This window comes from Dermacentor silvarum, chromosome 5 (assembly GCF_013339745.2).
Source record: "Dermacentor silvarum isolate Dsil-2018 chromosome 5, BIME_Dsil_1.4, whole genome shotgun sequence".
Lineage (NCBI taxonomy): Eukaryota > Metazoa > Arthropoda > Arachnida > Ixodida > Ixodidae > Dermacentor > Dermacentor silvarum.
Window position 1 is genome coordinate 177,641,951 of NC_051158.1, and position 144,179 is coordinate 177,786,129.

A 144,179-nucleotide genomic window follows, 5' to 3' on the forward strand; every position below is an offset into this window, starting at 1 on the left:
CGTCACACCCTTGTACAAATATCTCGGTATCCATATTGCAACAAACTTATCATGGAAGGCGCGTATAAAACGTGTTACAGCAAAGGCATCTAGCACACTTGGTTACCTAAAACGAAACCTACGTGAAGTCCCTTCAGCCACTTGTGAAACAGAACCTTTGTTCGTCCTCAGCACGAATTCGCTTCCGCCATCTGGTCACCACATCAGGAATATTTAATGAATTCTCTCGAATCTGTTCAAAACCGTGCCGCACGTTTCATCGCGAAAGATTACAGTAGGCATTCTAGCGTTACTGTTATAAGCAAATCACTATCACTCCCATCTCTTGAATCTAGAAGGAAGATAGCTCTGATTTGCTTACTGCAAAAAATCACTCACAGTCAACGCGGAGCCATCGTCGTCACCGTCGCCGCTTCCGCTCGGGCGGCGGTTTCTTGAAAGCCACCTGCGGCGGTGCACAGCCCTTCCTCCCTGCGCCGTGTGACGTAGTTCGCGTTGATGCGAGCGGCGGGACGAAGGTCATCTTTGCTCACTGCTGCTGCCGTGCTTACTCGCTGTAGCATTTTGACAGCGAGTTTCCGCGATCATCGAGTGAGATGCGTTCATGTTGCCTTGTGCGCGCGTCTGGTATCATACCACGCTTGTTAATTTAGTTAGTATACGTATGTTTCCAAGTTTACACTGCCGATAAAGCCTTGCTTCGTATAAGTGCTTCGCCTTTCGGGCGAAAGTGCAACTTTTTCATTCATTGATTGTTTGGGCATTATTTTGTTTTAGGAAAATGCATGCACGAAGGAAAGCTAATGGATCACGATGAAATCATCAGAAAGGAGGACCCCTGTGAGTCATACCGTTGCGACACTCACCGGAAGACGATGCTGGTTGACCTGTGAGTAAAATTTTGTTCAAAAATTAGGTATTGGACACATGAAAGGTTGTCAGACCCTAATTTATCCTGATAGCGTTTAAAACACAATGCTATCCAATAGACAGCAGAGGTTAGTTCCTTTATTGCGTCGTAGCGATTAGACAGGTTATGAGTATTGATAGGGCTTTCGAATTTCACGGCAATGGGTTCGCCTTCTTCTACAGAGCTTAGTGATACGTGGTGTACTCTTGCGCCAAATGCAAAAAAAAAAAGCGACAGGAATACATATAGAGTTAAGGTGCCTCCGATGCACACAAATTTTGACATGCTTGCGAAGCGGTTGGAAAATTCTATTAGGCTACTGTATTTGCAACAACGAAGACCACAGCTATAGTACTATATAGTGATGGCCATTTCGTATGAGCAATCGAGGTTTACTATAATTAATGTATTACGTGTGTCTATGTGTAAATAAATAAATGGATAAATTGCTTAGATAAATGTCCGCTATACCAAAGGTACTGGCAGCGGCGTGGAAAGGCTGTGCCAAACGCGCTGTAAGATCTGAAGGAGTCACCAGCCATCCCCTAGTAGAGACATCACGTATGACTTACTACTTTGTCTGAGCATATCGACCCTGTCCGTTTACATCAGGGTGTGCGCAGTCACAAAACGCTTGTGTCTTCAGAAAGGTACAATTAGAATACTTGAGGATTATTATAGTTGCGCATAACAGTTAGAAGTAGCCTAGGATGAAAAGTGCTTCTGTACGGTATGTTTAAGAAAGCCACGAGCAGCCCAGAGAGGAGGCGTGCTCTTCGAGGACGCGAGGCAGGAGACTGTACATGCACAGAGTACGGTACGGAACGCCAGCTTTAAAGCGAAATTAAATCGCTATATGGTAATAACTGCACGTAGGAAACAGGAATATTCATGATACTGGTTACTGCATTCAGTTTAGTTATTCAAGAGATATTAAATCTAGACTAGCTCTGAAGCAAATGAAGGCAGCATAAATAAAAGTATATAAATGGTAATATTCACAGGAGACCCTGATGACGAGAAAGAAACTTACAGAAGAATAAAATTGGGCTGGAGTGCATACGGCAGGCATTGCCAAATCCTGACTGGGAGCTTATCACTGTTGTTGTAGAGAAAATTTTACAATCATTGTATTCTACCGGTGCTAACATATGGGGCAGAAGCTTGGAGGTTAAGAAAGAAGCTCGAGAACAAGTTAAGGACCGCGCAAAGAGCGACGGAACGAGACATGCTAGGCCTAACGTTAAGAGACAGGAGGAGAGCCGTGTGGATCAGAGAACAAGCGGGAATAACCGATATTCTAGTTGATATTAAGCGGGGAAAATGGAGCTGAGCAGGCCATGTAATGCGTAGGATGGATAACCGGTGAACCATTAGAGCTACAGAATGTATACCAATAGAAGGGAAGTTCAGTCGAGAACGGCAGGCAACTAGGTGAGGTGATGGAGTTAGGAAATTTGCAGGCGCAAGTGGTAACCAGCTAGCGCAAAACAGAGGTAATTGGACATCGCAGCCTTCGTCCTGCAGTGCACATCAATATAGGCTGATGATGATGATGATTGCTTTCTTCATATTTACCACATGATGATGATGATGATGATGATGATGTTTATTGGCATCCCCTTTGAAATAGGGCGAGGACAAATAGACACCTAGCCTGTTTGATTTAATCAGATTTCACAACTTCTAGCGCTGTCTAGCCTTTTTGTCTACGTCACCTCGATTTTCACTTTCGTATTTAAAATCCCCATTACTATATTTCACCATTACCTGCCTTGTGATCGTTCCGGCGACATCAATCTCTTCCCTGCTTTTTTAAGCCGAAAGGCTTACATGCCTCATCAGATGGTGGCATTGAAAACGCGGCGTGCGGTACAGAAAATCATGTGAGCTCGCCTCGCGCGTTCATCGTCTTCCACAGCTCACTCCGATGCCGCTTGTCATGCCAAAAAAGGCAAAGTTTATTAAGCTAGAGGTAATTCAGGCACTCGAATCCTCGACCTTCGGTGGGAGTCGAACCCACGACCTTGGTTGTTAAGGCGAAGTTAATTAGGACACAGGTAATAATAGAGTTCATTAAGGCACTCGATCGCTCGACCTTTGGTGTTTATTATGGCGAAGTTAATTACTGCACAGTTAATTAAGGTAGCGTCAGTTAAAGCCCTCGAACCCAGGACTTTTGGTGGGAGAAAACAAGTAATAAGAAATAACAACGCATTCGAATGAGAATGTCAAGTAATTTAATTAATGTCTCTTGAGCGCGCAGGCGTTCGACTTCACCCTGTTTGGCGTATGCTAATTAAAGTGACCGTCAATTTTTCCAGCAATACTGGAATCATCTCTTACTTATGTCCACTGCTGACCAGTTAATTCTTCCACCTTCTTTGAATCCCAACGCTTACAGGCTTACAGAAGATGGGCCCTCCCTACGGCTCTCACTGCGTGAATATCTTCGCTTTCTATTACGATGTTGCGAGTCGTTTCCGGGCTGTTTTTGGAGCACGCACATACCTCTTCCTGTTGCGCATATTTGTTCCGTTCTAGTTTTGGGCTCAGGAAGTCAGCTCGGGCCTCAAATAGCAAGGCACTGCCTATTGCGTTATCCCATATTTCCCTCATTATCTTCTCGACATTTTTGTAAATCACCACGGTCATTTTTTTTTCAACCTTTGCATCCCATTTACCGTCTCTGTCTCACTTTCTTTTTTATGATTACTGGTCTGTATTTACACTTTCAGTTACCCTGTACTTGGTTGCCAACTTCCTTGTCCCCTTCTTTCATTGTATCCTCACTTGTGAGGAACAGATATTTGTGCATTTAAGCTGGCCATTTATTTTCATCTATGCTCCTTAGCCTTTCTTCAAAACTAATCTTGCTCTGCGCTTCTTTGATTTTAAAAGAAGCCCAATCCACGTCTTGTTTCATTCGTATTTGTGGTTTTACCATAGGCCCCCAAATCTAGTCGGTCCACCACCAGAGGGTGGTGGACCGACTACAAGATTTCTGATTTATAGCACAGAATTGCATTTGTGAACGTTAGCACTCGCGCCATTACTTTTTTCCAGTTTGCTTGCACTACGTCACATTTATTGCAGCCCCAAAGTGATCTATGCTTCATTATTGCTACTTGGACTTCCATTTGATTATTATATCTTGGTGGACGCTTGAGTAGGTATTTTCTTCCTTTATGTGTACACCCAGTTACATTGCTTGACTATGGGTATCACTTCCGATTCAATTGATACCACGTGATCACTCGTGTTTTCATTAAAGATGCTATTTCCATATTTCTGTGTGCTAGACGTAATGCCTAGATTTGTCGCTGCATTGCTGATTAAACTCGTAAGTCCCTAAATTCCTTGCATTCTCCGTTAGTAGCCCTATATCGTCCACATACATCAGCCAAACGACCTTCAGCTACAACTTTTACCCATTATAAATGTAACACAAATCAAAACTTAATTTACTGCTTACCAGTCGTCTTTGTATGCCCTTAAGATAAAGCGTGAACAATTCAGGGAGAACACATCTATGCTTGAATCCTCGGTGAATTTCCACAACTTCATTGCATTTCCGGCCTGCCAATCCAATTCGTACTCGGTTGTCCCCATATATATATATATATATATATATATATTTATCAACAACTCCACGAAATCGCCATCGATGCCCTCATGCAGGATAATATCGCACAGCAATTCCATGTCTACATTCTCGTAAGCTTCCTTAATGTTGTTACGGGGAGATCTTACAGAAAGGGGGGTTTATTTACACTATTTACAAGGAGGCTAAAAGTGTGGCAGCAAAAACAACGATGGCAGCCGATAGACTTCACTTCGTCCTCATCTTGTCCGCTCTGCATTTCAGCATCTTTTTCTATACCTGCAGGACAACTGGCTCGCGACAGTATCTAGAAATGCTATTCATAAACGTCTATTTTGAGCTATTGAAATTTCGAGGCACTGCGTTAGTAGAAACCAATTGTATAAACAGCAACTTGACATTATCACCGCCATAAGTCGCAAAATAAAGGGCACTCGTCGAAATCCACTAAAAAGTACATTTGTACTTACGCACATTCGGGCTCATACTCACAAAAATTCCGACTGTTACTAAGACTCACGGGTCGGCCTGAGTTTGCGTGAGTCGACTCATGACTGAGTCTCTATCCCACATGTGACTCCGTGTATTTTGAGTTTGAGACTGTATGTGACAATGAATCGATATGACCCCAAGTAATATTATGAGTGCGTGTATTCACTTGCAGTGTGCGTTTGATCCAGGAGACTTGAAAAGGACAGTGCAAAAAGTGGTTATGTCTCTTTTGTATCAGAGCTGTCAGGCTAGCAAGTTCTGTTTTCGAGTTTTTTGTGAACCATAATTGAGCTAATAAATTTATTTGTATTCCGTGCGCTTCCTGCGCCTACGTATTGATAGTCATTCAGAGCGCATTTTTTCCAGCCCGCGTCACTCACGCGCTTCTGCATACGTGTTCTATGGGCAAATGTGATTTTGTTCGAAAAGGCCGGAAAAGAAAAACTAACGCAATCGCTCGCGGCCTAGCTAGTGCCATTATTTCCCTCCCTCGTAGGCACACATAAAGGCTCGCTCGCTCGCAAGCACGCTTACCGGGGTGTCACGCTTACCGTAGCACACTCGGCGCGATCACGCGCCACCGCCGTGAAGCCAGTGTTGCCACAACACGTAAAAAAATAGTAGTAGATTTTTTCGCGAGAAATCAGTAGAAATCAGTAGATTTTTTATTTCAATTTTTGCACTCAGCTTAGGATCCCACGAATTCAGCGCTTATATTAGTATTCTGTTGTAGTAGTGTAGCTTCGAAGAAATAGTACAAAAATTTACCCAGAGATTCTTGGCGATACTTTTGAAAAACCGGGGATCTAGAGAGCCAGTGTCAAGCACGAATTTAAAACCAGTGAAGTCCTCCGTCGGCCTATTTAAAGGCGTCAGATGGTAGTTAGTACCTGAAAGCTTTAGAGTATAGTATCTTCCAGACAGGGGCAATTGGAGATCGCTGGGAGAGGCCTCCGTGCTGCAGTGGACATAAAATTAGGTTGATCATGATGATGATGATCCATAAATAAGAAAACATGATTCCGTTATAGCTTACGCAAATAAACTAAAGACGTAAGTAAGTGGGGTCCTATTCTCCTGTGGAACAGAGTAGGCGCTCGAAGCGCGGCATGAAAAGAGACATTGGTTGTGGTTCGATAGTTTTGATTTCATTGTTGTGGTTTCATAGTTGTGGAAACTGTAGTGCACCCACTTTCACAAATTCACTACCTCACATTTCCCCCACTTTGCTGAAAGACAGAGGTAGCGCCACGTTTGAGAGTCTGCAAACGCAAGAATGTATGTTAACCTCGGAGCCAAGCAGCGTTTTTTTTTTTCGCTCGCTAGGTGGCATCACATTAACATAAACTCTGTACTGAATAAGTAGCAGCTTTTGCTTTCGTTTCAGTATAAAAGCAAGAAAATCAGTAGATTCAAGCGCTTTATCACTGAATCAGTAGAAAATTTTAAAAATCAGTAGATCTACTGATAAATCAGCAGCCGTGTCATCACTGCGTGAAGCCTGTGCGTGGCCTACAAATTGCATCTCGCGTCGGTATGCGCGAACGCTGCGGCAACCGGGATCCGCTCTCTCGCTTCTTTCTGGACACGCTACGCCATCTATTTGCACTACCGAGAAGTCCATGCGCGGTCCCCTAGGCGGAAATTGTGGCGCGCGGGTGCGTGGCGGGTGCGTGGCGCGCGGGAAATCGTGGACACGCTGAGCCCGCAAAATGAGAAATCGCAGGGAATTGTGGGGCGCGCCATCTGCTAGCAGCTACAGGTTCGACGGACGACGCGGCGGCATCGGCGGCATGCCCAGCGCACGTGTTTTATTGCGATAGCAATTATATGGACACTTCAACCGGATTTCTGCCGTCGGCGTCGGCGTCGTCGCCGTCGCCGTCGCCGTGAGGTTCCGTATAGATAAAATCTTCGCCACGTACCGTATGCCCGAGCGGAAGCGTGCGGGGACGCGCGCTATCACGGAGAGCGAACGCACTCAATCTCCCACGCGCAAGCAAGGAAGCGGGAAGCCAGCGCCGGAGGGAGAGGGGGGGGCGCACTTTCACTCTGCCAACAACCGCGCTCGTCGCTCGCTCGCACCGTCTCTTATCTCCACACGGCTCTGACCTTTATGCGCCGCGCATTCGCCGCTCAGTTTCCGTTGAAGCGATAGACCGCACTTACCTTCGCCGCTACGGCGTATCCGCTTGCTGCCAGAGTTTTGACGGTCGTTGTCTGCAGTCATTCAGTGTGATCTATTCATGTTTGTTTGTGCGCGCTCACACCACGCTTTGTTCATTCAGTTAGTAATAGTCGGGCCACATTTTCCAACGCACGCTACACATGCAATGCTGCCCGGATCGGCAGTGCAGCGCTACAGGTGTGTCCCTTCGCACGCGCTGCCCACGGGAAGCGCTTCTCATCAACACCACCGTTTCACACGCGCCTTCTCGTGGTCATCGAGTCTCTCTTCATGTCGGTCTACTTACGCCGCAGCACACCTGCTTACTTAATCAGCTCATGTTTACTACAATTCATATTGCTACCAAAGCCGCTCACCTTACTTCGTATGACATTGCTGTGTTGCTATCGCATTCATTGCTTGGCCCTTAGGGCGAAACTGTGACATTTTTTTCAATGCGGTTTCCACTGTCAGTCGAGCGAAGCTTTCCGTCCGCTTTGTCGACCAGCAATGGCGTACCATTCGTGCAGCTGATTTCTAGGTTTCAGTTCACTCTGGGCGCGATGATGACGAGCCAATAAAGGCAAGAATACGCTTTTATTCATAAACGAACTCTGGTTTTCGCTTGGGCGGCCTTTTTTGTTTCTGCCAGGTTTAGCTCTACATTTGCCGCTGCTTGGACGCACCGTCACTGACTGCTCTGCCTGTGGGTCAGTTATTTTATGAAGCGTATAGAAGCACTACTTAGAAAATCGGGTGCTGAGGCGATGGCTATAGCAGCCTGGTAAATACTGCCCTATGATCGTCGCTGCAACCGATATCGCCAGTAACGGCGCAGCTAGCGTAATTAGAAAATGAAGTACTGAAAATGTTTGAACACAGCTGCGCGTTGTCAACGGAATTTCTTGGTCAAAACTCGAGGTTCAATTGAAGCTGTACATAGTTAAAGTTCTCGCTTTTTTTGTCAACAAGATGGGGAAATGGTCGCATCGCCGACATATTACGGCTGCACATTATCTCTATCTGTATTCAAGGAACTAAGGTGGGCTAGTTAGTTACGAGTATTATGTATGTATCTGGCTGTGTCACGTATAAATTTGCGCCGTAAAACCATGTTTCATAATAGATCTATATGTGCATGCGAGTACTGAAATAGTTATTATTGCTTGAGTCAATGTTAGAGAAATCGGGATCGAATCCCGGCCACAGCGGCCGCATTTCGATGGGGGCGAAATGCGAAAACACCCGTGTACTTAGATTTAGATGCACGTTAAAGAAACCCAGGTGGTCAAAATTTCCGGAGTCCCCCACTACGGCGTGCCTCATAATCAGATCGTGGTTTTGGCACGTAAAACCCCATAATTAATTTTTTTTAATGTCAGAGAAATAAATCTCTTGGGGAATCATTCCGTGTCGGACATTACACAGTTCATCGCCACCTGATAAGTGCCACTGTATGTTCATTTTCTTTTTGTTCACTGATGGTTCAGTTTTGGAAGTGGCAACCATGCCTCTGCTGCTTGTGCACAGCTGACTCAGCAAGAGACGCTGCAAGGCCGTAGTTACATGAGTTTACCTTTAACGCTTGAATTTGAGCAGCCAACGGCTGAACAGCCAATCATGGTTTTGCTAGGCGGCTGCAACCGGGTAATCTTCGTGTGTGACAAAGCCGGACTGCAAGCGCATCAATAGGCTTCAACGGCGAAGCGGTGACGGCGGCTGCGCTTCCTCGAACCGGAAACAACGAGTAGACTGCGCATCCCAGAATCCCTCGCTCTTTTACGGGTCACCTATTGTTCCCTCGCTTGGCGAGCACACAGTGGCACATACTCAGTGACCTAAGTTGTCGAGAGGATACTTGAACAGCGGCCCAGTGCATTTGTGGTGCGACCTGCGTCGGGTCCGTGAGGAACCCTTGTGACGCAGGTTCGATTCCGCTGGGCCTCGAGTAAATCTAATGGATCTTATTCGCTAGTGTTGACATTCGCTTAATGTCAACTAGAATATCGGCTATCCCCGTTTGTCCTCTGATCCACACCGCTCTCTTCCTGTCTCTTAATGTTCGTCCTAAGATTTCTTGTTCCATCGCTCTTTGTGCGGTCCTTAACCTGTTCTCGAGCTTCTTTGTTAACTTCCAAGTTTCTGCCCCATATGTTAGCACCGGTAGAATGCAATGATTGTACACTTTTCTTTTAAACGACAGTGGTAAGCTCCCAGTCAGGATTTGGCAATGCCTGCCGTATGCACTCCAATCCAATTTTATTTTTCTGTAAATTTCTTTCTCGTGATCAGGGTCCCCTGTGAGTAATTCACCTAGATAAACGTACTCCTTTACAGACTCTAGAGGCTGACTGGCGATCCTGAATTATTGTTTCCTTGCTAGGCTATTGAACATTATTTTTGTCTTCTGCATATTCATCTTCAACCCAATTCTTACACTTTCTCGATTAAGGTCCTCAATTATTTGCAGTAATTTGTCCCCAGCGTTGCTGAACAGGACAATGTCATCTGCAAGCTCAAAGCTGCTGATATTCGCCGTTGATGCTCACTCCTAAGCCTTCCCAGTCTAAGAGCTTGAATACTTCGAAGCATGCAGTGAATATCATTGGAGAGATTGTGTCTCCTTGCATGACCCCTTTATTGATAGGTAACTTTCTACTTTTCTTGTGGAGAACCAAGGTAGCTGTGGAATCCTTGTAGATATTTGCAAAGATATTCAAGTATGCCTCCTGTACTCCTTGATTTTGCAATGCTGGACATGTGCTAATATATAATTGCACCTTGTTGATAAACCCAGAACCCACAGAGCATATTTGAATTAACAGGATGTACAAATGTACACAGGTTATTAAATAGCTCTACAAAAAAGGAGTGCCAGTTCCTGTCACTTGATTCTCATTTTAATGCGATTAGCATTTTTACCAAAACTCGCGCACTCTACGGGTTGTTTCAAAGTTTCTATTTATGTCTGTAACAGGTTTCCTACGAATACGTTGATTTGGTAGTCAATTGTATGCTGCTGTGCTAGCTGATGTGCTGGGGCAACCATGTCCAAAAAGAAGCGGTGGACTGACTTGGGTGACTGAGTAAATGACAATAAGTATGTACCGGCTCTTGAATGAACCTTTTTGATGCCAAATTGAGCCACTGGATATGTGCCACTCTTAAATCAATCTGAAGTCGAGGTTTTGACGGAAGCCAGTCTGGTCGGGAGGCGTCATGAAGAAGGGACAAAAAGAAGGACACCGACCACAGAAAGAATACAAGAAAAGACGTTTCGGCTTCCCTGACGGGAGCCTTGTTCACAATGAAATCAAGGACGTGCGATAGAATGTTTATACGGTTCTAAATTATGACGTAAGCAGTGCGTGTAGATGGGGGCGAGGGTTCCGTCATTCCGGTTGAGAGTGTTATCTGTCATTTGGATTATGAGGGATTCCAAGTGGTGTCTTGAAGTCAAATTTCTTTATTTTTCTAATATCTTGGCGTTATCCTAATCATACCTGCGGCCCAAGTGACCTGCATGTTCTGCCAAGGCGTTTGATTCGACTTCTTTTCTTTTTGACATCGTTGACATGCTGCTTCAACTGCTGTTCGAAAATGCCTGTCTCGCCAATGTATACGCAGTCGCAGTGCAGTCTTCACGTGGAATCCCTTAGACGATGCCACGAAACTTTGTCTTCGGAAGCTTGTCCTTCACGTTTACCAGCCGATGGCGTAATTTTTGAGATGGCACGTGAGCTACCTGGACGTCATAGCCACGTAGAACGCGGGCTAAGCCCTCGCTCACACCGGGCACAAACGGTATGTGAAGACTGCGACTGCGTATATATCGGCGAGACAGGCAATTTCGAACAGCGGTCGATGCAGCATGTCAACGATGTCAAAAAGAAAAAAGTTGCATCAAATGCCTTGGCAGAACATGCAGGTGACTTGGGCCACAGGATTGATTGGGATAACGCCAAGATATTAGAAAAAGAAAGAAATCTGACTTTAAGACACCACTTGGAATCCCTCCTAATCCAAATAACAGATAACACCCTCAACCGGAATGACGGAACCCTCCCCCCCACCCATCTACACGCGCTGCTTACGTCATATTTTAAAACCATATAAACAATGTATCGCACGTCCTTGATTTCATTGTGAACAAGGCTCCCGTCAGGGGAGCCGAAACGTCATTTCTTGTATTCTTTCTGTGTTCGGTGTCCTTCTTTTTTACCCTTCTTCTTAAATCAACCTATTTGACACCCACGTGGCCACTGCATATTGATCCCTGCCAGGTGCTGCTCTTCAATGACAAAAAATATATCCTTTACATTTACTAGGCGGTGGGTGTATTCGAACGGACGTCGTACACCGGGTGTTCAAAATTAAGTTTTACAGAATTTTTAACAATCTCCTGTAGCAGGTTAGCATAATTCTTATCTCTGGGCTGGGTTATTCGAAGAGGCGGACATTAGTATCTCGAAAAATCGAAACACATTTTCAACGAACTAACAAAAATTCACTACTTAAATTCTTAGTTAATTACTTGAAGATACATATTGCAATTTAGAAATTGTAGCCGGTGAGCTTGTCAGGGGTATCCACATGGAATGAACTTCCAGAATGACACCAGTGTGAAGATATGCACTATCAAACTCGTCGTAAAAATGCACTGTTTTTCCACTTACTTTTTAAATCAAAATGCTGTTTTATACATCGAAGCACAAAACTAGAACGCCCACACTAGAACACATTTTGGGAAGTGATTGTCATCCTAGAAATTCATTTCAAGTGGATGCGTGTTGCAAACTCACCGGCTACAATTCGTAAATTGCGCTATGTGTCGTAAATTAATTAAGAAGTTCATTCATGAATTTTGTCTTAATTAGTTGAATATGTGTTTCGATTTCTTGTGATGTCCGCCTCTTCGAATAGCCCAGCTCAACGATCAGAATTATGCTACCAGCCACAGGCGATTTTTAAAAATTCCGTAAAATTTAGTTTTGAACACCCCGTATATTGAGGCAATTGACTTTAATGCGATTAGCATTGAAGCAATGTAGCCATATACCGTATTTCCATACTCAATGGCAAGTTGTCTATTCTGGCACATGTCTAAAGTCAGACGACCAGTTGCACAACATAAGTGGCCACAATTGCCTATTTGGCCACATACACTGTGGCAGATGCCCTAATGAGCATGCGTAATGGCCGAAGTTGTCAATTCGGGTACATACCTAGTGTCAGACGACCAGTTGCACAAATGCAGTGGCCACAATTGCCTATTTGGCCACATACACAGTGGCAGATATCGTAATGCGCTTGCACAATGGCCCAAGTTGTCGATTCGGATACATACCTAGTGTCAGACGACCAGTTGCACAAATCTAGTGGCAACAATTGCCTATTTGGCCACATGCACAGTGGCAGATGTCGTAATGCGCATGCACAATGGCCCAAGTTGTCGATTCGGGTACATACCTAGTGTCAGACGACCAGTTGCACAAATATAGTGGCCACACTTGCCTATTTGGCCACATGCACAGTGGCAGATGTCGTAATGCGCATGCACAATGGCCCAAGTTGTCAATTCGGGTGCATACCTAGTGTCAGACGACCAGATACACAAATCTAGCGGCCAAAATTGCCTATTTGGTCACATAGACAGTCGCAGATGCCCTAATGAACATGCGTAATGGTCGAAGTTGTCAATTCGGTACATACCTAGTGTCAGACGACAAGTTGCACAAATCTAGTGGCCACAATTGCCTATTTGGCCACATACACAGTGGCAGATGCCCTAATGCCCAGGCACAATGGCCCAAGTTGTCAATTCGGGTACATACCTAGTGTCAGACGACCAGTTAGTTGCACAAATCTAGTGGCCAGAATTGCCTATTAGGCCACATACACAATGGCAGATGCCCTAATGCCCATGCACAATGGCCCAAGTTGTCAATTCGGGTACATACCTAGTGTCAGACGACCAGTTAGTTGCACAAATCTAGTGGCCAGAATTGCCTATTAGGCCACTTACAGAATGGCAGATGCCCTAATGAGCATTGGTAATGGCCGAAGTTGTCAATTCGGGTACATACCTAGTGTCAGACGAACAGTTGCACAAATTCAGTGGGCACAATTGCCTATTTGGCCACATACACAGTGGCAGATGCCCTAATGCGCACGCACAATGGCCCAAGTTGTCAATTCGGTACATACCTAGTGTCAGATGACCAGTTAGTTGCACAAATCTAGTGGCCAGAATTGCCTATTAGGCCACATACACAATGGCAGATGCCCTAATGAGCATTGGTAATGGCCGAAGTTGTCAATTCGGGTACATACCTAGTGTCAGACGAACAGTTGCACAAATCTAGTGGCCACAATTGCCTATTTGGCCACATACACAGTGGCAGATGCCCTAATGCCCATGCACAATGGCCCAAGTTGTCAATTCGGGTACATACCTAGTGTCAGACGACCAGTTAGTTGCACAAATCTAGTGGCCAGAATTGCCTATTAGGCAACATACACAATGGCAGATGCCCTAATGAGCATTGGTAATGGCCGAAGTTGTCAATTCGGGTACATACCTAGTGTCAGACGAACAGTTGCACAAATTCAGTGGGCACAATTGCCTATTTGGCCACATACACAGTGGCAGATGCCCTAATGCCCATGCACAATGGCCCAAGTTGTCAATTCGGTACATACCTAGTGTCAGACGACCAGTTGCACAAATCTAGTGGCCACAATTGCCTATTTGGCCACATACACAGTGGCAGATGCCCTAATGCCCATGCACAATGGCCCAAGTTGTCAATTCGGGTACATACCTAGTGTCAGACGACCAGTTAGTTGCACAAATCTAGTGGCCAGAATTGCCTATTAGGCCACATACACAATGGCAGATGCCCTAATGAGCATTGGTAATGGCCGAAGTTGTCAATTCGGGTACATACCTAGTGTCAGACGAACAGTTGCACAAATTCAGTGGGCACAATTGCCTATTTGGCCACATACACAGTGGCAGATGCCCTAATGCCCATGCACAATGGCCCAAGTTGTCAATTCGGTACATACCTAGTGTCAGACGACCAGTTGCACAAATCTAGTGGCCACAATTGCCTATTTGGCCACATACACAGTGGCAGATGCCCTAATGCCCATGCACAATGGCCCAAGTTGTCAATTCGGGTACATACCTAGTGTCATACGACCAGTTAGTTGCACAAATCTAGTGGCCAGAATTGCCTATTAGGCAACATACACAATGGCAGATGCCCTAATGAGCATTGGTAATGGCCGAAGTTGTCAATTCGGGTACATACCTAGTGTCAGACGAACAGTTTCACAAATTCAGTGGGCACAATTGCCTATTTGGCCACATACACAGTGGCAGATGCCCTAATGCGCACGCACAGTGGCCCAAGTTGTCAATTCGGTACATACCTAGTGTCAGATGACCAGTTAGTTGCACAAATCTAGTGGCCAGAATTGCCTATTAGGCCACATACACAATGGCAGATGCCCTAATGAGCATTGGTAATGGCCGAAGTTGTCAATTCGGACACATACCTAGTGTCAGACGACCAGTTGCACAAATCTAGTGGCCACAATTGCCTATTTGGCCACATACACAGTGGCAGATGCCCTAATGCCCATGCACAATGGCCCAAGTTGTCAATTCGGGTACATACCTAGTGTCAGACGACCAGTTAGTTGCACAAATCTAGTGGCCAGAATTGCCTATTAGGCCACATACACAATGGCAGATGCCCTAATGAGCATTGGTGATGGCCGAAGTGGTCAATTCGGGTACATACCTAGTGTCAGACGAACAGTTGTACAAATTCAGTGGGCACAATTGCCTATTTGGCCACATACACAGTGGCAGATGCCCTAATACGTATGCACAATTGCACAAGTTGTCAATTCGGGTACATACCTAGTGTCAGACGATCAGTTTAACCTTTCCAGTGGCCACAATTGCATATTTGTCCACGTACACAGTGGCAGACGTCCAATTACCTATCCAGAATTGCCAAAGTTGACTATTCGGGCACATACCTAATTTTACAGGACCAGCTACACCAGCTGACCAGTGGGCAAAGTTTTCTATTTTGGCAGATACCCAGTGGCAGACGACAAACTGCCTATACACAATAGCTCTCAAGTTGTTTATTGGGGCACATACCTTGTGGCACACGACTAGTTGCACGTATCCAGTCGCCACAGTTTTCCGTTCGGTAACACATTTAGTGGCAGATGTCGAGTTTCCTATACACAATAGCTCAAGTTGTCTATTTCGTACTTGTGGGACACGACCAGTTGCCCAAATCCAATCGCCATTTTCAGTGCCTATTTGGCCACAAACCCAGTGGCAGACGCAGAATTGCCCAATTCCACATACACAACGACCCAAATTGTCCATTTCCAAGTAGACCGTTTCGGCACATACCCTGTGTGACATGCATAGTCGCCCTATTTGTCTATTCCTAAGTTGTCTATTTGGGTACATAATAAGTTGCACATATCCACCTGCACAAATTATCGTTCAGGGCGCACACTCAATGGCTGACGCGGAGTTGCGTATTGAATGATACAAGCTTTCGTGAAAGAGGATAAATACGATCAAACATCAAACATACGGCGAACTGGCTGAAATTCAAAAAATGCTAACAATACTAAAATCCAGCAGCGGTAAGGCCATGTCATGCAATCCAATAACATATAATTAAGGCATAGTAGTCAGCGATGTTTGAGACAAGCCATTCAAGGTCATATAGCAATAAATACCTGCTAAATACCTGCTATAGCAATAAATACCTGCTAAATACCGCATCAGATGTCGTTTATTGCACACTGGATAAAAATTGTGAGAAACTGGGTGAGACAACTAATAACACATTCTTACAAAGTACGCTTTGAAGAAACTGTATGGCATGGCGCATTGTCATTAAACTCAACATTTCGCACATCTGATGCAGCTGCCATTACGGCCTCTACCAGAAGGCACCCCCTGGTTGCGTTCTGCGCAAACGGACCGGTGATTTTCCTGCCTGCTGCCCATGGCCCGACTGCAAAGCTGCCGAAAGCATCGAGGGAAGCGAAAGCGACTCATTGTCTGCAAACGGAACGACTACGGACGAGGCAGTGACGGATGTTTCTGACCTTATCATCCCCGCCAGCCAACACAATACTAACAAACAAGACTCGAATGAAACGCCATTAAGAGCTTCTGATGCATCGCTTGACCAGCTGAGCTCTACAACTACAAATGCACCCAGTTTGTCGGGACATACGGCAGAGTCAGATTCCGACCATGTGACTACTCCGGCTGAAGCAGCATCTTAAAAATTGTATTCGCAAGTGCCAGTATTGCATCCACTTTTTACACTTTAAATTGTAACATATCTGAGTGGCTTAGCTTCCTCGAATTTTATAGAATTTTACTGGATAAACTTCAGTTAAATGAATTCAAGCAAACAACTAGCGAATTGGCCGGCATTGATGGCAATATCGGTTTTGGACTTGCGTAGATTTTTTACTTAAGGAATCTTGTTCTTTCAATTATAAACCACAGTATTTATTTTGTTACTATTCCCACTCAACTACAAACCACAATTTTGCATCCATTGCACTAAAATGGAGTATGTAACAAATTTAATAAAAATTATAGCCTGATCGCCATTGTCCTAGCATAATCGAAATTCTGGAAAGAATTTGGAAGGCGATTTAACCTCTAGACGAGGTCGATTAAAGACAGTGGCTTCTTGAGCGACACAAGGAGACAATGAGTCGGAGTACGGCACTCTACCGCATTACGCCTTGCGTGAGGGGAGTCAAAGAGCGTCGGGCTGCTCACATCGTTTCTGTCCAACTTTCTGGGTCGGCCCACATTTGCAGGGAGCTAATGTTCACGGGATCAATTTGGAGTGATTGCGTGCGGCACTCTATCGCGTCAACCCTCCTGTCAGCGGAGTAGGATGAGCGTCATACTGGTTGCCTAAGTTATTTACTAGACTATCTTCGAGATAAGCCACCACTTTAGAGCGCAGCTCCTAGGCGCCCGTTCCTTCACTGAGCGTCACCGTACCTCGGCGTCCCTCGTAACCCGATCGAACTAAAATCCCGATATAATAAAAGTACCGCCATCTACTCTTTCCTCCGCCACCTCCTCTCCTAAAGCGCTTGCTTTTTTCCTTACTTTTTGCTTGCGAAAGCCATGTCGACGGTGGCGCACCTAGAAAGTCCACGTTGAAGCTTTCAGGCCGGGCGCGCGCCGCCGCCGCCGCCGGCGACTGCGGCTGCGCAGAGGACTTTCAACATGGCTGTGAGGCGGAAAAAAAAAGAAAATATAAAGAAGTGAAGAGCGCGCGCTATCATCGTCCAATCGGAGATACAGGAGAGAGAGAAGCGGCGTTTATCAAAGGATGGCGGTACTTTTCTTATATAGGGATTTTAGATCGAACGAGCACAGCGAAAGATCAAAGCGAACGCGGAGCGCAGCGGGAGATGAAAGAAAGCATGAGGCGGAAAGCGGAGGGGAGATGACCTGTGCATGCGCTGAGTTGGCGCCGCGTGGGCGATCTCATCTGCGCTTCGCAGGGGGGGATGGCAGGTAGAGAGGGCTACGCTCATCTGCGGCGTCAGCTGCTGAGGGTAGTTCAGGGTACCAGTGTGTGTTATGGGGATCACTTCTCCTGCAAGCGGCGATGGGGAGCGGCTACGAACGCTCAATGTGACGCTCCCTTGGGTGTTGTCGCCGCTGACACTAGTTGCACGATTTCCCCGCAAAGGGCGGCTCTCATCGTTGGTGGAACGAAAGCGTGCAAAGAAAAGCGTAGTGTCACGCAAGACGGGTTGGGCGGCGACGATGGCTACGATATGGTGCCAGACTAGTGCGCGTCGTCTGTATAGAAACAGAGCGCTGCATAAGCAGGGTCTGTCTGCGGCGGCTGCTGTGAATCGCACCCACGGGCTGCCTCTCGCGATCTCCCAAGTAGCGAGGCCGTCGCGCCACACTTTGCTCCGTTTGCTATGTGCCGCATGAGACAGATTGTCCGCGCCGTCAACACTACTCACAGCGTTCCCTTCCTAATAAAAACTGTGTACCTATATAAGCATCATACAAAATATTGACACGCGAAATGAAAACACGAATAGAGCTGCGCTCGAATTTTGCATTAGGAAATATCGTAATCGTCAAGGAATTTTTTTACACTGCAGATAGCCACGCTGATAGTCCGCACCTTTAGACTGCACATACATAGGTCAACGACTCAAATTTAAAAGCGAAGCTTTATATGGCTAGGCGAAATGAAAAAGCGTCTGTCCGTCGCCTGTGTACTGCAAACTATTGTTATCAGCATTGGCTCGAGCGTCATCGTCTTCTTCCGCAGCTCGCTCATTCGAGCCTCGGGTTGCGCTCGTGTTCCTGCTCGGCACGCGGTCATGCCACTGCTCTCGCGTTCGTCGTCGTCTTCTACGTGCAAATTGTGAATGCGCCTCCTGGCTATCCCTGACAGTCAGGGGATGTGTAATCGCCTCGACCTTCTCTCTCTTTCCTTTCTCTTTTCTTTCTTCTTTACATCCCCCGCCCTTTCCCCAAGGCGCTGAGTCGTGCTCCCTAAAGGGCTGCAGAAAATACCGCCTCTTCCTCTTTACAACCAAAATCTCTACCACAGCTGGCTCTGTTGCCGCTGATCATTCTAGCGTGTAATTTCACTTCTCTTCTGTCGTCATAATGGGGAGACCGCGTTTACGGGGGTATGAGCCATGCATTATTTTTGAAATAAATAAAATTGTCCTACGTAACGGACAGATGACAGGGTGTATACCGCAGCAAATCCTCGCGCATTGCACTCACGTCATCGGATGTGCGGTGTCACGATGACGTTATGGAACGCTGATCGGAAGGTGTTGAGATCAATGTCAGTGAACCGTCCCTCGTCGTGACGGGTCAGCTTGAATGCGGCATGAACTATCGTACCCCCTACTGCAGTAACCATGTCTTCGGCATAGTTGACTCTTGCCATGGCAAGAATCTACCACTATCCACAGAATGCACATCTCGTTAATTACAAGGGCACATTCCAGTAAACATAAAGTTGATGACAAAGAGGACGGTTAGGTATAGGACAAGCTTCGCTTATCATCCATCTTCACGGAGTGGAAGGGCCGACAATTTTTTTCATGCACTATCTTCGAGCCAGCCCACAAGAAAACTAGCAGTAATTCGCTATCACTACTTCACTACTGCCTGTTATGAGTGGCTTTTTAAACGCGTCTATTGGTACATTACATAAGCATTGTTTCCTACCGGGTAGAATAACGCAGGTCCCTACCGATAACTTTTTCACGTTTAAACGATTCTCTGGAATGCAATATGACTGCATGGGCATTGTTTTTTGACTATCCACAAATAATTTCATAGTGTAGGCTATGCACTGGTATTATTCAAACCTTTTGGCTAGGGTTGCACGGCTCCTTCCTTGTCTCCTGAAAAATTTATTATTGGACAGAGGTCAATATGTTTCATTAGAAAAGTCTCAATGCGTGCTTTCAGAAATCACGTCTGGAGGTCTCGAAGCATAACCATCAAACGGTATTTTAATTTACAATTTATGGCATTCACCTTCCCGTAGTGGAACCTGTTTCTGTTAGTATCACTGCGTTTCTATAAACAGACGACACCATTCGTGTATCCCCAGCGCCCAACGGTTCACATGCAATCTCGTTGCTTCAAGTTGGGACATACAGGGCTATGTATTTGCTCGTAGGTAACGTCATCAGTGCAAGAACGCCAAAAATGCAGTTTATACGTTTTCATAATTCTTCAATGAAAGTGCATTTAGACCACCGGTTTCCTTAAACACGTCCGTCTGTTCTACTTGCACTTGCAACCCCACTCCTTACGCATCTCTGTCGAGTATCTTGACACAAGCTTCGATAGCGATCTTATATGTAACTGGGTCTGGAATAAATTTTCCGTAAACATCGATCCCTGTCTCGTATGCTTTACCCCATTGCCTTCTTAATGCCTTTGTCCATGCGCTAAGCGAATGTCATGCTTTTTATACAGTGTGTGGCGGTATAGACTTACAGTTTACGGGCATTGTCCTGTGCGTTCGCAAGAGTAAGCTATTTCATTTTTTTTTCAAATTTTTTACACTCCAGAACATACAACCTTAGCCTTGGAAAGAACAATGCATTCGAAATATCAGCTCTATCTGGCTTCGAAAACCAATTACTTGAAAGTGTCGTTCTTAAGCATTTTTGGCACAGCCCTTACAGATTCACAAAATATGGCAAAAGAACGTGCGATTATTATGTTCCGGCCTCTCAGAACACTCTACCCCCGAGCGTGCTTCACTCGCGAAAACAGCGCAAGAAAGGGGACAAATAAAAGAAAACGAATGACAGCAGCTGAATGTCGACATCGTAGTTTGCCTCGGCGAGGCGGATACCCTGAATTGCTGTCTCAGCTGACCCGGACAGGTACGTTATCAGATCTTTAAATTCCTCTGTCTTGGAAAGAGAACCATTGCCCTGAATGCTTGCCTGGTACTGGTCCCAAAAGCCTTGCCAGTCCACACCGCTCCCCAGAAAAGATCGGGATGTGCAGCTTTGGCAGATCAACGCGGTAAAACGACGCAGCGGACGACACTTCGGGCGCGGCGGAAGGGCCAGCTGGGTGTGGTGGCGAAGCAAGTTGCGCTGTAGGACTCGCGGTGGAGTCCACGGAGTCAGGAGAGATCCGTGGACGTGGCTCGGTAGCAAAGCTTGTCTTGCTCAAGCTGACCTTTTGTCCGTACTCGAAAGGTGTAGTCAGATCTGCCTCCAGGTCTGCATCCGTGAGCGTGTCTTGTATTGCGCGATCGAACACAACGAGCTCCGCCTGCTTCGCTAAGACGAGCTCGAGTAGCTGGTGCCACACCCGCACAGGACAGGGGTGGCCTCATTTGACAGCAGGGCGCGTCTTCGTCGATCCGGACGAAGATGTGCTTGGTGCGTAGTTGCTCCTTGGCCGGTACTCGAGGGCCGGACGACAGGGTGTGTTTCGGCACCACTTGTAATATAGAAAAAAACGACGGGCATTCGACCCGGACATCTGACTCGTCCTGCCCGTGGCTCTGCTCGTTCTCGGCGCACCTGCTCCATCTTCATTTGCAACACTCCCCCCGCAGCCCCGCGGCCCCGGCGGGCGCGCGAGGCCGTTCGGGTTGCTCAAGCCGCCCGGAGCAAACCGCTCCCCCCCCCCCCCCTTCCTACTCTCCCTTCGGAGCGTTGCGCGTGACTGGCAGACGGCGCTTCCTTCCCGCTCCCCTCTCTTGCGTGCGCGAGATTGAGCCGCGATTGCCGGCTCACCCTCCCACGCTTTCATTCGCACATACAGCATACGACGCTCGGCGACGATTTTGTCGCCCTTGGACTTTATACGGAACCTCACGGCGACAGCGACGGTGACGGCAGAAATGCGCCTGGAGTGTCCAATAATTGCTATAGCAATAAAAAGTAGCAGTTTCGCCCGCAAGGCGAAGCATCGATTGCGATAGCATATTAGTAGACAGCTATACGAAGTAAGGATAGTAGTTTTATCGCCCGTATAAAGTTGTGAACATTCGCTTACTAACTAAATTAACATGGACGGTGTCACGCGTGCACAGGTAAACATGAACACATCTCACTCGATGACCGCGGGAGCTCGTCAAAACGCTCGAGTGAGGTAGCGCGGCAGCAGCAGCGAGCAAATTGACCTTCGTGCTGTCTCTCGCTGCAACGCCAACTAAACGTCGAAAGCACAGCGCATACGAAGCTACCCGCACTCCGCGCACTTTGTGCACATTGCGGATCGCTTTCAAGGTATGGCGCCAGCGCGGCCGCGCCATAATCAGCAGCCGCCGGCTCAGAACGCCCCCCCCCCCCTCTCCATCATCTCCCCCCCCCCCCGTGCGTAGCGCGCGCAAGAAGACGGCGCGCTCCCTTCCTCCCTCGCGCGCGCGACATTGAGCCGCGCTGGTCGGCTGACCCCCGGAAGCTTTCACTCATCATCCTACGGCGCGCGGCTCCTACGTTATCGTGCTTGGGGTTTATACTTGGACCTACTCTAAAGGGCGCACCTCCGCCGAAGCTTATAACATCCTAAAACGAAACTCATACTGGCGCCCCTTCAAAAGTATGTGGGCACCGGCGCATTCATCACTGCCCGAGAACGAAGTAACCCACTCATCGCGCGAGATATTGCCGACCGAGCTTATGGCCACTACGACCTGGGATCGCTGAGGGATCGGATGGTCTTCTTTCAGGAGATCACCGCCCACTGTCGTCTGAGCAGGAAGCAATGCCCTGCAGAAGACAAAACAATTAGGGATAAGAAGCCACTTGGTGGAGATTTCAAACGGCCACCTTCTCCAACTGAAAGCTATATTCAAGGAGGTATGCTGGGGAATACTCTAAAGTCTGCCCCTGGTGCCACGACAGGTGAGTGGACATTAGTCATATGGTATGGGCCTGCCCGGCCGACCCCTTACCGCGAAGGCTCGCCATTTTAAATACTAAGGATTGAGAGGCGCTCAGTTCGGACCCGGATCAACAACAACGGGTCGTCCAGTGGGCTGACGAGGCCGCCAGGGCCTCCAGGCTCCTGGCCGCTTAGTGACCTTTTCATTCTTGATGACAATAAAGATTCACGAATAAGTGTTCTATGCTGCTTGTCGATGCATGCGTCGGTGGCATGTTTTCAATATCGGGCTTCTGTACTGGACGTCCTGTGTTCGAATCCTGCCATCGAACCACTTTATGGTGCTTGTTTAATTATTTAAAATACAGTATTTTATTTATTTACAAGGTTTCTGCTGGCCTTAGAATAAGGCCGTATGTAGGAGTGGGCAGTGAGACAATGTCTCTCTGGTTGAACAAAATACATTATAGCACACTGTAATGTTATACAAAAGTGTTGCCCCCCCCCCAAAAAAAAAAAAAAAAACTCTGAACGCACAATTGGGAACATACTTATTGAAATACAAATAATATTATACAATGCCTAACGTATACTGAAAGATGTGCTAACGTCAGAACAACAAAAGCATAAGAACAGATACGGTGACAAAAATTCGGCCATCTTCGCAATTGAGATGCGAAGACTGAGGAAACAGCGGAGCTGGTGGTCTTCACTAGCTATAACTTGGCTTTTTCTATAGCTTTAACTTGGCATTTTGCATAGCTTTAACTTGGCCAGCCGGGATCAGAATATCTTCGCCGCTGGGCTGCGAGTCTTCTCTCTTTGCGGCGGGTTGCGTCGTGTTGTCGATCGGCAGCGACTTTCCTGGCCCGCAACTCGGGATCTTCAGCCCTCCTTTGCCTGCTTCGGCAGCCCTCGCCCGGAATTCCGGATCTTCTCGACGCCGCTTGACACGCTCACGATCGGCTTCCCACTTCCTTCGCCGACACTCCTCTTCTTCCTCGGGAGAGAGCACTTTCTGATGTCTGCCAATCTTATCGGTAAATTGGACAGATTGGACACTGATCCCGCCTAGCGCACGCCGAACAGCTGCGCAGTGTTGTGCCATAGCACCTGCCTTCATCGCCACCCGTCCCTCTCGGTCCTGCCGACTAGTCGCCAACGGGATGCGGCGACACAATGCGACGCGGGTGCCTCAGCAACCGCCCCGTCTGGATCCTGTCAACGAGTCGCCAAGGGGATGCGACGACACAATACGGCGCGGGGGGACCTCGGCAACTGCCCCGTCTGTGTCCTGCCGACGTGCAAGCAGCCCCGGCCATCATCGCCACCCGTCCCTCGGGGTCCTGTCGACGAGTCGCCAGGGGGACGCGACGACACAATGCGACGCGAGTGACGTCAGCAACCGTCCCCTCTTCCTCCTGTCGACGAGGAGCCGCCGCCAAGGGGATTTAAGGAAGAACCGGACCATTGTTAAGCCAGAGAGTCGCCACCGGCCGCCCCGTCGGTCTGGTGCGCTCTTACCAGCTCTTACTGCTTTGACCAGCTATCCCCAGCTAATGGCAGCTATTACCAGCTATTACCTGCTATTACTGCTATTTCTGTACATATTTGTACATATTGTATAAAGCTTTCGTCTCCTCTTCGCCTGCTTCAAGACTCCGTCTCTCGTCCCCGACCCCGAGTCGCAATAGTGGATGGCAGCTATGGGATTGGCGAACCAGTATCTGAACAGCGGATGGCAAGCTGCGAGATACGAGGACCGAAGACGCCTGCTACACCGCTCGATGGCAGCTACCAGACCGACCGGCGTCAACCACTTTGGCCGGGTGAGTGCCCGATGTTTGCTTCTCAGGTCGCCAGACCTCTCTAGCACAGGCAGATGTTAGTAGAGTGTTTTGTTTTTTGGTAGACTATGATTTATTAATTTGCCTTCTTTAAATAGTGGATTTAGTTTGAAGTAAGGTAAATTTTGTGGGCAGAAACACGAGGAACGAGATCGCGATGGAGGAATTCCAAGTTCAGGACCTCATTCAAATTTGCTAGGAGTTGGGCATTTCCGCCGGCTCCGAAAAAGCAAGGAAAGCGATTCTCGACGTGATGCGAGCAGAGGACGTGTCGACCGAGGAAGCCGAAGAGGCTTGGGAAATGATTGTGGAGCGAAGGCTAGAGGCAAAAGAACGCGAGAGACGTGAGAGGCACGAGCTAGAAGCGAAAGAGCACGTAAGTCCCGAGGAAAAGGCAAGGCGAGAGAGCCGTCGACAGAACCAAACATGGATATGGCGCACAGCACGATATCATCTCCACACCTTCAGGGCGGGCGAGAATATGGTTAACTTTCTTGCTGGTTTTGAAAAAGTGTGCGAAGGAGAAGGTGTCAACCGGGACCTCTGGTCCGAGCGGTTGATCCTGTTGCTCCCTTGTAGTCTCGCGTGCGTTTTGGAAAGCCTGCTTGATGAGGAGAAGCGGGACTACGATGAAGCTAAGAAGGCTTTGTTGAGTCATTTTGATGCTGTAAGTCAGGCCGACTGCCAGAACCAATTTGATAGCCACAATGCCGAGCCTGTCAAGGAGAGACCGCGTATTGAGAAGGCTACTAGCTCAGTACGCCAGGGAAATGCTATGGTGCCATTGTTGCACACGCTTATCGACCAGCGGGAACACATTGTTGTGTCGCCGTCTAAAGAAGCCGCTTTGGAAATTGTGGCCGACGACGAAGGCCAGAAAGAAATTCTGCGCCCTTTTGATGGCAGCGACACACTCAGGCTAGTCAACGATAGACCGCAGGGCGAGCCGGCTAGCTCAGATGGCGTCGGATGCAGTCATGTTCTGTCAGAGGTACAGACATCTAGCGACGACCACGAGCCTAGCTTGGTTTTGCCGCCCGGAGCTATGTCGTTGCGACGAGAAGGCAGGGCACCTGCGAGTACGAGTGCCAAGACCGCGAGCTTTGCGAGCCGCGCCGAGGGCAAACGACGAAGGCGCAAGCCGAGAAAGTCGAACTCGGGCGGCGATACGAGCCAGGTCAAGCGCGCCAACCGCCAACACGTTGAGAAAAAGCGGAATAGGCTAAATCCGAAAGTTAGGCGGCTGCTCAGATCTGTAATAGGCGTGACGCGCGTTTGTAGAGAAAGGTTTGCGCATGAATTCAGACGTCGCAAATGCCGCCAGTTCTTAGTGGTGTCAAGGCATTGTAAGCAGAGGAACGTAGCGAAGCGTCGGGTATGCTCGAAAGTCTGCCTAAATGGCCGCTCCCTTCCTGGGGGAAGGAAAGGCGACGGCCTAGCGGACAAAGGGACCGCGCGCTCGCGGGTCCGTGGATGCGCCGCTCCCCGAGGGTTTGGAGGCAGTAGTGTGAATGTCACGGCTACTGTAGGAACTTTGTGCAAATCAGCTTTGTTCTGGTGTCGCGACTGGACAACTCTTAGACCCGAGAATGGTCGACCCGCTCGAGCGCGTCTGAAAGGGTGTGTTTGCGAACACCAAGTGATTGAGAAAATCGTACTTTGAGCGCCGATTCCGTTCTATGTCATTTTAGTATTACATTTTCTGCCGTGTGTGTGTTTTTTTTTTTTTTTTGAGATGTTAAGAGCGCCTTGTTTTATGTTGTGGGCCTTTCTTTTCGCGAGACACGACAGTTTAGTTGTTGATCATTTTGTACTGATTACCTGATTGCTGGACGCTTGAGTAGCGAAAGCGTCAGTGTTTTCAAGTTTTGTTGTTTTTACGTTTACCTAGGCTAGACAAAGCCTAAATGCTTAATTTAGATTATGACTTGTTTTTTGTATTGTACGCGTTAGTTGTGTCAGTGTATAATTTTGATTCACCTTTGCTTTCGTGTCAGTAGTGTGAGTTTTAGTATTTGTTTGTTTTTTAGTTAGGACCGCTTCTGTGCTTTATAATTGTGGTACTCGTTTCGCCGAGTGCATTTAGACAGCACTAAGCGACGGGCTCTTTTGGTTGGCATTTGCAGTTATCGGATTTCGTTCCGTATACTTTTGCAAAGTGGCGCACAGATTAGTTGCGTTCAGCCTTTGCGTCATGGCTTTCGGGGGCAAAATTAAGTCATCTTCGGCAACCTTGATCTTTGCCAACCCGCCCGCATTACAGTTGAGAATCGCTTGCGACGTAATTCTGATTCGATTAAGACTCGCGCATTGACAATTAAAGAAAAAAAAAAAAGGGAGGTCCGCATTTCGAATTTCACTCTCCGATACGTGTCTCGTGTTGTTCGGGATTTTTTTTTTGTTGTTGTTTTGTTTTGTTTAGCGTAGCCAGATCTCGGAAAATGCTTTGTTCGATGATTTTGGTCTGGCGGTTTGAAGAGCATTCGGAGGGTGCTTGCTTTGGCCGGAGTGGTTTGGCGTTGTTGATTCTCGGTCGTTCCAGTGGACATTATCAGGACCGAGCAGCATAAAAGACCACCGGCGGGAAAAGCGGCAGAGCCGATACCTCCAAACCATCCTAGACGTCACTCAACCGGCGCATCCAATCTTCCGAGCTGCGTCGGACAGCTCGACCTCTGGATGCATTGTCTGGCGGCGGGGGCGCTGTTGTGCCATAGCACCTGCCTTCATCGCCACCCGTCCCTCTCGGTCCTGCCGACTAGTCGCCAACGGGATGCGGCGACACAATGCGACGCGGGTGCCTCAGCAACCGCCCCGTCTGGATCCTGTCAACGAGTCGCCAAGGGGATGCGACGACACAATACGGCGCGGGGGGACCTCGGCAACTGCCCCGTCTGTGTCCTGCCGACGTGCAAGCAGCCCCGGCCATCATCGCCACCCGTCCCTCGGGGTCCTGTCGACGAGTCGCCAGGGGGACGCGACGACACAATGCGACGCGAGTGACGTCAGCAACCGTCCCCTCTTCCTCCTGTCGACGAGGAGCCGCCGCCAAGGGGATTTAAGGAAGAACCGGACCATTGTTAAGCCAGAGAGTCGCCACCGGCCGCCCCGTCGGTCTGGTGCGCTCTTACCAGCTCTTACTGCTTTGACCAGCTATCCCCAGCTAATGGCAGCTATTACCAGCTATTACCTGCTATTACTGCTATTTCTGTACATATTTGTACATATTGTATAAAGCTTTCGTCTCCTCTTCGCCTGCTTCAAGACTCCGTCTCTCGTCCCCGACCCCGAGTCGCAATAGTGGATGGCAGCTATGGGATTGGCGAACCAGTATCTGAACAGCGGATGGCAAGCTGCGAGATACGAGGACCGAAGACGCCTGCTACACCGCTCGATGGCAGCTACCAGACCGACCGGCGTCAACCACTTTGGCCGGGTGAGTGCCCGATGTTTGCTTCTCAGGTCGCCAGACCTCTCTAGCACAGGCAGATGTTAGTAGAGTGTTTTGTTTTTTGGTAGACTATGATTTATTAATTTGCCTTCTTTAAATAGTGGATTTAGTTTGAAGTAAGGTAAATTTTGTGGGCAGAAACACGAGGAACGAGATCGCGATGGAGGAATTCCAAGTTCAGGACCTCATTCAAATTTGCTAGGAGTTGGGCATTTCCGCCGGCTCCGAAAAAGCAAGGAAAGCGATTCTCGACGTGATGCGAGCAGAGGACGTGTCGACCGAGGAAGCCGAAGAGGCTTGGGAGATGATTGTGGAGCGAAGGCTATAGGCAAAAGAACGCGAGAGACGTGAGAGGCGCGAGCTAGAAGCGAAAGAGCACGTAAGTCCCGAGGAAAAGGCAAGGCGAGAGAGCCGTCGACAGAACCAAACATGGATATGGCGCACAGCACGATATCATCTCCACATCTTCAGGGCGGGCGAGAATATGGTTAACTTTCTTGCTGGTTTTGAAAAAGTGTGCGAAGGAGAAGGTGTCAACCGGGACCTCTGGTCCGAGCGGTTGATCCTGTTGCTCCCTTGTAGTCTCGCGTGCGTTTTGGAAAGCCTGCTTGATGAGGAGAAGCGGGACTACGATGAAGCTAAGAAGGCTTTGTTGAGTCATTTTGATGCTGTAAGTCAGGCCGACTGCCAGAACCAATTTGATAGCCACAATGCCGAGCCTGTCAAGGAGAGACCGCGTATTGAGAAGGCTACTAGCTCAGTACGCCAGGGAAATGCTATGGTGCCATTGTTGCACACGCTTATCGACCAGCGGGAACACATTGTTGTGTCGCCGTCTAAAGAAGCCGCTTTGGAAATTGTGGCCGACGACGAAGGCCAGAAAGAAATTCTGCGCCCTTTTGATGGCAGCGACACACTCAAGCTAGTCAACGATAGACCGCAGGGCGAGCCGGCTAGCTCAGATGGCGTCGGATGCAGTCATGTTCTGTCAGAGGTACAGACATCTAGCGACGACCACGAGCCTAGCTTGGTTTTGCCGCCCGGAGCTATGTCGTTGCGACGAGAAGGCAGGGCACCTGCGAGTACGAGTGCCAAGACCGCGAGCTTTGCGAGCCGCGCCGAGGGCAAACGACGAAGGCGCAAGCCGAGAAAGTCGAACTCGGGCGGCGATACGAGCCAGGTCAAGCGCGCCAACCGCCAACACGTTGAGAAAAAGCGGAATAGGCTAAATCCGAAAGTTAGGCGGCTGCTCAGATCTGTAATAGGCGTGACGCGCGTTTGTAGAGAAAGGTTTGCACATGAATTCAGACGTCGCAAATGCCGCCAGTTCTTAGTGGTGTCAAGGCATTGTAAGCAGAGGAACGTAGCGAAGCGTCGGGTATGCTCGAAAGTCTGCTTAAATGGCCGCTCCCTTCCTGGGGGAAGGAAAGGCGACGGCCTAGCGGACAAAGGGACCGCGCGCTCGCGGGTCCGTGGATGCGCCGCTCCCCGAGGGTTTGGAGGCAGTAGTGTGAATGTCACGGCTACTGTAGGAACTTTGTGCAAATCAGCTTTGTTCTGGTGTCGCGAGTGGACAACTCTTAGACCCGAGAATGGTCGACCCGCTCGAGCGCGTCTGAAAGGGTGTGTTTGCGAACACCAAGTGATTGAGAAAATCGTACTTTGAGCGCCGATTCCGTTCTATGTCATTTTAGTATTACATTTTCTGTGTGTGTGTTTTTTTGAGATGTTAAGAGCGCCTTGTTTTATGTTTTGGGCCTTTCTTTTCGCGAGACACGACAGTTAAGTTGTTGATCATTTTGTACTGATTACCTGATTGCTGGACGCTTGAGTAGCGAAAGCGTCAGTGTTTTCAAGTTTTGTTGTTTTTACGTTTACCTAGGCTAGACAAAGCCTAAATGCTTAATTTAGATTATGACTTGTTTGTGTATTGTACGCGTTAGTTGTGTCAGTGTATAATTTTGATTCACCTTTGCTTTCGTGTCAGTAGTGTGAGTTTTAGTATTTGTTTGTTTTTTTGTTAGGACCGCTTCTGTGCTTTATAATTGTGGTACTCGTTTCGCCGAGTGCATTTAGACAGCACTAAGCGACGGGCTCTTTTGGTTGGCATTTGCAGTTATCGGATTTCGTTCCGTATACTATTGCAAAGTGGCGCACAGATTAGTTGCGTTCAGCCTTTGCGTCATGGCTTTCGGGGGCAAAATTAAGTCATCTTCGGCAACCTTGATCTTTGCCAACCCGCCCGCATTACAGTTGAGAATCGCTTGCGACGTAATTCTGATTCGATTAAGACTCGCGCATTGACAATTAAAGAAAAAAAAAAAAGGGAGGTCCGCATTTCGAATTTCACTCTCCGATACGTGTCTCGTGTTGTTCGGGATTTTTTTTGTTGTTGTTTTGTTTTGTTTAGCGTAGCCAGATCTCGGAAAATGCTTTGTTCGATGATTTTGGTCTGGCGGTTTGAAGAGCATTCGGAGGGTGCTTGCTTTGGCCGGAGTGGTTTGGCGTTGTTGATTCTCGGTCGTTCCAGTGGACATTATCAGGACCGAGCAGCATAAAAGACCACCGGCGGGAAAAGCGCAGAGCCGATACCTCCAAACCATCCTAGACGTCGCTCAACCGGCGCATCCAATCTTCCGAGCTGCGTCGGACAGCTCGACCTCTGGATGCATTGTCTGGCGGCGGGGGCGCTGTTGTGCCATAGCACCTGCCTTCATCGCCACCCGTCCCTCTCGGTCCTGCCGACTAGTCGCCAACGGGATGCGGCGACACAATGCGACGCGGGTGCCTCAGCAACCGCCCCGTCTGGATCCTGTCAACGAGTCGCCAAGGGGATGCGACGACACAATACGGCGCGGGGGGACCTCGGCAACTGCCCCGTCTGTGTCCTGCCGACGTGCAAGCAGCCCCGGCCATCATCGCCACCCGTCCCTCGGGGTCCTGTCGACGAGTCGCCAGGGGGACGCGACGACACAATGCGACGCGAGTGACGTCAGCAACCGTCCCCTCTTCCTCCTGTCGACGAGGAGCCGCCGCCAAGGGGATTTAAGGAAGAACCGGACCATTGTTAAGCCAGAGAGTCGCCACCGGCCGCCCCGTCGGTCTGGTGCGCTCTTACCAGCTCTTACTGCTTTGACCAGCTATCCCCAGCTAATGGCAGCTATTACCAGCTATTACCTGCTATTACTGCTATTTCTGTACATATTTGTACATATTGTCTAAAGCTTTCGTCTCCTCTTCGCCTGCTTCAAGACTCCGTCTCTCGTCCCCGACCCCGAGTCGCAATAGCAGCGAGGCGCACTGCCCATTGCCTATCCCAACACCACCTAGATGGTGTTGGCTATTCTCGTCACTCCTCTAAGCCCCGCCCCCACACCTGCTCGTCGGCTCATTGCCTCCTCGCGACTTCCCCTCACACATCTTGGCGTAGCATTTTCCTCCTTTCCACTTTGCTGCGCCGGGTTTTGAGCGACACCCCGCACGACTGGAACTCAAGCTTAAACAGCTCCGCTGTTAAAAATTGTTACAATTTTTTTCAGCTGCGCTAAAAATGAAGGCACTGCTGCTGCATCCACGACATCGCTAGGGAGACCATTCCACTCAGGTACAGTTCGTGGGAAAATAGGATGCTTGCAGGTGTTAATCCTACACAAAATTTTATTTCTTTTTTTTTAATGATTCGCCCGCGCGGGTCGGAAATTAGTGCAGCCGCGTGGGCAGAACCCATATGCTCGTATTATTGCGACAGCAATTATATGGACACTCCAGGCGCATTTCTGCCGTCGCCGTGAAGTTCCGTATGAAGTCCAACGGCGATAAAATCGTCGCTGCGCGCTGTATATGGTATGTGCGAGTGAAAGCGTACCAGAGTGAGCTGGGGATCGCGGCTCTATCTACCGCACGCAAGGGCGGGAAACGGGAAGGAAGCGTACGGCTTCCGTCACTCGCAACGCTCCGGGGGGAGGGTAGGGAGGGGGGCGCGTTCTACTCCGGGCGGCCGCGACAACACAGCGCACGGCGGACTGTGTCCCGACGCAGATGGCTTTCAAGATACAGCGCGCCCGCTCGAGTGCGCGCCCGCCCAGGCAGCATGGCGCCGGGGTGAGGTTAGGGAGGGGCGGGCAGTCCGCTGTGCGCTGAGCTTTAGCTTAGTTCGCCTTGATGCGAGCGGCAGCACGAAGGTCAATTCGCTCGCTGCTGCTACCGCGCTTCCTCACTCCAGAGTTTTGACAGCGAGTGTCCGCGGTCATCGAGTGAGAAGTGTTCATGTCTGCTTGTGCGCGTGTGACACCATGCTTGTTAATTGAGTTAATATGCCTATGTTTATAAAATCATGCGTCCGACAAAACTACTATTCTTACTTCGTATCCACTAATTTGCTATCGCAATAGATGTTTCGCATTCCGTAGGGTTAAGACGGAACCAAGGACGGGAAAAAAAGGATCAGAACAGGAAGGAGCGTCAGGACTGGAATGAGCCACGTGTTACGTAGGTACGAGCCACGTGTCGGTATGAGCTAAATGTTTGTAGCCTCTGCCTTACGGGGCTATGAGCCATTGCATTATTTGCTTACTTGCTGGGGGATGAGTGCTTACGGGGGGTATGAGCCACTGTTTATGATAGTTTTCTGTCGACGGACGCGAAAAACATCCCGGGATTCTATCCAAAGACAGATTCGCAGTAAAAATTGTGCGGTAGAATATGACGCATCGGGCGGCGAAATTTCCAGCAGAAAAGACGAACAGGCTTCAATAATGGGCAGCTATAATGTTGTGTCCCCTACCTCGGATTGATGACGCCCTTGACTGCCTCCACGGTGCTCGCTATTTCTCCTCTATTGACCTTCGCTCCGGCTACTGGCAGATTTCATTGGAAGATCTAGACCGCGAGAAGACTGCTTTTGTAACACCCGACGGTCTTTATCAATTCAAAGTGATTCCGTTCGGTCTATGTAACGCTCCTGCCACTTTTGAACGCATGATGGACTCCCTTCTTCACGGTTTCAAATGGTCCACGTGCCTGTGCTACTTGGACGACGTTATAGTATTCTCCCCAGCGTTCGCTACGCACCTGGAGCGCCTCTCAGCAGTCCTGGACGTGTTTCGTCGAGCTGGTCTGCAACTCAACGCATCGAAGTGCCAATTCGGCCGTCGCCAGATTAGCGTCCTTGGACATCGCGTAGACGCGAACGGAGTGCAGCCGGACCCAGGGAAGATCCATGCTGTTACGCACTTCCCTGTTCCAAAGTGTGTCAAACATGTGCGCAGCATCATCGGCCTTTGTTCGTACTTCCGACGTTTCGTGAAAGATTTCGCGGCCATAGCACGACCACTAACCGAGCTTATGAAAAAAGACACCCCTTTACAGTGGGGCGATAACGAGGCCTCTGCGTTCTCGCATCTAATCGACCTTCTCACAACGCCTCCCGTTCTGGCCCATTTCGATCCTTCTGCGCCTACCGAGGTGCGCTACCGAGGTGCGCTGGCGCCACCAGCCACGGAATTGGCGCAACGCTGGCACAACGCCAGCGCGGCAACGACCGTGTTATCGCTTACGCCAGCAGGCTGCTTTCACCCTCGGAGCGGAGCGCAACTATTCCATCACTGAGGGTGAGTGTTTTTCCTAGTTTGCGCGGTTGCGAAGTTCTGCCCATACTTATATGTAGGAAGACGTTATATTACGTTATACGTAGGAAGACGCAGACGAAAAGCTATATACAAGTATATTTACAGACAAATACGTCACACTTGGCCAAGAGGCAACAGCCCGCACTAGCCTCCAACCGTCGTCGTCGTCTTCACACTGCTCGCCTCTTCATCATGACAAATACTGTTCCGTAGCACTACCCCCGGCGGCAAAAGCGCGGTCCCGGAGCGATTAAAGTCCGGACTCGGAAGCAGTGTAGTAGGCCTTGAGCCTACTGACATCCACGTCATCACTAGATGCCAGAGTAGACGGCGAGGTCGAATTGACAGGTTCAATTTCGTACGTCACAGGCGTCACCTGGCGCAGCCCGCGGTAGGGCCCTGTGTATCGTGAAAGGAGCTTCTCTGAAAGTCCGACGTGACGAGAGGGCGATCACAGGAGCACGAGCGCGCCAGGAGAAAACTGTACGTCACGGTGGCGGGCGTTGTACTGACGCTCCTGAGTGGTTTGCGAGGCCGTCAGTCGGGTACGAGCAAGCTGCCGTGTATGGTCGGCGAGGGCGATGGCGTCGCGCGCATACTCGCTTGTTGAGATCGCAGCAGGAGGAAGTGTCGTATCAAGGGGCAAGGTCGGTTCGCGACCGATAAAATGGAGAAAATCCGGCGGTGTCGTGCCGGGAAGAATTATACGCAAATGTGATGTAAGCAAGGGCAATGTCCCAGTCGTAGCGGTCCTTGGACCGCTACGACTGGGACATTGCCCTTGCTTACAAGGGTTATACATAATATAACCACTGCACTCGATTACATCAAACGTAAACATAGCTCTCACCTTGGTGTGGCTAAACCGTTATTTAACCAGGTTTCAATGAGTAGAACGATAGAACGAAGGTAATTGTGGCTGAACCCATATGGACTACTAATGACGCCGTACTTTGACAAAATGTAAGAAAAATAAGGCCAGCCGAGGGGACTAGTATACTTTTTTCAGTTGCAACCCTATAAAGCAAACAATCTTAATCAAGCAAACGATAATGCAAGTAAGCAAGCAAGCCTAATCAAGGATCAAGGCACGGAGACACTATCTTTTCAATGCTATCCACTGCATGATTAGAACAAGTATTCAAGCTACTAAACTGGTAACGCTTCGGAGTGAGGATCAACGGTGAATATCTCAGCAACTTTCCGTGCTTCGCCTTTCGGGCGAAACTGTGACTTTTTTTATGAAACTCTCATTCTCGTCATCCTCATCAATAATGCGATCATAATATTTATCAGTTTTTATTAGCATGTTTACATATACTTTTATTTATTTATTTTCGTTTATTTTTGCCTTGTAAAACATAGAGAAAGGAAGTAGCCGAAATACTTTCCTCCACAATGTCTCCGGACCAACCAATTTACAACAGAAGGCACGCAGTCCTTTCGGTGTGCAGGCTGGAATGAACCACTGTATGTCCTTTTTCATACAAAAATAAGTTGTGTTTGAATTTTTAGGCAATTGCCTGATTTCTAGAGGACATACGTGAAAGTCAAATATGAATCGCAAATATAGGTCATATCTTCGCTGGTGTTTTGCTGATAATTAGCCTTCGTAGCCTTCGTTTCCTTTTGTTGCCCAGCTCTTAGCTGCATTTGGGAAATAAATGACAGGGCGAAAATAATCGTTTGAGCATATGTAAGCGGGAAGTTGTAAAGGTGCATCGTCGTACGATGTCCTGAATATTAAAAAGTGTTGATTTCTTCTTTGGCGCACCTGAATAACTGCGCTTGCCCGAGCGTTTGTCGTGGGCTGACAAAATGCACTCATTTCGTTATTTTTTTATGTCTGACGTAAAAAATGATAGTCCAAGCGCCAGACGGATAATGAGTGGCTAAAAAAATAGCAATTGTTGCAGCTGACACGAAGAAGTTGCAGTATGTCATGAAATATGCATACAGTAAAGAATATCCGGAAGCTAATGTATGGTCTTAGCAGAGGGCACGCAAAAAAGAAAGGAACTCGCCATCCCGGTCCTGCGAAAGTGGACGTCCAGCGAAGTTGTTGAAAACCACCACCACAACTGCTTAGCGGGTATGCAATGCTTTGTGGATTTAGAGATAGGGTAGTAGCGCTATTTTAGAGTAATGTTAGGAATGGAAGTAATGGTAATTTTGACAGCACACCGCCGCCCATAGCGGTGCTTCAACAACATTGACATCAGTTGCTAAGCTGGCTATATTATACACGAAAGGCTAGTGACGTCACACCCCACGTCGAAAGCTGGCGTCGCTTTGGCAGCTTATCCAACAGTCATCTTTAACGGGAAACGTATTCGGGGAGCGCCACGTGCTTCGCATTGCTATCACGAGCGTCTTGTCATGAATTATCTGATTCGGATGCTTGTTTTAAGCTTGTTCTTTATTGAAACGTGTGCTGTTCTGTATGGTGTATGCGTGATTCCAATAAATGTATACACTGTTCGCTTCACCTTGCCCAATACTTGTAGCCTCTCCCTTACGTGGTATGAGCCATTGCACTTTTTTTGCTTGACTACGTGCGTATGAGCCATTGATTATGATAGTTTTCGAGTTGCTGTTCAGTATGTTGCATGCGTGATTTCGAAGAATGTATGCACTATTCGCTTCACTTTTCTAAGTGTTTGTAGCCTCTGCCTTACGGGGCTATGAGCCATTGCATTATTTGCTTACTTACGGGAGGATGAGTGCTTATGGGGGGCATGAGCCACAGATTATTATAGTTTCCTGTCGACGGACGCGAAAAACATCCCGGGATTCTATCCAAAGACAGCTTTGCTGTAAAAATTGTGCGGTAGACTATGACGCATCGGGCGGTAAAATTTCCTGCAGAAAAGCCCAAGAGGCTTCAATAATGAGCAGCTATAATATAACCACTGCATTCGATTACATCAAGCGCAAACATAGCTCTCACCTTGGTGTGGCTAAACTGTTATTTAACCAGGTTTCAGCCAGTACAACGAAGTTAATTGTGGCTGAATCAATAAGGACTACCAAAGACGCCGCACATTGACAAAAAGTAAGAAAAATAAGGCCAGCCGAGGGGCCTAGTTTCTTTTTTTTAGTTGCAACCCTATAAAGCAAGCAATCTCAATCAAGCAAACAATAAAGCAAGTAAGCCTAATCAAGGAGCACAGGAGGCATACGTGAATATCTTCGGAAACATCTACAAAGATTCTAAAGCCCCCTTGGTTCTCCGCAAAAAAAAGTTCAAGATTACCTATGAAACAAGGGGTCAGGCAGGCACGGAGACATTATCATTTCAATACTCATCACTGCATGATTAGAACAAGTATTCAAGCTACTAGACTGGGAACGCTTAGGAGTGAGGATCAACAGGAATATCTCAGCAATTTTCCGTTTGCAGATGCCATTGTCCTGTTCATCAACGCTGGGGACAAATTACAACGAATGATTTAGGACCTTAACCGAGGAATTGTAAGAGTGGCGTTGAAGATTATTATGTAGAAGACAAATGTAATGTTGAAGAGCCTGGCAAGGAAAGAATAATTCATGATCGCCAGTCAGCCTCTAGAGTCCATACATTTATCTAGGTCAGTTACTCTCAGGGGACCCTGATCACAGGGGACCCTGAATCTTCGTGGCCGCTCGGACCCTCGGACTTCACAGCAGGGCCCAAGCAAAACGGGCTCCTAACTCTCCTGAGCGGCTGCTGAAATTTAAAATGTGGAAAAATCGAGTGATTTCCATGATTGGCAAAGCGAAATCACATGACCGGCAAATTCACTGCGGCTCGTTCAGACGTGAAATAAATTAAGAGTGGTACCTAAACGTGGTGGCCATCGGCTATCACTTATTTCACACATTTCTGCAGATGGGGCAACTGTTTCAAATGAATTTATTACAATCTTCTTATGCGTTCTTAGTACTGCTAATCCGCACATTGATTTCTGTATTCTGAGCGACTGTCTATGAAAATGTGCGCAGCTTCCTTCTTTTTCAGAATGTGATTTCAAATCAATCTGTTTTACCTTAAAATATAATAAATCCCCTGATGCTGACGGCATTTCTGTCGACGACTTGTGCAGAAATTGGTGCTGCTAAGTGTGTGCTATTAACATTGCTGATGTAGCGAATGGTATTATCTCTACAGAAATGAAAAAGGCCATAGTAAAAGGCCATTTCAGTACGCAGACGACCCAGTTATATTGTCTCAGCATTCTCGTTTTTCAGATGCAATCTCCCTTTTACAAGAGGCGTTGGTTCGATAAAATGTGATAAAAGAGAATGCCTCCAAAACACGGTTGAATTGTTTCCACATTCCCTTGAACAAAGTTAGCTTAAACCTTCCACTACTCGCGCACCTTTTATCTTGTTCTGGTTGTAGAAGTACGCCCGTTCCATTTGTTTCAGCTGTTAAGTAACTGGGTGTCTTACTTGACAGTCACTTCGCCTGAAATTCCCACATGGCTTTCTCAAGGCTTCGTGCAGTTTCAGGTACATTATACAACATTAGATATTATATGCCATTATCCGTTCGTAAAATGGTTCTACAAGCACTGGGTTATAGCATAACTCCTTATGGAATTACGGTGTTCGGTGAACTGCGGGATTCAATGGAAAAATGGAAAAAATTCTATCCTTCGATCTATTCTAAAAATAATTAGCCACGATTTAGGATTACCTTCCCACAGTGGCGCTCTCAAATTTTAACGCGCTTCTCATAGAAACGGTTATCCTGAGGCATTTTTCGTCAAACAAGTATAAAGTGGAATATGTTCCTGCGCATTGTCTTCGTTCGAAAGATCCTTTTCGGGTGATTGGCTGCTCTACCAGATACGGTCAGCGCACTCGTAATTACTTCATACCCTCCTGTCTCAATCAACCAGCACCAAGTGCCTTTCGCGTGAAAACAAAACATAAACTAAAGCATATTCTTCGCCTCGTTATTCTTTATTATTCTGGCCCTCGGACATTCCTTCCATGTTCATTCCAAACATAGATAACTGTCTGGTTAGGAAAAAGTCAACGTGTTTTTTTTTTGTATTATATAACTGCATGGTCGCTCTTTGGCTGCTTTGTACTTCGAGTGCTACCTCACAATACATTTCCGCGTAGGTTACGTGGTTTGTTTTTTCTTTTATTTCTCTCCTGATTGGTGTTTGGGTTTTTTTTATTCATTATTTTGTTGTATGTTCCTGCAAAAAAAACGTTCCTGCATATTCTATGGTGTCCTCGATATAGCAGTTTTGTAAACGCTGCCTGTCCGCTCTTACCTTCAAGTCCAATGCGGCTTTGACAGGCCTATCATGTGTCAGTGCCAATGAAACTCCTATGTTAATAAAGCATTGTTGTTATTATAAAGATAATTGGCTGCACGGTTGGGGATGTGGTTACTCTCTCGCCGCGGTGCGGGCGCGCGTCATTCTCTCTCCGACATGGTACAACCTCGTGTTGCGCGTTCTCCCGCGTACAAAGAACGGCGCCGCGAACAGCGCCGGGCGTCCGCCCGCCGCCGCTGTGCCGCCAACGCCAAACGTGTCCGTGTCTTCACTGCTCGGCATAAAGGGGCGCGTAATGTCACCGATAATGACAGTTCACAAAAACACTTTAATATTACCGCGTGATACACATTAAGATAAACACCGTGGCCGCCCCTTTTCAGATTCGCTGGTCAACCATCTCCACAGGGTGTAAGGGCCGAACATTTTACATTTGCTCGCGTGCAACATTAAGATTCCACCTAAAAGTGGAGACCAGACTGCGCGTCCTCACCAAGCACTATCTGATTGCACGTGCTTACTGTAAGAACCAAGAAAGTCACCGCCCTTTACGGTTAAGCGGTAGCAATAATCTATGCCGAGCAGAGCGCAAGGGCCAACCTCAAAAATTCATAGCTCACTTAAAACAAAACACAAAATTAATAAATACGTAAATTAAATGTCAACAAAAAAAAGCATATGTAATGTACTTTGTGTCGTATTTTCACGAGGAGTACCTCACTGCGAAAATCGTGAATGAAAGTGAACCAATACCAAACTATTTGTGCCGCTTTAACATATTATTTCAGAAAATTCCTACAGCATTGTAACTTCGTAGCGGTGCATAATAGCAACGCAGTGTTAAAACTGAGTTATGAATTTAGCTCTTAATTGGGCGACCTTGTACCCAGCCCAACAAGTAAAACTCAAGCACAACGATCATCATCATCATCAGTCTATTTTTATATTCACTGCAGGACAAAGGCCTCTCCCTGCGATCTCCAATTAACCGTACCTTGCGCTAGCTGATTCCAATTTCCACCTGCAAATTTCCTAGTTTCGTCACCCCACCTAGATTTCTGCCGTCCTTGACTCTTGGTACGCATTCCGTAACTCTAATGGTCCACCGGTTATCTACCCTGCGCCTTACGTGTCCTGTCCAGCTTCATTTCTTTCTCTTGAAGTCAACTAGAATATCGGCTATGCCCGTTTGCTCTCTGACCCACACCACTCTCTTCCTGTCTCTTCGTGTCCCCACGAAAGTGGCGAGCAAAGTCGGCGATCATCGAGAATCTGATCTGCAGGTCAACCGCGCCGACTTTTATACATTATTGGCCCAAGGTTACAGAGTAATCGCTGGTGCCTTCCAGGAGAAAGTACTGCCGAATTCGTGTCGCGCCTACTGTCTCATTTTACAAAGTCCCGTGCAAACAGACAACGGATAGAACGAATGATAACATTCGAGAAACTTGCGATAAAAACAGGCGCGTCTAACGCGGAGCGACAACTTTAACATTTGTTAGCCACGGTCGCATGTAAAAGATAAAGAAGCAAGCGTATAATGCCGTCTCCTAAAAAATTGTCGCAGTTTCACCCGAAAGGCGAAGCATCAATTGCGATAGCAAATTAGTCGAGAGCTATACGGAGTAAGGATAGTGGTTTTATCAGCTGTATAAACTTGGACATATAGCAGCACCAGCAACGCGCAGAACTGTTGTCGACGCCGTCGGCGTTTCGCCCGCATTCGCACCGAACGCCCGTGGCGTTGGTGACTGTTGCCGGTGCCTCTGGCGGCGTTTCAGAGGTTTTCGACGAGATCAGAACGGGACACTCGTCGAGCAGCGTCGGATATATTTACCACCTTCTCGCCTCGCAACGTTTTTATATAAATACGTATTTGGTGCCGCAGCTAAACGTCGCCTCCCCTCCCTACCTCCCGTCCACCCACGGCCTCTCGCGCGACGGCAGAAGTCGCGTTTGCTCTCCGCCGTGCGTTCGCTCCCCGAGAAAGTGAAAGCGCGCGTCCCTCGCGCGCTTTCACTCGCACATACAGCATACGGCGCGCGGCGACCATTTCATCGCCATTGGACTTTACACGGACCCTCACGGCGACGGCCACACTGACAGCAGAAATCCGCTTGGAGTTTCCGTATAATTGCTATCGCAATAAAAGCATCGTACCGATGCCACAGACGTAACCACCACCACCTAGATAGCACAAGGCCTACGCACTCCGATCATGACGTCACGCTACCTGGCCCGACTGCCATAGAATCTAATGGAGATGCTCCCGCATAAGTAACAGTGATTTTGACATCACCGCTTTCGTCATGCTAGCCTTGGCAATTGAAATTTCGGGCCAGGTAGCATGACGTCATAGATCGGAGTGCGTAGGCCTGTGCTATCTAGGTGGTGTTGACATAACACGAGCTAAAAACAAAAGAACACGCAGTAAAGAAAAATAATAAAGCAACAAAGAAACAAAGTTCCGGAGTTCGTCAGCGGGTGTAGCATAAGCGGCACAACATCGACTATTTCAGGTTGTCAACGGCGACGCTGTGATTGCGTAATGCCATCTAGCACGATCTCATTGTCCAGTGCGCCAATGCGTCGGAGGACATTGAAGGGTCCGAAGTACCGTCGCAAAAGCTTTTCACTAAGTCCTCGTCAGTGTATAGGGGTCCAAATCAAAGCAGGGTCGTCAGGCAGGTATTCCATGCAGCATCGGCTGCCCGTCGTTTGTTACGGGACAAAGAATTTAAATATCTGATCAGGAAGTGTGGCAACGTCAGATAGGAGCCGATGATGAGCTTCAAATTTGAGGCTGTGCCCGGAAGACAGGAAAGTTCCGGGGGTTCATCACGTGTTTTAAGATATGTGGATTTATTTTTCTTCAAGTTTTAAAAAAATAAATTTCAACAGCCAACCCCGTCCATCGGACATCATCGGTCAAGCCCTTGCTGCTGCTGTGTCTCAAGGTATTCCGGACGACGGCTAGGGGCGACAGTGGAGATGGATTTCTCTCCTGATGTTCACTGACTGGTGTTTTAATAACGTTATTCCTTCTTGAGAGTCAGGGCCTGTCCAGCGAGTATTTTCTTCTTCGTTCTAATTGTGACTGGACAGAAATGCACCATGAACGCTTACCAACTCCCTCAGTTTTCTCTCCTTTCATTCTCGAATAAAAAAAATGACGTTCGTTGAAATGTATGGTTGTTTTAGTACTGACAAAACAGAATTGCCAACAGCTAGATGCAATGCTTATTTTCATTCTTTGTTCAGTCTTCCTACTCCTTGACCTTCGAATTCCAGTACACGAAGGTGAGCACTGCCATCTGACATGCCAAGTGTTGTTTTGTCTGAACAAGGTATATTTTCCCTCCTACTTAATTTAGACACAAAAAAGTTATCTGGCCCTGATTCCATTCCTAATGAGTTTCTGAGGCGACACGCAGAATGTGTCGCTAAATATTTACTTGTCATATTTAAAACATCTATACAGCAACATTGCTTACTAATAGTACCAGTACACAAACCTGGTAGCAAGCACATTCCTGATAATTAGAGGCCTATTTCTATCACTCTGGGAGAGTCAATCCCCGGGTACACGGTTGCGGTTAGAAATGGTCTACCCTCAGAAGCGGAGGGTTTTTAGACGCGGTTCCCCATATGAAAGGCCAAGCAAAAGCTCCAAACATGGCGGGTCAGGATAACTGATTCCTAATCTGGCAGTGGAAGTGCGCCGGGTTCCTTCCGGAAAAGGCAGTCCTGCAGCAGTTCGTTCGTTCACGCGAGCGTAAGCCGCACGTCATTTTATTACAGGAAACTCTCAGGAAGACAGTTTCGCTGCAGTGTTACAGGTATCACTCCGTCCTTGGCGCAGGCAGGAATGGCATTTGCTTTCTCGTGTCCAAGCGAGAGAGAGAAAGATTCAACTTTTATTGGTGACAGCAACTCACGAGGGCGGACGCAGCTTCCCTCCGCCTAGCAGACGGCTGAGATCCCCTGGGTCTCAGCGGCTGCCTCGGCTAGCTGGACGGCCCAGACACGGTCTTGCTGGTCTGAGCTGAGCAGCAGGATCTCCAACTGGTGCCGGTTTTGAATTTTGAGGCCCTCGAATGGAGCCGCCTTCGAGCATTCCCATAGAATATGTGGCAGATCTGCCCTACCTTTGCATAATTTACGTTGATCGTTGTATTGCCCTGGATAGAATCAGCTGCAGGCCACCGGGTTTGGATACATGTTTGTTTGCAGGAGGCGCCAGGCCACCGCCTGTTTCCTGATTATCGCGGCATGAGCTGGTGGGTACCGGGCCCTTCCCAGCCGATAGTAATCGGTTATTTCTTTGTAGCTGACCATGCGGTCTCCTCTCGTTCCTGGCTTGGCCGGCTCACTTGCTCGGCGAGTAAGTCCTCGAGCTACGTTGTGAGCCGCCTCGTTGCCGGGGAGAGAGGAGTGCGCGGGTGCCCAAATAATTTGAATCGTCCCGCGGTGACGGTCGCTGTTATTGTTTAGAATTTTGAGTGCCTCTGGCGAGATGCGTCCTTTCGCGAAATTATCAACTGCAATTTTTGACTGGCTTATGATAATTCTCGCTTTCGTGGAACCCACCGTTGCAACCTCCTTTTCTGACAACGTCTCGATCGAATTTTTCGAATCACTTTTAAAAGAGGGTGGATTGCATGACTTCTGACACCATGTCGTAGCGGCGCACGCCGCTATCAGTGCGTCATCGGCGAAAGACCGGAGGCGACTGTCGTACAACTCTCAGGCAGGCGAAAAAGCCCCGTCTTTATTTCCACAGCAGTTTAAGTAGAACCAGCGTGACGTCAATGACACGTGGTTCCATACACATGCGTCAGGCACAATGAATCGGCGCATCATGCGGGAGCGTGCTTTCAGCCGCTTAGAAATACTATCCAGCACAGTCATGTGTGACCGAGCAAGTCGCCATTGCCTTGGCCCTCCTGGACGAGAAACATGCCAACATTTTCAGCGACTCCGGCGCAGCCATCCGCGCCTTCAGCGTTGGCACCGTGTGTAAGCAAGCCTGTCGCATACTCGACGGCAAAAGCATCGCCACCCACACTCTCACGTGGTTCCCTGCTCACATGGGATACATTATGGGAGGCCCCACAAACCTCAACGAGCTGGCCCACTCCTAGGCGCGAGGTCTCGCTTTCCGCGACCATGGAGAACTCCCCGGCCGGCCCGCAGTGGTGGAGAACTGAGATCAACCGACAACATATAACGAAATTACGCAGCACTTTTATCTCGGCAAGGAGAGACTTTATACTTCCTCACAAGAACTTAAATATAGTGCAGGCATTTACCCTCAGATTATTGCAAACAGGCTCGTATCCCAGTCCGGCTTTATTACACAAGCTTTAACCCGAAACTTATGCTAGTAGTTCTTGCAGGCACTGCAATGACTTCGCTAGCCTAGACCATATGCTCTGGCGTTGCCCCTCGTTGCGAGGCACGGAACAAATCAATGAGGACAAATGGCTCTCCGCTATCAAGAGCCCCGATGCCGGGGCGCAACTATGGGCTGTCCAGAGGGCCCACGATTCGGTGGTCGGGCATGGCCTGACCAAACACGGGAGCGGCCCGCTGCGCGCTGATTCGCGTACCTCAGGACTTTCATTAAAGTTTTACATCCATCCATCCACGTATGCCTCCTGTACTCCTTGATTTCGCAGTGCCTTTATGACTGCTGGTATCTCTACTAAATCAAATGCTTTTTCATAATCTATGAAAGCCATATAGAGAGGTTGATTGTACTCTGTAAATTTCTCTATTACCTGATTGATGACATGCATATGATCCATCGTAGAATATCCCTTCCTGAAGCCAGCCTGTTCTCTTTGTTGGCTAAATTCAAGTGTTGCCCTGATTCTATTCGAAATTAACTTGATGAATATTTTATACAATACTGAAATCAAGCTAATGGATCTATAATTCTTCAATTCTTTAACGTCTCCCTTCTTATGGGTGAATATAATGTTAGCGTTCTTCCAGCTTTCTGGTACACTTGAAGTCGTGAGGAATTGCGTATAAAGGGCCGTAAGCTTTCCAAGCATGATATCTCCTCCATCTTTGATTAAATCGACTGTCATTGCATCTTCTCCGGCAGCTTTTGCCCTGGTCATGCCTTTCAAGGCCCTTCTAACTTCATCGCTAGTTATAGAAGGAGCCTCTGTATCCTGTTCATCACTACTTCGAATGAAAGCTTTGCTTCTCTGCGAACTGTACAGGTCAGTATAGAATTCTTCCGCTGCTTTTACTATGTCATCGAAATTGCTGATGATATTACCCTGCTTATAATGCAGGGCATACATTTTGCCTTGTCCTATGCCTAGTTTTCTTCTCCCTGATTTCATGCTGCGTTCATATTTTACTGCTTCCTCAATGTTTTCCACGTTATAATTTCGGATATCCCTTACTTTCTTCTTGTTGATCCGTTTTGACAGTTCAGCAAGTTCTATCTCATCTCTCGATTTTGCCACTTTCATGTTTAGTCGTTTCTTTATTAGGTCCTTTGTCACTTGAGAGAGCTTACCTAATGGTTGCCTTGGTGCCTTGCCTCCCACTTTAATAGGAGTGGTCATGTCAGCTGGCATCGGAACGGCATCATGACAAACCCGTTTCTATTCTTTGTGTACACGTGTCTGCGACAGCCAACGTATCGACTAAGCAGACTAAGATAATTCCCTCTGCGCTCCCGCATCAGCAATAGAACCCGGACCAGCGCCTATACGTGCTTAATCTTATTACACCACATGATGGCGCCTCGACTGCATCGACCGTTGCTATAAAAAGACTGCTACGCCAACATCCGCTCAGTGGGCACGTCAGCTGGCATCGGAACGGCATCATGGCAAACCCGTTACTATTCTTTGTACAGGTTGGTGATGATTATTCTACCGTTAAACAAGTGATCGTTGTTTCATTCAGCTGGCGTGCCCACACTGCCTGCATGCACTCTTGATTAATGCGCGGCTTCTTGTTTTGCCTTTGTTGATGTTGTGCGCGGTCATTGAGCCCAATCCCAGACCGATTACCCAAAAACTTCTAAAGCAGTTACTTGACGGCCACAAGTGCACTCAAGAAAGGCTAGACGCTATTGAATCTAAGTTGAAGAAAGTAGACAGCATCGAAAAAAGCGTACGTTGCCTGGAAAAAAGGCGTGTGGATTTCAAAGATCGAAGCAGACGCAATAACCTCATTGTTTGGTATTCCAGAAAGCGAGAACGAAACAATCAATGGTATCAATGGTAAGGTCGTCATTGATCTTTTTCAAAACACGTTGGGCGTTACTGCGCACTCAATAGAAAGATTACACAAAATGGGGCGTCGCCAGCCGAAGAAACCGCGCCCTCTGATACTGAAACTGTTCGACCGTCGTGAAAAAATAAGCGTACTTAAAAAGTAACCGGCCTGCGCGGCACACGCAGCACAGTCACAGCGTAAGCTAGTTGAGCGGCGCAAGAGTAGCTCCAATTTAGGCACCACGCACAACAAGGTGTTCGCGGCAAATTGTCTTCGCCTCGATTTTGACGAGAACAATCTGAACTGTCCGCCCGGCGACGGCGAGCTGTGGTTGTAATGATCTCTGCACAGCAGTCTGCTGAGCCCGATGATGCCTGGTTGTAGCCGCGCACGTAGCTCTACGATTCACTTCTTCAGCAGCGGTTCGTATCTTGCGAGGAGACGCCATAACGTGTACCGAAGAGGTACCCAGAATACGTGGCGCACATCTAACATCGGGATAGCGTTGATTTCGCGCCTCGTCTGAATCGCATCGCGTCTGAATCGCGTCTGAATCGCATCTCGTCGCACACGGCGGTAGCAGGCACGTTAACTAGATGGCGCCACCATACTGTTGAAGGCTCGGGTCGTCTGCGCTTGCGCGCCTGCCTAGGCGCGCGGGCGCAGAGGCGCAGGGCGCGTATAAATTGAATATTTCTTCTGCCTAACAGCTAGCGCTTGCGTGGCTTATGTGCTCTCAAGTGATGCTGTACCTCTTTTAGATGTTATGATGTTTCATGACTTAACGCAACTGGTTAAAGTACCCACCCGTGTTCGAAGTACTAAACAATTGGTCCTAGATCTTTTCTTAGTCAACCACAAGGTATTACAGAGTAATCCTACTATCCATAACCTCCAGGGCATATCAGACCATAAGATTTTATGCCTCAGAATGCAATTAAATTATGCCTGTAAAATCATAAAACGGGAATCATATGTGTCTGTATTTTCTCGCGCAAGCGATGTTGACGTACTAGATGTACTAGACAGTTCATTTTCGGACTTTGTCTCCCTCTATGAGTCAGATAGGCTTTCAGTTGATCACTTGTGGAATTTTTTAAAGAACCTCGTGTTAAAATGTATCGAAGACTTTGTGCCACATAAGCGGAAAGTAACTCGGAACATAAACCCCTGGATGACCAACGAAATATTACGCATGGGACGAAGACAAAAAAAAAAGCAAAACAATAATTCAAGCCGCCTAAAGTAGCATCCGCAAGCAGTCAGATTTGCGCACTGAGATTACTGCTGAAAGATTGTATTGCTGGCGCCAAAGCTTACTACCAAAATGTGCAACTAAAGAATTTTCTTTCCTCGTCCCCGGCGAAATTTTGGAGGTATCTTTCAACAAAGAAAAAATCAGTACCTAACCTTGTTATAAAAAATATTGATGCGACTGATAGCTCCGAAATTGAACTCGTACTTAATGAGTACTTCCGCTCGGTTTTTACTAGTGATAACGGTTCAGACCCTGAGTTTTTTTCATTCAGTGAATTACCGCCAATTGACAATATACATATAGAAGAAGAGGGCGTGTTTTTCCTTTTGCTTAAGTTAGATGATAAGAAATCCAGTGGAATCGACAACATACCAACCGCCTCTTTAGTAAGACACGCAGAATGATGCTCTAAGTACCTGCATCTAATATTTCACAAATCCCTTGCTCGAGCAGCACTCCCTCATGACTGGCGTCACGCCAGAATAATTCCCATACCAAAAAAAGCAAACCAGTCCATGCCATCCGCGTACAGACCTATATCGCTGTTATGCGCATGTGTTAAAGTACTGGAACACATAATATCCAAGCACATTTCTGTGTTTATAGAAAGTAATGGCTTAATAGATAGTCGTCAGCATGGTTTGCGACGAGGCTTGTCGACAGTCACGCCACTGCTCCAAATGGTTCGCCACCATGTGTTCAGTTTATACAGGGAGAGCCATATTGATATCGGATTCTTAGATTTCGAAAAGCATTTGACCGCGTTCCACACCGTAAGCTGCTTATCAAACTAAAACCAATTCTGAAAAACAACTCTTTATTAGCCTGGATCGAAGCATACCAAAGCTGCTGGCATCAGTGCATCACGGTTAATGGCAGCAGTTCACCGTCTGCGCCGGTTTAATCCGGCATACCACAAGGATCTATCCTTGGGCCTCTTTTATTTTTAGTCTTTATTAACGATATCGTCCATCATATTCCATAAAGATAGGGCTTTTCGCAGACGACTGCGCACTTTATGAGGATGTTAAGGCCCAGAGTGACCAAGTTCTTCCAAATAACTCCTTATCTAAAATTCAGAACTGATGCTCTGCATGGCAAATGAACATTAACCCGGAAAAAACTGTGGCGATGACTACAACCCGCAAGAAGGACCCTTTAAATTTCCAATACAGTCTGGGAAACCATTGCTTGCCTTTTGTTTCAGCATATACATACCTTGGCCTTGTCATTACATCTAATTTAAGATGGAATGAACATGTATCATACAATGAAAAAAAAAGGCTTTGAGAAGAGTGGTATACTTAAGACGGGAACTAGCTCAGGCCACCCACGAAATTAAACCACTTGCCTACAAAACGTATGTGATACCATTACTAGAGTATGTGTCGGCTGTCTGGGACCCGCACACACAAGTTAACCTAGATAAACTTGAATCACTACAGAGGAAAGCTGTAAGATTTATATTTAATGCCTACCAACGCGACACATCCTCAACAGCTCTCTTGGAAAGCGCAAAATTGGAAACTCTAGAATTGAGACAGTATCGTGAAAGAAAAAAGCTATTCTATCTTATATATAATGACAAGGTGGCTCAGTAAAGAAAAGTAAATACGTCAAACCAATCTTGCACCACGAAACGCGCTCATATCACCCTAAAAATTTATTCAACACCTCTTGCCATACCAAGATATACAAGTATTCCTTTTTTCTATGTTCGATTAACGACTGGAATAATTTGCCACCAAAGGTTCTCGATAGCGCCGATTTGAAATCGTTCGTTCGCGCGTTGCCTGCATTGTCTTACTGACAACTCTATTTGACTTATTTTTGCAGTGTACTTTGTTCTGACCCCCCATGCACTCAGAGTGGCTTTTTTAATTGCTATTTAACTTGTTGACGTGTTTAATTAAAACATGCTCGTCTGTACTTATACTATTGCTTTCGACATTATTTGCAGTGTGCGTGGCATCTGGTGTTGCTTTTGTTTGCGAGCATAACTTCCGAAGTTGTTTACTTGTTGTAAGACATGGTTCTTGAGCGGCGTATGTATCTGCATGTTCCGGCCATCTTTAACACAATATATAAGTGGTAACTGCTACGACTGTAGCGCTTACGTGGTGGTAATTGATGTTGCTGTATTATTTCATAACTGTGTTGATTTGTGTGTAATTCGGGCTTTCATTCTATAGAATTCATACAGTTTTTTTTTATTTTACTGCAGTAGGGTCGGCTCTACATTTCCCTTTGTTTCTTTTCACTTCTGTACTTTCTGTGTCGTGTTATTTTCAATCTAGTGCTCACCCCTGCCTAAAGTCTGGCATTCCGACTGGCAGTATTTTCTTAAATAAAATAAATAAATTGCTGCTTCTGAGATCAGCCAAGTTACGGTTTCATTCATTACCTCCATGTTGTTTTCAACTTTAGTAGGACGTTCTGGCGGACTTGCTGGTTCATAGCTTTTAGACGTTTATATAACTGCGCGAAAAAACGAGGACACACGAAAGAAACACACACGACACCACGAGCGCAGTATACGTGTAAACGCCTCGTTTTTGTTTTCGCGCAATTATATAAACGTCTTCATCTTCCTGTTCTAAAGCCGCATACTTGTTTGCGAGCACCAGCCTAAATAGGTCTGCCTTTACCCTTACTGCGTCTTGGTTGGCCTGTTTCTTCTTGGCTAATTTTATTCTTTATCTCTTCAAATTGAGAAAAATGCTAGACCTCACTAACCTACGGTTACAGCACTTTACCCTACCTAACACTTCTACATCCTGCACTATGCTCGGATCGGCAGAGATTATGAAATCTATTTCATTTCTTGTTTCTCCATTAGGGCTTTTCCAGGTCCACTTCCTGTTGCTGCGCTTCCTGAAGAAGGTATTAATTATTCGGAACCTATTCCTTTCCGCGAATTCTACCAACATCTCTCCTGTAGTGTTCCTAGAATCGATGCCGTAGTTGCCAATTGCTTGCTCACCAGCCTGCTTTTTCCCCACTTTTGCATTGAAGTCGCCCATTACTACAGTATACTGAGTTTGTACCTTCCTCATTGCTAATTCAACATCTTCATAAAACTGTTCTATTTCTGCATCATCGTAACTTGAGGTTGGGGCGTAGGCTTCTACAACCTTCATTCTGTACCTCCTATTAAACTTTATTACGACGACTGCTACCCCCTGATTAATACTGTATGATTCATGAATGTTGCCCGCTTTGTCCTTATAGACTAGAAATCCAACCCTGAATTCTCTCTTATCTGGAAGACCTCTGTAGCAGAGGACGTGGCCGTTAGTCAGTACTGCATAAGCCTCACCAGCTCTCATGGGCATGCCCCAATATACAGGTAGTCCCGCATATACCCAACCCCACACCCGAGCAGTGGGAGGCCGTGCTGACTAGCTCGGACCCTCGTGACCAGCAACAACTGGTGCGGCGGGCCCGGGAGACAGCAAGAGCCGCAGGAGCCCTGGACTGAGGGCACCTCCCAACACAAGCAGGAAGACGCCTGCTTGTTTTTTTCTTCTTTTTCTTAATAAATGTTTTTCCTCCTCCTCCTCCTCACTTCACTAAGGCCAATTATATCCCAGGCAATACCCTGATATGACGACGACGAAGTGCTTCTTTCATAGAACTATTGCACCCTTGTCTCACTGTCCCACACAGTGGGTTGTGCCATTGATTGAGGAATCATCATCATCATCACCCTTGTCTCGCTTTGTTTCTCTGCAGAATCTGGGAGCTCCCGCTTCCTTGTTGCGGCAATGGATGAAGAAGCCCTTGAGGACCCTCCTCGCGCCCAACCATCACGTCGGGTCGCGTCCAGGAAACGTGGAAACGCGTCACGTGACACGGACAGTGAAGCAACCGAGTTGTACTCGGACAGCGTCGACTCGTCGGACGACGATTTCACGCTTGTCATGAGCCGAACTACAAAAAGAAGACTGCTACGGAGGTCATCGTCGGCAAATCTCTCCATCGTGAAGACAACACCACAGCGCTGCACTAGCCGTACACTATGCTCTTCATGCCCGTGGCCCCTGTGTCCAATCTGCGACTCCTAAACAGGCAAGTCCTTTCTGCGTTTTTTGAGGGAATCGCACCAAACGAGATCAAAGACGTGAGAATAAACGCACGGAACAATGTCCTCGCAGTAGACGTTCTACACCACAGTGCGCTTCAAAGCCTGCGGCACGTAACGGAGATCGACAAAGTGAAAGTGCGATCCATGATTCCTACAGGCTGCAATAGCACTGTCGGCGTTATTTATGATGCCGATATTTCTATACCAACGGACGACTTGCCAGCATTATTAAAGCCAACTACAGAAGGCACTCTTATCACACACATCACAAGACTTGGCAACGCACGTTGCCTGAAGCTTGTGTTTGAGGGAGACAGCCTTCTCTCACACGTCAAAGTTGGCCACGTCCGCCATCCAGTCCGGCCATACGTACCGAAGCCCCTGCAATGCTACAAATGCTGCAAGATGGGACACGTAAAAGGTGTCTGTAGGAGCAATTGCCCGAAATGCAAAAACGCCCTAACTGCCATGGTACCCATGAGGCCTCATCCAAGGTTTGCCTGCGGGTTAGGAACGAGCGAGCGGTACTCGAACGTATGGTACGAGACCATTCTACACGCAGAGAGGCCGCCGCTACTCTCAGGCGACGACGACATCGGCACCGAAGAGCATCACGAATAGTTGCATCTACCGATAGAGATACACCATCTTCCGGCAAAACGGATACCATATCAACGCCGACTTCCACAAAGACGGACACTGCGAAAACGAAGAAAGGGGCAAGACTCGCACCTCCTGAAAAGTGGCGTACACTTCCACGAGCACAACCTGCCTCGGAGTCACACCAAGTCACACCAAATTGTGCCGCCCTCGATGACCTCACAAACCGCTGATGCGACGACAACTGAGGATTGCCAAGTCATAGCGATGTTGAAGTCACTTATGGACGCCATGCGCATTTTACTGAGCAGCATGAAAACCCCGTCGGCGCAGAGCGCACTGCAGGTGCTGGACACCTTGAATCCGGTGCTTGCGGCTCTAGGGCAAAACCGCGGCCCGAGAGATGCCGTCGTTTCAAGAGGAGGTCAAGAATGCATCTGTCTTTCAGTGGAACGCAAGAGTCACGCATGTCCGACTTTAGACAGTTTGTCTTTACGCACCAATTCCCCATTATCGTGATATGCGAGCCCAACTTGTCAGCTCCCATCAGACTGTCCGGCTATGAATGCTTTATGTCCTCTACCCACGGAGAGTGCAGCAAGATTGTTGTGTTTATATGCCGTGACTTGACTTATGTGCATCACCCAATGCATCCTGACGAAGTAAATCAATACGTTTGGTTGACAGTGAAGAAGAAAAAGCTCCCGATCACAATTCTTGGAGCTTACTTATCTCCAACAAGTCGTCTAGATTGTGAGCGCTTACAGGAAATTTTGACATCGACTGCAGAACTGTGGGTGATCACTGGCGACTTTAATGCCCACCATTACCTACGGGGAAGCTCCAAAGTGAACACTAGAGACAGAATATTGGTATCCTTTGCCTCTGAAAGTGAACTTCGCCTGTCAAATGATGGAAGCCCCACTTATCTGCGCGGATCAGTGTACAGTAGCTGCTTGGACCTTACCTTCGTTTCACGTTCATTTTCGAGAAGAGTGCACTGGTTTTTGGATTTAGAAATGCGAGGTAGCGACCATATCCAAACTTATTTGAAGATTAAAGGTCTGACTAGCTCCAAGAACCCCTGAGCCGTCCAGTGCACCGATTGACCTAAATACAAAATAATCATGGAAGACTGCTGTCGTGACGGTACCTCCTACAACCTAGAGGGCCCGATAAAGGATGCCATACAAACAACCACGTATTCGCTTTTGAAGAGTTCTGCCCGCACCAATTTCGACATCGAACTCAAGAAACTTCCAGCAATTCGCCGTCGTGCGGAACGAAGATATAGACGCACAAAGCCCACTCATGATTTGAGATTGGCTAGACGAATACAAAAGAAAATACTGCGTCACATGAACAAGCTGGCTTCCCCACAATGGGTATCCGTTTGCGAGTCCCTGGATCCACAAAAACCTTTATCGCTTATATGGAGGACTGTTCGTGGCCTTCGCACAACCTTTGGTCAGCGCCAGCCGTTTAAATCTCTGGCACTACATCTACAATGTAGAGAGATTGACGTCGCTGGATCTTTCTGCATACAGATTGCTGGCGAGGCAAATTCCGATGAGCGGGATCTGTTTCTAGACGTTAAAGGGGCTTACGATAATGTCACCCATGAAGCCATCCTTGGCGCATTAGAAGCAGTAGGACTTCGTGGTAAGATATATATGTGGGCGTGCAGCTACTTACAGAGAAGATCATTTTACGTGCGCACAGAAAATGACCCGACATCCCAGCATTACGGTAGCCGAGGAGTGCCTCAAGACGGAGTGCTTAGCCCGACGCTTTTCAATCTAACCCTCATTGGATTAGTTGACAACCTGCCAAGCTCCGTACGGCGGCCGCATTTCGATGGAGGCGAAATGCAAAAACGCCCGTGTGCTTGCGTTGTAGTGCCCCGTTAAAGAACCCCAGGTGGTCAAAATTAACCCGGAGCCCTCCACTACGGCGTGCCTCATAATCAGAACTGGTTTTGGCACGTAAAACCCCAGAAAGAAGAAATACCGATGGAACGGGAACGGGGACGCTCGACCACCCACTGTTCTCACGCAATCCCCGCATGGAGTGCTCGTTTTCTTTGGAAGAACTAGAAGCTGCCCTGGCTTTGTGCAGGCGTTCTTCAGCGTCAGGACCTGACGGCAATACGTAAAGGATGCCATACAAACAACCACGCATTCGCCTTTGAAGAGTTCTGCCCGCACCAATTTCGACATCGAACTCGAGAAACTTCGAGCAATTCGACGTCGTGCGGAACGAAGATATAGACGCACGAAGTCCATTCATGACTTGAGGTTGGCTAGACGAACACAAAAGAAAATACAGCGTCACATGAACAAGCTGACTTCCCGACAATGGGTATCCTTTTGCGAGTCCCTCGATCCGCGAAAACCTTTATCGCTTATATGGAGGACTGTTCGTGGCCTTCGCACAACCTTTGGTCAGCGCCACCCGTTTCAATCTCTGGCACTACATCTACAATGTAGGGAGATTGACGTCGCTGAATCTTTCTGCAGAAAGATTGCTGGCGAGGCAAATTCCGATGGAACGGGAACGGGGACGCTCGACCACCCACTGTTCTCACGCGATCCCCGCATGGAGTGCCCGTTTTCTATGGAAGAACTAGAAGCTGCGCTGGCTTTGTGCAGGCGTTCTTCAACGCCAGGACCTGACGGCATTACGTACCGTGCCCTGTGTAACTTAGGAGACCAAGCTCGGAAGGCACTCTTGCTCCTATACAACGACTCCTGGCAGACGGGTACGGTTCCAGCAGGAATGGAAGTCAAGTCGCCTCATTCCACTTCTCAAAGCTGGAAAGTCGTCCTTTGGACATTTCCTCATAGCGTCCGATCGCACTTGCCAGCTGTGTCGGAAAAACAACGGAAAGAATGATTTTAACCCGTCTGGAATGGTACTTAGAGTACTATGAAATCTACCCAGATGCTATGGCCGGATTCAGGCGTGACCGTTCGTCAACAGACCACGTGGTTGACTTGGTAACATTTGTGCAACACCAGAAGGCCTGCAAACGACTATCTGCTGCTCTAGCTAAAGGTGCTTACGATAATGTCACCCATGAAGCCATCCTTGGCGCGTTAGAAGCAGTAGGACTTGGTGGTAAGATATATATGTGGGCGTGCAGCTACTTACCGAGAAGATTATTTTACGTGCGCACAGAAAATGGCCCGACATCCCAGCATTACGGTAGCCGAGGAGTGTCTGAAGGCAGAGTGCTTAGCCCGACGCTTTTCAATCTAACCCTCATTGGATTAGTTGACAAGCTGCCAAGCTCCGTACGACTTTCCATCTATGCGGACAACATCTGCATTTGGGCATCAGGTGTAACACGACTTCAGCTTCGCGCTCGGCTTCGGAAGGCAGCCACGATGACATCTTGCTACCTTCGTCAACAATAACTTGAAATTTCATGTGGAAAGTGCGCAATGGTGGCATTCACCAGGAAGCCAATGTCTGCTTACGACATATCAATTAACGGACAACTTATACCATACAGCAGAAGGCACAGGTTCCTGCGAGTGGTAAATGACAGACACCTGTCTTGGACTCCGCACGTGAATTGCGTGAAAAAGCGGTTCACTGCTATCTGTCACCTGTTCAGGTTCCTTGGAGGAAAACGTTGGGGAGTATCCATACACGGTATGTTACAGCTGTACATGGTGTTATTCATTGGATTACTGCGGTACAGCCTGCCTGCAATATCCAACACCTGCAAGACTAACCTGCGTACGATTCACAGCATTCAAGCCCAAGCCCTTAAGATATGTATTGGCTTACCACGCAGTGCGTCAACGGCTGAGACCATTGCCATTGCCCAGGATTACCCAATCACGACGCACATCATCGTTGAGACAATGCGTACGCATCTCAGACACTATGCTAGGACCCCTTCCCACCACCTGGCGAGCCTCACGGCTGAAAGGCCCTGCTCAACATTTATCGTTGCTGTCTGTGCAGATCGTGCATCGTTTACTTCAGGGTACGCACCTGCGGCCAAGCCAGTGTTTCCTCCGTGGTGTTTGAGCCGTCCACAATTAGATAGAACGATTCCTGGGACTACAGAAGAAGTCAGATCTACCGGCCCCTACTCTAAAACAACTGAGCATAGTGCTCTTGCATGAAAAGTACAGCAACCACGTGCACATCTATACCGATGGATCAACTACGGCGTTCAGTTCTGGTGGTGCGGTGGTTATACCAACGCAAGGAATAACACTGCGGTTCAAGACATCGCATGTCACGACCTCAACGGCGGCTCTGCGTCGTGTACTAGAATTCATTGATTCCGAAAGACCTGGAAAATTGGCTGTGTTTTCAAACTCCAAACCGGCATTACAGTGCATGCAGTCAGTTCTCCGACGCGGCTGTCATGAACAGTTGACATACGAAACCGTGAAACTTCGCCATCACGTCCAACAAAAAGGCCACGATGTTGTCTTCCAATGGGTATACCTGGTCATTGTGGCAATGATTCCGCAGATAACGCTGCTCGCACATCACACCAAGAAGAGCTCAACGTTCCAATTCCGCTTTCGAGGACAGACGCCGCAAGGCAGCTTCGACACCTGGCACGCAGTCTCTCACTGACCGAGTGGAACTCGCCAAACTTACGACTTACACGAATGCATCAATTAAACCCCTCACTGCAAATCCGACCTCCATTCGGACTTCCTCAACGTGAAGCTTCGCTTCTCTGTCGCCTTTGGTTAGGAGTTGCCTTCACAAAGGCATACTCTACATTAATTGGAGTGACCGACAGTGCAGCATGCGAGGACTGCGGCACCGACGAAACTATCGACCACCTATACTGTGCCACTGTCCACGATATGCCCCAGAAAGACAAGAACTTGCTAACGCGCTAAAAAAACTGGACAATCGGACGCTTTCCGTGCAGGTGTTGCTAGAACACCGCCCCCATCGCTCGTCGGCCCATAAAGCGGTGAAGGCACTTTTGTGCTTCTTGAGGACGACGGGCTTGAGTCAATGTCTGTGACTATTAGTGCAATAACTCACGCGTCAGCGAACTCACCGCTAATTTCCCTTCTTTCCTTCCCTCCCCTCTCCCTGTCATCTTTGTGTTCCCTTTCCCATTCCCCCGGTGCAGGGTTGCCAACCGGACGTTATTCTGGTTAACCTCCCTGCCTTCTGCCTTTCTCTTTTCTCCTCCTACGCGCAATACCTGATAATTCTTCAAGTAACCCTGCTAAACTAGCTTCACTCGATAGGGTGCGAGTGTTAAACGTTGCCAGGTTCAGTTTCCAGTGGCAGCCTGTCCGGACCCAGAGATTCTTAGCACCCTGTGCCACGTCGTAGGTCTGACCACCGCCTTGGTCAGGTGCTCCGCTGCCGCTGGGGACTGAGGGCCATGGGCGATTGTAGGAGTCATGAGGGAGGTAGTGGTCGAATACTGCACCAGGGAAGCCAATTCCTGTTCTGTTGAGGGAGTTACTTTGTTGAAGCTCAGTGGGCTCAGCAAACATCAAATTAACTCCAAAATTTATCTGCCTATGCCACGATCGGAAGATACCAACACTGTCCTCTGGCTAACAGAACATTCCTAAAACTCAAAGTTGTTCCAAAGTATCCTCAGAGAAATAACTAATAATCAATGAAACTTACCAAACGTGCCTCGAAAGAAAAGCACTACTGTCAAACAAAACACAACTTGTCACAAACTCGCGCAGAAGCGTCGCTCATCAACTGTCGAAACTTGCGCGTGACCTTCGAAACTATATGCCGTTGATCAGCACAGAAGTAACGGCGGCCGCCGGCCCCACGACTCCCTTTAATCGTCGTGTCGCTGTCTCAAAACTATCCCGTACCGTGAGACCACAACATTTTTGGCGCCCGTTAATCGACGTGTCCCTATCTCAAAATTATATGCCGCACTGTGAGACCACGACGTTTCTGGCGCCCGTTAATCGGCGTGTCGATGACTCGAAACTATGCCGCTCCGTGACGCTGCTCTCCACCTTGAGAATATTATACCATAATATTCACTTGCACGAGTGGCATTTTCCGGCAACAAAAAATTAATCGAACAGAGCACTACACGTCTATGCACACAACACCAAAATCTTCCAACTGCAGAATGAGCCTAAATAATTGATAATTGAAATGTCATATGTTCGTACTCTACATCCGTTATTAACGCACATAATAGTGCCACTGAGAGCCTCGTTGACTTCACGGATGTATTATCAGACTCGCTCTCATTTTGCGGTCGAAACTCTTGCGTGCGACTGACGCATTGAAGACACAAAAACCAAAAACTTGCGCAAATTACGCGTTCAAGACTACAAGAAGATTCGCGCTTACTTATAAGTACTTCCACGCACTAAATGAAACTCAAATGCTGCCGTCGTCTAAATACACGTGCGAGACACGCACAACCTTAGACATACCCTTACGTAATACGTCGAAGAGAACAGAAATCTGTAGATTATACCATTACCAAAAGCGATCCGCGCAGCCCGTTTCTAAGGCACGGTACTCTCTACATGCACGCGGGAACAACCATCCGGCGATTTCTAAAATCAGCTGAAGTAGAGTGCAGAATAATTATCTAACCTGATACACCATTATTTTATTTTTCTGAACTCGCGAAATCCGAAAAGAAAGTCTTAGTTTAACGGAAACTCATGCGAACTATCTACATAGCTCTGCGAAAAAAAAAAAAACACTGATGCTATCCTTTCTCGAGCGTTCACCAGTCACGTTTTCCTGAAAGCAACCATCAAATTAACTCGAAAATTTATCTGCCTCTACCACGATCAGAAGAGAACAACACTGCCCTCTGCCTAACAGAACGTTCCTAAAACGCAAGATTGTTCCAATGTATCCTCAGAGAAATGAATAATAATGAATGCAACTTACCAAACGTGCCTTGAAAGAAAAGCACTGTTGTAAAACAAAACACATCACTTCAACTTAAACACAAGCCCCTGCTTCAAGCAGCGTTCCTCGCGAGCTGTGCGAACTTCTCACAAAGATCAGATGACGGCCCGAATTAATTCCTTTAAGTACTCTTTCTTTCCAAGAACAATAGCTGAATGAAATGCCCTGCCTCAGGAACTTTTCCAAGCAGATTATCTGCTGAATTTTGAACACTGTTTGGCCCGTTACTTATCCGAATAGAAATTCTTGTCATTTTCTTGTCTTTCTTGCCATGTCTTTCACGGACAAATCACGTGGACGCCGGGTCACGCGGGAGTGGAGGGGAACGAAAGGGCGAACGCCTTAGCTCGAGCGCTAATTAACCGAGCGGGGCAAAACCAATCGTCTCATCAATCCCCACCCTTTACCTTTGTGCCCCTGCCATCAAATTACTGCGACCGACTCGAGATCCAGCGACTCAACCGCAGGATTCATCCTCCCCCTCACAAAAAGCTCAGCACTGAAGAGGCAATAGCCCTCAGACTTATGCAAACAAACACTTTCCCAAACCTACACAGATACAGCAAAATATACCCACAAACATATCGCGGCATCTGCCCCTGGTGCGGCGACACACGCCCTACACTCTTTCACATCTCGTGAGGGTGCGGGGGCAAACCTCAACATTTAAAGACGCCTAACACGTCATTTGAGCGGTGGGAGGTACAGCTGACCGGCGATACCCTGGCGCGAGAAGAAGCTCTCGTCCAGCAAGTACGTCGAGCAGCCATGGCCAGTGGAGTCCTGGAATGAGGACACCACCCACTCGTCCTCAAGATCAACGATATCGATGGTCTAAATAAATGTTTCTCTTTCACACGGAGGTTCCGATTTTCACTGGTCGGAAACCCATCGTACTGTTGTGAGTATTGGTCGGTAAATCTGTTGTGCTTGCGGCCTGTATCCACATTGCCGCTAGACGATTGTGTTATGGTGGGTGTTGGTATCTAGTTGATTGAACTAGGTTTGTATAAAAATTTGCACTTGTGGCGTCTGCATTCACCCGGTAACGGCCTAACGTTAGGCTGACAGTATTAATAAATAAAAATTTAAAAGTAACGCTCTAGCCTACGATGTAGTTCACAATTCCCTCTCTATTCTCTCTCTCCCTCCGCCCCCCCACACACACGCACACACACACATACGAGCTTCACGTGCGCACCTGTAGCGTCAGTCCTGAGCCGGCACAGCACCGGCGACGCTTTGTCTATAGACGTACGGTGCCTGCTTCCACCCCCCTGCAGGCCCGGTGCTTCTCGTCTTGCTCCTAAAACTGCAATCGCTCTTCGCGTCTCCGCGGCATGATAGAGGAAGTTTGGAAGGGAAAGGTGGCAAGCCTCGCAGGCGAGCGTGAAGCATTGGGTGATTTGAGAAGGTAACTTTCGCCTTTGCCTTCGCCTTTGTGAAGAGGGTCCGGCATCGCCAGACACTGCGGCGGCGTCGCCAGAAGCGAGCGCGATCTCCACCGGGTGCTGAATTTGGTCGGTTCAGTTAGCGTACCTTTTCAGCATGCGCTCGACCCTCTTTCCCTGTAACGCGCGCATGCTGCTTAACGTGAGCGTCCGTGCTGTTGCCTTGTGCGGATGTGGCGCGATAGGACGGAGAGCAAATAGCGATGTCACGACTGAGCACTGGCTGTGCTTCGTGCACGGCCTTGAAAGAGTCGCGAACTTTTGGTTATAAAGGTTTTATTTGAAAAGAATAAAGAAAAGAGAACATTATTCAATCAACTCCTTAAATCACGAGATCCAGCCGTTCTTAAAGCATTTAAGCGTTTCAGTCCAAACAATGACTTACGTGCTGCCATGCTTGCTTTATACCACGAATCATTCGCACTATGCAGCAACGATAATCGGAAGTTGTGGCATAAGTTCAGTTTATTATGCAATCGAATACTTACTCCGACCACTCGGCTACGAACCATGCATGGCCAGACTGAACTGAGTGGAAACTTGTTACCTGGTTGTTTAAGTAATTATTGTGTATGTTTACCCGATCAAGCCGTTAAGTGCTAATGCTTGCCACTTTATTACTGTCACTTGCTCAAACTCGATCTTCCTTAACCCTACAACTGAATCTGAAGTTACTTCACTTATTTCTGAGCTTAATAACAGCCATGCCTGTGACGCTGACAATACTCAAATTAATCCTGTTAAGTCTGTCATGGACATAATTGCTGCAGCACTAGTCCATGTTTATAATGTCTGCCTCTCGTCAGTGGTACTCCCGCGCGATATTCAGACGGCGAAAGTAACCGCAAAAATTAAAATGGGTGACAGAATAATGTTGGCAAATTGCAGGCCAGAGTCGCTTCTCCCTGTTTTTCCTAAAGGGCTGGAAAAGATGATATCTTGCAGGATAATTCACTTGTTGGATAAACATAATCTGTTAACGAGCCATCAGACGCCATTCGCAAATATAGGTCCACTCAGCTCGGTTTACTGGAACAAAAAAAAAGAACTTATCTTAAACAATATTGAAAAAGGTCTGCTTACACTGGAGGTTTCCTGCCGATTTCTTGAAAGTTTTTCATTCTATGAACCATGAGCTGTTGTTTTCTAAAATAAAATATTACGGTATTCGTGGCATTGCCCTTGACCCGATTAAATCCTGCCTAAATCACAAAACACACTTGGTCAAATAAACAATAAGGCATCTCAAACTCGTTCAATTCATTGGTGTTCTACCGGCCAGCATTTTAGAGGTCCTTCTTTTCAATATTTACGCTAATGATTTAGTGAATATTGATCGAGATCACCAGAAAACTAGGTGGGGTGATGAAGTCAGGAAACTTGCAGATGCAAGTTGGAATCAGCTAGCACAAGAAAGGGTAATTGGAGATCGCAGGGAGAGGCCTTCGTCCTGCAATAGACATAAATATAGGCTCATGATGATGATCGAGACTCACTTTATACAATGTATGCTGATGACAGCGGGTTATTTCTTTTGTCTAAAAATCCAACTGATTTAGTCTGAAATGCTAATATCTGTATCGAGCATGCGCTGTCTGCCCTATCGTGACAGCTCGTTGACGGTCTCATCATGTCGTGACGGTGTTACCAGTTACCATAAACTGTGCGTTTGGCACTGCTATTGCACTGCCCCCATCACCTATATTAAGGCGTGCTAATAAACCCCGCTTGTTCTTGTTCCCGTCACCATGCAGTTGCCTCTGTCCTTAGCACGACACACATCACGTTACAATATCGTTCTGGAAAAATTACATAAGTGGTCAGTCGAAAATTACCTAAGTATGTACTCGTCAACAAATTTAACGGGTGCCCTTTCGGGCTAAAAATACGTATGCCAGTCGCTTTGAAATTGCTCAACGATAGCTCAACGAATAGCTCAACGATTGAAGTCGCTCAGTCTGTGAAATCTTTAGGTGTGCACTTTGACAAAGACATGACCTTGAATAATCGTACAGACTTCCTTGCAGGCAAAGTTTCCCAAATCGCTGGTCTCACCTTTTCACTGTTCTCCCCGTTGCATTAATCAGTTGGTATATAATTCCTTTTTCATTAGGCCCTTAAACTACTGTTTGCTTCTATGGGGTGTGACTTCTGCAATAAACGTTAAGTTTTACGTACTACAAAAGAAACCTGTTCATACTAGGTATATATGAAGCCGTACTACTTCCCATCAGTGTCCTTATTTCAAGAGCTTAAGCTCCCTACGCAATTATCTGGCGACGCCTGCCTGCTAAGATTGCTGCACTTATGCGCAAGCCTGCTGTGGCTGTGTCAGATACAACTTCTTTAATTTACATTTATGGGGAAAAAACGTCATTTAATTTTCTCCCATGTTCCATGTAAAACCATTTCTCCCTCCTGCTGGCCTAGCTTGAGAGGGCGCTATGCCGCCCACAAGTGGATGGCGCTGGGCAGAGTGTCTCCTTGAGGCTAGATAATGTGGGCTACGCCAATATGGGTCGCGTTGAACCCGAAGTGGACCGCAACATTTGTCGATTTGACACCCTGGTTTTACTATCAGTAAACGCTAGTAAGTGTGACTGGGCGTCATTGTAAGCATGATCTAGTACGTGTCAATGTGAGCAGAAGATCGTGCATGTGAGTATGTTGCAGTGTATCTTTTTAGACGTGTGTATGAGGGTAACTTTGAAGCGAAGTCTGATCTTTATTTTGTATCAATGATTCTTTAAGTGAGTTGGTAATGCACGTGATTTATAAGCCTGTATATTCGAATCAAATGAGTAAGTAGCCGATTCTATGACATTAATGGAATCTGATCCCATGATTCCGCTAGTATGATTGTGTCTGCAATTACGTGAATCCGAAAGAGCCCTAGTAAGCCCGTGAGTATACGTGGGCCTCCCTGAGTCTGATTCTGGTTAGTCTGAGTCCGAGTGAGTTCGACTGAGTAGAATATTGGTGAGTCGAAGTCCGAGTGATTCCTAAGCAAAACATATGTTTTCTGAGTGAGTGCTAGTGAGTTACGTTTATTTTGCTGGCCTATGGCGAAAACAGTAACAGGTGCCAAATGGGTCCATCGCGCAGAGCTTTTATTTGTCGCTATATATGTATACTTGCCTCTATCCGAGGACAGCTGACACCTTGTTTCTTTATTTTTGTAGTGTTTTTTTTTTCCTCTCTGTGAGTTTGCATATACGGTTTCACACCGAAATAAAGCGTGAAAGTACCCTTTCAGTATTATGTCGCAGTGGCAAAACGAGGTTCTCGTTAAGATGGCCACGTAACGTGGCCCAAGGTGATAAAAGCATGTCTGCCATCGAGGTCGCTATGCGACACTGAAACCGGAATTGTCAGTTTAGGGCCAAGCATTGACATGGTAGCAAGGTTCAGCGTTGGGCTCGAGCTTCTCGGGCCATGTTCCTATAATACGTTGGGCCGACATTTTGGTGCAACCCAGAACACGAGAGAACTGGTAGTGAGCGGCAAATACGGTGCCCTCCAGCAGCTGCCATGCATGCGTTTCGTTACAACGCTTGCGTGAGGATTGCCGCTGGCAGCGTTGCAACGTCCCAGTCGGATGGCGCACTGAAACCAACGAAAAACCGGCGCCGTTTGTCAGTGCCCAGTCGCAGGATTAGATAGCTGGCATTAGCTCATGCAAGCAGTGGAGCAAAAAGCTGTCCCGCGCAATGGTGCATTCAATTGCAGTACCATTTCGCCTTGTAAATTTTTCAGCAAAGCGCACTGCAAATACCTTGCATCTCGGCACTGCAAAACGGTGTGCTATAGTTGGCAATGCAAATTGCAGTAGAAATAGCGCGAGAAACGGGGACTGAGAAACAGGCAAAACGGGCTTCGATCGGACAGTGCCCGTGTCGTGTGCGTTTCAGTCCTCGTTTCTAGCACTCTTTCCACTGCAAGTCTCTGCACTATCCTTCTCACATACCGCACGCGAGCCAGGCATATGGAAGCACGGCGACTGTGGCTGCGTCAACGCTCCTTGAGTGAAGCGCCATAAAAAAAGTATGCAGAAACTTCAAGGATTTGTCTAAGTATGCGTAAGCATATATCCAAATTTAAGTTAGCCAACCCTCGAACTTAAGCTGGCCCACACCCAATGTCATGTGGGCCCACCCCCAAATTTAAATTGGCCCATGACCAAATTTGATGTTGACCCACCCCAACACTTCAGTTCGCCCACCCCCAAAGTTCAAATTGGCCCCGCATCAAATTTCAGTTGGCCCACCCCTACTATAGGCTCCCCCTTTCATTTTCTATGGAGCCCTATGTATCTCTTGGGCATGCCTAAATCTGATCGTATAGGTATTCTATTTGATCATATTTTTTTCGTTTCAATTGTTCCTTACCGCTTATAAAGCTACCATTCATCTACAGTCACACTATTATAACGATTAAATGTCGTAACTTCGCAAATTACGCGTTTTTGTGCAGCTACAAGGCATTACATTTTTCGTGTGACGGACAGATTTTGCTGGAGTACTAATAAACATGTTCTATCACGGACATCTTTGCTATCGTTTATGCACATAGGTTGCGTTGTACACCATTAAGCTTAAGTGCAGAGGGACGCGTGGCAGTAAATAAGAGCGCGTACGATTATGGCCACGTATGTTCACGCTGTTGCAGCAATGAGGGTTAGTTATCCATGAAACGCAAATCAGCCATCAGCGTTGAGTTGAATGATCCTGCTAGATTATAGTTGTCATACACAACCCTGCGGTGGAGGATCCGTCCGCCGCCCGAGTAATGTCCCTAGATGAGTTTTAGGTAGTGGCGTAATTCCCCTTGCCCGCTCCTCTCCATCTCTTATCTTCCTACTATATAGAGCGCCGCTAGCGCCTTCAAAAGATTCGGACGCACTCAACGCGCGTGTGATAACTAAGAGCTTCTCTGGTATATATCGTACTACATTTATAATCAGTACTCGTTTTGAAATTGGATTCCATGTTGTAAATCCTAATTTACGCTTATGTTGCGTAAACCATGCCCCGGTAAAAAAGCCATACTTTCATTTATTTCCTGTCTCAAATATATGCATGAGTTAGTACATCTTAAATGAGTCATTCAGAAGTGTAAGTGTCACTCTTTCGGAGAGAAAAGGCAAGCTATGGAGATGCGAATCAAGTGTGCTTCGCGGCAGGATTGACTTGAGCAGAATCTTGCGCCGACTGCTGATGCGGGTGACAGACGATCTTTTCGCAGCAGGCCGGGAATGCCCCTGTTCCATGTGTCACGTGACAGCCGGCATGTGGCAGGCCGACAGCGATGCACCTGGTAGGCAGAGGGAAGGGAGGAAAGTAACGCAACAGATCAGCCCCTCGTAACGCACGCGCACTCGCCGTCGTCACGGCCGGTGAAGCTGACGCTCTAGTAAAGAAGAGAGCCATGAGCGTCCACCTATACAATAGCCATATTTACACCTACAAAAACAAAGCTCCACGTGATGTTACAAAGCTTACAAATGGTCACCCGCGTACTTTATCTCAAACTTTTCCATGTATTAGTAGCCTTTTTCTTAACGGTCAGTGCACTCTCTACGCTGTGGCTTGGGATAGCGCACACCCTAACCATTTATATCCAATTGAAATACTCAAAATAAGGCCATCCGCACTCGTACTTTCCAGCTAATTTCGCTGCAACACGTCTCCACTCTCGAAAGAATAGGATTCTACCAGTGATCTCGACACGGCGGAGAATAGGTTGTATCAGTTCTTAAAAGGAATGATACGGCAAAAAAGTCGCAGTTACGCCCGAAAGGCGGAGCATTGATAGCGATAACAAATTGTGGGTCGTATAAACTAACTAAATTAACTAAATACTAACTAAATTAACAAGCATGGTGTCATGCGCGCACAAGCAAACATGAACGCATTTCACTCGATGACCGCGGAAGCTCGCTGTCAAAACACTGTAGTGAGTAAGTGTCAGTGAGTGAGTCAGTGTCGCTTTCGTTGACGTCCGCGTCCTTTCCGATTTGGACTGCTCTGAATACGTCGCCGGTCGCCAGTTGCGATTACATCGTCACGTCGTCATCAACTGTGACGTATTTGTCAGCCATCGAACCCGGTGCTCTGTTACAAGCAGAGCACGAACTGAGTGGTTCCTGGTGCAGAGAAGGAGGACTGTAAAGCTCATTGACTTTGGTAGTTTCGTTAGGAGCGTTGCTATAGCGCTGCCGTTAGCGCTAGCGCGGAGCGCCGCTCAGTGACGTCTGCGGGCAGCAGTGGCGGTGTGGAGTTCGTTTTAAAGCAACAAATCAGTCTTCGGGGATGCCTAATTTTCTTCGTTGTACAGGAAAAGTTGTAGTGGTCTTCGTTGTCTCGGCATTCACAACGCATATGAAAGATAGGAATTCGACCGGAACGTGATCAATCCTTTGTTATACATAGCATTTCGTTGTGGAGGCATTCCTTTCAGAGGCCCTCGACTGAAAAAAACAAGCATTTCATTTCATTAAATTGGAGGAGTGGAAGGGATCGGCTAAGCCACTCCAGGAGTGGGAAAGGTCCGACTCTCACCATTTCGATGAGTTGAAAGGAATAGAATTACGATGTTCTCCATTCGATGGAATGAGGGCTCCAGTGTAGCGGAATGGAAGTCTCCAATCGTTTCAACTCGATCATCGGACTTGTGAGTTGAAATGGAATGGAATAGAACCCTGGAATGGCTCCATTCTAAAGTAGCGGTATGGAGGGCTCCACTCCGATACTCTGGTTTATAGTCGCTATATGGAGCGCTTAAAAAGGCTAGCCACATTCTTGGGAGGACCAAGAATGGCAGAAATTTCATTATTGCAGGGCGTAGGCGCCCTACTATGGGAGAGGTATACCAAATGTTGTATCTTAAGCAGCTATTTAAAAATAATTACTGAAGACTATTCTTCCCATTTTTATGCGTTGTACGAAAAATGTAGTTGTTTTCCCCGATCTCGTCAGTGAAATATGCGAGGCGCGGTGTTTATACTTCAGTGAAGTACGAAGCATGCTGTGAGTGGCAAGCGACAAATATTTACTGTATGTCAATCGCAGCCTTGGTAGGAAGTTACATATTTAAGCTTTCTTCAGTATCATACTTCCATTGACCGAAACTTTTCTTAGAGTCCCCAAACAGACGTAGCAGACACCTTCGTCAAACTAAGTGAAAATAGTGGAAATATTTCATTTATTCTGTGGCGAAACTCTTACGGCTAAGCAACAACTTAGAGTGGTTTAGCAGGAAGCGTTTCGCATAATTACTGAAGCTTCCTGTTTTCCACATTTTAATGTGTTGTAAGGGGTTCATAGTTAGTTTATCCGGTACCCTCATACAGGGTACCTCATTTATATTTCGCAACAGTAAGGCGCTTGTTATGGGTAATTTGTAGACCAAGTTAGAAATGCGTGGGTTAATAGCCGTCTTCGAAATAAATTTCGTATGCAAATACTCCGGAAAATTGTGAGTGTGTTTTACGAGCAACGCAGAATTTAGCGGGCTTCCTTGGCGTAACTACAAAAGCCAGCCACATCAAGTTTAATGAACATGGGGAAAACGCTATGGAAAATGTGTGCGAAGTAAAATGCGTGTGGTTAATATTGACACGTATACATGTTTATCTTTCACCGGTGACAGCTCTTCACCGGCTCACAAATGTTAACCGTTATCGCACGGCGCAGGACGCGCCTGCATGTATCGGAAGTTTCTAGAACGTTATCGATGCTTCTGCCCATTGCCTGTTTTCACCGACGCTTATGTTATCTGATTGCATGACCACCGCGAATTGTCTAGAACTTTCTGGAAGACACGCGGGCATCAGGGATTAATCTAGAACCTTCGATGTCTCAGGTATAAAAGCCGACGCGTTTCGCCGCTGATCAGATTTTCGACGATCGCCGACTGTGTTCGCCGCTATCGTTGTGCTTTGAGTGTAGCTTGCTTTTGTGGGCACAGGTTCGCCCAATAAACAACCAGTTTCGTCATACACAGTTTTGCGACTGTTTTCTCTACCGTCACTACTACGTGACAATATACAGCCTTTCGAAAAAAACTGTCAGCCCTTCTACCGGGGTGGAGATGGAAGACCAGCAAAGCTGTACTATGGTGGGAATTATGCATTTCCAATTATGACTATTAAGATTTGATGGTGTAATTAGTTATTTGAACTATTCAGGAATGAGAAATATATATTATAACGGATACGAAAGGCAGGCACAAAAAGAGAGAAGACGAAGAGAACGAAGAGCTCGAGAGGCCGGACCGCGCTACGATCACGCTCCGATCATCGTCCATCTCCTGTAAAATAAAACCATTTCTCCACAACTCTTCGTAACAGTTGTGGTGGAAGGTGCTGGGTAATCGACACCCGAATACGGAGGCTGAACCACAAGTTCTTCGACGGAGCCATCGCCTTACTGGACTCCCACCGAATACACCGGAGTTGAATATGTCCTACGACGCAGACGAACAACGACCCATTCCAACTGCTGCGCCGACCAGTTCCGTTCAGCAACTGAGAGATGCGCGTCCCTTGGCCGGAAGACCGGACGAAGACGTCGAGGAATGGCTCATTCATTATCACCGGGTGAGTACCGCCAACAAGTGGAACAGCGCTTCTCAGCTTTCGAACGTCGTGTTTTTTTTTTTTTTTTTTTTCTAACGGATACTGCGTTGGTGTGCTTCGAAAATCACGAGGAAACGTTAACAACATGGGGCAGATTTGTCTCGGAAATCAAAGAGCCATTCGGCGACTCCGCGACGAAAAAGAAAAGGGCAGAACAGACGCTACTGCCACGCGCGCAAGTGCCAGGCGAAACCTGCACGACCTACATTGAGGCAGTAATAAAACTGTGTAGGATGGTAGATTCTGGAATGTCTGAGGAAGACAAAGTCGGGCACATCCTAAAAGGAATTGCTGAGGATGTTTACAGTTTCCTCATCGCAAAAGACACTCTGGCTTCCGTCGCCGACATCATTGGGCACTGTCGCACTTTCGAGCAACTGAAGACGAGGCGCATCACGCCGAAGTTTGGCAGGCTAGCCAATGTGACGACAGCTGCAAGCGTAGAGAGCATGCAACCAGCCTTTCGATCTTGCATCAACGATCCGACAAAAAGTTCGAGAAGAACTCAGCCTGCACGCGCAAGTGACACACCCAGGCACTCATAGCTTCCACCTACCACCAGATTTCGAGCCAAACGTGGCATCCTTTGACTTTGGAGGGCATTGAGGATTATGAACTCGCGCCCCGACAGCAGCCACGTCCCTACGACAGAGTCCCTACTTATGACTCTCAGCCACGACGAGAACAGCCGCGTTTTACCCCCGAAGCCCTGTGACTTCTGTGAGGCCGCGCCAAGAACAGCACCGACCCTACTACCACGACGTGGCTTATAACCGATATAACGGCTTTCAGCGAGCAGCAGAGACACATTATTCACATGACAACGAACTTTCTCGCCGCCCGCAGCAGGCTAGCATTCGCTTCGAGGAAGATGCTGTCAACCGCGACCCTCCCGTGTGCTACAACTGCGGTTCCACCGGCCATATGGCTCGGTATTGTCCCCAAGGCCGTCAATCACGAAGGACACCACCGATTTTCTCGTCACCCGGAACCCGTACTTCACGAGACTTGCGGATGACCCATTTGCTTCCAATGGACCGCTTCTCGCGCGCGACCAGACGCAGCGATTCGCCAGCATCTGAGCGCAGTTTGACGCCACCAAATAACCGTCCCCGTCGCTCTCCGTCCCCTCGGCGCCGTTCTTCCTCACCACCGCCGGGAAACTAGCATCCGCGGCTAATGGAGGTGAGGTCGCCGGATGGTCTTTGGAAGAAATACCTCTGCCTGTTGTGATGCACAATAGAGATGGGTCGCTCATGAGCGAGCTGGATCTTGTGAGCGGCTCTTTTAAAGAGCGAGTGAGCGGTGGTTCAGTAAAAATGAGCGGCGGTTCTTTTGGAGAAAGGCAGCCGGTTCTCTCGCGTTCAGAGAGCCGTGCCGATGCGTTCCGTCAGAGCCGGGTCTTCTGCTGGGTGCGACTTCCGCGCCATCTATTAGCGGTATGAGAAAGCAACTGCCCTCCCGCCCTTCCTCGCAAGAGTCGCCTTCACCCCCTCGCCTTCGACTGAAGAACGAAAGAACCGCCGCTCACTTACTGAACCAGGGCTCCCTCGCTCTTCATAAGAGCGGCTCAAAAGATCCGGCTCGCTCCTGAGCGCGCCGCTCTTTTAGCCACGGCTCCCTCGCTCTTCAAGAGATCCGGCTCGCTCTGAGCGCTCAGGAGCGCGCTGCTATTTTGAAGAGAGAGGGAGCTGCGGTTCAGTAAGTGAGCGGCGGTTCTTTCGGAGAGAGGAAGCCGGCTGGGTTCTCTCTCGTTCATTGAGCGTGAGGAACCGTTCCTAGAAAACGCTCAGGAACAAGCCGGATCTTTTGAGCCTCTCTTTTGAAGAGCGATTGAGCCGTGGTTCAGTAAGTGAGCGGCGTTTCTTTCGGAGTGAGGAAGCCGGTTCGCTCTCCTTGAATGAGCCGTGCCGAACCGTTCCGTCCGAGCTGGGTCTTCTGCTGGGTTTCGAGGTTTCGATTTCTGACCGACGAATGGTGGCCGGTGTGGGCAGACTCGTGCTACTGGTACTCGCTCGCAGTGGTATGCGCAGTAGTCCCTTTGTTTTTTTTTTTTTGTGCGTCCTATGGTGTGGCACCGATGCCACCAAGGGGAGAAGTAAAGAAGTCTTAATTGGCAAATGATGGTACCGTTCGTTGCCTGCTGCTGTTCGAACGATGTCTCACGACTCTCACCGATCGCACATCATGTGCTGGTCCAATAACACTTCGAAGATGGTCTTCCGTGTCTTTAAAGACAACAGGTGAAAGTACAGTTTACGTCCTGGTGTTCATTTGTACTAATTAGTGTAGTCATGAAAATGTCGCCTATGACATCCACTTCAGTGCATTTTCTGAGCATGTATCATTAGCACGTCATTAAAACGAGGCCAATGATCTGTTATGTTATAATAGAACTTCATTCCTTTTTTTCTTTTTTTTGTCTTGGCGTATGATGGTATGATCGCCAGTATCGCGCGTGCACTCAAGAGAAAAAAAAAAACGAAAGGTACGTGCGGCAGTATTGTGGATCTTTCGTGTGATTTTTGTATATTACTTCAAGAAATGATTTCTACATTCATTTTGCATGGCATTACAGCTTACTCATATTATAATGAACGTGCGTATGTGAATAAATGAATAAAAATATATAGTACAATCATCTTGTGTTTTTATTTTGACAAAAGCTGATTTTAAAATAGCACAAAAACAGACAAGCTTCTGTAATGACGATGAAGTTACATATTTTTTTTCTGAAAAAAGTACGTCGCATTCTGCCTGTCACAGTATCATAACCATTTTATCCCCAATATCAGAAAAGAAAGTTTCATTACAACTAAAAATTCACGCTTTTAATATATGTAAAAATAATCTCTAAACAAGCGAAAATACCAATAACACGGTTATTAAATTATGCATATATTGTTTTTTTTCGAAGCCAGATAACTATATAATATGCATAACAGAGGTTACACGTTTAAGTGAACCGGTGAGCCGTTCAAATGAACCGGTTCATTTCAGTGAGCTGAGCCGTTCCTAGCCGCTCACTGAAGTGAGCCGTTTTGCCCATCTCTAATGGACAAAAACAAGGTGAATGTGTTGATTGACGGAATACCGACCATGGCGTTAGTATATACTGGAGCAACTGTGTCTGTGATGAGCCTCGCTTTCAAAAACCGTCTAGGCCACAAAGTTATGTTTTCTTGGAACGACGGTATTACCTTTCGTGGAGTAGGCGGCGAGTGGCTTCATCCCCTTGGTGTTTGTGCTGTGAGTGTTTTGTTGGCTGGGAAAGTGTTTGTGTCGGAATTCCTTGTTCTTTCTCGTTGTTCACACGATGTTATTCTTGGTATCGATTTTCTTAAACAATTCGGTGCTTCCGTGGACTGTGGTTGTGGCGAAATATCGTTAAACAAGTTATTTATATCAGCACGTCCCGAGCAAAGCTCGCGTGGTGAAGACAGGGACACAGACACACTCAATGTTCTTGATGAAGTGATTGCACCATCGTAGTGCCTGACGCCCGTTGGTGTTTTTGCACATACTGTTGACGCTGATTGTGTTGACCTTGTAGTTAGGCCTCTCCGCATAAACTGTGCTAAAAAAAGTGTACTTGTGCCCTGCTCTGTCGTGTGCATGACGAAAGGAGTCGCCACATTGTGGGCGCTGAACTGTTCATCCACGCCGGTTGTCCTCCCTCGCAGTATGAAAATCGCTCTATTCGATGAAGCCGCATGTAGCTCAATCGTGGCACTAACTGAGGACGTCTCTACAGCTTGCTTTCCTTGCGATAATCGCCATCCTGAAGAGTTATTGCTTGGAATGATCAGCAAGGCTATCTGTACATCGGAACGGCAAGCACTGGTACAGGTCCTTGCCAGGCATGAGGCTGCATTCGACTTCGAGCATGGAGATGCAACCCTTCATTTACCGTCGTCCCGCGCTCGTCACCGAATAGATACCGGCTCAGGACACCCCATCCGCCAGAAGCCCTACCGAGTGTCATCCTCCAAGCGCAAAGTAATTGCAGAGCAAGTCAGGGAGATGATGAACAAAGGTGTCGTTCAAGAGTCGTCTAGCCCATGGGCAGCCCCAGTAATCCTGGTCAGGAAAAAAGATCGCTCCTGGAGATTTTGCGTAGATTACAGACGTCTAAACGCAGTGACAAAGAAGGATGTCTATCCGCTACCACGAATAGATGATGTCATTGATTGCTTACACGCTGCTTCGTACTTCTCAACACTTGATTTGCGATCGGGGTATTGGCAAATACTTATGGACAAGGAAAAGACCGTTATCGTGACTCCAGATGGCCTATTCGAATTTAATGTTATGCCTTTTGGCCTTTGCAATGCTCCTGCCACCTTCGAAAGATTCATGGACACAGTACTACGTGGTCTAAAGTGGGAGATATGTATGTGTTACCTAAATGATGTTGTAATATTTGGCCGTACGTTTGAAGAACATAACAAACGCCTCAATCTTGTTCTCGATTGCATCGAAAAGCTGGACTTGTTCTAAACTAAAAAAAATGTAGGTTTGGCGAACGCCAAACACTGGTCCTGGGACACTTAGTCGACAAGGATGGCGTCAGACCCGATCCTCGTAAGATTGAAGCGGTGATCTCCTTCAAGGCATCGCAGTCATCACGAGAACTTCGCTCATTCATTGGCCTATGTTCGTATTTCCGTTGTTTTGTTCCCCGGTTTGCCGACATCGTTTACCCATTGACAAGTATTTTGCGACAAGATGTGGCCTTCAATTGGACACCAGAGTGTGACGCTTAATTCTCTCAATTGAAGTTTATACTAACGTCAGCACCCCTCTTGCGTCACTTCGATCCATCTTGCCTCACTTCGATGCATCTTGCCTGACTGACGTTCACACTGATGCTAGTGGAATCGGGATAGGCGCGGTGCTTGTACAACGTCACAGTGGCGCAGAACATGTCGCATATATGCCAGCCGTTGCCTGAGAAAATCTGAACGCAATTATACGGTTACGGAACAAGAATGCCTGGCAGCTGTTTTCGCTGTACAGAAGTTTCGGTGTTATCTTTACGGTAGACCATTCAAGATTATTACCGACCATCATTCTTTATGCTGGCTGGTCGGTTTGCGTGATCCCTCTGGTCGTCTCGCACGTTGGGCGCTACGCCTCCAGGAATACGACTTTGCGGTATCGTACAAGAGTGGCCGTCGTCACGCTGACGCAGACTGCCTCTCTCGGATTCCTCTTGCAACTACCGACTGCGATGCTGAGAATTTTGACGACTGCCTCGCTGCTGTTACTTGTACGTTCCCTGATGCGGCAGACTTTCAGCGAGAACAACGGAATGATCTTACCCTCGATCCGCTTTTTGTTGCCGCCCGTACTTCTCAAGGCAGCGGTCGCTTTACTGTCCGTGATGAGTTGCTCTACAAAACTAATTACTCCGGGCATGGAGCGCATTTTCGGCTTGTTGTCCCCGAGAGGCTCCGCTCCGACGTTCTACGCGCCATGCATGACGATGCGACATCCGGACATTTCGGCTTCGTACGAACGCTACACCGCACACAGGAGCGCTTTTACTGGCCCAAGATGTACGAAACAACCAAGCGCTATGTCGCTAGTTGTGAAACGTGCCAACGTCACAAGCGACCGACCACCGCAGCCCTGGGTCCCCTTCGGCCATTGACACCGCCTAGTACGCCGTTCGAGCAAGTAGGCATTGACCTTTTGGGTCTATTCCCGTTATCCAACAACAAGAACCGTTGGATAATTGTCTGCGTCGACCATCTTACACGGTATGCCGAAACTGCAGCCATACCCTCTTCCACCGCTGCTCACGTGGCAGTCTTCCTGCTGCGTTCCGTGGTCCTTCGTCATGGCCCACCACGTGTCATCATCAGCGACCGCGGTCGCCAGTTCACTGCTGACGCAATTGAAGAGTTACTTCATTTGTGCACTTCACAGTTCCGGAATTCCACGCCGTATCATCCACAGATCAATGGCCTCGTTGAAAGGACAAACAGAACGCTGACCAACATGATTGCCATGTACGTCTCCTCCAATCATAAGAACTGGAACGACGTGCTACCCTTCATCACTTACGCATATAACACGGCGAAACACGAAACCACTAACTATAGCCCATTTTATCTCCTGTATGCAAGGTTACTGCGAAGACCTCTGGATACTTTCTTACCCTTCGTTCTACACAATGATGATTCTGTATCGAAGACTTTGTGTTTCGCCGAAGAAGCCCGTCGAATAGCTCGTCTTCGTACTCTGGCCTCGCAAAGTCGTTCGAAAGAGCGGTACGACGACCGTCACGTACAGGTATCGTTCGAAAAAGGTGACTTGGTCCTTCTTTGGACACCGCAACGCAAGCGTGGATTGTGCCGAAAGCTCTTGTCACAATATTCAGGCCCATTTGTCGTTGTGGACCACCTGAGCGAACTCACTTACGTAATAGCTCGCCTCCTGTGCAATGGTCGGCGATCAAGCAGGACTCAGCTGACTCATATTGCTCGCCTGAAGCCTTTCTACCCTGCTTGTCCATCATTACTCGCCCCACGGGCTTCGTCTGCTTGCGGGGAAATGTAACGGATACGAAAGGCAGGCACAAAAAGAGAAGAGAAGACGAAGAGAACGGAGAGCTCCAGAGCACGCTCCGATCATCGTCCATCTCCTGTAAAATAAAACCATTTCTTCACAACTCTTCGTAACAATATGATCCGGTCGTTTTCATTTATTTAGTGACCACAGGGACCATGGCCTTATGGTCGCTACGGAACACCGCCATTGGGTGTACGGCAAAGGTTCGCACTTTCTTCATAAACACGTCACCAACGCCGCGCGCGTTCGGTGCGAACGTGGGCAAACCGTCACTGCCATCGACAACAGTTGTGCGCGTTGTTTGTGTGACCGCACACAACCGCTGTCAAAACGCTGGCTACGTGAAGGAACGGCTAAACGCCGTTGTCGACACTGTTAGGGGAGAGGCGGGCAAGAGCCCGCAGAGAGTCGGCGGCACAGACAGCAAAGGCCGGCAGGGCTACGCGCATGCGCCGCAGTGGGAGAGTGGGCACGCACACGCACAGTCTAGTGTGCCTCGATTCCTTCCTCGCCCACCGCTCCCCTTCCACTGGGAAGTCGCGTTTGCTCTCCGCCGTGCGTTCGCTCCCCGTGAAAGCGCGCGTCCCTCGCCCTCGCGCACTTTCACTCGCACATACAGCATACGGCCAATGCGAGTTTTTCTCTACTGCCGGACGCGACCATCGAAGAGTGAGCCCTTAACAGCTTCGCTGTAAAAATTTCTATAACAAGTGCTCGGAAACTTCGTATGGACATTTTGCGTCATGTTGTCCAGTGTCCCGGAAGAACGCTATATTACAACAATTCAGCACGCAGCCCTGGCGCAGCCACAAATGCTGCCGAGATCAAACTTAGCAAAAATGACCAGACCACTACGGAAAATTGTGTGCGAAGATGGATGCTTGTGCAGGAAGTAGTTTTGCCAAACCATTTCCTAATCAATTGTTAGAAAGTGTCCTGCTGCCGTTACCAGCTACGTTTTAACACGAAAGTGTTTTATGCCGGGGTCCACCAAGACTTCACTGACGTATTTCCGTCACGGAAATACGTCATAGAACATAATACAAAGAAAGAAACCAGAAGAAAAAGTTCCACAAACATGCAAAATTTGGAAATCGAACCCACGACCTCTCGGTCCGCGTCGATAGATCGCCGAGCGTTTAACCCTTTGCGCCATAAACGCATTTGCAGAGAGCTACACAGACGCGCCTTATATATCTAACACTCTTCCGTGTACCCGCGCTCTTGCTCGGGGCGGTGCCGCCGCCTACGAGCAGAAAAGAGAAGTACTGCATTATGACACTAACGCGCACCGACAGTGAACGCTTCGGTGGTCTCAGCACACGACGCCTCGATGCCAGCATTCGAAGGGACGCTGGCATCAAGAAGCACTACCAACGCCACCTAGGTGGCGTTCACCGTACTCAGCACAGCGGAGCGTGGCCTCCGCAATTAGCTCTGAAAATGTTTCTGAAGTTGATCGCGGAGGCTGCAATTACGACGCGCTGTACGCGCTGATTTGACTCGGTGACGATTCAGTTACGTGCTTTGTCTGCTGCCGTACCAGCTACGTTTTTCAATATCCACCAAACGTGGAAATTGACTTGGTGTAATGATAGACGTGGTGTAATGTAGAGTTGTCCCGGGACAATGGCATAAGGGCAAAAAGAAATATTCAGACGCTCTTGCAAGCATTTTATTTGCAAGCATTTATGCTACAACTATAACGACTTGAAGGTCAAAGCCCAAGCACTGCTAACTCAATCACACGAGGAGCACTTTTTACGCTTTGTGATTTTTTTTGACATTTCCTTATTTTCTTTATTCCCATTTATTTACACATTTTGCAGTCATTTTTGCGAGTCCTCCTTATTTCCCCAAACTCGGACCGAGACTCTGCACTTTTTCTTGCGGAGTAACTCACTTGGACCCTCAAATCTCGCATTTATTTTTTGTACGTCACTCCCCCCCTCCATACTCTCTTGATTCACTCTTAATTCAGTTGAGTCATAGTCATGCTAATGACTATGACTTCTACCATCATCCATGAATCTTTCCTTCACTTAGTGCCCACGTCCGAACCTATACCAGTGGTTCTTGAGTGTTAATTTTTTCGCTGAGTCATTGTTACTTTTGCTGAGTGACGGTCATGACTATTACTTCTAACATCATCCTTTAGTGTTTCCTTCACTTAGTGCCCACAACCGAACAAATTCCAGTGATTTCTGAGTGTTAATCTTTTTTCGCTGAGTCATTGTCATTTTTTCTGAGTAATGGTGATTATTGAGTCATTACTGTATTCTGCTATCATTATCGTTACTATCATAGCCATACTTGCACTCACTACGATCATTTCTCGATTCGTTGCCACTTTGTTCGTTATTGACCCATTTTACCGCTTTGTTATGCTCATTATCATAATTAATTTGTAGACTATCATGATTATTTATCATTATTTATACTCCTCATGTAATTACCTATCGATTGATATATAATGTTATGGGGTTTGCAATGCGCTTATTGAGTTATCGAATTCTTATACATTTTTTTACCGATTTCTTGTCCGATTTATGGCTCCACTTCTTCAAGGTCACCTGAAAACGAGACATATGCCTAAAAAAATGCCTTGTTTAGTTCGCTGATGTCCCCCGTAAAACGTCGGATAACGCATGGAAATAACGAATAAAATGGCTGTGGCTCACCTGAGCTAACCCTGGATATGCAAAGCGAAATCTTGGTTTAGCCTGGTTAAGTCTTGGTTTCACTTGGTTAACCTTTGATTAGCTTAACCAGCGTTGTGGTCCCGCTAGCGGCGTTTTGCGAGACGAACGGCTCATTCTTCCTCTGTCTCCAACGCTAGATTCGCGCGCTTGGCAATCCGGGCCCTCTCCAGTGAAGCAGCTCGCCAGGTGATATCTGTGGGATGGTCAGACGCCGCTTGCCGACGACGGCTCAAAGCCTCCCGCTCCCGCGCAACGCTCAGAGAAGACGGCCCGGCCTCGCTCTCATCTATGGCCAAGCTCGCACTGACTAGGCGAGCGCGGAGCTCCTCTTAAGGTGTTTGCCCTGTGTTTTCTGGCGTTTCGTCACCCGGCGTCACTCAGTGGCGCGCGGCGAGTTACGTGGTCAGGAGGCGACCCGGCTGCGGAGAGCGCATGCGCCAAGCCGGCGGCGGTGAAGGAGCTCGGCGTGGCGAGTCACGTGATGCGTTACCAAAGTTACGGCGCAGCTGCGGTCAAATGAAGGTCCAATTGCTGGCAACGGCGAAACTCGGCTCGACGCCCTTAGTAAAGTGTTCACTTAAAAAAAAAGGGGGGGGGGGTCAAAAATTATCTGTGACGCTCCTAATTAGGCCAGAAACGTTAGAATTCCTTACACGATGCACTTGAGATAGCCCGCATTTCAAATAAATATAAATTTTGTGTAGTGCACAGTTATTTCAGGAAATTAAGTCATATTTCATGCAATATGTGATGAAACTGCTGGAAATAATTACGGAATCCTCTTTTCTTTTTCTGTCTTTCTTTCTGTGCCTTCTCCCAGGTTCGTAATATGTGTCTAAGGTGTCCCCGGCGAAATAAAAATGCAACTTTTTTATATTTGTTTAAAACAAGAGGCAGGTTATATACGTATAACTAATGCTCAGAGTGTGCTGTACAAGTTACGGCCTTAGCATTGAATTACGTATGCAAGCTACACGGAGCCTTGTAGCCGTGTTTTAGGAACAACGCAAAAATTACCATCCTGCTCTGGGGAACTATAAACGTCACCTTGTGAAAATTATGGGAACGCTATGGTCAATGTTCTGACGAAAGAAAAGTGTGTGGATGAATCACTGCCTATGTAAAATGTCCTTTAAAGTATTCGATAACGTTACATCCGGGCAGGACTTCAAGGCTAGTGGTATAGTGAAAACGTTCTAAAGTATGTGATTTGTTTACACGCAACTGAAATCCTTACTGCAACTACTCGAAATAAACAGGTTCGCTAAAATTGGGTTGTGATTCTGCAAGTTTGCAGAGCGTCTGCTGTCTTTTTTGGTACTGTACATGTGTTCGCGCTTTATGAGAGTGGTTTGGTTTCCGTCTCGAATTTTGTTTTCATTGTTTCTGCGTCTATAAATTGAAATTCTGGCATTACAGATCAGTTGCGAGTTAGCATTTGCGCATGTAATTATTCGTTTTGTCGTCTGTATTATGCCACGTCAAAAATCTTACTGTTGCGGTTCATCAACTGGCCCGAACTAATGTTCCGCAAACCAAAAAGCCGTCTTGCCGTGTTCCGGAACAAAAAGCCGTCTGGGCTCATGGGTGATTTCGTAGGTATAGGCAAAGTATAGGCATCGTAAAGTAAAATCCGCTGAGAGGAAAGAACGCGCGCTCACCCTTCGACGTAGACCACCTTGCGATGGGCGTCGCAGTGGAAGGACTCGCACGGCTGCTCGCTGTGCAACGTCTCGTTGTTCTTGATCTTGAGCTGCTCGTAGAGGCAGTTGTCTGCGTGCGCAGAGAAAGCGTGCAGTAGACGTTTGTGACCGAATCACACCGTGCGAAGCAGTTCAACGATATGACAGGTCGAGTGTGAGCTGCATTGCTCCGTAGCCAAATACTCTGCGCTGAGGGAACAGGGAAACTCACGCGTAAGAAGACGCAGGATGAGGAGTAAAAAGACTCACTCTCGACCAATAAATAGCTGTCACGTGACGTCAGGGACGCCATTCCTAACCGTACGCCAACATGGCAGCCGCGACGATGTCAGCTGAGCGTATTTACGGCCACGGCTTCGTCGTGAGATAGACGTGGCCGGCACGCTGCTGGCATTTGTGCTAGAACCACGGTCGAACCCCCAAATCATGTAGTTGCCTCACTGTACTCAGTTTCATACATAGCATAAGGTGGGGGTCTAGTAGGGCTTGTTACAGTAGATGCATTCGCACCGAGAAATGCTCCGGTGTTTTTCTTTTTTTTTTTCTGCAGTTACGTTCAATTCTTCTTTATTTAAGGCCAGCAAAAAAAAAATTGCTACACCTTAGAACTTAACAAACTATTATACGGCTGTTAATGCGTTGTTTTAAATAATTTCGCATTTCGTTGTTTTTCTTTTCGGGTTTTTCAGGAGGTTATAAAACCCTTTTTGGCGACTGCGCAACTACGAAACGCGCAGAGCTTACATTTTGATTGCCGAGCTTCTTGCATAGCTTCCACAGCATTGCAGGTGAAGTATGAAACGGAGTACATAAAAACGCGTGCTGTCGTGCTTTCAGGTGGGTTTCAGACCCGTGTACTGCGATTTAAGTTCACAATAAAGAACCCCATGTCGTCCAAATTATCCGGAGTCCCCCACTAGACGTGCCTCATGATCAGATCGTGGTTTTGGCACCTAATTTTATTTGTTCAGTATTGACCCCTGGATACTTAACATGTTATATATATATACAGTTTCACTGCAAAAAAGAAAACAGCAGAGCTAATGCATAAAAATTGTGTTCCTAACAGTGTGAAGTATAAACAAAGAGAATTGATAGGAATTAAACAACCAACATCGCATAAAAAAAATTGGAGGACGCTTGAGCTTCGCCTTTAAGAGTGGAACGCGATAGCGTTATCGGGCCCCGTTCGCATCGCATTTTTCTTTATGAGTGAGCTTCACTGCAACACACAATGTGGGCAAGCCAGCTTACAAAGACCAAGGTTACACCGATCCCCGTAAGTTGGCTTCACTTTTAAACAGAAATGCATTGCTGGGAAGACATTTTTCCAGGGGCAATATAAGCCGTCTTATATCAAAATGTGACGGCCCTAGGACCTTTTTTTATTACTTGATTAGTTGTTTGCTGTTGCCCCGAGGCGCGCGTGTCCAAAACCCATTAGGCAGGCTAAGTCTTGGTTTGACCTGCCGAGGACGCCAGCACCATCTGGATGGTCTTTTAGTAAGTCACCTACCCGGGCGCGCTGCTGTTTTATGGTAGAAAGGCTGGAAAAGAGGGTTGTGTTTGAGTTTCCTCGTAACAGAATTACATTTTCTCGTACATTCAAGTTACAATCCGATGCTATCATGTCTGCAGGTTGTGGTTAAGTCGTATGAAACAAATCGGAACAAATTAACACTGCAAAAGGGTGCGTTAAGAGCTATTGCCATTGTACCGTTTTCAGCTCCCTCAGTACCGCTATACTCTAGTTTACGTGTTATGAAAGTTACCGCTCTTTATCCCATGCGTATTCTCTGCCTGTATAAGTCGCAAATTAAGCACAGAATTACTTTTCTATCGGAAACTGCGAATTTACAAAGGAACCCAAATCACTATACAACACGACACCGTGAATTCTGGTATGTCCCACGACCGCGCACAAATTACGGAATGCAAGCACTGAAATACGCTCTTCCGTCAACACTAAATAACCATAGTTTAAATGATTTGTCTATCAAAAACATCTATTCTAAGAACCTTAAGAAAATATTTTTGTGATTTCTTTCTGCAGTTCCAATAGTTGTTGTGACAATGCAGAATTTTATATTTCAGTTATGTTATTATAGTATTCGCTTAAAGTACTGTTTGCAATATTCTTATCGAGTGGATCATCCGTCGGCATGCAACTGCTTGATGTACTTACGGGGGATGGGAGCTTTGTCAAGCCGCGATACAGTGGCTTTTTTTTCCCATCTCCTCAGCCATTATCACATGTCTGGAACAATAAAAAAGTACTACTACTACTTTACAATTTTCTGACGGATATTGCTATAGAAATTCAATTTTTGTTCACTAACGCCTTGAGCCCCCCGGAGGGACTGCGCGGTCTGGGTGGTTCGGGATGATTTTCTTGGCCGGGCAACGACCCCGACGCCGACACCGGATTTTCTGCGATACGGGGCCCTTAACGCTATCGCGTTAACACAATGTCACTTAGTGGGCAATACAACTTTCGGAACCCGCTATGGTTGCTCAACGGCTATGGCGTTACACTTACAAGCACGAAGTCGCGGGATGAAATCCCGGCCTCGGGCGAAATGCAAGAACTTTCGGAGCCTGTCAAAGATCCCCAGTTGGACAAAATTTTTATCCGGAGTCCCCCTCCCCTCCTATTGCGAGTCTCATAATCAGATCGTGGTTCGGGCTCGTAAAATACCAAACTTGTTTAACAACACTTGGATCTAAAATACACAGGTGCTTTCCATTTTCGCCTGCATCATCTCACGGCTCTGCCTATCTTTATCACTTTGCAAAATTATGTTTTTGTTACTAAAATGTGCGCGTCCGCATTCGCGGCAGTGACAACAGGTGTGACGATAGCGCTAGGCTTTTTTTGCGCATAATGATGCTTTTGTGCAGCTTCCGCTATCCTCGATGTACGTCATATCGGCCAGTGTCTATTACAAGCTGCTGTTGCAAACTGTTGGAGCATGTCATTCTTTCCTTTTGTACGATTCCTTGTGTAAACGTGACGTAGTATCAAACTGCCAACGTGGATTCAGAAAAAGGCTCGTCCACAGTTACCCCCTTGAAGAAAAAAACAGCGCATAAGAGACGAGGACGAAAAGAAGACAGGTAAAATTTATGACACCAAGTTTCTGGCACGTTCCGGAGATAGACTCCAAAGAGAGATATTAGAAGCTTTTTACATTACGAGGGCCGAGGGCACGTGCATTAGCTGCCCGTCAGTGGCACTTGCCGACAAAGAGATTGCCTTTCTGATGCAATAGAGTTCATGACGTCACGGTGGTGCAATTCATTTTCATGTATAACATGTTTCTTGTTTCTTCAAATAAAATTTTAGTTGGAAGTTAGTGTCTGTCTGTTGTACCTGTATTCTTTTCGTCTTCGTCTCTTTTGCGCTGTGTTTTTCTTCAAGTATGTTACACCAACTCGCCCACATCAAGCTCCTTCTGCACAGTTACCCAGCTTGTATTTGTGAGTGAGTGAGTGAATTAACTTTATTGAGGTCCAGAGAAGACGCAGGGGGACCCCGCGCCACCCGGCTAGTCCCACGTAGGGACCGCCAAGTTTGTTGCGCATGACTTTTCTAGTATTTTGGATGTATCTGGGCTAATAGATGTTTTATTCGTATACTTTGGAAAGCATTTAATAATGTTCCATATGGAAAATTGTAGTAAAATTTTTAGCAGATAGGACTACCACAAAATATAATTTACAGGATCAAAGCATAACTCACCAGCAGAAAACAATATGGTTCAGTAGAACTTGTTGCTGGGCGAGTTGGTTGATATCTGAATCAGCGTCTTACCTATCGTTTCCTACTTTACTTTCTGAGTCTTTGTTTCCTGTTAGCGCAACAATGTGTTCCTCTGAAAACAATATGTTGAAATTAATGGTCACTCATCAGACTTACTGGCCCACTGGGTAGCGTTCTTGGGCCTCTTCTATTTCTTTTACGTGTTAATGATTTAGTGAGTATCATACCAGAAGTAGTAATCATAAAATTAGTTCCGGATGATTGCGTAATCTATAAACAAATCTTATCGCAGGAGGACCATGCGATTTTACACGACGCAAAAACCACTATTGTTAGTTGGTGTGGTCCATTGGGGTACGTAATTAAATGTACAGAAAACCGTGCTTATGTGCGTAACAAGAAAAACATTACCCAGCATGGTCTCATATTCACTTGGCAACAATACAGTGAAGAAGGTGTAAGGATATAAATATCCCGGTGTCATTATTTCCAGTAAATTAAATTGGTCAAAACATCTCCGAAATTTGCGCGTCGGCTTTCCGCAAACTGTGGTTTGATAAAACTAACAAAAGCTCCGATTCATTATAAATTACTTGCTTATAACGCCTGCGTGAAACTAAAACCAATCTGCGGCAATCGTATGGGATCCTTTTTATACGAAGGAGATTAAGCAACTGAAGAGTATTCACTGTAAGGCAGTGATATTTACATTTGGCTAGTATAAAAACATGATTCACCTTACTTTCTTATGACAGCAAACCACATACCCGAATTAGAAACTCGAAGCAAAATGGATCGTTTGCATTTTCTGCACAAATGCCTAGCAGGAACATTTAATCTCCATCCACCTAGCTGTGTTCGTCCCCTCAGCACTAGAAGAACGTGTCACAGCCGGGAACATTCACTTGATCCTATATTGGCGAAGACAAACAGCTTTAAGTTTATTTTTATCTCGAGAACTATTGAGGGCTGGAACTTGCTTCCCGCCACTGCTAGCTGTTGCATCAAAAAAATTTTGTTTCTGCAAATGAGCAATTCCTTTTTTTCCCCTTTTAAACATAAACGTACATATTGTGTTACTGATATTGTTTGTAATGATAGCCTGCTAATTGTGTTTGTCGTTGTATACTTTGTGAGGATTGAGGGTTTCGCAGGCGCCATTGCGCGGGTTTTACCTTTTCCTGCCGTCCCGGTTTTTCCCCGTCCTCCACGTAACCGGTTCCCGCGGTGGCGCTGCGCACGCGCTGGGTTGCGCTAGAGTGTACTAGAGAATGGTATTCTAGTACACTCTAGTTGCGCTGAGGGCGGGGCGCTGACGTCACGAGGCGGCCGCGTTTCGGCTGCTAGCGGCGGAGCGTGGCTCTGCTCTTCTCTCCGGGACCAGCGCACGGTACGTACATGCTTTCCTCTCGTCCGCCCACACCTTTGTGACTACGACTGGAGCTCGCGCACGGTGCCTTTGCCCGTGCGGGGAGCGCGTACTTTGTGCTGATCCTTTTCCCGACGCTAAGCCGACGAGCGGTGTCATTAGTGCTCGCGCGAGGTCGTACCCCGCCGAGCCGCACTTGCCGAAAGCCTAAGCCGACGGATATTGCCCGTGCTCTCGCGAGTTGACCCATTGGTTATCGCCAGAGCAAGTAGCATAGCCGCCGGGACTTTTCCTAGCGGCGTGTCCCAGCTTGAGCCTGTGCTTTCGCCGCGACGTGCTATAGGCGCCTGTTATTGTATTTTCGCCCTGGTGCGGGACCCCATTGGCTCCCAGCCGTGCGGGCGTTTGTGCAGTGCTGGTGCCGACGGTTTCAGTAAACGGTTTCCGTCAACTCAGGGCTTTACTGTGTTTTTGCGTGCGTCGCTCGGTAGCCCCTTGCGGCCTCTGAGCTCGCGCGCGAGCGGTGCTGGAGACGACGGCTGTGGCTCGCTAGCCCTGTGGCTCGCTAAGCTCGAACTCGCGGTGGTTGGTCTCCTGTGAGACACCAAGAACCCACAACTTCTTCTATCAGTTCTTTGGTATTTGCAAATTGTAGCCCCTGAGGCTTGGGACAAATTGATGGCGGGCATTATTATGAAATAAAAAGAAATAAATAAATAAATTTACGCGCTGACTAAATTCTATTCCTAGCGTCTGTATTTACAGGCACACGCAGTATTGCGCCTTGCGGGCAACTCAAAGAGTGACATTCTAAATGTTCCCTGCCATATCATTCCATTCCTCCACGTTCGCTATATTTATATATTTTGTTGCATACTTTTATTTGGACATGATGTGTTTAATTTCAGCTAATGCCCCAGCGAGTAGAAAAACATCCGCGAGTGATGTCTACTGCGCCAGTGACATTGCAGTGCCGGCAAGATGGAAAGTGACGGTGACGTTTCACGCAAGCCGTAGAACGTTCAGTTTTCGTAGGAGCAACCAATCTTAACAAGAAGCCATCACTAACTTGTGAGGTGTCCACTCGCGCATTTCGGAGGAAATGGCTCATGCTTGTTTTCTACTTTTTACAGCGTATACGCTGTTATGGGCTCATTCCAATAGCCGTTTCGGTTCGCGATGGTGTCCGCCGCCGCCGTTGCGGACCGCAACCGCTATAGCCAGAAATGCGAAAAAAGTACCCGGTTCTCGCCGGGATCGAAGCCGCTGCCCGCTGCGTCGGAGCCAGATACTCTACCACTGATCCACGCAAGCGATTGCTATCGGGCAGCGGGAAAATGCCATATAAACGCTCACTATAGGCGCAGACGACCCGAGCCTCCGCCAGCATGGTGGCGCCATCTAGGTTAGGCGCCTGCAAACGCAGCGTGCGCAGACGCAGACGACGAGATGTGATTCAGATGAGGCGCGCAATAAAAAAACGCGATCCCCAGCCTCCGCCAGTATGGTGGCGCCATCTAGGTAACGTGCCTGCAAACGCAGCGTGCGCGGGCGTGAACGACGAGATGCGATTCAGACGAGGCGCGCAATCAACGCGATTCCTATGTGAGATGTGCGCCACGTATTCTGGATACCTCTTCGGTACATATTATGGAGTCTCCTCGCAAGGTACGAACTGCTGCTGAAGAAGCGAATCGTAGAGCTATACGTGCGGGGCTACAACCAGGCATCATCGGGCTCAGCAGATTGCTGTGCAGAGAGCATTACAAGCTGCAGCTCGTCGTCGACGCCGGGTGGACAGTTCAGATTGTTCTCGTCAAAACGAGGCGAAGAGACTTGGTCGCGATGACACTGGTGTGTGTGGTGCCGAAATTGGAGCTACTCTTGAGCCGCTCCAGCAGCTTACACTGTGACTGTGCTGCGTGTGCCGCGCAGGCCTGTGACTTTTTTTTCCTGCTTCCTTTTGATTGTGATATTTTGAGTTAATAAGAGTCTTTTTTAACAATAATGCCTTGATTTAGGCTAGTTGGTTCGTTTTGACAGTGTTTATAGAACAGCACGAAAGATTGGAATGAAACCCGCACATACGACAGGAAGGGCCGGTGCTCATGGTGCTGTCTTATGTGCTCTTCTCGTCCTCACTCTATAGACACCGTCAGTGTATTTTGTAAATTTCTCAATTTAAAACGCGGAAATATCACGACTCTAGAGAGAGACAGGGTCACGTTTTCTAATTTCCATATTTCTAAACAAGCGCTAACAACAATACAATAGTTTAGTGATTTAAACCTGCTTTTTCCTGAGGTGACAGCGTGTAAAGCAGCGTTCATTTTCGCTCGGTAACATGACTCCTATAGGGCAGAGAATGTTAATTTGAGAATACAGCGAAACACTAAATAAATTGAGACTAAAAAAGTATTCTTCTAAACATTTATATTTGTTCGTTTCACGGTGATTGGTTGATTTTAGAAGAAAAAATAGAGGTCCAAGTTCTACTTGTTGAACTTGACGCTGAACCTCAGCGCCGTTAAGCCGACGTGACGTCACGGATTTGAAAGCATATCTTCCTATTTGCCCCGTCGTGGCTCAGTAGAAGTGCATCAAACATCTCAAGTTCCGTTTCTTGACTCCTTTAGAAATGTCCATGGGGGCGAAATGCAGAAAAAGCCCGTCTACTTAGATTCAGGTGCACCTTAAAGAACCCCAGGTGACCCAAATTATTCCGGAGTCCCCCACTATGGCGTGCCTTATAATCTGATGGTGGTTTTGGCACGTAAAACACCAAATTTTTTTTTTCAATGCAACCGATTCCACCTTTTGCCCATTGTGAATTAACTAGGAGAAAGAGACTTCTAAATTCCATGGAGTCGTGACAACATGGGCAGCGTCGCCACCCGTATTTATATTGCGCCTTTTCCGACTAATGAAGCTCACGGTAAGAGTGGCTTCTTTGGCATTGTTAGAGAGAGTGAAAGTGCAGGGGAGGTTAGCCAGTCCGGTTTACTGCCCTGCACGGGGGAGAGCTGAAGAGGGAGGCAAATATCCTGGTTGGTTGGCCTCATCCATCATCAACCCAGAAAGCTTTCGTCACTTCTCTAAAATCGGCTGACCTTGAACACCCTCCGTCTACTGCTGTGAGAGTTAACTATGAACTCCACCTTCTCTGTTTTTTTTTATTCGTACTATTGTGCTATGGTAATAGTGCAACTAATACAGATGAGATTATTTTTCCACTTTGTTGTTGCTTTAAGGCAGTCCCTCTCAAAAAAAGATGTATTTTAAAAAAAGTGACGCATTAACCTAGACTTCTAAATGAGCAGGCAGTTTTGCTTTCCCGTTCTTCAGAAAACAATATTGTGCACAAAAAGTAAGCCGATGCTGCAACATCAAATATTCGTACTAAATTAAATTTCCACCAGAATTCGCACCTCAATCAGGCTTCGACTGAGTCGCCAAAGAAGACGGAAGCTCGAAGCCAGTTTTCTCGCTGTCCCATCGGCGCCTGTGCGTGACGCGAATGTGCACGCTGTAACAAGAAAGACGGGGGGAGTCCTCGGCTATCCCGGTTTCGCCCGACGCACATCGACATGGCATCCACGTGCGATGACTGCATCACGCGCCCGTGTCTCTCCGATTTCGCGGAAGGCAGATTTGCCGAATCGCCGTGCACTGATTTCAATGCGCCATTCGCTTGGCGCACAATAGGCGCTCGGCAACGGAGGTTTTCCTTTTTTCTTCAATGCATCGTTTAGTTTTAGAAACTTCGTTGTTGTTTCTACCACACTGTATATCTTTTTATTTGTCGTGTTTTTCTAGCCTTAACTTTATTATTTGAGTCAAGGTAAATGTAAATGTCATTTGTGCTTCGAATTGTTTTACAAGAATGACACTATTGCCACTACAAAGAAAGAAACTAGAGATTGTACAAAAAGCTTGTGGGGAATCGAAAAGAAGCTTTACGAACCAAACAATCAAACTAGCCAAAGCTGAAAGATTAAAAATCGTAACATTCTGCTGCTCAGCAATTCTTTTGTAAGCATTTTAGGACTATTCAACAGAACCTCTCAAAGTGTCACACGTGGTTGAACGTGATCCAGGCCCTATGCTTTCTCCAGACGGTAGAATTTGACTTTCTCTCTGAATGCCACACATTTCATTCAAAATAGTGCAGAGGTTTTCTCATAGAAGCATTTGTGCGTTTTACCCGTATTTCAGTAGGCGGCATCGGAGCTCTCCCCGAGTTATTCTTAAAGGGACACTAAAAAAGAAACCGCAAATCAGCTTGGACTGAGATCAGTTGTTTCAGAAATGTATATGCGTGAATATTAAGATAATTGGGTTGATTATTGGAACAAGAAGTGGAAGTCAAAGTTCCATTTGAAAAATTTTGTAGCGGAATCTTAGCTCCCGTACGTCATTGTCACGTCATAGATTTCAATGTGTTCTTTGTTTCGCATTCGAGCAGCTGTGGCTGAGTAAGGGTTTTTATGGCTTGCCAAGTTCGTTGCATGGCTCATTTACAATACCATAAAGCCGTTGTTTTCTGATGTAACGTTAACTACGTGGACTTTGTGAACATAGCCAGTAAAGCAGTAAAATACTACGTTGTTCGCATACACTACTGCGATGCAGGATGTAAAGCCGAATGCCAGGCTCCGTTGCGAGGCTGCGCAGATATACAGCTATCAGGCCACGCGATCCGTAGACTTTTGCAATTGACTGTTACCTAAGCTCTTAGAATATGTCATGCACCGACGCCCTAATTCATGCCTTCAGCAACCTGTTAAGGAAAGGACTAAATTATACCAATTGCTTATAAAGAAGGACACAAATTCTCGCGACTCTACTTTTGCTTGTAAATTTCATGTGCTACGACCTCTTTATTTGTCACCACTGTATTGTATCTACACAGCCCGTAGGGAATTACTCCATATACTGCCAAAGCGTATAAGCGGTTGTATCAACTGCAGCCACAACCTACTGGCAGGCGGATTGCCGAGATGACGATATAAACATCAGTTTCAATGTACTCAAACGTGTCCATAACAGGTCCGAACCTGCACGCCTTCTGATCGGTCAACGATCCGTGTAACACGGAGGAGTTCGTGCGTTATTCGATGGCACGCCTAAGAACAGAAATGAAGAAGAATTGCGCGGATGGCCTTGATCACGTCGTATTCTTAATTTGTTATTATTATTGTTATTATTATTTTACTACGGGGCCAAAAGAAGACGACGCAGACGGCAGAAGCGCTGGTCCCGTCTGTCTCGCTTTCTGTGGGGCCTGTCCATTGCGCTGCACCGTAGTCAAATATGCATCATCTGGCTAGCCCAAAATACTATACCCTTCATCATTCTTTGTTTTTCTAAGCTCAAAAAGTGCATTGCATTGTTGGGCAATGATATTGGTAGCTATATAAGAGACACACTGTTTCTGTGCGATAGGAAAGGTTTCAGCAACAAAATAAACGAGGCTAGAGATACAGCAATCATACAGTTGAATGATACGTGGTTGAATGATAACGCGGCGAAAATACTTTCGGCAAAAAAGTCGATCGTAATACAAAATGCATACCATTCTATTGCTATATGGGCACTATACTACTTCATTGAATTAATAAAGCTAGGCCAGAAATACTTAGCATGGAACTAACAGGGAATCTCGTGACACGGGAGAATTGATACTGGTTGATCAACCTGGATCAGAAGGTATAAAGTTACCTTATTCCTACACAGAAACACATTTCTGCAGGCTAGACTCACGTCTAACAAAAAAAAAAGTATACGCCTATACTTACTACGCACAGTTACTATCTGGCTATTTGTACCAAATTCGAAGCCGAACAGAAACCAAGAAGGTACCACGTAGATCGCGATTCAGATTAAGGTACGTGTTAGTTCATTATTGATATGGGGGGGGGGGGGAGCCTTGCTTAATTATGTTACAAGTGAAAAATTCCAAACGAATCTTATCCTGGACAGGGTATAGCGTATAAAAGTTTATACAACGTTTATACGACTCATGAGTCGGCGCTTGAAGAGAATATTTAAAGCAATATCTTGCATAGCAGTTGGTGGGTTGGAATCAGCCTCCGGCTGACTACAGCTTGAAACAAAGTGGCCGACACGTCTAGACTTGCCCAGATGCGGCCGTGACTTGGCTCAATGAAACTCGGAAGGCCACGCGTGCGCAACGATACTACGCTCGCCGGTTTCACAATGTTATGTCGCGTTCAACAACAGGCGCCACCTGTTGCATCCGTTTTTGAGATTATTAGTACGTGACTTGAACACGACGTCGAACCTAAGATGCAGTCTCTCACGTCGTCTGTGGCGTTATTAGTCGTTGACGCCATCGCCCACTTCCATCAGTGTCTCGGTGTGCTGACGACTGCGGCTCTTTTTATCACGTTGCATAATGTCCTGACAAGAAGAAAGTAAAAGCAGAGGTATGGTCCCTGAAGCCGGCGCAACTGGCAAACAGGCTTCACTGTCGCAATCGGCGCCTGGGATTACTCCCGGCTTGCGCAACAACAGCGAGACGGTGTTTGTACCTATGAGCGACCCGTGTCGTGGAAAACGTCTGCTCCCTTGACCTTCGCTATCTGACCTGTCCGCGCACTTAGTGTGCCAAGTCAGGCCAAGTCGTCCATTGCGGAGCTGCTCTTGTATTGTGCGAGTATAGCTAGCGCGAGTTTAAGTTATAAATGGGAAAAGGATCTAGGACTACAGTTACCTTGTGTTTTACAAACGACTAAAAAAGCTCTTACGTAACTTTTTACCGGAATAAGTAGTTAGACGAGAACCACATTATGTATTGGAACGTATCCGGGACCTGTTTCTGGAATTCTCCGCAATGTATCTCGCCAGTATGAATCATTTTGTTTCACGATCAAACCGATTACGTTTGATCCGTCCGGGTGGCTGCTGCGTGCTGCTGCTGAGTGAGAGGTTGCCGGCCCCAGTGGTCATATTCTGTCGTGACAGAAGTGATAAATGGCCCCTACACAGGGCTTTGAAAGCATGGCAAAGCAGTTGAAATTTATTCGGAGATCCATATTACGGCGTTTGTGAAAGGCTGTGAATTGCTTCGGGGACGTTAAACTTCATAAGTTGATCATTTTTTTTTCGTATTTCTTATTCAGACACATTTTAAACGTTATTTCGGTTGCTATACAATGTGTCCGCTTTGCCATTCGCCGTCTGCTGACAGCTAGTATATTTAAGGAAGTTATGTAACGTATGTTATCTTTGGCAGTCCTCCCTCCCCCATAGTCTGAAACATTACCTCAATTGTTACCAACAAGCTCAAATATAAAAAAAACTACATCATTGAACCTATATCAATGTCAGCATTCAGAAGATTTCAGGTTCTAATCCTGGCAGTCTCGTCACGTATTTTGCCACGGTTGTCGGCGCATAAGGTTCGGTTATTCAGCAGATAATTTATACTTATCGTTGCTCGCCTCATGGATTTTGCTTTCATTTCATAAATGTTTGTGTTTGGTTCTTGTCTATGTTCATTCCCTTGATTCATGCGACGAGAACCATGACAAAGTAAGTGGCGAGTCTGCCAGAGCGGTAACTTTATTTTTTCATTTCTTACGGAATTCGTGCAGAGCTAAACGCGGACAGAGCCAAGTTAATGGTTTGCGGCCGAAGGAGTGGGTTTCAGCAGCAAAGAGATAGTGAACCTTTTACTAGAAGAAAGTGTATATGAATGGGAAGCGCGTGAGAAGTGCGACAGCGTAGAATGGGTTTCCAATGAGCAAACAGAATGAGCAAAGCATTTGTTGTTGCAGTGATACGTACTTTAACAAAAAAAAAGAACATTATTACTTTTCTGTTGGAACACCGAGAATTTGCCCAAGAAATGCAGTATTATGCGCAGCGTGAGGAAGAGGTACAGAAAAAGAAGAGGTGTAAGGAAGAAGAGCATGAAGCGTTTATTAGAAGAAACAAGGGTGTCCCACTGAACCTGAATCGAGATAAATAATAACGGTTATCGGTTCGACAAAATATGGTTACAGCATATAAGGGGACAACGGATGGTCAATAGTTTGCACGATCGTTCGAATAATTACTTTTTTTCAAGCGGCACACCCTACTAACAGATTGTTACGACTCACGACTTGGATTTAGTGCCAGCATGGAGATAGAGGATGGGAACGTGCTGGTAACCACGGCCACCTCGGCAGAGATGCTTGCACTTCCAAAGTCGGCCACGCCATTTGTACACCGCAGGCCAAAACGTTTCAAGGGGCTCCACGGAATCAACATCTTTGGTGGCGCTCCCAATTCCGCTGTTAGGTCAACTTGTTACTCAAATTAGATAAACACGAAGAGGGGGAAAGAGGATGTCCTCGACGACGGACACCAAAGATCTCAATTGCATGACTCATTCTTACCATCCCAGTACGGATGCTAATTAATGTTACCTCCTTATCAGTGAGTGGTAATCGCGGCTGTAGACGGAACGCGAAGTCTGCTGTTGTTGCGTGCCATGGTTGAACGCAGGTTCGGCGCTCAACCAAGCAGAGTACAACGCTCTTCGAGTTGGAGAAATAACTCGTGGGGCAGAATGCGCGTGCTCTCGACTCCTTTGCCCTTAGCGATAGCAAGGCTATGCGCACGCGCAGATGCACACGAAAAATCAGCGCATGGCTCAGCACAAACCGTTCATCGTTCAGAAACACAAACGTCTTCGGCTGCTTCTAAAAAAGGAGCAAGCTGAGCAAAATGACAAATGCTGGATTCGTTCATCGCTACAGGCTAGTAAGTTGAAGCTGTAATTTATGTAAACAAATGCGAATTCGCGCTGTGTTGGCCACCATAGATCAAAGCCACAATTCGCTCACCACCAATCTTGTAGCAAAAGCCATAAGCAAAACGAAAATTAACTGACTCTGCTGCTATCAAAGTAATGAGCGTAGAAGCTACGCAGACGTTACGCTGATTACGACGTTAGGCAGACATTACGCTCACCAATCACCTCTGTCTTTTGTATGTACATGAAAATTTCCCCGTATTTGTGCATTTCTGCCTCCTCTTGATGAATTTTGCGCATTCTCCATGTGTAAAAGTCGATAGTAGTATTCAGCATATCGCCATAGGACTGAATAAAATTACCCAACGGGTTCGCGAACTGGTTCGGAGTTGTGAACCAGTTCGCGAACCGTTATAAATTTTTTTTTCTCCAAACCGGAACTGAATCAGAACAAAATCGGAGTGCCTTGAATCCGAACCCGATCTGAACCCATATTTTTTTTTCGGTTAGACACCCCGGAAGAAACAGGAGTGCTAAATGTGAATGTAGCAAGGAAAGATGAGCACTATAAGACAGAAACCAAGAAGCCTCTCTCGCAAACAAGAAATGCAGCGACAGAAAGGAAAGGGTTCTGGTTGAGGTGGCGAATAGAAGAGATATTATAGGAAGGATTGATTGCAAGTGTAATGACGGCAACAATGAACAGCATACAAGATTAGAAAAGGCTGAAGACAACTTAAAAGCGATGAGGCATGTATACCGGGGGCGTTTGGATAACTACCGACGACGCGGGTTACGATGCGCAGCAATGCATAGTCCCAACAGAAGAACCCGTGGCTTGTTGTGGCCTCAAAAAAGCCGCGTTGGCAAATCGGCTACTTAGAGGAGCAGTTGTATTGGGAGGGTGGCGGTATATTTTACTGGAGATGGACCGAGGCTATCATTCATGTCGAAAAGAAGACGACCGACTTGTTTACTAGACCTGTGAAGCTTTCCCAATGAACACGACGTAAAAAACAAGGAGGAAATTGTTGAAGATGGGGTCAACAAAATAATTTAGGCTAATGCGACAATGGTCAGAATGAAACGGAACAGAAGAATGAACACATGGAGAAAACTGGAAAATGATACAGGAAACGCAGAGGTGTGGTAGAATTAGAGGCTCTCGTTATGCTTGGAGATTTTTCCTAGTGGAAGAATCTCACCTGTGTATAAAAATATGAATAAAGCTAAAGAGCGCAAAAGGTTTATGAAGCATTTAAGAACAAAAGGGATCGGGACTTCAGAAACACAGACAAATTCGGGTAGCTCTTAGAATATCTAGAGTGCATATTTATTATAAGTGGAAATTAGCATGAAGGCTCCACAGAAAAATGAGTACGAGCGCACCTGCTCAATGTCAAGCGGTAGACAGAATACTTCATGGAAAATTAGGAAAAGCACGAGGAATGCGGGAGATGGAAAATGGAAAATTAGTGAGTTATTGTGGTTTCTGTGTTCATGTCTTAGTACGAATGTTAATGCGGTAGGTGGCTGAGCAGTTTGGAAATACGGATGCCAGAATGTCACAATGACGCACATAAGAGTGTTCGATGTTCACAAATTGTAGGCACTTAGAAGATTTATGCACCCACTTAGTATCGAAAATGTCTTGTGGCATTTATGTACCGAACATTGTGTTAGTGTGAGAAGGTGCTTAGTGCGAATCAGTGTTGCTCATACATCAAACTTTAATATGTTTTTTCGCATTGTAGCTTCATGGTTGTAGTTTAGGATCTAAATAGCAATCTTTTTTGGGTAATTGTGTTGTTAGAGCCTGATAACGCTCATCATGAGCAGTCAAAAAGAAATAGTGGTATGTATGTTGTATTGTATGTTACAGGTACCTGGCTATTTAGCATTGTTTGACCAGGTGCCGCAAAGTCATACCAGGTGGACCAACGTGTTTGTGTATATTGAGTAGTTACCTGTGTGGATCGGGCGTACATGTCTGTGACGACCGCAGCTCGACGACGACCACGTTGAAGACGATCGTGTGGAGGTACATGGCATAATTTATACGCCGGCCGTTGCACGTGAGCTTTCTAGCTAGGTAGTGGACGAGCGTAAACTAGAGAAACACAGATTGTGAGGTCATCAGTGACTACGTGTTATGCAATCAGCTATGCCATGCGGTGTTTGTAAAACGATGATGACGAAGAAATGTTCAAGCATGGTTAACTTGGGCGATCATGAAGTCCGTACAACGTCGCACGTAGCGTGCTCCGAGGAAAGTGCTGGGGAAATCGGGCCGGTCTCAGATGTAGCTAGGAAAGAAGACGAGAAAGTGGCACGGGGTGCGCGCGCCGAGCGTTTTAAAGAGCTCACTCGCTTTAGAGCGAGACAAGTATGCCTGCGATCGTGGTCTAAGTGAGCACAGCGGCTCAATGCTCTAACCACTAGGCCGCGACAGCACAAGGTTCACCGTAATATGATCTTGTTCTGTTCGACATGTTAGGCGACAAAGCAAAAGAATATCGTGGTCTAATGGTGAGAGTACCGGGCTGCTGTGCTCAACGGTAGAGGTGCGATTCTGCCGTCAGTCACAGGTTCTCTAGTTTCTATTAAAGCGAGGCCAGACCTACTTACCTACCGACCGCAATGTGCCAAGAATAAGACAAAGAATGCTTCGTGTTGAAGAGAAACACAAGAGAGTTGTCGTGGCCTTAGAACAGGCAAGAGGTCCGCTTGTAAGCTTGGCTAGTGGACACAGACCGGTGGCGTCGGCACATTATCTTGTTTGGCAACTGACTAAACTATTTTCGCTGACGTTTACTGCATTTAGAAGCAATAACCTAAATTTCTAACAGCAGGAGCAGACACTTTAATGTTGTTGCTAATTTCATTTGATAACCAGGTGGACCACATAAGTGTGTAATAATTTCACGTAAGTCCTAAGCTAATATGACATCTTTGTCACTATTAAGGCTAGTTAACGTGATACGCAGAGGTGTCAAATTAGTCGTTCAGAACGGGAACAACAAGAACAAAGCATGCCGTACTGAAATCTCTTCCCACATAATAGAAACGATATCACAATTCTGGCAACAGCTGCTGTAGAAACACGTAAAGCAAACGAAATTGATAAATTATACTAATAATCTGCGAATAACCGTATTGAAAAGCTCACGTTGTAACATGTGACGTGTAACCGCATAAGCGAAAGAAACCAGCGGAAACCAAAACGCAGGACCAGAAGGAGACACACACAGTAGCCTCCTTCTGGTCCTGCATCCTAGTTTTCGCTGATTTCTTTCGCTTAAAGCATGAACCAACTAGCCCAGCATTTCGCGCTTGTAGCCATATAAGTGTGTAATAATTTCACGTAAGTCCTAAGCTAATATGACATCTTTGTCACTATTGAGGCTAGTTAAATGGATACGCAGAGGTGGTGGTGGTGGTGGTGGTGGTGGTGGTGGTGGTGGTGATGTTGAAGCAGGCGGGGTTAGCCTGGCATACATAGTCGGCAATTGTTCCGCCTGATCCTCCTTCGAGTTGAAATCAGAGGTGTGTCACCAAGTGTCTATGAGCCCCGTGTCTCGCAGGAAGGCTATCAGTAGTCGTTGCGTTCTCTTCCTGGTTATCGCAGGCCCTCCGGGGAAAACGACGTCTTCAGAGGTCCTGTGCGTAAGACCGCTCTTTTGTAGGCTGTCGACCATCGCTTTTCTTCCTTTGTCAAACTGCGGGCATATCCAAATGAAATGTTCGATCTCACCAATGTCACCACAGAAAGCACAGAATGGGGAATCGCGAAGCCCAGTCTTGAATAACCAAGCTGTGGTGTACGCGGTGTCGGTCCTGATGCGGTATAAAAGCGTCGCTTCTTCGCAGGTAAATCCATGAGTCACACAGGCTTCGTGGGGATTCTTGTGTATCTCCCTAAAGTGAAGGCGGATTGCATCCTTTGGGTTCTGAAAAGCTTTTGGAGATTTCACTTTTGGGACACATGTCAGCGCTAGGCGTGCAAGGGTGTCAGCTTTCTCGTTTCCATCAATTCCTACGTGTGATGGTATCCACTGGAATCTTATATTAAATCCTTTGCTTGTTAGATCGTTAATCAGTGCCAGAGATTGCCTTGTAAATTTCTCTTGAGGTAGGCCACGATGCAATCTCTGTAACGCTGACTTGGAATCCGTCAGCACCACGACATCTCGCGCAGAAAAGGCCCGTAGTTTCCGCAGAGCCGCGGTGATTGCGGCGCTTTCTACTGTTGTAGAGGAAACTACGCGATCCAGTCGGCCAGACCATGACACATCAAGGGATGGTATGCAGAATGCCGCTGCACAGCTATCTGTTTGTGCGCACACCGAACCATCTGTGTACACTTGCAAGTGGCGTTGAAACGCTGTGCTCAAGTGTTCCAGCACAATAAACTTTGCTTCTGCAATTGAAATGGTGCGTTTCGCCGGTAGGTGGGGTACACTGAGGCTGCAGGTAACGTCTGAAAAAGACCATGGCGGGTCAAGGCGACTGCGTTTAGGCCATTCCAATCCTAAAAATTAGAAAGTGTTCAGCGCCGCATGGAAATGTGAGCGAGTTCTTGCTCTTAGCCGCCGGAGAAGCGCCGTGCCTGCGCGGGACTCGCCCAGCCGTAATAGCTGCGTCAGCAACGCCTGAGATGCCAAGAGACGGAGTGGAAGAGACTCTGCCTCATTAGTGACTTTCTTGTTCGAAGCCGTCTGTGGAACTCCCATCGCCAGGCGAAGTCCCTTTCTGTGCACAGCCTCCAAGTGCTCGAGTTTACTCGATGACGCTGATATCAGAGCGAGCTGATAGAGATCGAATGCGGATTGTTATCAGTGCAGCGTTCAGTTTAAGCATGGACATAGGATTGTTTACCCAACGTACTCCTGCCAATCGACGAAGTGCGTTGCGTAAGTACGCAGAGGTGTCATATCAGGTGAAGGTCACTTTTAAAGCAACATATAAACACAAAAGCTATACCAATACTACCTCCTATGACTCAAGTTAATGCTATACTTGCGGTATCTGCAGTAGAGAAAAAATGTAACGGTGGATTTCAGCATAAACCTTACTCTTGACTCTTCTAGCACCGAAATTGTACATAGCACAAGTCTCGGCGTTCAATTTTATCAAAATATCTATTGGAATGACCAAAAACATTTGATATCTGTTTTCGCTGCATATTGACGGAGATGTAACATTATTGTCTGAATATCTTTTTGTGAACATCACAGATTGTATGCTATATAGTAAAATGTTTCAGGCTGTAAAATCTTAGATATAGCTATCTCTCATAAATTTATGAAATTTCATTCGTTCAGCGGTTGTCCGTTGAGAGCGCTTCTGTGTTTCACGTGTATTCGAGTTCATAAATAGAAACAGACTTCCGTTGAGAGCTCCCTATCAAATCCTCTTCTGACGCTCCACGATCCGCGACCGGACATCAGCTCCTCCAGTGCGATTTCCCACCACAAACGATGCCTCATCTTAACAGCTTGAGACCGAATCATCAGTATGTGCAGCAAGCTACATAGATGTTCCATGGAGCGGCGATTGATGTGTCGCATTTCTGCGTGGCATAATCGAAATGGCTTTGCCTGAGCGAACACCGCCTGCCTCGAAGACGTCATGGGGCTCGTGGCGGAGTCAACTTAGGTAAAGCAACGAAGCATTGCAAAATATATGCGTCTGCCAGGAAGCAACATCAAATATATCTCATCGACGAACATACAAACTTGGATCAGTAAAAAAACGTGCTGCAGAGTTCATTCACTCTGTGTACAGTGGTATCTCTACCAAAATAAGGACTCTGTGATTTCATGCAACTTAGCATAACAGTAAAGCTTATATAATAACCACTACCGTCTCTTCCGCCTGTCCTCTTCGTGTGCACGGAGCCACCTCACCCGACACCATCCTCGTGCGTTAGCCACGCATTTCATGTGGCGATGCACCGCGGCCGTGTAGCTGCCTTGCATTGATAGCGATGTCTCATGTACGACAATGTCAGCTATGTCATGTCTTGGATGACTGCCGGCCTGTGTCCTGTCTGCACAACGCCCAGCTAATCTAAATGGCTTCGCGTTTTGTGGGAGCGTGCATTTTTGCCAGAGTGAACATAGCAGAAGAGAGAGAGAAACCAAGAGGGAAAAGTAGGAAAGTTAACCAAGGACGCACCCGGTTGATTACCCTGCACATTGCGTGTGGAACGGAAAAAAATATAGATATGAAGTAAATGTTTAAAAAAAGAATAAAGAGGCAATCATTCTGAACACACTCGCAGAGGAACGTTAGCTAGCTGGCACAAGCGTTCGTACAGTCCAGTCGCCTTCTAGGAGTGCAATTAGGCCTTTGGGACCAAGAATGCTTATACCAAGGTCCCCGGACGTTTTGCTTCGAGAGGGGCCTATCATTCAAGCCTCTGGATCTAGTTTGCCTAACACATCGTTGCGTCCTCGTCACACCCGTCAAACATGGCAGAAGATAAAAGACTATACTTCGCGCTTTCCAAATCCGTAGAAAGCATTCCAACAAAGCACCGTAAACCATTACCCTTTTTCTAGTTGTGCACTAAGAAAACGAAGAACGGGGCCAGCAGTCCGTTCACGCCGGTTGACGCGACGTCTCGAATGCACGTGAAGCTTCTGCAAGTCGTGCTTTCCGTCTCGCTTCAAGCATCTCGCTTAAAACATGTGCGAAAAAACACCAATGTACCTGATTCGTCAGCATTCCAGACACATATCGTTTCTGCAGATCCCTCGCAAGCTGAAAAACCATCATATTTTTGTACACATATATTTTCAGCCTACGTATTCTCTATATTTTTGCTTTGTTTATACGTGCGATGCACTATTCTAATTGCGATCAACTCATCCGATGACATTTTTATGTGCTCGTTGTGTTGTCCTGGGTTATTTTGCAATTCCTTCGCTCTTTATGCTAGTATATCCCTTTGCGTATATAATGCATTGTATTATCTGATGGTAAAATAAAGAAATAAATCTCCTGTTCTTTTATTTTTTTCCTTTTTTTGCCATCGGAAGCTTATCCGTAAGGAATCTGGGAACTCGTGGGTCGCAGTTGTCGAGCTGCTCGCATGCAAGTTTCGTTTAGTGTCCTTCAATACGCCACTCAAATTACGATACCTCTGCTGCGCCACACCGAAACAGCCAACACGGATACTGAAGATGACGTCGCAAAACGGCAGCCAATCACGTGCAGAAACGGCGCCAACAAGGTGACTTGCGACAGCGGCGATGATTTTTTTTTTCTTAATGTATACAATGTGCTTCCACGCAGCTTTTATAAATTATAGCAGGCAGGCCGGCAATGAACTTTATTTATAATTTATAACAGAATTTATTATTTTTAGAAGTCAGTAAACTTCATTGCTTTTTTTTGTCTTCCTTATAATATTCCTTCCTTCAACAATTTGCCTTCCTTTCAACGAAAGAAGATTCGTTGCGCGATTTCCAATAAACCAGAGGCTTAGCCTAGAGAGAGAGAGAGATAGGGGGGGGGGGGGGGGGGGTCGTGTACTGGTCCTGTGACGCCGAAGTTCCTGGTAGCGACGTGCGACAACACTTATCTGCATGTCCCCTCCCACAACCTGCCCTACCCTGGTTCGCATATCGTTAGTATCGCTACCATAAACTTGGGCACACACGTACACGATAGGCACCAAAATGAGCGCACGTCTTTCTAGTTCCAACGGAGTTAATAATACTATTGCAACGTGATTTATTCACGTGTAAACGTCAATGAAGGCGAGAAACGTCAGGCGAACGTCAAGAAGCGGCGAGGCGACCAGCAGCCAAAATCCGGGCAAGCGCAAGCTCGTGGCGCGTGGTTAGCACCAACACTGTGGCTTGCTTGCTGACTGCTTCGTCATCGTCTTGTCTTCTTCATTACACTATATATATATATATATATATATATATATATATATATATAGCCCCAAAGAACACCAGTAAGACATCAAAACGAACATGACAGCGTCCACAGTTAATTGCAGCACGAGCAGTGATCCGCTTATCTGCTTTCTGCATTTAAATGAAACCAGCGCCATGGAGGCTCAAACCGAGCTGTGCACAATGTCCCAAACGATGACGCTGTTGTAAAATTGTATAGGCGATTTATTGTGGCCGATCAAACCGCCTTCCCCCAAATTTCACGCGCTACGTGAAGCCATCGCCCCAAAGAGTGCTCCACATTCGCCGCAACGGCCCTTGAGTGGCACTGCCTAACACTTTCGGGGTTAAATCTTGTACACATAAACAGGGCGTCCCAGCTAGCTTTAGCCAAGCTGTTCAACGAAAAGCAAGATTGAAAAAACTAGATTGACGACCCGATTTTAAGACCTACGATGTTCGGTCGTCAGGCCTCTGACTACGCAACACCATAGGTCTTATAATTGTATCTCGCACCGTGTTTTTAAGCGAAGCTTTATGTGTCGGGGTTGGTGTACGCGGAAAACTACGATCATCAGCATTGGCTCGAACGTCCTCGCCTTCTTCCGCAGCCGGCTGGTTGGCGCCCCTCGGGTTTCGCTGGTGCTCGTGCTCGGCACTTGCCCGTGCCATGGCTCCCGCGCTCGTGGTCGTCGTCTTCTTCCACAACTGGCTCCTTTGCCGCTCGTCATTCCAGCGTAGTGTTTTATTTCTCTTCTGTCATCGAAATGGGGAAGCCGCGTTAGCCACTGCTTAAGAGGGTATGAGCTATTCGTTGTCTTACGTGACGGACAGATTTAATTTTGAAGCAATTCCATTTCGAAGACTCGCAAGCGGCAATGGCAGGCGAATGCTGTTTTTCACGCCGCCGAGCAAACTCGTAGATTCGAACACAAGCCAAAAAAGCGACGAGCAGTGAATCGTACAAGGCAACGGAAGGAAAAGTTGCACGAAAAGGAAGGAAAAGTAGTAGGAAAGGTAAGGAAAAGTAGTAGGTCAGGTACACACACGGCAGGCTTCGCTTAAGCCCATTTCTCGACATGGGAAGGGCTGGTCATTTTCTTTTATTTTACTTTATTGCGATAGCAATTTTATGGACACTTCAAGCGAATTTCTGCCATCGATGTCGTGGTCGTCGTCACTGTCGCCATCGCCGTGAGGTTCCGTATAAAGTCCAAGGGTGATAAAATCGTCGCCGCGGGCCGTATGTGCTAGTGAAAGCGCGCGGGGGACGAGCGCTTTTACGGAGAGCGAACGCACGGCAGAGAGCAAACGCGACTTCCGTCGCGCGAAAGGCCATGTGGGTATGGGAGGGAGAGAGGGGGGCGACGCTGTGCTGCGGCATCAAATGTGTATTTTGCAACCGGGCGCAAGGGGTACTGGCGACGCAATCTCCCACGCGAAAGGAGGAAAGCGGGAAGGCAGCGCGGGAGGGAGGGTGGGGGGCGGTTTCTACTGTGCCAACAAATGCGTTCTAGTACTTTGCGCCGGTGCGGGCTGTCACGCGTACCGTGTCTTGAAAGCGATCTTCACACGGATCTGACCTTTGTATGCGTTGTGCTTTCTCCGCTCAGTTTCCGTTGAAGCGATAGACCGCACGAACTCTCGCTCGCTGCAGCGGCCCCGCTTCCTCACGCCAGCGTTTTGACAGTGGTTGTCTGCGGTCATCGAGTGTAATCTATTCATGTATGCTTGTGCGCGCTGACACCACGCTTGTTAAATCAGTTAGTAAGCGAAAGTTTATGCAGCCGATAAAACTACTATTCCTACTCCGTATAGCTTTCTACTAATTTGATATCGCATTTTATGCTTCGCCTTTCGCGCGAAACTGCGACATTTTCTTTCGTTCAACCGCTTAGCTAAGATTAGCTGGGACACCCTGTATAAACACCTAAGAATCTAGCCGTTGGAACAACCGCCATCATAGCAGAATTCGTTCATTGCAATTGTGCTGATTCTACAATGGTGTTGCATAATGCCGAGCTTGTTAGTTGGGCTTCACCGGTGGCAAGTTGTTTTTTCGCCCACATTCATTCCTCAATCGTTTAGCAATAATATACTGTCATAAAAACTACACAAAATTCTCCTGCGCTTTCCTGGGCTTCACAATCTCTTGGCTGCAGATCGGTTTGACCTTAAAAAAATTATGCGTCTCGGTTTCCGTGCCTCTAATGTGGCTGACCCTCACTCGATGGTGAACCACAAATTGATTCGGGAACAGTTTCTAGTGATTGCAGGCCGGCGGATATCTTTAACAAATAGTGCAGCGTGTTAACCTGTGCCGCAGTCAGATTTAACTCGCACCTCCGTCTCATCAGTTATGTCTGTTTCTTCGAACCTCATCAACGACCGTCGTTTACTTATTAGCGAAATGAATCAGGGGAACCAATATTGTTGATAGGCAGCTTTATTGAGCATATTTCTCTTGTTCCATGATCATCATCAGCCTATTTTATGTCCACTGCAGAACGAAGGCCTCTCCCTGAAATCTCCAATTACCCCTGCCTTGCGCAGGCGTATTCCAACTTGCACCTGCAAATTTCCTAACTTCATCACCCCATCTGGTTTTCTGCCGACCTCGACTGCGCTTCCCTTCTCTTGGTATCCATTATGTAACCCTAATGGTCCACCGGTTATCCATCCTACGCATTACATGGCCTGCCCAGCTCCATTTCTTCCGCTTAATGCCAACTAGAATATCGGCTATCCCCGTTTGTTCTCTGATCCACACCGCTCTCTTCCTGTCTCTTAACGTTAGTCCTAAGATTTTTCGTTCCATCGCTCTTTTTGCAGTCCTTAACTTGTTCTCGAGCTTCTTTGTTAACCTCCAAGTTTCTGCCCCATATGTTAGCACCGGTAGAATGCAATGATTGTGCACTTTTCTGTTCAACGACAGTGGTAAGCTCCCAGTTAGGATTTGGCAATGCCTGCCGTATGCACTCCATGATATCTATCTGCTATTATTCCGGCTACTTGGCGCCAGATAAAAGGTAGTTGACAAAGTTTTTTTGGTTGGGACACGCAGCACAGGGCCTTCGTTATGACAAGCCTGAAGAAGCCAATAAGTATACCTTTTTATTATTGGGTGCATTGCGATACTTAAGTCAATGATACTGTTACATGTCTACTGTGTTTTCTTTATCGCGTTTATATACTAAGTGATCATTTCTAGGTTTTACGTAATTTTTAAATATCGCCTTTGACAGCATAATTCTGGTTCTTGAGCTGGATTATTCAGAGAGGCGGACATTACTATCACGAGAAATCTAACCGAGTATTCGACTGTATAGCAAAACATCCCTAATTGACCTCTTAATTAGTTACATTCCAGCACATATTATAACTTACAAATCGTAGCCTGGGAGCCTGCAAGTCATATCAACTTGAAATGAATTTCAAGCATGACACCAGTTTCAAGTTATTTCCCGAAATATGGGACACAATACGTGGGCGTTCCGGTTAGGTTTGTGCTTCATCATGGACCACCTTAGTGTGTTACCGACGTCCCAACATAGCCCATAACAGCATTTGTACATAACAGCATTTGTAATTCATGCTTTTATGTTAGATCCTGTGCGCAGCACAGAGGCGAAAATGACATTTCAGACGAAAGCACGTTTTAGGAATAGTTCCTTGAAAATAATTCCAGGTTCCCTTCCGCGACGATTTTTTGTGAAAAAGAAATTCACCAAGGAAGCTATAATTTCGCATTTTTGCCTCGGTGTTAAGGGTTAAAGAACATGAGATTATTTTGTGAAACTGTGTTTATTGAAAGAAAAAGTGTTCAGACAACGCAAGCACACATCTTTTGAAATAATAGGTGAGACAGTCAATTTTTGGCAGATTTTGTTTCGCACCTGGTTTTCCATAGTTTCGTGAAATTGAAACAGACCCCACGTGCCCAAAAAGTTCTTTTTTCACTCCAAATATGTTTCAAAATAATGCTTATATACGCAGAACTTTTTTCAAATTTTTTTAGAGAAATGGGTATTGGTCGAGCAACACGATTGGGACAGGTGACGTGGAATGACCCTTAGACGCAACCACATGAAGCCGACAGATAATGAAGTAACGGAAGTCATAGGGGATATTAACCCTTAATTAAAGTTTAGAAATAGTGAGGAAAAGGGAACCAAAATATGAAGAAAATTCTCGATTACAGGAGCCCAACTCACATGTTCTACGTTTCAAACAATAGTCTTGCGCTCTTTGGCCATACTTGGTCCTTGCGCCACAAAACCCTACATATCATCATCATAATCATCATCATGCAGGTTTCGCGGACTATTAATTTGTTCTAACTGTTGTTCGCTTTATTTATCTGTTTCCTTCTCTCACCGTGCATTATAATGCTTTTAAAACATTTACGTATGTTGGCAATCTGCTCTATTTTTCACATATATTGCTCATTGCAATTTATTTAGCAGTTGAAATGTCCTTGTATCGAAGTATGTCCATGTGCGTTCTTGTCACAGGCGTGTTCGTCAAGCTTGATTTATATTTATGGGCACTCGCATACTTGTACTTGTCACGGCGTTCATTGTTTACTTATTGTGCATATAGTTGTGCTCAACTTCTTCTTTGCTTCACCCTACTCATATACCAACAGTATGGTAATATCTTGATTTTCGCATAATTTTCATGTCCTGCAGTGGTTCCTCAGCATTTCACCTTGACAGTATGTCCCAATATATTCATCGCATATGAAACTTACTTTTAACGCGGTAACGTTAAGGTCGCAGAAAATCCGGCGTCGGCGTGGATGTCAGCGTCCGTAGCGGAGAAAATGATCGCCGAACACCCCAACCGCGCAGGCCCTCCGCGTGGCGCAAGGTGTTAGTGAATAAAAATTGAATTTCTCACAGTGAAATCCGTCAGAAAAATGGCAAAATATGATTTAACCACAACTTACAGACATGGTGACGTCGGACTCTTATTTGAATCTACAGGAAACCTAATTCTGTTACGAGGAAACTCAAACACAAACCCCTCTTTCAGCATTTCTACCATACGAAAAGCGGCGCGCTCGGGTAGGCTACCTGCGAAAATCTTATCCAGATGGCACTCGCATCCTCGGTAGGTAAAATTGGCGCCTGTCTAATGCGGTTTGGACACGCGCGCGCATCAAAGCAATAGTAAACAATTATTAAAATAATAAGAAAGGTCCTAGGGTCTTCACATTTTAATATAAGACGGCTTATATTGCCCCTAGAAAAACGTTTTCCTAGCAATGCATTTCCGTTTAAAACTGAAGCCGACTTTAACAGTATAGGTGTAATTTTGGTCTTCATAAGCTGGCTTTCCCCAATTCTGTGTTGCAGTGAAGCCGACTCAAACAAGAATGCGATGCGAACGGGGCCCGATAACGCTATCGCGTTCCACTCATAAAACTGAAGATTAAGCGTCCTCTAATTTTTGTATTTCTTTTTTATAAGAACTGTAACTATTATGTGAAGCAATTAATGGTATTTAATTGATACTCTACCAATTGAGCAACGACCCTATTGAGCAACTCTTCTGCGTATGGAGTACTTTAACTGCCGGCCTTAGTGCCCAATATATACTTCGAAAGACTAAACTACTCGTGCTCCGTTTTATAGTATTCTTTAGTCATGAAGCTCGTACGCGACCACACACCCTCTCTGTCTGCAGAAAAAATATCCAGGCTAAACACGTCAGTGCTCCAATGCGCTGCAATAATTTGTAGTGTTACAAAAATAAAGGGAAACATGTTTTGTAAAGCCTGAAGAAATCGCAGCGAGCGAGCGCTCAAATGAAAAGAAGTTTCTTGTCTTGAACGCACCGGAAGCCGTGCGATGCGAGAGATAGAATGAAGTTGTGCAATAGTGCCAGGATGTTCACCGTTCTTCAATCACCCACTGCGGTCACGTATCGCGTCACAGCAGCACCATCACCTGAACACCTTTTTTCAATGGTCGTGATTTGTGTATTAATATAACGCTTCCAAGAGGGCAAAAACGGCTATTCAGTACTTTTCTGAAAAGCTAATAATCAACCAAGAATCCTTCACTGCAGCTACGAATCACCGATCCGCCCCATTCCCTTTCATGGACTCGGTTTATCATTTAGTACCCTGGGAAAATCATGTGTATGACGTTTTCAAGCGCTTCTATATTCGCGAGAACAGCTTTGCGTTAAACAAAAGCTAAACATATTTGGCTTCACATAAATATTTGGCTTCTCAATTAAGCAAGCGATCGCAGTTGCTACCGCTCCTTTAGTGGCGCCTACGAAGTGCGGCATGATAAAATGGTATCGAAATTTAACCTGTGTATTCCTGGTATCTTCAGAACCATAAGAAGCGCACAGCTGCAGAATAAGTTAAGAATTTTCAATTCTTTAGTGAACGTTCTCAAGTTTCCAGTATGTGGATCGACTCCATGCGAAAGCTGACAAAAGGAACACCAGATATGAGAACATCAACTATTTCATGTCCAGCAGGCTTGAAAAGTATTCAGGCGCCTGGTGCAACGCATTGTAAAAAACAATAAAAGAATTGCATACGACATACTCATACCCAGCAATAGTGCACTACCTTAATTACCAATCGTTTTACGAAAACATTTTGCACATCTTCTAACTTGCAGCATAAATGCAACCAGAAGTGTTTCAAGCTGTATGCTATGCACTTTAAATATAATTACGTTCATCAATGCTTCTGCTGTTGACGCACAATCTTGGCGTCCACAATTATGTACGCAGCACCTGAAAGGGCTATGCGACGACGATAATTTTCCCGAACAGCGATCGCTTAAAAATTTTCAGCTACTCGCAACACACCAGCGGCCAACAAGGGCTGAACCCTGTGCGTCTATTTTTGCAACGATCATTCTCTGCGCCTTTCTCACCGCATAAGCTGTATACGAACGGTGGCGTCCACTTAGCTGAATTGATATGTGATTGAAAAAGATGTTAGCGTCTTTATTGGCCCCATCTACTCCTAATTTCAGGGCAAGCAAAACTAAAAGCAAAAAAAGAATTATATTTCCGCAAACTTGTAAGGTAGGGCGCCGCAAGGAGTAAAGCTACATCAAGAGACAGAGAATTTCGTAAACTGTAGGTTTCGCGGACGAGATTGCTGACGTATATACACATATCTACATAACAGACCAAATAACATATGACAAAATCAGACTTGAGCTACTGACGTACGGACTGTGGAATAAAAAGACTTACACTGGCCTCAGCCACGAACGTTTAGCATGAACCCAATTTTGTTATATTATTTCTGTGCAGATTTCAAAAGCCGCAAGTACCCCATTATGTAACCCCATTGTTAGCCATGAGCTAAGAGCCTTTTTTCAGAGTGAACGCTAGGTATTAGGTATAAAATTGTGCAGAAACCATCGACGGTGATTGGCCTGAACAAACGAATGAGCAAGCGAACGAACGAGCGAACGAAAAAATTTGGCGAGTTAGACCACCGGCCACCGACAAAATACGAAAATGGACAATAAGAGGCAAAAAAAGCGATTCACTTTAATCAATAAATGTAGCCGCTCACCTCCGTCCATGGTTGCCGGCGCTACGGCAACATAGCCGTGACAGCAAGTGGCGCACAGGACCAAGGCTACGGCGATGCTCAGCTGCGTCCTCTGCATCTCGACGGGGCGGCGTCTCAACAGCAAACTGATCTCCGTCCGCCCGAGGTGTGGAGACAATTAGGCGCGCAGCCGCCGACTGCTCAATACTCAACGGTCACGTTCCTCACGGGCGCCTTCCTTCTCCTCCTCGACGGCCGCAGTCGGTTCTCGATATCTCCTCCACCCGCTCTTTAAAGCGCAACAAATACCGGATTTAGTTACGCGGCGCAGAAAGGAGGCTTCGAAGAAGAGTGGAAGAGGCTTTCTAACGTTGCCGGTCGCGTGTGCCGAGCAAATCGGATGCCCACTGCCGCACTTAGTTGATCATCCGTCGCCCACCTGTATTGCGCGTGCCGCAACAGCAGTCATCGGCGAGTGCGCCGGTGGAGTGCGAAATCCGTCATTCTACGCACGGAAACTTGGTCAGCACTACCCAGTGTTGTTAAAAGTATAGTAAGAGCATGGTTATATACATGCCTTCAAAGTAGCAGACGCTTGTTTTTCACTTCAGGTGGGCTGGTTTCGCTGTAGCACCGAGGAGGAACGAAGCTTTCCTCACCCACTGCTTTGTCACTATATGGCCTTGCAACGTTCTAGCCATCCCAAACATCATCATCACGCATTAAGCACCTGGACGCAGATGTTCGTAAAAAAAAAACGGCTTCGAAAACTTCATGAGACATTGCAATAAACGCTATTCTTTTGAAAGGACAACCTCATCACGTCAGTGTTATTGCGCAAGGGTAATGAGATCATAAAAAGATTGTTAACCTAAACTGTCACAGCCGCAATTTAAATCCCAGAAAAATAACGGCAGCCACAACCTCTTGGGTAACTGAACACATTCAAGGGTATTGCGTATTTTACGTCACCTTAGATCTAAGTCCATACTTAATCTAATATTTCGCTGTCCTAGCCATTAAAAATTAAGGGTGTCAAACAACCCGAACCTAAAGCATTCCCTAACCGAAATCTTGGCACGCAACTGAACCTCAATTCGACCGAATATTCTTGGAACATGTCTGAAACTTAACTGAAAGAAATAACAACGGCCACCGGTTCGGCACGAAATAGTTCCAGCATAAAGCGCGACAACTGGTATCAATAGAAATTCGCAGTTTCGTCCGAAAGGCGAGGCATCGCATGCGATAGCAAATTAGTAGACATCTATGAGAAGTAAGGATAGTAGCTTTATCGGCCGTATAATGTTCTAAGCATCCGCTTACTAACTAAATTAACCAGCATGGTGCCACGCGCGCACACGTAAACATAAACACATCTCGCTGGATGACCGCGGAAACTCGTTGTCAACACGCTGGAGTGAGGAAGCGCGCCTGAAGCTGCAAGTGAATTGACCTTCGTGCTGTCTCCCGCTTCAACGCGAACTAAACGTCGAAAGCACACCGTATACGAAGCTACCGGCACTAGTTTCACGTTGTCCACATCGTTTGGAGATGAAGCTCTTGCGGGCGCGAACTTTTTCCACGTTGCAGATCGCTTTCAAGTTACGGCCTCGCCGAACCCTCGCTTCCCCTCGTACCTCGCGCGCCACAGAAGAAGCGCGCTTCCGCCCGCCTTTCTCCCTCGCGCGCGCAAGAGTTCGCCGCAATCGCCGGCGGACCCTCGCAAGCTTTCATTCGCACATACAGCGTACGGCGCGATGGCGACGTTGTTGCCGTGTTTCGACTTTATACGGAAAATCACAGCGACGACCATGGCCATAGTGACGGCAGAAATGCGCTTGGAGCGTCCACGTAATTGCTATCGCAATAAACCAGAAGCACCAGTATCTTCCAAGGCATCAGCCACACCATCCCCAAAAAATTCACGCAGGAACTCCCCTGGGAGTTGTCTAAGTTTGCGTAAGCATTGTGTACTGTTGGAGATTCAGACAAAAGAATAAAAAGAATACGTCTTAACGCTCCTGGCGCATGCCTTTCTTCTTCTTCTTCTTCTTCTTCTTCTTCTTCTTCTTCTTCTTCTTCTTCTTCTTCTTCTTCTTCTTCTTCATGTTACTGTTCAATGAACATCGACCAGCCATGTTTTGAGGCAACAACAACACGGAACGTGGTGTATACGGTGAAGAAGCTGATCTCACGAAGATTGACGCAGCTATGTCCACTCAATTCCAGACCCGGCATCTTCTACCGCTACTATCAGCGCTGGGAACAGCAACTTGGCCTACCCTCCGTGCGCCCTCCCAATACCGCCCCTATAGCCTATGCAGGAATGGATCGGTATAAGAAGAAGCGGAGTGCACTGCGGACCGGCGTGACGAAAGTCATCAACGACCACACCTCGCTGATCTTATATGCGTCAACGACTATTGGTGAGCTGCAAGAGAACTGAAACATTCTACTAATGAAAGCGGCAGCTTAAAGAGCACAATTGAACAGCACAATCGAACAATTGGTACAGGACGAGCAATTTAAATCGTATCTCGAAAGCGTGGACAGGCTACCAAATATCTATTTTTTTTCGGCGAAGTCTAAAGTCATCAGACGCATAGAAGAAATGCAAAGGTCAACAGCGATACTCAAGCGCTTAGGTTCAGCAGTGAACGCGAAATTCGTGGCCCGAACAGAGTATATCGAGCTACTACTATCAGGCTTCCGAAACTGGAGATCGACAAATTCGATGGAAGTGTTCTAAGCTGGTCCTCTTTTCGGGATCAGTGCGAGTGTTCTATGCACAAAAATGAGCACCTGTCCAATGCTAATAGATTTAAGTATTTGAAGAGCTACCTTGCTGGCAAGGCAGAAGACACCATAACTGGCCTATCATTGACAGATAGCAATTATGAAATTGCTGTAGACTTGCTCAAAGAATGGTTTCTACGCAAAGAAGTTGCTGTGAACGATCACCTGAGTGGAATGCTTCAGTTAAAGCCTGTGGTTTCAGCTGACGACGTGATTTCCTTGCGACTTCTTTATGGTGAAAAATTCAAGAATGTTCGAGGTCTCGAGGCCCTCGATGTAAAGCAGAAAGCGTACAGCGCCCTTTTGAAAGTTGCTGCAGAAAGGTGTGTACCACCGGAGATTGTGCTTCGCTAATGCCAAAACAATTCCAACAACGTGGACAAAAGTAACAGCTTTTCTGAGCTTATCGGATTTTTGAGGAGGCAAGTGACTAGCATAAAAGAAGCTATTCTAATTGCCCAGAGATGTTCAGGCGGCAAGGAATTCAAGGTAAACAAGACGGAATTTACTCAACGCCGTATCACCTCAGCTGCTGCGTTAACGACAGCCTTTGAACATCATAAGGAAGCTTGCCTTTTCTGCGAGTCAGATCAACATTCCTTTACCAAGTGTGACAAATAGATGTCTGTGCAAGAGAAGAAATAAAAGCTTAAACGAAGTGGACGTTGCTTTCGATGCTGTAATAAATCATCATCATCATCATCATCATCATCATCATCAGCCTATATTTATGTCCACTGCAGGACGCAGGGATCTCCCTGTGACCTCCGATTACCCCTGTTTTGCGCTAGCTGATTCCAACTTGCGCCTGCAAATTTCCTGACTTCATCAACCCACCTAGCTTTCTGCCGTCGTCGACTGCGCTTCCCTTCTCTTGGTACCCGTTCTGTAACTCTAATGGTCCACCGGTTATCCATCCCACGCATTACATGGCCTGCCCAGCTCCATTTTTTTCTCTTAATGTGAATTAGAATATCGACTATCCCCGTTTCGCTCAATAATGCAGGTAAAGTCATCATTGAACCGGGAATGCGTCTGCGTAAATGAAGAACGAATTCCATAAGTATGCAGCATCTCAGGGAACAAAGAGAAACAGACATTAACGACGATATTCGGTTAACGATTCCTAACACCAAGAACATACAAATTCTGTTGTTCCCTGAAGATGATATGTATGGGTTTGACACTTCCAAAATTATGCAACTCGTGGAATCCATGACAACAAAAAGCAATGTATCAAAGTCAGCAGCTCAGATTTATGACCCATCGCTTTCTTTCTCCGTTCACAATGAAAACCAAATTAATTTTCCAACAGTTGTGGAAGAAAGAGCTGCATGGGGACGCCCATCTTCCAGTTTAAATATGTGATTCTCGGGGAAGGCGGTGCAAAGATCTTCGTCTTTTGAACATGATACCTGTCCGCGTATAATTGCTACTGCAGAATGGTCGTGCAAATTAACCTTAAATGTTTTTTTTGTTTGTTTTTTTCAGATGCCAGCACATTAGCATATGGAGCTGTAGTTTATGCACGAACAGAGGTAGAGAATTCAGAAGTAACCACAAGACTGGTCATCACGAAATCAAGAGTGACCCCACTGAAAAAGTTAACGCTTTCACCATTAGAACTGCTGGGAGCTCTGACGACAGCAAGACTCATGTAGACTCTGCAGAGAGGCACATCGACAGACTAGGAAACGTACTTCTGGTCTGACTCAACAGCCGTTCTTGGGTGGATAAACTCAGACTCTGACAAATCAAAGCATTTCGTATCGAACAGGGTGAATGAAATACAAGTCCTGAGTTTACCAGGTCAATGGCTATTGTCCATCAGAACACAACCCAGCAGATCTACTAACACGTGGCCTGACAAGGAAGCGTCTTCAAGAAAGCACACTTTGGTGGAATGGAACCGAGTAGCTGATTAAGAAAGTCTTGTTTTGGCCAATTGAACTGTTCAAATCTCCTGGGAAAACTTGAGAAGAAACAAGAATATTACAGGTGACAACCAAGAATACCTCTCCTTTGCTATACCTCTCCCGCATTAACAATCTTACCAAGAGTATGAACATCACTGCTTGGATATTCCACGTCGTTCAAAACGCAAGGAATCCGGATGCAAGGATAACAGGGCCACTCTTAACGATTCAGACAGAGCAGAGAAATTCTTCATCTCTAAGATACAAGAAACTGTGTTTGGCGAAGCTTGCCCTAATGCAATTTGCTCCTTAGAAAAATGAGGACAACTTGATCAGAGTGGAAGGAAGACTTCAGAATTCAAAATTCTGAAGTCTGACTTAGGGCCACTCTTAACGATTCAGACAGAGCAGAGAAATTCTTTATCTCTAAGATACAAGAAACTGTGTTTCGCGAAGCTTGCCCTAATGCAATTTGCTCCTTAGAAAAATGAGGACAACTTGATCAGAGTTCAGAATTCAAAATTCATGAACGACGAGAAGCATTCCATTGCACTTCCGGCAGAGCAAGAATTCACCCAACAAGTCACAGAAAGAGAACACCGACGCCCTCTACACGCTGAAATTCTGGACACACTAACTCAATTATGACAGAACTACTGGGTCATTAGAGGTCGACAAATGGTGAAAAAAGCGCTTAACCTTGCACTCGGCCGCGCAAGGCGTGAAACAGCGAAGCTGAGCGATCGTAGCCCAGCATTTTCCGGAAGTGCGTGCGTACTTTTCATCTTATTACTCATGATGATGATAATGTATTTTCGCGCGTCTTGGACTTACGGCCGACACTGCGCGCTGCTTAGCGCAGCTTGCAACACCGACACCGCGTTCCAATGCCGACAACCCGTTCCAGCAGACCCGCTCCGTGAATGCGCCTCTCTCTCTCTCTCTCGCTCTCATTTTCTTTATCTCTCTCCCCAGCATAGCGCGCAAAACCTCTTCACCTAGCAGAGCATTGGTACGAGCGCGTGCGCGCCAGCTGTGGACGAAAATGACGACGCTCGAATGCAATCACACGGTTCGCATAAATGCACGTTCTCTAAGCGTGGCTCTATAGCCTATCTACCTCAGGGCATCGGTAAGGCAAGGATGCCCCTTGTATCCTCTATTATTCGCTTTGTACTTGGAACCGCTTTGTGCACGAATTTTGAAGGATCATACCTTTCACGGGTTCAGATTGTTATCCAATGAGGTCCGGGTACTTGCCTATGCAGATGACATTGCCTTCTTCTGCGCTGACAAGAAAACTGTGGAGACTGCCCTTGCCATAACGCAGCAGTTTTGCTCAGCTTCTGGTGCAACTGTGAATTTTGAAAAGAGTTCCGGATTTTGGTTTGGTCTATGGTGTACAATGCCAACTCACTTCGCAGGTATTCAGTGGAGGCAAGACTTTAAGTACTTAGGTGTACCCCTCTCTCAATGTCGCAACAGTATTACACACTGGTTAGCGGAAGTTGCAGAAGTACAACGTAAGGTTAACAACTGGCAGGGGCGGCAGTTGTCCATATTTAGCCGAGCTGAAGCTTGCAATCTGTTTCTAGCAGCTCGACTTATGCATGTACTGCAGGTATAACACTGCTCACGACTTAGGTTGCAAGCTTTCCATCGTGTGTTTGCTACCTATATATGGAGCTCACGTGTTGAGGCCATGTGGCGTGATAACCTTTTTCTTTCTCTTGAGAGTGGTGGTCTTGGCCTACTTCTCTTGTGTTAGGCAACTTGTCTTCCGGTTATTCTTCTTTCGTGATGTAAACAGTCCTTTTCTAAAAGAGATGTTACAACTTCGAATAATGAATTACCTCCCAGAAATAGTTGTGTCGTCATCTGTCAGAGATGCACCACCTGTTCCTTGGGGCTTCTTGAAAGAGGTTGTTGAAGGCTTTCGCCTTTTTTAAGGCTCGCTTTAGCTTGGATTATATTTTCACTGCATCCCGTAAAGAAATTTCTGCTGCACTGATAGACACATTGTTTCCTGTTCCCCATTACCGTGCGCCTTATTTGGAATGTTGCTACTTAGATGTACTTAAGCGTGTCCGTCGAATGATCATTCCTCGGGGATCAAAACTTTTTTCTTTAACTTACATTCGGCAACCCTTCCTGTCAAAACCTGTTTAGAAAAAAGGGGCTGTTTCGTGCCGTGGTCTACCAACTGCCGTTTGTGTCGACATGCTGAAACGATTGATCACTGTTTTGTCGATTGTAGAGATCCCGTGTTCTTCTGGGACATTCTCCAAAGAACACTTAAAAAAGATTTAGACATCACACCATACACAATTCGTTTCTTACCTTTTAAAGATCCCTGTGACCCACCATATTACATGTTCATAGTACTTGGTCTACATAGTCTCTGGCGCAGAAGAATGTGTGACAGGCACGCTGAACCACCGCGAAGCACTCGATCGTTTTTTTCGGGAATCTGCTGCCTACGTTCGTAGTGTGTACGCTGCTCAACAAACAGCGCCGGACCGAATGCCTTTATTGGACGCGTGCACATGCTTGCCTGACTTTTGAATATTTACCTGTAGCGCCTTGTTTCTTGTGTTGCTGAAGATTCTGCTCCCATGTAATAAAGAAAAAAAGTGGATGTGTAGCCTAGTGGTTACGACGCTCGCCGCGGGACCGGGGGTACGCGGGCTCGAATCCCGCCTCGGCAAGAATGTCTATTTTCTTTTATATCTTTCTTCGTTGCTGATGATGATAGATTCTTGATACGAACCACGAATTACGGCTGGCTTAAACAGCTTCGCTGTTAAAAAACTATTGGTCACTGCGCGTGTGCAGAAGATTTAAAGCTATACCAATGAGTGAACCACTTGTACCGCTACCTAAAGATAGAGTGACAGAATGCGAATCATTTTCCACTGTGGGTATTATAGTACATTCGACTTTGCAGGTCCAATATACTACCGCGCAACTACTTCAAGTTGCACATGCAGTTCACCTCGAACTTGTGTGCAGCTTCAGTACAGCAGACTTTTTAGGTGCATTCAGACGCTTGACAGCAAGACGAGGTGTCTGCAGGACAGTGTATTCCGACAACTGTCTCATGTTCAAAAGCGCATCAAAGGAACTAAAAGGAATCTGGGAGTCAGTTCAAGAGGAACGTGTGCTGTAGTATTTCAGAGAACATAGAATTATGCGGAAGTTTATAGCGGGACGTTCACCATGGTGGGGCGGATTCTGGGAACGACTCATACGCACAGTCAAGATAGCGCTACGAAAAGCTTTGAAGACAACTTTTCTGAACTTCGTTGAATTACAGGCTGTATTGACAGAAGTTGAATGACTGGTCAACTCACGCCCATTGACAACAATATCGACTCAGCTGGAAGTGCCACCACTTACACCAGCTCATTTTCTGATCGGCCGAAGGCTAATCTCCATTCCTGACGACAATACTGCGGAGAATGAGCCCAATTCTACAAAGGATGAAGTAAAGAGACGTTGGAGACGACGACAAATTTGTCTTGATGTCTTCTGGAAGAGATGGCGCAAAGAATATATTTTGCAGCTGCGTCAATGGCACTTCTGGCAGTGAATTAAAAGTAGGCGGCGTCGTACTTATTATGAACGAAAGAACTCCCAAGAATTTTGTGGGACCTGGCTGTAATTGAAGAGACATTTCCTGGTCGTGATAATCACATTCGTTTATGTCTCTTGAAAAAAGTCCGGCGGAAAAAAAGTACGGCAGACTGTGCAGCATCTCTACCGCTCGGAAGCTTCAAACTAACCAGTTTGCGGCGGGTTGGAGATTCATACAAAAGAGAAAGAATACTTCTTAATGCTCCTGGCGCATGCTTTTCCTCTTCTTCTCCTTCTTCGCTTTACTGCTCCAATAAACACCGAACGTGGTGTAGACGGGTCTACGACTTCTGGCAATTCTAAAATGGTCCTTGCTCATCTACACGCAGGCCGGTGTCATTATCAAAGTTATGAAACTTGAACCGACCAGTACAAACTCGTATCAACCCTGCTCGGTCGTTATCAACCTTATGGAACATGATCCGACCCTTTTCAAACCTTATCGCCGCTTATTAAACTTGTCAGAATTTCTCCGACCATTATAAGCCCTTATCGCTCTTTAGCTCTTTAAGCATCCGCGTCGAACAATTGTCAATCGTGAGGAGACTCATGTACGCGTCATCATCCCTTATCATCTTTGTCAACTCGTTGATTGCTTATCTGGCAGTGTTGCGCGACGCGAAGCGCATGAGCCCTTAGAGAACACTGGCATTTCGGTCGGTGAAGGAGCGCCCCAACGAAAGGCGGATACCGCCACCACCGAAACGCTTTTGGGATGTGGCGTGTTAGGCATTAAAGTTTCGGAAAGTTAATTTTTGCTGATATCCACAATGCTCCAAGTCGGCTCTACATATGGTCTTAGAGATGGATTTAATTCCACCATCACCAAATTTTCAACAAAGCCTTCACAGAAACTGTTCCCCTATGACATTTGTTTTGTACCGCCAGTACAGCACATTCATATAGTTCAGATATATTCACCTGCGGCAAGCGTGGATGTTCAGAGAAGCCGTGTGCAACAGCTGTGCTCGAAAATTCCCTCTGCTGGAAACAGCGTATCGGCCCCAGGCCGAGGATCGTCGACCTCGTTTCTGAATGGAGATGCAAGTTACAAAGTTGTCCTCTCACGTCTACCAACCGGTAACGATGTTTCTAATTCCATTTTAACAGCGAAGATGTTTAAGCCAGCCGTAAGTCCGTGGCGCGTAAACAAAATGTGGGCCGATCCTGGCGGTAGTGCAGAAAGGGTCCAAGCGCAATGGCACATAGCCCTGTGAACTAGCGAAACTGAGCCTAGCTAAGCATGGTTGAGACTACTTAAACTAAGTCATCTATAGCCAATGGCGCGGATGACTTGGTAGTGCTTAGCCTAGCCCAAATACGTGGCCAATACCTTGCGATAGCCAATTGATGGCCAATCTATAGCTAATCGATAATCGTTCAATAATCAATAAATTCCGGAAAATGCTGGGAATGACTCCGTAGTGTTTAGCCTAGCCCAAAAGCCAGGACTAGGTAAGTGCCCATCAGCCCTGCTATCTAATTAGCATAGTTCCTCCAGTGCAAGCTACGCTAATTTTTTTCTTCATGCGGACTTGAGTGGCAGACCATATCGTGCTCCTGACTTCCGAGACGCTCTGCTTGAAGTAGTGAATACTGCAGATATTATAAGTGTCGGACAGTATCAAATGATCCGTGTATGGATGTTTCCCTGCGCTAATAGTGCGGCGAAGCAGAAACTCTTCGCCTGTGGTGAGCTCCGTGTCAAATGATTGAAGTGCATGTTGATAGATCCGGAGACTAAAGATATCAAGCTTAAGTTACTATAACTTCCACTTCACGTCGACGAGTTGAAGAGGCGTTCCAGACGTATACGGTCAGGTGAAATGTGCAAAAAGAGAAGTGTGAGAGAACTGTGAAAGAGTTGAATGTTTGGCTAGTAGGTATTTTGACATGATAATCATCTTGAAATAGCGCGCAACGGGGCGGCACAACAGAAAGGAAGACGAACACAGACACAAGTTCGTCTTCCTTGCTGTTGTGCCGTCCCGTTGCGCGCTATTTCAAGGTGATTCGCGTGACATAACATGGGCGACGACAAACCTGGAGGTTTCCTTGGTGCTTAAAGATACCGTCACGGTAAGCTTAATACCATACATTATGTCCATTTATGGACACCAGTGTCTCGTACTTATCCCCAGCAGGCCTCCGCTGTGCGTTCATTCCAAGCGTGTGGGACACGTCCGTCGACAATGTAGAACGCCGAGATGCTTGCAGTGCCCCCGATTTGGTCAATAGGCGGACTCCTGCGTATTGACCTACGCCAATAATCCTACTTCTGGGCAATATAGCGCAGCAGAGCCACTACTGTACCATCTCATGGACGGTACAGAGGTGGTCGATGCCACTAGAGAAGCTACAGGCTGCATCAGGGACGAAGAACAGGAGTCTCCAGAGTCAACGCCGGGCAGCCATAGCATCCCAAGTAATACTAGCGAAGCTACAGACGATGATAACTCGGTTCGCATACACAACCTAGCAAACCTTAAAGAAACGCCCCGCTGATGACGACAACGAAGAAGAAGAGGCGATGGACAGCAGTCGGGCAAGGAAGCGTCCGGCACCGTGCAACGATGAAACAACGGGGGGTGCAGTACAGGCACCCGAAAAAAATGCGGCTAGCTTGACACTAGGAGTGTCAAGTCTGAAGAAGCAGCGGAGCTGGGCGACGTTCCTTAGCAACTAGTTGGTGTAGGCTTAACGTGGCTTAACTTGGCTTTTTCTAGACAAGGTTGGGCAATCAGGGTAAGGCTAGCCTATCGCGGCAAGGCTAGGCTATCATGGCAAGGCTGGGCGTTGACGCCTGGCTTGATTCTTGCGTTCTCCGTACTCTGGATCGGCTCGGCGACGTCACATATCGGTGGCTTTGTTGGCGAGGTAAGCTGGATTGGCACGAAGACGGTCGTTCTTTTTCTGCGTGGCTTGAAGGCGCTTCTCTCATCGTGCAGCCTCTTCCTGCGGCAAGGTGCGCTTAGGTCGAGCCGTATCTCGGTAGAGCGCAGAAATACCCGGGCGCCGCCACGCGCACGCTTTCGTTAGCGCGATCAAATGACTCTGCTGGACACGTTCTCAGCGCAGCTATGACGTCAATGTCGAGGGCTCGCGAGAGAGAAGGAGCGCGCGCCGCGCACTCCTCCTCGCTCAACTTCGCTTTTAGCGTTGCCCAGCGGAATTTTGCCAAGCTTAAACAGCTCTGATGTTAAGTTACTTCTAGTGTTCAACGGGTTCCCTTCTATAGTGATGGTGTACCGCAGCAGTTTTGTCAGCGTAGTCAAGAGGGTGCCACAAATGCAAAGGAAGCAATACCAAAGTTTCACTTGTGGCCCAAGGGCGGTGTAAAACAAAAGCTTTAAGTGAGCAGAATGGCTATTGCCTTCATCCTCCCCTTGTGTGTAACGACACTCAACGTGCGTGGGCTGTGGCGTACAAGGTGTCAACAGCAGTTACTCCACGTGCTTAAGCAGTATTGAATTGGTGTTGGTGCAGTGAAAGAAACCAAAATTTCTTCTACTAGCGATGTCAACCTTGCGCTGCAAACTTTTCAACCAGATTACCAGGTGCGCGTTAGCCAAGCATGTGGTGCTTCCGCTTGACGGTTTTTGTTAAGCAGAAATCAGTTAAATCACTCGTCATTGTCGCTACGTGTTGATGGGGAAGGCCGCTTTATATGTTGTGACCTCTGTTTTCGTTCCCGTAATTGGTGGTTTATTTGTATCTACGCTCCCCTAAAAGTAAGTGACTCGAAGGCTTTCTTCCTGTCGTCTGATCCATTCCTAGAGAGCGGCAGACATTTGGTAGTTTTGGGAGACTTCAACTGTGTTTATGATCCTAGAGATCATTCATGCCTAACGAAGCATTATGATGCAAGTGCAAGTAACGGAAGACCACACTCTAATAGACGTGGGAGCTTACACGCCTTCTTGGATTGCGCAGCGCATTCAGAAGGAACCGCGAAAGAAGAGCCCGGCTGCCGCATGGCGCGTTTACTCGGCGTATGCACGCACCGTCGCGCCATGCATTTCGGAAGCCGTGCGCGGGCTTCGCGGTGGCGCCTCTAGATGGTGCCGAGTGTTCTTAAGAAAGTGTTAAGTACCTTAGGCAGCCTAGGTCACAACTTGTCAATGCCCCGTTTCAAAGGGGATGCCAATAAATCGTCAGCATCAATGTCCGAAAGACGAGTCCTACTGCATTACACGCCTCATGCATAACTCGTTTCGATGGTGTCAATACGTTGTGTCGCTCTATGATTGAATGCTAAACGCATTACCGTCCACAATCATCGCAAGATGGGTTCTGCCGAATTTTTCTGGAATTCTTTAACTGTGTGGGTCATAGGATATATCCGAAATTTATGGAAGGTATCACGGGTGGCACCGGTTCTGAAGCCTGATAAGAATCCTGCAGCCCTGGGCTCATACATACCAGTGTCACTGACCTCCTATGCAGCGAAACTAATGAACACGCTGGCGTGCACAAGACATACTCGGTACGTCGAGGAGGGTTGGAAACTACCGTCCTGAATAACTAGGTTACGGCAGCGTCTAAGTGCTCCAGACAACGCGCTAGGCTTGCGTAGACATATAGAACATTATCGTGCGGATGACCTGTCAACATTTGATCTCTTTATGGACGTCCTCAAGGCTTACGATTATGTGTCTCAGACAGCCATTATCAGCCAGTTAGAAGTGATAGGCGTCGCAGGTCACTTTTTGCCCTTCGCGCCATCAGAGCTTGTCTTCGTGCCACTTTGAGTGATGAAATGGGTATATTTCACGGCGTACCACTGGGGAGTGTATTATCTCTCTTATTATCTAACATTGCCATGGCTAGTCTCCCAGGAACACTGCGCCGTCGAACACAAGTGAATATGTCTGTTTAAGGCAATGATATCCGCAAACCAGCATCTGCGCCTCGCACGAAAAGCACCGGGGGCATCAACTGCCATTCAGAGCCACTTGTTCGTGCCGTGCCTGTCAGTAACAGCGGAGAAATCATAATTTGCACTATTTCACGGAATAAAGATAAAATATTCTTGCTTGAAGCTGAATTTGGACGGATACGGGATCCGACAAGTCACCTTCGTCCGATTTCTGAGCATTACCTAGGAACACAGGCTACTCTCGCGCCACGCTGCTGACCACGTTGCGGCATCATCGTCAGAGAGGCTACATCCACTGGGGCATACGCTGGGGCAACCACCCGACTCGATGCTACGGTCATATTCAGCGCTGATTACCAGTCGGATACTATACCAGCTACCTCCGATGTCACCTTCAGACAGTCGGTACAAGCGCATAGAAGCCATCCACAGAGAAGGTATTTGAATGTGCCTGGGAGACCCTCAGCCGGCTCCGAACAAAGAGGTGATCTGCGAAGCCGAGCCACCTCCTCTGCGGCTTCAAGCATCCCAGACTCTCGTAACTCAGCTATCACGTTTAAGTGAGTCTTCGCCTGACAATGTCCTTCTTAAACGTCCACGTTCACATTTTTAGGCAGTACTGAACACACGTCAAATCTTAAGATTTAGCTGCTTAAAGGGACACTAAAGATAAACAGGAAGTTCAGCTGGAATAAAAGAGGGACCTTCAGGAATGCATGCAGTGGTTGTTGGGTGCAAAAATATGAGTTATTAGTGGAGAAGTTCGTAAACAAAGACTAAATATCTCTTCCTCCATTTCTCTCACCCCAGATTTGGCGCTGAAGCAGTGTCGTCACAGATTTCATTGCTCTCAGCGAATCAGAGGGTGCCATGATACGTCACCGCTTGCGTAAACAGCCGAGGCTCTGGCTGCATCATGGCTGCATGGCCGCTGCGTTTGCGTTCGCCGCGATGGATACCGTTGCTGCCGCTGAACCTTGCAACCAAGAGCTCGCCAGCGAAGCAGGACTGCACTTAAACGATATTCAGTGAAACGGAGCACGAAATGATCCTCCGTGCTCGCGCGGTACGTGTTTCCGCGTAGGATGGCGGTGAGCTGCCGGCCGCGCCAACGGAAAGCGAAGCCTCGTTTTCGTCGACGGAAGGCGAGGCAGCCGGTCCGCTAGTCAACAATGTTCCCGACAGAACAAGCGTAGACAGTTGCGCGCGTACTCGGTATGGTTTTTTCGTGTCTTTTTTAATGACATTCAGCACTCACCGAGCCGCCAGTTTGCTGCTGCAGGGGACTGTAGGGGATTTGATGAAGACGGCATTGATGGGACAGCTGCTCGAGAAAGGACTGGCCTCTGGGGCACACCAAGATAATTTCCGAGGGCAGGATTATATTACATAATCTCAAGGCGAGAAATGCAGAGAGCGCACCATCGGTTTCTCTGGCTCTTTTGCCGTCTTATCATCGGCAGACCACTGAGCCATTGCGAACGCCGGGGCTCATCACGCGGCACCACATGAAAGGACCCAATCGGGTCAACACTGCCGCTGTCCCTGAGCAAGCGCTCTTGGGCCGTTTATACAGCCCTCAACACTACACACAGGAGGCATTTTCTGGCTGTTTCCCGCGAAGTCGCCATTTTTCGAGCTACGCAACACGCAACCAAACACTGCAACACTGTAGAGCGGAACGTGCGCGCGATGATGCATGGAGCAAAAACGAAACTACAAAACTATCTCGACCAGATGTAGCGTCATGCCATTTTTTCTTATTTATTTAATTTTGCGCTAAACTTGTACTTTCTGGCTTGAAACGGTTCAAAAAGTTGGCAAATGCGGTTTATGTAGGTTTAAGGTGTATTTCATTTTGTGTTTTATTACCAGCGATAAATCGCTCACGACCAATCACGACCGGGCTGCGTTTGTGATCTGTGACGTCACGAACGTGTAGTGCGGAAAATACGAAGGGGTGTCAGCACCTATCCCTCAGTTTTTCGCTTTTTTCTCACTTATTAAACCTCTGTTTGCAGTAAGAATAGTATGACTGTGATCGTGAAAGGATAATCTACCATTTAAGCTCAACTTCCGGTTTCTCTTTAGTGTCTCTTTAACCTGCTGACTGATCACGCACGGACAGTCGAGAACCAGCCGGTTGGGACAGTATGGCGAAGGCAACCACGGGTCTGCAGCTGAGGCAAGTAGAACATTTCGACAATTCTACGAGCGATTGGACTAGCTACGTGCACGCGTCGCGTACCTTCGAGCCAATAATGTTCTGTGGGAGCGTAAGGTAGACGCGCTCATCAGCATATTGGGTCCACATACGTATTCACTCCTCAAGTCGCTTGCCGCTTCAGATAAGCCGTCCTCGAAGTTCCTAGAAAGCTTGTGCGAACTTCTTCGTAAACATTTGGCCCTGAACGGTCAGTCATAAGTGAGCGAGCGAAGTTTCATCACCGAGGGCAGAAGGAACATGAAGCGATACCAGAGTACGTGGCGGAGTTACGGGCATTGGCACAAACATGCGAGTTTGGTGAATTTCTTGACGAGTCGCTTCGAGACAGATTTGTGTGCGGTTTGCTCAGAGTCGACATTCAAAGACAGCTGTTTTCGGAAGACAAGAACCTAATGTTTCAACGAGCCGTTGACCGCGCAACAGCTTTGGAAGCTGCGCTCGCTAACGCTACAGCTGCTCATTCGAAGCCTGAACGCGAGTTCAGGGTGCATCAGTTGCCTACCAGGGGAACAACGAAATGCTTCCTCTGTAACTCAACTCACACTGCCAATGAGTGTCCGCACGTCATTGCGACTTGTTTTTTCTCCAACAAGAAAGGGCACATTCAGAAAGATAGCCTAAGGCAACAAGGGAAATTTCAGCCAAAGCGAAAGCGAACAGTACAGAACGTTCGGCTGTTACAACCGTCAGAACCACCCCTGCAAAGTGTTGCAACGAAAGAGGTAGAGACAGGAGACCCCATCATGCTCAGCTTAATCGTCGAGGGTGTTCCCTTCGAAATAGAGCTTGATACGGGAGCCACCGTTTCGGTAATGTCCCTGGATCAGTTCCGCTCCATTTTTCCGACAGCACCTCTGAAGGAAACTAAGTTGACGCTCAGGACTTATACGAGCGAACCTGTGAAGCCATGCGGTGTTTGTTTTCTTAGAGTTGAGCACAACGCTCAGTGCCAGCGCTTGCCGCTTTACGTGCTTCCCCAAAGCGGTCCAGCGCTGTTCGGGCGCAACTGGCTTCAGAAATTGTGCGTCGATTAGAGTCAAGTTCGCGGCCTGCAAGAGCTACAGTGTAAGAGATCACTAGGCGCTCAACTACTTCCCGAGCTACAATCCTTGCTTGACCACCATAAGGACCTCTTCAGGAACGAGCTAGGCACCATCCAAGGTGAGAAGGCAACTCTTGTTTTCAAAGATGGGAAGACGCCAAATTTTTCAAAGCTAAGCGTTCCATTTTCTCTAAAGAGTACGGTTGAGCAAGAGTTGTCTAGACAAGAACAGCTGAGCACACTGACATAGGTAACGAGTAGCGAGTACGCCACTCCGGTGGTGCCTGTGTTGAAGCGGGACGGGTAAATAAGTATGCGGTGATTACAAGCTGACACTGAAACCCATACTAGACGTAGAACATGACCTGCTACCCAAGTTGAAGACGCTTAAGGGCACACTTCGGAAGTCCAGCTAACCAACATCACCGTCGGAGCTCGCAGACTTCCTCCTGTCGTACCGCAACACTCCGCAAGCGACTACTGCAGAGGCACCCTCTCTTTTGCTGTTGGGGAGGCACCTCAGGACTAGGCTAGACCACGTCAGGCCCTGCGTTGAGGAGCGTGTCGCCCGCAAACAGTTTCAGGACACCAGTAGCCGCTGGCACCGTGCAACTACGTTCAGCGAAGGAGACTTCGTGCGCATCCGCAATTTGTGCCGCGGATCAAGGTGGTTCAGCGCTACCGTTCTCGCCCGCACCGGTCCAGTGTCGTATGGTGTTAGTGTGGTGACCCCTCGGGGTGTGTGTGAGTGGGTGCATCGCCGTAACCACATCGTACGTGCGCCGGAGTATGACAACACAGTGATCACAGCCACCGACTTCCACGATGAACACTACGTCACAGCTGGCACAAGCGCTAGCAGCACCACCGCGCCTGTGGAACAGCCGTCGACACCCAGGGAAGCCGTCGAACAAGGTCACCGCTACCCACTACGTCAGCGCGGACCTCCCGACCGCTACGGCACCTAATCCTCCTATACGGTACGGGACAATAAACAAGTGTCGGGGACATGATATGTCGCGCACCTAGGCGACAAGGCTCGCTGCCGCTGTAATTAAGGCTCGCTGAACCTTCGCTCGCTGCTGCTGGCGCGCTTTCTCACGCCAGAGTTTTGACGCCGGTTGTGTGCAGTCATCGAGTGTAATCTATTCATGTTTGCTTGTGAGCGCGGACACCATGCTTGTTAATTGAGTTAGTAATCGAATGTGTCCAAGTTTATACAGCCGATAAAACTACTATCCTTACTCCGTATAGCTCTCTACTAATTTGCTATCGCAATAGCTAGGCACCGGGCGGCTGCCGTAAGGCGCCAGCAGAGTGCTAGCGATGTGCTGGCAAACAGCGCCGCGAACGCAGCTGTCAGGGCACTGACATGCGAAGCAAACGACGGGACGAAGGAGCTCGGTGCTTCCAGTGATTTCGCACTGCTGGTTTTACGGGCTGGCGTACCGGAAAACGCATTTTCGTGTGTCTGCTTTTGAAAAAGGTTGTCACTTGTACGAGACAAATTACATTCGTGGCATCAGGTAGTATATGAAGCAGAAAACGAGCGCAAATTGCGATGCAACTGCACCACGCGAACGGAGCTCACCGCGGCATGCTAGGACGTGGCACTCCAGCAGTTATATTCATTTTTTTTTTTTTTTTTTTTTTTTTTTTTTTTTTTTTTGCTGTGCGCGTTAACATTGTCGCGAATTAATTCATTTAAATAGGCGAAGAACACAAAAACTTTCGACAGAAAAAAAAAAAAAGAGACGTACACGTCTCCCTTTTTCCCAGTGATTCCAGTCAATTACACTTTCGGGGTTTGCCGATATTCAGGTGGGTGATTTAATAGTGTTAACACAATTAAATTCGGCCAAAACTGCGGCTTTTTACAGCGAAGCTGTATAACTCTACAAGCGGAGGCAATTTTCGTGTCATCTTGAAACTGCAGCACGCACACAGGAAACGAGGACAATAAGGCGAAGGTGACACACAGGCGCTGACTCGCAACTCAGTTTATTTTTGGAGGGAAATTACACTTACACTTACACACACACACACACACACACACACACACACACACACACACACACACACACACACACACACACACACATACACATATATATATATATATATATATATATATCCAGTCTGCCTAAAGTGAGCATGTGCAAGAGCATGCGGACTAGAAATGATGAATGATGAGAAATGATGAGTAGATGAATGAAATAGATGAATAGCTACCAACTCGCCCAACTTTCAGTACTTTTACAATTTTCGTGTCGTTGGCGTGAGGGAAAAACGTCCCGGTATAGCAAGCTGCCCGTGCTCTCGCTCGGCACGCGCTCCGCGTGCCGCGTCCCGCGTTCGTCGTCGTCGCAACGGGAACTGGAACTGAAACATTCCAGCGTAGAAGTTCACTTCTCTTCTGTCGTCGTAATGGGGAGGCCGCGTTACGGGGTTATGAACCATTGCTTAAGGTAGTATGAGCCCATTAGCGGTGCTTCACTGCATGCTTCGCAACTGAAGCTCAGCTCATTCGCTGCTGCTGTCGCGCTTACTCGCTACAGCGTTTTGACAGCGAGTTTCCACGGTCATCGAGTGAGATGTGTTCATGTTTGCTTGTTCGCGCGTGACACCATGCTTGTTAATTTAGTTAGTATGCCTATGTTTACAAGTTTATGCGGCCGATAAAGCTACTATTTTTACTTCGTATAGCTGTCCACTAGCGTGCTATCGCAATCGACGCTTCGCCTTTCGGGCCAAACTGCGACTTTTCTTTTTTTTTTTTTGCACTACGCCACTCACAAGCAATGCCGAACACCATGCTCCAAATAACGCGGATTCGCAGTGCGAGACGTCTACGCAGCAATTTCGTCGAGGGAAGAATGGTTACGGCAGGTGTACACCCGTCAAGCACAGCGCGTATCAAGCAACGTTTTAAGGGTTCTGCACCTCTTATGTCAAACACACATTCTGGGGGATTAGTACGTTAGCTCCTTTCTGAGGGATCGCAGGGCTACCATCAAGATCGGTCAAGTCAAATCCGAGGAATTTACCTTGGGAGCGAGAGGCACCCCTCAGGGGGCAGTCATATCTCCTCTACTCTTCAATATTGCCATGAAGGGCCTCTCGGAGCGACTCGCCATGGTGCGCGGGACTAACCATGCTCTCTACGTGGACGATATCACCGTGTGGTACATGGGAGGGTCCGACGCCGGGGTAGAGCAGGCGCTTCAACAGGCACTAGACATCACGGAGAACTTTCTAGTCGGTTCGGGCCTGAGCCTGTCACCGGCTAAGTCCGAGTTATTACTGTACAGACCCACACGACAAGGGGTGAGGAACTTCACTCCTTTAAAGCAGATTCCCATAGCTCTATACACACGGGATGGGCTGATGATCCCCAGGGTAGACTCCATCAGGATCCTCGGACTCCTATTGGAGTCCAAAGGGGGCAACTCACAGACAATAGCCCGCATCACCTCCAAGACGGAGAACATGCTTAGGCTCATACTCAGGGTCTCGAACCGCAGGGGAGGGCTGAGCGAGAGCAATCTCCTACGGCTCTACCATGCGTTTCTCATGAGCCACATTAATTACGTCGTTTCGGCGCTGCACTGGTCCAAAAGGGAAGAGGCAAAAATCGATGCACTAATGCGCAAAAGTATAAAGCGAGTTCTAGGCTTGCCTATCACCACCAGCACCGAGAAGCTCATACAATTAGGCATGCATAACTCACTCGCGGAGGTGATCGAGGCCCAGCAGATGGCTCAGGTCGTGCGTCTATCGTCCTCGCGGGCTGGTAGGCGCATCCTGGAATCCATAGGCTGCGGTCTTACGGAGACTAACCAGCGTAAAGTGACTCTACCGTCCTCAATCAGAGGTACGTTTACGGTAGCTCCACTTCCAAGAAATGTCCACCCGCAATACAATGTAGGGCGCCGCATAGCTCGGGCCCGTTCTTTATTAAAATCGGTTGCAGATAGTGGGGATCTCGCAGCCTTTGTCGATGCAGCCCAGTACGAGCGTTCCGATTGCTTCGCAGTGGTTTCTGTCGACCATACTGGCAAACTCCTATGTTCTGCCTCGGTTCGAAATGTTTCGGCAACGGTGGCTGAGCAAATGGCCATCGCTATAGCAATGAAGGACCCGTCGCGTCCAAATATATTCACGGACTCGCGGTCCGCAGCTAGGGCTTTCGCTTCGGGCTCGATCTCGCGGGAAGCAGCGGCCATCCTCGGCAGCGAGGGGGCTGCCGGGTTTCACACTATAAAATCGTTCCCGGCCCACATGGGGGCCAACGTACATCCCGATGTTCCCAACGCCAATGAATTTGCCCATGACCGTGCGCTAGGTTTCGCTCACCGCGGCGGTGCCGGCGGATTCGAAGGCGGGGACGCCGGGAGGTACAGGGACTCGCTCCTCACTTTCCACGAGATCTTGACTCATTATCATCTTTCGCGGAGGGCTTTTCCACTTCCTCACCCTAGACTCACTCGATCGCAATTGACGGCCTTTAGGATGCTCCAAACGGGGTCTTTCCCTTCGAGGGGCAGATTTAGTCACTTCTCGCCCAACATCGAACCGCAATGTCCGGACTGCGGAGAGGCGTACTGCTCATTAGCTCACATGCTCTGGCAATGTCCTGCGTTACGCTACACAGAGTTCAACAACGAAGAGGTCTGGGAGGAAGCCCTTAAAAGCGGCGACCTCTCGGTTCAACTTCCGGCTGTCCAGAGGGCCTGCGAGAGGGCGGAGGGCCACGGTCTTCCGGTCCCTGCGTGGGAGGGGCCCGCGACTGCTACCGACTCCCCCTGAAAGGGGGCGTTCAAACGCAGTTCCTCAGGACCTGAATAAAAGTTCTTTGTCTGTCTGTCTGTCTGTCTGTCTGTCTGTCTGTCTGTCTGTCTGTCTGTCTGTCTGTCTGTCTGTCTGTCTGTCTGTCTGTCTGTCTGTCTGTCTGTCTGTCTGTCTGTCTGTCTGTCGTCTGTCTGTCTGTCTCGTCTTCTGTCTGTCTGTCTGTCTGTCTGTCTGTCTGTCTGTCTGTCTGTCTGTCTGTCTGTCTGTCTGTCTGTCTGTCTGTCTGTCTGTCTGTCTGTCTGTCTGTCTGTCTGTCTGTCTGTCTGTCTGTCTGTCTGTCTGGTCTGTCTGTCTGTCTGTCTGTCTGTCTGTCTGTCTGTCTGTCTGTCTGTCTGTCTGTCTGTCTGTCTGTCTGTCTGTCTGTCTGTCTGTCTGTCTGTCTGTCTGTCTGTCTCTGTCTGTCTGTCTGTCTGTCTGTCTGTCTGTCTGTCTGTCTGTCTGTCTGTCTGTCTGTCTGTCTGTCTGTCTGTCTGTCTGTCTGTCTGTCTGTCTGTCTGGGGGATTAGTCAAGGACGGCACGTACCAAACGGCTATGTCGAGGAAAATCAAGTAAATAAGGAAAATAAATAGCTCTACTCAACAATTGACTGGGCAGTGTGCTTTAAATGTACCTGTAAGCCGACATTATTAACGCGATAGCGATAAGGGCCCCGTATCGCAGAAAATCCGGTGTCGGCGTCCCGTGAGCGAAAATTGCTGTATTTAGGTATACGTATATGCCACGCCTTGCTATATGACGTGTGGTATATGCGGGTTATATTGACACACCATTCTATCAATAAAGTTGCTCGTACCTTGACCTACATTCTTGAAAATGTTATTCCTCGGAATTTTGAGAATGACAGCCCACTAACAAATGTCACGAAACAATACACCGACAGCGCATGCCCTTATGTTAACTCTTCTCAGACTGAAATATTAAAAGTCCAAAACAATAACAGAAACCTGAAAATGATGTCATTTTTTCGAGCGACTGCTCCGGGATCGGCGCACGCAAGAGGGCGCGTTCCTACCAGAAAGCTCGCCGCCCTGCATAGCTTTCACCGCCAGCGTTTCCCGGTAAACATTGCGGTTATATAAGCTACAGTTGCCGGGAAGCGTGAGGAGCAGTCAGGTATCTTTGAATGCTATTGCGTTCCACTCTATAAAGGCGAAGCTTAAGCGTTCTCAATTTTTTATGTTCCTGTTTTATGTAGAAATGTGTTTTTTGTTGGGCAGAATAGACCTGCGATTACATGCACCACTTTATCGGTCAGATACACTGTCCACATAAGCCCTATCACTGGTACTTCCGTTCAGTGCACATATAATTTTCTTATATACGTACATCCGCAAATGTATCCACCGAGATACTGACCGGACGAGCAGCCAGCAGCCACGCCCAACCCAGGAGAGTAGGAAAAGAAACCTTGGCATTAACAGCAAGTTGCGGCGAGCCAGCTATCCTACAGTATTTTGAGGCCAATGTTTTTCTTGGCGATTTGCCGCCACTTCTCCGTCTCGGGTGTGTCTCTTAAAGGCCTCTAGTCTCTTTCGAGGGCTGATTACGAACATAGTGCTGTATAAGTATGTGGCCAAAGTGATGATTATGCACACGTCGCTGGAGCGACGTGTGCATAAGCATAAACGTGTGCATGGGGTGTACATACACCTCATTCTCAGCTCGATCGTACTCGCCCTGGAAGACGTCTTTCATCAGCGTCAATTACCGGTTAAATGGCTTTGCAACTTTTTTCTTCTTTTATTCCTCAAGCCTCTTTTCAGACAACGTTGACTGTTGACAAATAACCTGAATCCGGATCTGGTGTAAGAGTATCCTGAAAGAAGACTGATCAGCTTCCCTGTCCATTGCTAACGTGGGTGTCAGCATAGCACATGCATATGCCTACTGGTCGCACCACTTACTGAGAAATTGCGAAGGTCTCGGCACCTTTCGAACATCTGAAGAACCGCGATTCCAGTGAAAGCCGGTGTACTTATATGCTTTTAGAGGTGTCCACATCTCCGCAGTCGTGCGCCGAGAGTTAGTGGTTAGTAGAACGGTAAAAAAAGGGTCCTTCAAAGATGTATGCCAATCTGACAGCTGATACATCAAAGGCAGCGAAGCTGCATAAGCGATTCCTGACGTCTTTCGTAAGTACTACAGGGCTCTGTATACCGGATCAAGCAGGTGCTGCTGCGTTCGAAAGCGGTTCTCGCTGGCTTTTCAAAAGCCCAGTGTATTAAATGCCGTAACATATTTACAACAAACATGCTCCTAATTGTTTGTGCATGACTTTGTATCAACGCTATATAATTAAGACAATGGCAAACAGCATCATGCAATCACATAAATTTGTATAAAGCAGTTTACAAATAAGTTCTTTTTGACTGCACATTACAGTCATATTCAGTCCGTGCAACATTATACAATTATAATTATAATTTGTAACGCAATCTTTGCAAACCATTTTTTCCTTTTTTTAATAATCTATAAACATTCCTTCTTTTGCATGCGTGTGTGTGTTTTCATTTTGTTCAGTACGTATAACTGGCACTTCGACTTTCCCTTTCCCTTATCTTGAAAAAGCTCGCGTGCCAGCGAAGCTCAAAAGACGCTTCCCTCTCTTTTCCTTTTTACAGGGCAGCTGTTAACGGCTAGGTTCCAGGAGATCGCGTCCGTGTAGTAGACCGACCGGCGTGTACAATTTCGGCTCCATGTGCGTGGCGGTTTCCCGCCAGTTGTGTCTTAGCAGAGGTGTCCAAACAGATGAAGGATGGTTAATTGTTATACCCCTCGCTATCGCCGATGCCTCTTTCACAAGTGTCGCGATACTCGGTGGCGGCACGTCCCGCATATCGTGCCCCTTAGTCTCGTGACGTAGAGATCGCGCTGTTATCAGCAGTTGCCCTTTGCACTCGCTATGAGACGGGCGCTCGTTTAGCCACATCTTCCAGGAGCCTGACGTCAGGATCCTGACGATGCCGTGCAGTGTGGGCGGCTATGAACGCTGTGGCTCATACGCTAGTCTATGACGATGGGGCGGACTTGGCGCTGCAAACGCACTGCTTGGCCAAGACTCTGGCGTTCTTGCTCTTTGACGAACATGCCGAAGACGATCAATATAGTATATAGCGATAATATATAAATTCAGTATAGCAATGTCCATTATAGCAGACCCACCATAGCCACAGCTTCGCTGGCCTCCATCTTCGTAGTAGTGGAAGGGCTCTAAATTCTTATTTATTTATTTATTTATTTATTTATTTACTTATTATTTATTTATCTATTTATTTATCTATTTGTTTATTTATTTATGGCTGAAAGATTCCAGGGCTGTGCAATGCATTAGCGGTTTAGCTTAACAGGGTTATTATGGGTCCAACGGCTTTCCTCAAACGAAGCTTCGCAGTAACAAGTGCGACATCTCTGGGTAATTTATTCCAATCTTTGACCGTTAGTAAAAAGAATGAATGCTAAAATGCTGCTGTAAGAGTGTGAAGTGGGTATAGGGGTGGCTGTGACGTGAGGCCCGTTGAGGTGACCTCATGAATTACAAATCGGGGGAAGGGTATTATCGGTAAAATTTGTGAAGAATTCAAAGCCGGGCACCCTATTTTGGCGAGTGGCGGTCGTGTTGAGCTGAGCATATGCTTTTAGTGTGGAAATGGTACTTTTATTAGAGAAATTACATAGAACAAAACGAGCCGCTCGGTTTTGAAAGGAATTGAGGGTATTCTTAGGTTGACTTGTGGATAAAGAACTGTGGAAGCGTATTCTAATTTAGGGCGAACTAATGTTTTATAAGCTAACAATTTTATAGAAGAGGGAGCAATATCCAAGGAGACAGCGAAGTTTCTGATCTGTTTAATGGGGTAGGTTCGAGTTAAGTCATTGCTAAAATGAAGATCTGGTTGCGGCAGCAGTACCTAAAGATTCGTTGTCAAAGAGGTAGGTAGTGGGAATATAGTTGCGATGCCGGTGCAAGTGTAGCACTGATGTTTTGTCGACATTTAAGGACATAAGACTGTTACTGCACCCTACTTGTACGCTAGAGAGATCATATTGCAGTGCTGTGATATCGAGCTGGCTTGCTATAGCTCGGCACAGAACACAATCATTGGCAAAAGGGTGGATGTTAGAATAAATATTGTCAAGCAGATCATTAAAGGGGACCTAAAAGACTTTTTAAACGTAGTTGAAAAACATTGTCGATCCGTACTAGAAGTTCATGTTAACATGTAAGCCAAATATTATTAGACTGCATGCATCAGGGAATTCACCATCTCGTGTCGAAAAGAGCCAAAAATCGCTTGCTCTCGCTTCCGCAATGCCGTCATGCAGCGTAAACGCAAGAAGCTGGACCCAACAACAGCTATTTCCTGATTTTATGTTCCCTAGAACATTCACAGTAATGCATAAATGCTAATTTTCAGTTAAATAAATAAAACCCATATATGTGTGTGATCTCAAAAAGACGGAAAGCCCGCCAAGCACAAATAAACACCGCCCAAGCACTTAGTACAGATGGTTAACCAGCGAAGCTGAAACGTGCGGCCCCAGTTATTAGCAGTGGGTTAATCCCGACGTTGTATTGAAGCGTTTCTCAATTATTGGTTACATGTTTGCGTTTCTAGTGGAACGCAATCGCCAATGGCGGGCGGATGCTTCTAACCACGACGCCGAGCTAACTCGAGATATCGAACGCATGCCACAACGGCGAGCCGAAGAGGCGGCGTTGCGGGCATGCAGAGCAGCGTCAACGTGGCAATGGCGGGAACGCGTTCGCCGGGGCCAACGCCCGCTTTCGGCGGGAGTTTCTCGAGAGGCACTTGGCGCGTGCATGTGCTTGGGTACGATGCAGAGAACGACGTTACTAACGGCGCTGCCAATGGAGACACTTATCGAAACATGTGGCGAATGGCTTTTCGTTTCGCCTAGCCAGCTTTCGCAGTAAAAAGTGCAGCCTGACTAGTCGCACGGCACTTCTTGGTGTTTCGCGAGCTTTCTTTCTGGCTTGGAAAAAACATTCATAAAGCACGTATTGAGCAAAAGAAAGCTGCATCGAGGAATTTTTCAGGATGGTATACAATTCGATCAGTGACTGATAATTGTTTCCTCGCTTGCCGCACACTCAGTGGCACATACTCAGTGAGCCAAGATGAGGCAGCTCCCTGAAAGGTTGGCGTGAAAGGCGCTCATTGAAAAGCGGCCCATACTCGGTGCATTTGTGGCACAGCCTGATATTGTGTGTGGTTGCGGTAATTGAATAACTGCTTTGAGGTGGCTTTGATACCGCTCGGCACCGGATAAATTTAAGGGACCTTTTGGTCATTGTAGATCGGCACTTTCCCAGTGGCACATACGTAGTTACCCAAGTTGAAGACTTTCATTGAAGACCAGCACAGACCGAGACCCAGTGCTCAAGGTCGGCGTCAAAGAGTTTCTTCGAACCCAGTCCCGCATCCTAAAGTGAGCCATGTCGGTGTGAAAGCGGTTCGATGAAGAGCGGCACGTATGAACACAGTGGCGCATACTCACTGACCCAGGTCGGTTCGACGGTTGCTTTTGAACCAAGTTACCTCAGCATAGCACTCCAATGCTCTACCCATTCGACCACGCGGACTGCCCCGTGACCCAGGTATACGGGAAAATTGTTAGATACAAACATAGATACATAGATAAATAGTTGGCTCCCGGGAATTGCATGAAGAACCCTAAGAATGCTCACGCATTCTAGGGTACTTCACGCATTAGTAGTTTTTTCGAGGACAGGGATGCAGCAGCACTTCCATAAATGCATACCTAAGTCACCTGAAGTAAATTGTGTTGCATTATAATGACGCTCCTTTCTCTTCTGAATAATATAATGGCCTGTCTGATAAATATACGTACCTTCGCACGACAAGGTATTGAATAAACAATGTTTCGTGTGTAATTCCCAAATTGCGCCAATTGCGCGTGCTCCCTTGTGAGGCAGGCGGTCGTCTCTTTTTTGTCCGAGTTGACTTTCTTGCAGTGCCTCTGTAATCCTTCGGGAGGAGGCTGCGCCCACTCCCGGCCTTCTCGCTATCCTTTTCAGGTTTTGCGGAATGATATGCACGTATAAGGTACGATGGGAACCTTCTTTGCTCTGGCAATGCTATTGCAGTCCTTCAAATTGGCCTCGTACTTTTTACTCCAGCCCTTCGTTACGGAGAAGAACAGTCGAAGATGTAACCAGAATCGCCCAGACGCTTGGCCTGGTCACACAAACTTGCTTAAAACGTTTGGTCCAATCACTTCATTAGACAACTGCGACGAAAACATATTTTACAACGTGTTTTACCAGTTTCGAGTGTACATATGAGAATAAAAGCACTGGCTTTTTGATATTAGGCTTGCAGCTCCAGCTTCGTGATGAAAAGTACAATCCTAAGTCTAAAAAGCCGGCAGATCCCACGCTCTTGGGGAATTGATGTTATGCGAAGCAGTGTGCGGGGAGCCTACCAAGTTAACGAAACAACCATGAGAGCATCAAGACGTAGGCGGCTCTTTCATGACATGCATGCCATGACATTCATGTCATGAGTCCTCAGGAGTCCCTTTAGATACACCTAAAAGACCTTAAGCCGAAAGCCTTAGTCATGCTCATGACTATGACTTCGACCTTAAACGTTTAGGCTTTTCATTCACTTAGTACCACATCCAAACCCATTCCATTGGTTTTTGAGCGTTAATATTTTTTCGCTGAGTCATTGTCATTTTTTCTAAGTCATGGTCATGAGTATGACTTCTACCATCATCCTTTAGTGTTTCCTTCGCTTAGTACCCACGTCAAAACTCATTTCAATGGCTTTTGAGTGTTAATCTTTTTTCGCTGAGTCATTGTCATTTTTGCTGAGTCATGCTCATGACTATGACTTCTAACAGCATCCTGTAATGTTTCCTTCACTTAGTGCCCACGTCCGAACCCATTTCAGTGGTTTTTGAGTGTTAATCTTTTTTCGATGAGTTATTGTCATTTTTGTTCAGTCATGGTCATGACTGATTTCTACCATCATCTTTTAGTATTTCCGTCACTTAGTGCACACATCCGAACCCATTCCATTGGTTTTTGAGTGTTAATCTTTTTTCGCTGAGACATTGTCATTTTTGCTTAGTCGTGCTCATGACTATGAATTCTATCATCATCCTTTAGTGGTTCCTTCACTCAGTGCCCACGTCCAAACCCATCTCAGTGGCTTTTGAGTGTTAATCTTTTTCACTGAGTCACCGTCATGACCTACACGACACGCATGTCATGACATTTATGTCATGACCTATGATCACTTATGTTCGTCATACACTCCTGCCTTGGTATGCCAATCTTGATACCAACCAAGTTAAAGAAACGAACATGAGATCCCCATCACGTAGGCGGTTGTTCTATGACCTACATGACACGCATGTAATGATATTCATGTCACAACATATCATTTATGTTCGCCATATACTCTTGTCGTAGTAAGCCAATTTTGGTGCATACCAAGTTAACGAAACGACCATGAGAGCACAAAGACGTATGCGGCTAGATAGATAGATAGATAGATAGATAGATAGATAGATAGATAGATAGATAGATAGATAGATAGATAGATAGATACTGCCAAAGTAGCAAATGTTCGCCAAGAAATGATTCGCATTTGATACCTGATGACATTGCCTACAGACCCTTCATGCACTAACAGCAAAGGGGACACAGCATCAGTAAACGTTATAAAGGTTTTCGACCACTCAGCCAAAATTACCTCATTACGCGCATGTTACAATTTATGTGAAGCGAAGCTTTCGTGAAGTGGTTAATCGAACGCTATAAATTTCCCCATTTCAGTTCTGCGTCTGGCGTAAAGAAAACCGGCCCACGCAAGTACTCTCGCGCACTTCGTGCTACGCAGTGTGAGTGTGTGTAAGGACGTGTATTTTTTAGTTTCCTTTCATTTATTTAAAATGCACCAGCCACTGCTTGGCCGATCACCCGTTGTGGATAGGTGCCATAGTGTGGAAATCATCATCATCAACACGAGGTGATTATCTGAGAGAGAGCTGGGGTTGGCACCGTTTGTTCCGCCGGGTGCGTGGCCATTCTCCCGTAGTAGGTATGTGCAATTGTACCTACCGCTTCTTGGATACGTACGTGCAAGTGCACGAAAACCATCATCACCATTATCAACACGCAGACACATTTCTTGGCCGACCTCTGTTGTGGCCACGTGCCATAGTAGGAAATGAAATCGTCAACACGGGGCGATCATCGCAAAAGCCTAGCTCTCGATGGCACGATATGTACCACCCGCTTCTTGGTCGATCTCCTTTTGTGGGTATGTGCCACAGTATGGAAAATATCATCATAACAAACGCGCAGACAGGCTTCTTGGACGATCACCCGTGGTGGGTGAGTGCTATAGCATGAAATTCATAACCGTCATGATTACGCGGCGATCATCTCAAAGCGCTAGTTGGTGGCACGATATGTACCGCTCCCTTCTTGACCAATCCCACGTTGTGGGTATCTGCCATGCTATATGGAAATCCTTATCATAATCAACACGTGGCGACCATCTGATAAAGCTACTTGGTGTTGGCACGAGTGACGTGCGAATGTATAGCCACCTGCAGCGGCCGTGGTACAGCACTGAAGTTGTATAGGCAATAAAGAAGAGCACACTAAAATTACGCCCAAATGAGTGGTTACATGAAGGACATGTATGACCTGACCGAGTTTCAACCAGACTAGTACCACCCTTGATAACTTGCCTGTCCAATACTACTTGTAGTTTTTCTGTGATGCATTGTGTGCACGCCGTGATTTCTAGGTCCTTTCTAGGTAATCAATACGTGATGTGTTGGCTAGTGCTAGCACGTTTCTCGCATATAGTATCATACATGCTTCAATAAATACCATGTAAAAAAAAGGGGGAGGGGCGTTCCTGGCCTACTGCATGACTACAGCATCGGGCTCCTTCCCATGCGGGCCGAGGTTTGGATTCCGCTGGTTGATGCACTTCCTTTTTTTTTTTGGGGGGGGGGGGGGGGTAGGTGGGGACGAGGTTGAATCTACGTGGCCAGAACCAGAACAGCGACCAACTGACAGACCAACTCAGGTGAAACCATGTCTTGGTAGGAAAAGAAATATTCGCCTTAATAGTTATCACGACATTCGTACTTCTCAAGCAATCGTCACGAACTTGTTCACGGTTAGATTGATACAAGTCACTTACGCAGGGAGCAATGCAGGACCCAATACACCTGCCGCTTCATGATAGCTTTGCGTCCCATATAGATGCCAACAGTGCGTGATATCCGCATAATTTTTTTACCATATTTCCATCTCATCTCGCGTAGTAGAGTTAACATAAAAATAAAGAAGTTCAAAAAATTGTTCACGCGACGAACCAGATGCGATCATGCGTCAGACAGACCATTGTATTAATCAGAGGCTGAATGAGCCATCAGTATAATACCACAAAGGTTATTTGAGGCCATTCAGGCATTCATTGCGGAGAATGCGGCTGCGATCCAGTATTTAAAAAAAACTATTATTGTGAATCGGTCCCAAAGCATAATCACAAGAGAAGTTCTTGAGGCTTATGAAATTGAAAGAAAACGAAAGAAAGGTCGAAACAACTTCATTTGGGCCAGTTCCTTCATTTTCAATTAATTTTGAAGTAGCCCATGGGACGAGCACGAGAAAAAAGTCGCAGTTTCGGCCGAAAGGCAAAGCATCAATTGCGATAGCAAATTAGTAGAGATCTAGATGGAGTAGGGATATTAGTTTTATCGGCTGCATAAACTTGGACGCATTCGCTTACCAACTGAATTAACAAGCCTGGCGTCAGCCCGCACAAGCTACCATGAATAGATCACACTCGGTGACCGCAGACAACCACTGCCAAAACGCTGGCGTGAGCAAGCGCGGCTGCAGCAGCGAGCGAAGGTTCGCGTGGTCTATCGCTTCAACGGAAGCTGAGGGGCGAAAGCACAGCGCGTATAAAGGTAAGATCCTTGTGAAGATCGCTTTCAAGATACGGTGCGCGCGACAGCCCGCAGCCGCGCAAAGTACAAGTACGCAGTTGCTGACGGAGTAGAAGCCGCACCCCCTCCCTTCCGCGCTGCCTTCCAGCTTTCCTCCTTTCGCGTGGGAGCATGAGTCACCAGTTACCCTTGCGCCCGGTCGCAAGATACGCATTTGGTGTTGCAGCTAAACGTCGCCTCCCCTCCCTCCCTCCCACCCCCCACGGCCTTTCGCACGACGCAAGATGTCGCGTTTCCTCTCCGACGTGCGTTCGCTCTCCGTGAAAGCGCGCGGCGACGATTTTATTGCCCTTGGACTTCATACAGAACCTCGCGGCGACGGCGACGACGATGGCAGAAATCCGATTGGAGTGTTCATATAATTGCTATCGCAATAAAATACACGCAAGCAGACTAGCGCTTACTGCCAACTAAACTTTAGTAGAAGAAAACAGCCACTTGTAGTCTGACGGAAAAAATCTTCAAATAACAGATCGAATTGACAGGCAATAAGGCAGCAAAAAAAAAGAAGACGAGTGCACGTCATGCTGTATGCTCACAGGCTTTCTCGCAATCTAACGAAAATCTCTAGCAGACACCAAATCAATTTAGTGTGTTGAGTTGCAAACTTTCAAAACGGTGCAATGTAATCAAAACACGCCCGTGATGTGCAACTAATGACTAAGCCTAATTCACCACGTGCGGTTCAGATGTCTTCCATGAAATACCTTTAAGCTGTGGAAAGATATACATAGGGCAAACTGGGCAGATGACTGGGCAACTGAGTAAGACAGCACAAAAAACATGGAAAAAAACGGGTACGGTAGTCATTTAGCCACTCATTGCGACAAATGTACACACACTCCTATGTTTAGCAACACCACGTTTTTCAAATATGTAAAAACCAAAAAAAAAGGCAAGAGAAATTGTGCAGGTGTACTGCATAGCCAAAACAAAAGCGCGTCAGCGTACATCAATTTGCCTATGAAAACAAGAAATGCATTTTCTGGGCAAATAACTGAACTTACCTATAGTGTGCGCATGCCTGTAATTGCATTTATTTGTTGAACTTTTTTGCGCGAGACTATAAATGGCTGGTGTTTCTATCAGATGAAGTTTAGTTGGCAGTAAGCGCTAGTCCTGCTGTGTGTGTTTTTCTCGTCCTCGTCCCATCGTTGTTCCTATATGTAACTTGAAAGAAAAGTGTGTGAAAATGACTTCGGTAGCGCTATCGGAAAAAGAGATGCGGTTTCTTGAATTACTGTTCTAGCCTTCAGTTATCTTATAGCAATTTGTGACTGCGCTGTCAGACACGTGTCGATTCCTTCATCATCGTCATCATCATCATCATCATCATCATCATCATCAGCCTATATTTATGTGCACTGCAGGACGAAGGCCTCTCGCTGCGATCTCCAATTACCCCTGTCTTGCGCTAGCGTATTCCAACTTGCGCCTGCGAATTTCCTAACCTCATCATCCCACCTGACTTTCTGCCGTCCTCGACTGCGCTTCCCTTCTCTTGGTATCCATTCTGTAACCCTAATGGTCCACCGGTTATCCATCCTACGCATTAAATGGCCTGCCCAGCTCCATTTCTTCTGCTTAATGTCAACTAGAATATCGTCTACCCCCGTTTGTTCTCTGATCCACACCGCTCTCTTCCTGTCTCTTAACGTTACTCCTAAGATTTTTCGTTCCATCGCTCTTTGTGCGGTCCTTAACTTGTTCTCGAGCTTCTTTGTTAACCTCCAAGTTTCTGCGCCATATGTTAGCACCGGTAGAATGCAATGATTGTACACTTTTCTTTTCAACGACAGTGGTAAGCTCCCAGTCAGGATTTGGCAATGCCTGCCGTATGCACTCCAACCCAGTTTTATTCTTCTCTAAATTTCTTTCTCATGATCAGGGTCCCCTGTGAGTAGTTGACCTAGATAAACATATTCCTTTACAGACTCTAGAGGCTGACTGGCGATCCTGAATTCTTGTTCCCTTGCCAGGCTATTGAACATTATCTTTGTCTTCTGCATATTCATCTTCAACCCAATTCTTGCACTTTCTCGATGAAGGTCCTCAATCATTTGTTGTAATTCCTCTCCATTGTTGCTCAATAGGACAATGTCATCTGCAAACCGAAGGTTGCTGAGATATTCGCCGTCGATCCTCACTCCTAATCCCTCCCAGTCTAAGAGCTTGAATACTTCTTCTAAGCATGCAGTGAATAGCATTGGAGATATTGTGTCTCCTTGCCTGACCCCTTTCGTGATAGGTATCTTTCTACTTTTCTTGTGGAGAACCAAGGTAGCTGTGGAATCCTTGTAGATATTTGATAAGATATTCACGTATGCCTCCTCTACTCCTTGATTACGCAATGCCTCTATGACTGCTGGTATCTCTACTGAATCGAATGCCTTTTCATAATCTATGAAAGCCATATAGAGAGGTTGATTGTACTCCGCAGATTTCTCGATTACCTGATTGATGGCATGGATATGGTCCATCATAGAATATCCTTTCCTGAAGCCAGCCTGTTCTCTTGGTTGACTGAAGTCAAGTGTTGTCCTTATTCTATTGGAAATTATCTTGGTGAATATTTTATACAATACTGAAAGCAAGCTAATGGGTCTGTAATTCTTCAATTCTTTAACGTCTCCCTTCTTATGGATAAGTATAATGTTGGCGTTCTTCCAGCTCTCTGGAAACTACGGCATCGATTCTAGGAATGCAAGAGGAGAGATGTTGGTGGAATTCGCGGAAAGGAATAGGCTCCGAATAATGAATACATTCTTCAGGAAGCGCACCAACAAGAAGTGGACCTGGAAAAGCCCTAATGGTGAAACAAGGAATGAAATAGATTTCATACTCTCTGCCGATCCAATCATAGTGCAGAATGTAGAAGTGTTAGGTAAGGTAAAGTGCAGTGACCATAGGTTAGTGAGGTCTAGGATTTCTCTCAATTTGAAGAGACAAAGAGTGAAATTAGTCAAGAGGAAACAGGCCAAACTAGATGCAGTAAGGGTGAAAGCAGACCAATTCAGGCTGGTGCTCGCAAACAAATATGCAGCTTTAGAACAGGAAGATGAAGATAACATAGAGCTAATGAATGAAACCGTAACTAGGCTGATCTCAGAAGCAGCAATTGAAGTGGGAGGTAAGGCACCAAAGCAACCTGTAGGGAAGCTCTCCCAAGAAACAAAGGACCTAATAAAGAAACGACAAAACATGAAAGTGTCCAACTCAAGAGATCAGATAGAATTCGCTGATCAACAAGAAGAAAGTAAGGGATATTCGAAATTATAACGTGGGAAAAATTGAGGAAGCCGTAAAATATGGACGCAGCATGAAATCAGTAAGAAGAAAACTAGGCATAGGTCAAGGCAAGATGTATGCACTGAAAGATAAGCATGGTAATATCATCAGCAATTTCGATGACATAGTAAAAGC

General features: G+C 46.9%; 2 protein-coding genes across 2 annotated transcripts; one reads left to right on the forward strand and one right to left on the reverse strand.

Annotated features, from left to right (window-relative positions):
• Positions 1-774: 774 nt before the first annotated feature.
• Positions 775-20,330, forward strand: LOC119453933 (uncharacterized). Its single transcript, XM_037715969.2, has 3 exons — positions 775-889; positions 16,152-18,071; positions 18,107-20,330. Exons 1-2 carry the CDS (start codon positions 786-788, stop codon positions 16,516-16,518), a joined length of 471 nt encoding a protein of 156 aa, XP_037571897.1. The 5' UTR covers positions 775-785; the 3' UTR covers positions 16,519-18,071; positions 18,107-20,330.
• Positions 20,331-65,414: 45,084 nt separating this feature from the next.
• On the reverse strand, positions 65,415-109,629 carry LOC119453934 (uncharacterized). Its single transcript, XM_037715970.2, has 3 exons — positions 109,395-109,629; positions 79,977-80,088; positions 65,415-65,709 (listed from the first exon to the last, which is right to left on the reverse strand). Exons 1-3 carry the CDS (start codon positions 109,489-109,491, stop codon positions 65,559-65,561), a joined length of 360 nt encoding a protein of 119 aa, XP_037571898.1. The 5' UTR covers positions 109,492-109,629; the 3' UTR covers positions 65,415-65,558.
• Positions 109,630-144,179: the final 34,550 nt, after the last annotated feature.

Excerpts from the sequence above, each read along its gene's own strand:
- LOC119453933 (XM_037715969.2), top strand. The coding sequence starts at position 786 with ATGCACGAAGGAAAGCTAATGGATCACGATGAAATCATCAGAAAGGAG. Across the intron at positions 890-16,151 it reads AAGACGATGCTGGTTGACCT|CTGCCATTACGGCCTCTACC; the intron begins GTGAGTAAAATT and ends CATCTGATGCAG.
- LOC119453934 (XM_037715970.2), bottom strand. The coding sequence starts at position 109,491 with ATGCAGAGGACGCAGCTGAGCATCGCCGTAGCCTTGGTCCTGTGCGCC. Across the intron at positions 80,089-109,394 it reads GCCGGCAACCATGGACGGAG|ACAACTGCCTCTACGAGCAG; the intron begins GTGAGCGGCTAC and ends CTGCGCACGCAG. Across the intron at positions 65,710-79,976 it reads AAGGTGGTCTACGTCGAAGG|GTGCATCGCTGTCGGCCTGC; the intron begins GTGAGCGCGCGT and ends TCTGCCTACCAG.